General features: G+C 42.7%; 2 protein-coding genes across 5 annotated transcripts; one reads left to right on the top strand and one right to left on the bottom strand.

Annotated features, from left to right (window-relative positions):
• Window positions 1-15,986: 15,986 nt before the first annotated feature.
• Window positions 15,987-51,413, top strand: CCN4 (cellular communication network factor 4). Of its 2 annotated transcripts, none has more exons than XM_074846523.1 (5): window positions 15,987-16,225; window positions 44,513-44,792; window positions 48,296-48,553; window positions 50,321-50,514; window positions 51,025-51,413. In XM_074846523.1, the coding sequence occupies exons 1-5, from the start codon at window positions 16,178-16,180 to the stop codon at window positions 51,322-51,324; spliced, it is 1,080 nt and encodes a 359-aa protein (XP_074702624.1). In that variant the 5' UTR covers window positions 15,987-16,177; the 3' UTR covers window positions 51,325-51,413. The 2 variants fall into 2 exon arrangements, with proteins under 2 accessions (XP_074702624.1, XP_074702633.1); XM_074846532.1 differs by lacking the exon at window positions 15,987-16,225 and adding an exon at window positions 40,789-40,855.
• A 9,369-nt stretch (window positions 51,414-60,782) lies between these two features.
• NDRG1 (N-myc downstream regulated 1) lies at window positions 60,783-136,621 on the bottom strand. Of its 3 annotated transcripts, none has more exons than XM_074837130.1 (16): window positions 136,584-136,621; window positions 89,100-89,178; window positions 86,343-86,378; window positions 77,974-78,079; window positions 76,170-76,290; window positions 74,167-74,229; window positions 72,408-72,468; window positions 71,863-71,949; window positions 70,248-70,304; window positions 69,212-69,315; window positions 68,775-68,831; window positions 67,130-67,181; window positions 66,328-66,375; window positions 64,731-64,766; window positions 63,324-63,375; window positions 60,783-62,585 (listed from the first exon to the last, which is right to left on the bottom strand). In XM_074837130.1, exons 1-16 carry the CDS (start codon window positions 136,604-136,606, stop codon window positions 62,320-62,322), a joined length of 1,248 nt encoding a protein of 415 aa, XP_074693231.1. In that variant the 5' UTR covers window positions 136,607-136,621; the 3' UTR covers window positions 60,783-62,319. The 3 variants fall into 3 exon arrangements, with proteins under 3 accessions (XP_074693231.1, XP_074693410.1, XP_074693321.1); XM_074837309.1 differs by lacking the exon at window positions 136,584-136,621 and adding an exon at window positions 102,618-102,760; XM_074837220.1 differs by lacking the exons at window positions 86,343-86,378; window positions 89,100-89,178; window positions 136,584-136,621 and adding an exon at window positions 79,623-79,818.
• Window positions 136,622-144,179: the final 7,558 nt, after the last annotated feature.

The following is a 144,179-nucleotide window of genomic DNA, read 5'->3' as shown; positions in this document are numbered from 1 at the left end:
CCTGAAAAGGCCAAAGACAGGAAGAAGGGAAGGTTTAAGCGTATCAGGAACAAATTAAATGCTAGTAACAATAAAGGTAGTGTGCTTCTAGTCTGTGTTTGGAAGCAAGCAGGATGATACACTAAGAGCACATGATAAACTACTTTCTGAGTCTTTAGCGGTTCAGAAAACATGAAACAACTCTTTTTGAGATCAGCAGGCTTGGATAACTTGGATTCAGGCATCTTAAAGTGAAGCTGGTGAGGTCTCTGGTTCCCTGATGTTTCCTTTTAATCTCACAATACTGGGGAAATTACAAATGACTGGAAAAATGTTAATTCTCTGCCAATATTTGCTGAGGACAAACAAGACAATGCAAAGATAGGCTGAAGGCCAACCAGCCATTTGTATGAAAAAGAGACATGTTCATAAATCAACAATGAGGTTAAAGGCCAGGACTGCAATTAATGACCATTAATGACATGTTAATATGAAAATAGATCTTATCTAACAAAACTGATACTTTGCATACAGCAGTAAACTGACTGATTAAGGAGGCTGCATAGCTTGAACATACTCTAGATATTTTAGGCTTTTAGTACCACATAATATTATAAACAAGATAAAATATGCCCTGTAAAACATCAAAGCATATTTTTAATGGATTAAAGAACCACTTAAATGACAGCTATCAAATTTTTTTTTAGTGAGTAGATTTTATCAAGCAATAGATCTTCTAGTGGATTTCACAGAGAATGGTCCAAAACCTTCCAAGTTTTTATCAGCAACTTTGAGGTTGAATCTAGTTTCCCAATGACATAAAGATTGGCAGATTAGTAAATGATCCTGTGACTAAGCAATAACAAAAAGATGATGAAATATTTTTGTAAATTGGGCCCATTCAAAGTAAATGCAATTGAATAAAGGTGGCACCTACATCCTAGAAGCATGGACCAAAACAGACCTAAAGATGATCTTGGATACACACATGAATTTTAACCTTAAGAATAATGCTGGGGGAAATGACATCGCTGATCATCAGCCATACACAGAGGAGGAAATTGAGTAAGAGAAGGGATGTGATTTCTACCTGGGTTTGTAGCAGCAGTGTGTACTAGAATACTGCATCTTGGGCTGATAACCATGTCTTTAAAGGGATGTTGAAAAATTGTACAGGAAGCAGAGAAAAGCCACAGAAAGAAAACTAAAGGCCTGCAAGAAAACATCTCATGATGAAATAAGTAAGTTAAAAAATTTGGCTTCTGTAAGTTACTAGGTAAGAAGAACGAGGTGCCTCCTGGAAGCACGCAGTAAATGCAACATAACAGAATTTGCACAGGAAACAACAGCTAGCAGTTAAAAGCCTAAGGTAGAGGCTCTCCAAAGAGAGACTGATTACATCACTGGAACAAATCAGCAAGAGGAGTGGTGGCAGCTCAGTCTCCTGCTGTTTCCAGCCATGGCTGGATGCTTTTCAAGATAATCCTTTAGCATGACCTGACTGCAGGCAACTGAGTGATATTCTGTGACCTGCAATTCACAGGAAACAAGAAAGGTGGTCTTAAATCCTATAAAAATGGCCCTGCTTTGAGCTTCTAGTGATGCACAACATATATCTATATGTTACTGTACAGAGAATTCAGAGCCCGTTGCATTAATATGTGTAGGCATATCTCATTTTTTAATAAAGGATTATGAAGCAGGATATATGAGAGTTTCCCCATTTTCCTCTGGGCTTTTTGACCCCTTTCCTCTTCCTTTAATGGTAGCAATCCAGCATGTCAAACATGGCTGGTGCCTCAGGCCCCCATGTATGCACCTGATATTTCATAGCCATCAGTGATGCATTTCCACCATGTAGCAAATTTCCTTCTGAAAAAAAAAAAAACAAACCCAAACAAAAAACAAACCCCCAAACCATGTAGTTCCACGGAAAGGTGACTTCTGCAGATTCCCACTTAAGTCAGTAACTGGGTTTCACATCACATAGTGCACATCTCCACAAGGTGTCTATACGTGACCAGACCAGGCTCCCTTTAAGGTCAATGGAGAACCAATCAGTAGCATCCATGGGGTTGAGGGGGTGACTCATTTCCTGAAGTACACACTTATATGTGAGTGGATAAACTGAACCATAAACTCCACTGACTCAACTGGCTATGATGGCAGCCTAGACAGCCAGCTCAGGTTTGCCTCCTGCAATGGCAGATGTGATGAACGCCACCTTTTTTGGTCCTACGGATCTTCCCTTAATGCTATTGCTGAGGGGTTTGATGTAAGTGGCATATAGGGCCAAACTGAATACATCGTTGTGGCCTATGTTGCAATTACTTCTATTTCATTTGGTAAAGGAAACCAAATGTCTCTTCTTTTTTAGGGTACTGCCAAACAAATGACTTCAACACGTGCATAAACTGCATGCGAAGGACTTCATCACATAGAAACTTTGGCCAAGTTGAGGGAAGATGGGTTTATATTTCTATCATCGTAAAACTGTCTCAGATGATGTTATTAAAATAATTAAACCTTGTACCTTGATACAGCTCTACGTGTCACTTGTTTCTTTTCCATTTCTCCTCTCATCTAAACATGGAATTAAGGAACGGCTCCTTACTGCACTTCCTGCCAACTGCACATGACAATGTGATGATGTAATATAATTTCCTCTCCATGGTCCATATGTGCTAAGGCAGAGACTATGCAGATATACCATATTTATGGAATAATGACAATATTTCCTAAAACAGAGCAGTTTTTTTACTGCTTGTGCTGGGCTCCAATTCATTACCGCATCCTTCAAGCTGTATTTCCCTAACCTCATGATTAGTAGGGTGAATGGCAAGGAATTACTCAAGGTCGGAGTCATTTATACCAAAACTCCATCACATTACATTCTGTTTACAGAGGTAGAATATGGTAGTCACATAATCTAGGGTTGATCTTAGATCAACACATACAGCATGCCAAGGATATTCAGCTCTTGTACACATGCTCAGGCCCACTGGAGTAGCAGCTGTCAATGGGGCATCGTTCTCTCATAGCAGTGCAGCTGGAGGAAGGCTTTGTCTGGTTCCCAAGTGTGGGGTTGCAATCTTTCATACAGTGACAAGCCCTAAAGTTTGTGAGTCCTTATTCAAGTCCCAGGGGCTATGAGGAGAAGGAAGTTCTACTACTATTTCCAGTGCTGGTTCCTCTCAGTGACTCTACAATAGGTATGAGGATTTGGTGTGCAAATCTGAGACCTCAGCCATTCTGCACGTCCAGGTACAAATCAGTCTCCAGAAATATATTGTGTAAACACCTTCAGTTTTAAAAAAGTCATAAACAAACATCATCAGTTGTAACCTATCTCTAACCTTGAGCCCACTTCAGTGTGAAAAGTTAGACTATGTGATCTCCTAAAATCCCTTTGAGCATTATGTCTATGATTTGCCTTTCATGCAACAGAAACTACTCTGTAAATGCCAGATTCTCCAGGGTACTCCAACTCCTTTATGCTGCTTTGGGGAAGCAGAGCAATTAACTGCTTTAGCATGCTTTATAGCTGCTTTGTGTCTCTGGGGCAGTGCAAAGGGGTTTGATGCATTTTCTCCTGCAAAGCCTAGGTCATGCTAATGGTAGGTGTAAGAATAAACATTCTCACATGTGAGAAGGCAACAGAAACAACCAAGCCCAGAAACCTTCCAGAGACCCCGAGCACACTGAAGGGCACTGGGCTTAGCATTAGCTGGGGAAACAGGAATATATATTTTATGGAGTTTTCCAAATAATTTGCCAAACGTCTCACTTCAAGCTAAGAATGGGTACAGAAATGCTGCTGGATGTGCAAGAACTAGCACGTGTGTGGTTTAAGGGATAAACTGTGGAAAAAACTGTATCATCAGGAGCTAGATTTGGGACTTATATACCCTCTACAACTCCTTGTTCCATGCTGTAATAGGATTTCACATTATCTAGCCAGCCTGCAGCCCAAGATCATGAAAAGTTCATGCATCTGAAACATCTGTTTTATCATTCATGACAATAACTCAAATGGCAGATAATTTACTCCAGCACTTTCTTCACCGTGGTTCTCCACAGGAAAGTGCAGAGGAAACAGCTATCCCTCAATAAGTACTTGCAGCTCTCAGGAATGCTTACAGGGGAGATGACACATGAAATGCAGGCTTTGGGCTTGATGCAGATGTGCTGCCATTTTGACTTTTTCTAAAGCAAAACTTTTAAGAAAAGCTGGGGGAGGATTCATGCACACCAGTGTGTGTCTGAGCCCATTTAATACCTCTTCAGAATTCCCATGCCCCAGTGTGCAATTAAGAGACATTGATAATTGAATACAGAGGGCTGATACCTTTTGTCATTTGATGTCATGACTCTCTCTACGGCATCTGCCTCTTCAACCTGGTGCAATACTGAGGTTACTCTTCGCTCACAGAAGCAATGTTCCTACAATATTTCTTCTTGGTAACCCCATCCTGGTGAAAATGAGTTAGTAGAAGATCCCAGTTTCCCCCAGTCTTCAGACTGGAGGTGAAACACAGACTGAACTGGTAATGGCTGACAATTGCATGCATCAGACAGATGGTCTACGAAGACATGCAAGAAGTGGAAACTAGGTCAATTTTCTAAAGATGCATATAAAAGAATTGCTGGAGCATGTAGGGACAAAATCATAAAGGCCAAAGCACAGAATGAAATACAACTAGCAAGGGACATGAAAGATAATAAAAACCTTTCTATTAATATTTCAGCAGAAAGAGGAAGATGAAGGAAGAAGCTGGTCCTCCACTTAGTAAGAAAGGAAAGCTAATAATGCCTGGAGGGCTGAAGCGGTTAATGCCTTTCACATATCAGCCTTCACTAAAGCTGCTATGAGCCAATGACTAATATGTTAACACCAATGAGTGGGAAGGAGGAATTCAGTCTACAATAAGCAAAAGGCAGGCTAAGGGAATTCTTTGAAAAGACAGATTTTTTTGTTCAAATCAAAGAACTGGCTAGCCACTGTCTTGAAGGATATGTGAGACTTAAGAGGGAGAGAAAAGGGCAGATATGGGTCTATTGATACGGAGGAAAAGGAAGGGAATTATATGCCAATCAGCATACTTTCAACACCTAGAAAAATGTTGAAACAACAAGTGGAACAGACCATTTTTGAATACTTTGAAGATCAGAAGGAGCTTAACAACACCAAGCATATGTTGGTTAAAAACAAATCATGATTAAAAGAACACCAGATCTGTGACAGATCTTGAGGATATGGGAGACAGAGTATGTACTGTAGAAGGTGATGAAGTTGCTGTGGTGTGATTTCATCTTGACTGTAGTAAGACTTCTGGCACTACCTCACATGAAATTTGCTCAAGGGGGATGGGAATCTAGCCCAGATTAAATCTGGTGGTGTGGATGCCTATCTGATAGGACAGTTGTCCTCAGTGAGGGGTATCTGTGCTGCTCTCTTGCTCTGGAGGAATAGCTGGAGTGGGGCTCTGGGATATAGCCTGGGTTCTTTCAAAATCTTCCTGTCTTGGACAGCAGCACATAGGAGCTACATCTGCTGATGATTCAAGTCAAGGTTTGAAAATAAAAGATCTCGCAGACATCCTCTGAAATAGTCAGTTCATAAAGGAGTTCAGAACAACAGTAGGCATGGGGGTGGCTCAAGCTCCTTGGTTGTATCAACAACACTGACAATTTTTTTTTCTCCAAGGTTGAAGGAACAGGATTGACATACATTTGTCACAGGAAAACTAACACAAGGGAAATAACACAGAAAGAGAGAAGTAAAGCCGTGCAGTTTACTGGTTCTGCCAGGGCATACCTGAGGGTGGTTACAGCTGCTATTGAGCTTTTGTTGCTATTGGCAACCATTTTATCTCAGCATATTTAACTGATCTCACAGATATCCTCCCTGTTCTGCTGCAGTGGTGACCAGACTTGCTTTCCCAGATGCTAACAGGGTTGTGGCCATTCAGGTGACTGCCTGTTTTGGCTTGGCCATCGTTCACCTCAGTGGGAGCAACCAGTGTGGTAGGAATAGGTGGCTTCCTGCAGAAGTGATCTAGGGATTGCAGGTTGTGAAGAAGTAAGTGGGAAGTAAGTGAACTCTAGGAAAGTGTAACCTGTCTAGTCCCAGTGTTAGTCCTGGATTTGGGCTGAAAGATTACAGGGAGAGCAAGAAATTATGATGTCTGAGCAAAGAGTGGGAGAACTGTGGAAGGAGAGAAGGCTGAAGTGGAGATATGCATATTCTCTTTAAAATGGTTAGTTGCTGCAATAAAGAAAAAAGATAATTCCTCCAGTGTGCCCAAGGACAGTGGACTTACACTGCAGCAAGGGAGATTTAAGGTAGACATTAGGCTTAACTCTCTAGATCTGAAGACAGTGAAGGCCTAGAATAGGTTGCTGCAGAGTGGGTAGAGGGAAGCAGTCGTGCTCCCTGAAGACAAGGTTAGACAAACATCTGTCAGGAAGAGTTTAGTTAATGCAGTTTGTGCCTTGGGACAGGAGAGATATGAGAGGACCCCTTGAGCCTCAGCCCTCTGATTGTGCCTCAGACTTATTCTCTTGCATCCCTCCCCCTTCCATTTTTCTTCTTCATCTCCTGAGTCTGCTCACTAGAAGCTCAGTGCCTGGACTTGCTCTCAGCCCAGGCCCTTCCCTGCTCCAAAAAGTAATAAGCCTGGGGTCCTGAGGCAGGAGAGAGGTTGTGATGGCTCCCACCCAAGGAGGTCCCTTGCCAGGAGCTGTACTCCATCACTAGTACCCTGAGGGAAGAAGGCCCTCTCCATCACCTGAGCACATTTTAAGGACTCTGTCCCAGCACATGCTGAATAAATAAAGCCCAGAGGCTTTTAACACATGAAAGCTCTCCTAAACTGGCCACCTTACTTGTAGTCTCAGCAGCCACCTTGAGGCCACAAATGGGTCAGAGATTTTTCTTCCTAAGGTGCCTCTGGGAGGTGACATAAGATGAGGACAACAGTCCTCACTGTGCAAAGGGTGGCTTTCCTGGGAAACCCTTCACCTCCATAGCCTGCAACAATTTGAAGTAACTGAAAATAAAGGAAACTATCTACCCCCTAAGGGCATTGTGGTGTCTCAGTCATGGTGGAGAACTGTGCATTTTCCTGGCTCCATGCTAAATCCTGCTCTGTGAGGTGCTGGGAGTGCAGCCAGCCAGTCCCTCAAGAGCTGCTACCGGGAACCAGGGACATCATGCCAAAGAAATGCATTTGAGACTGAAAAAGCAAATGGATAAGACTGGAAAAGTCAGCAGAAGGAGCGTGCCAAGTTAAGCTAGAACTTAATGGTCAAAAGTGACCACTGTTGCTTAAAATTCCAGTTTCTTCCTTTAAAACTGAGCACTTGCATTTGTTCTGAGAGGTGTTTCTGTGGGATACCCCGAAGGACAATCTGAGATGTGTGGGTCATGTTGTGATGGACCAAACGGAGGTCAGGGAGTCAGAGTGAGTGGGAGTAATGGAAACCAGCCTGCACGGAGCTGAAGGACTCTATGGCATCAGGGTGGGCAGCTTCACTACAGCTAAAATAGTTCCCACTGTATTGCAGCCTGAACGCACTATTCACGGATTGAAACTGTGTTGTGATAGGCCCTAAACAACAGTCCTGAGCTCTGCAGACGTAAAGACTAACCCCTTGTAACCTAGTAGAAAGGAACAGCTAAGTCAAAAAAGCTGCTGGAGTGGGAACAGAGCGAGAAAGGCCCTGAATTCCTGAAATAAGCCTCCAAAGTCATCAGCCTTTGATATCCAAAGTCAAGTTGGTCCCTTCAGGACTTAAAGTGAACAAACTTCTCCCTTGTCAAGTAAGAAGCAGATGTCATGATGGCATTAGGACAGAAAATGACTTTGTGGAACATGGTGAAGAGTTTCCATTTTTGGCATCTAATAGTGCTACTAATGTCAAATTGAGTTCCAACTTACAAATCATAAGTGCAACCATCTCACTGGAACTGCATGCTTTTCAGGGCTGATGGATGCACAGGTTGTATTTTTAGCTTTCTTTTTTTTAAAAAAACATGCTGGCCACAGTTTTTGCTAATTGTGGGGGATACAGGATTTACCCTCCATATGTTTTTCCAGTGCTTAAAACCAGGAATAACTAATGCAGCCTCAAGAGCACGGTTCTGTGGATCCCATGCGGGGATCTTCTCTTTTTCCTACCCCACTCCTGTGCTGTGCCTGTGTCACACAGTGTCCTAAAATATGTCCTCCTTGTCCAAATTTTCTTTGGGAAGCCTGTCCTGACTGAACATGTGCAGCCCAGAAGTTCCTCAGGTATTCAACAATTTAAGGCATGATTAAAGGGAGGTGGACCACAGCCATGTTAAAGGGAAAGAAGTACTGCCAGAACCCATGAAACCATTTTATTACTTGATGAAGAAGAAAAGCATTTGCTGGATCAAGGTAGACATCAACTGCATCAACCTTTCCCCTGAGCATGTGGGCTCAGGACCTTGTTCTGGCCTGTTCTCCTTTTCCCTCAGGTTGAATACAAGTCTATATCATCCCATCTGCTCCAAAAGGCTGACAGGAGGGAAAGGAAGGAAAAATAAGCCCAGAAGGCTACAGTGATTACTCTGTGTGATGCCCTCAGTCCAGGAAAGGGTAGAAAGTTTTATCAGGGATGGAGCAAGGTAGACACTGATCACAAACAGCAGAGCTTGAGGCAGTGATCTCCTCTGGCACTCCGGGTATGATACATCACCTCCTGTGCCCCATTCCCTTTCTTTGCCTCAGGACTGTGTCTTTTGGGTCGGCAAACAGCAGTGCTCCAAATGAAATCAGAAAACAGAATCATAATGCTCCCAGTTTTGTAAAACTGATAACGAACACTGGCAGGCATTGTGATGAACACCTTCCAGGACATGGAAAGGTAGTTTATTATCTTCATTATAATCCTTTTTAAAAGTTTCAGATGCAATTATAAATGGTAATAAAAGGATGTATATCCTGAATACTCTTCATAGCTGAGGTGCCCTTCTGCTGAGGTCTCTAAAACAGCCCATATCAGACCCTCAATTTATTCACCTTCTTGAGGCAGAACCACTCGATATCCACTGGAAGGTGACTGTATCTTTGTACTTTGAAAGAGTGCAGGGAAGAATTTGTGAGGGACTTAATATTTTACTTTCTAAGGTGGTAGTGTGAAAACGGATACCTTTGTTTTCACCCTTTTTGCTTTTATAACTGAGACTAAATTAAGGAAAAATATTAGTATGGGCTGGAAGAAGAAGAAGCTTAAAGTGCTGCTTGCAAGAAATAAAAGAACAAAAAGATGAGAACTTGAGAGCATGTGGACTATGTGTGCATAAAGTAGCAGTATTTTTGTGAGCACGACATGAATAAAGCCTCTTTCCCCACAGATTTGTGTCTTGTGGCTGACTGCAAACTCCAGCTGAAGTTGTTTTCCTGCAGTCGGCTGTCTGAGAGGTCTCAGCTGTGTGGCTTCTCTGTGTCTAATAGTGCGTGAGTAAACACTCCACTTTTCCCAAAGGTGTGATACTTCTGTGGCCTCACTCTTCTTCCTTGGTGCCTCCTTTCACAAAATGCTCAGGAATGTGATCATTGGTGAGATATCTCTTTCTGTCAAATTTGGCCTGATTTTGGCCAAAAGGCTCAAAAATTACTGCAAAGGGACACAGACAGGCAGACATGAACACGTACTAAGTGATTGCATAAGCTCCATTTCCCCAGGAAACAGAGACTGAAAGAAGGTCTGTTGAAAGAGAAACGTTTACTAACCAAATACCAAAGGAAACTTTGAATAAGATGTTACCAGAGTTAGAATGCAGTATTTGGATACTCGGGCCATAGAGGGAAAACTGGTCCAGACAGGCTCGATCTCTTGGGGATCTATTCATAACTTTTCTAAACATCTCATAAGGTTTCTTTCTTATTTCCTTTAATAGGAAAAAAAAAAAATTCTGAATTTATTAACAAAAAAATTAAAAAGAGCACATGGGCTAGAAGGGTAGACATATTTTCCAACAGGAAAACAAGCCCATCTGACATAGGAGATGGTTATGTTTTATAACCTTCATTCTTTTACACTTAATGCATTTTCATTGTCTTAGGGTTTTTTCCTAACTAAAGGTATGTATAATCTAACTCAACCTTGGAAATTCACTAACATATTTACAGTGCTGGGAAGCCCCAGTGTGATTGAAAAGGTCAAATCTGATTCTAGTCTTACCTAGACCCAACTGGGAGCAATGACACTGGCCACAGTGAATTTCCAGCAGAACAGAGGAGATTTCCCTCCTTGTGTAGCCAACTCCATCCCACAGAGTGGAGAATAATGCTGCACTAGGAGAAGGAAAAAAGGCCCATGTGAATGAATAGTTGTGTAATTCTGTGGTCACTGATCTAGAGAATAGAAATACCATGGTGTTCACATTATCCACAGTGGGTGAAGTCATTTTTTGGAGTATGTCATAAAATTACTTGTCAAGGAGACCATGATATGAAGCAGGCCAACCTACGAAGGGAGCAGACTGTGCTGCTTCAGGAATGTGTGCAATATTGGTTGGGATTCTTCATCCTTTCATCCTTTCATAGTTTGTTAGTCAATATATTTTCCTTTCTTTTCATGTGCATCAAGAAAAACATCTGCAGGAGGCAAACCCAAAGGTTAATTCCTCCCCTGCACTTCCCACATTTGTTCAAATAGTTGAACTAATATTTATGAATAATGCATTGCACCCATGAATGCCACAAATCAATGCAACTCCAAGGACTTCCTTTTTATACCAACTGAGACTCAGACTCAATATATGTTATTAATCCAGCTTCTTTTATTGGTTAGAAAATATTATGTAAATGTTTATTTCCAGAAGACTACTTTTCTACAGCAAGGATTTATCAGAGCTCATTCATATTTCTGGCAGGTTCCTATGGCCTGTTCATTCTGGTTATTAATTATTCTCAGAGCTTGGCTTCTTATTTGTGTGGTTGTTACTGGTTGTTTTTTTTTTCTTTTTTATTCTAAGTTCTGTTTGAAAACTTGAATTAAGAAACTGATAGTTTTTGAGAGTGGATACTGAGACAGGAAAAACACTGGATACTCCAGAGTACTGTTGCTGCTGTCATGAATGCCTGGTACTGGTTCAAAACCATCAGAATATCTTTTTTTCCCACATAGTGGCCACATAAATGTCCAACAGGAAATTATGAGAATTTAAGAATAAATGAACACAACAGTCAGGCCATTGCTTTTGATGTAACAAGAAAATACAATATCTGAAGTTACTGGCATCAATAATTGAAAATCTAATGTAACACATATTTATAAATTCATATAAAGTTCTACAATTTTTTAAAATGGGAACTTACAGAAACTAGTATTTTAATGGCTTGGGTTTTTGTTACTGTCATTCAAACCCTCATGTTCTCACTCACAGTGGAAGAGCTCAGCCGCTGTCGGCCAGATTAATACTGCTGAAATCAACAGTCACACAGATTGACACCAGCTGAAGACCTGTCCTCATAAATCTGAGTCTATTTATGGGGGATGAAACCACAGTCATGTCTCCCCACAGGCAGTATTCTCGCTCTAATATAAATGGTTTTGGCTGCATGAGTGAATTAAATATTGACGGTTCCATTTTTCAGACTTAGCTGTGGCTTCACCTGTATCAGTGGATTTGATTTATACCACCTCTTTGGAGAAATAATCACTCAGTCTTGGAGTGCTGACAATCAGGCTGGTTTACCTGAACTAGCTGAATTTCTTTTTAGCTGTTGAGTGTATTATCAGCCTTACAAGTATGCCAGAACAAGGAGTGCAAGCCCACAGCATTGTGCATTCTTAGTCTGTAATGGAAACCTGGGTTGAATAACATTTCCAGTCACCTCCCTTCACCTGGCATTTGTAAGGGACCAGATGGATTTACCACATTAGCTCCTCGCTGGTACCTTCTGCATCATGGTAAAAGGGATACAAGGCTGAACAGGAGCAAAGGAGCTTTTGACTCTCTATCCATATTGTGATACGCATCCATCTTCTGTGGGAAGACTGTTTATACAGCAAAAGTGAGTCCTCCTGCTGTATTGCAGCTTCTTGCACTCTGTGGTGTCAAGTCTCATCTACAAAGGCCAGCAACTCTGTGGAAATGAGATATTCACCTGTGTTGAAGTGGGGCTGACTGAGTGCTCAGATGCTTGATGTTATCAAGAGTCAGCTAAACCAGATGTTTTCATACTTCTGTTTCTAAAGCTTCTTTGATATTTCAAAGCACCAGGCTGATGTAACTCTCCTTCCCATCACCTAAGTAGTAATAACAACAACAATAATAGATTATGCACTTCCCTTCCCATTCCAGTATGTGCCTCCTGAAGAGGGTGAGGGTCCTAGCCTTCCTGCTGACTGCAGGCCCAGCGGGGGCCCTGCTATTCAGCAAGAAAATCCTGCATGGAAGGGGTGTCTTATCCATCACCCCGGCATGAAGAAAGGCAGAAAAAAGGGTACCCTGGTAGAAAACCAACACAGCTACTTGTTTGGCTTGTTTAAAAGCCAGATTCATGACTCAGCCTTTACCTTTTATGAGTCAGGAAATTCCAAGGTGCTCTTTTTTCCCTTGGACTTGTTGACAGACTCAGATCTCACTTATTACAGGGTAAATCCACTACAGGCAAGGAGCTATTCCTCACACACATTTGCAGGCAAGAGCAGCACCCATACTCCCCGAACTCTCTCTGTTCTTAGCAGTCCCTGTGTTCTTTGGCCAGCTACGGCCTTCAGTAAAAGTGTCAGGTACATCAAACAGCATAAAATAAATCAATCCATTTCACAGTTTATTTAGTCTAAAAAGACTGCAAAATGGAGTCAAATTGAGAAACCTGTTTATGTGGCTGAGAGGCCCAAGGGACATATTGAGAAAGAACTGATATTAAAGTGTTAGGCTAACAGAATCAGAACTAGTTTGCACTGGGGCGTGCTACCTGTTTCCAGTTCACTGTGGATGGTGTGACTGCAGAGTGATGGATAGTTGCATTTGCAGACATAACGTTCATAGAAGGTGAAAGGTAAAGAGACAACAGTCATTAAAGCTATAACATTGCTTCAAGGTCCAGAAAACCAATTAGACACAGAGACTTAAAAGCAATGTGGCTTCCTTGTTTTATTGAAGAGTCAGTGGTGATTTACTGAACCCTTGCATGTTTATATGTTGGAAGAAGGTACTGAATTCTCATCAGCCAAGCAGACATTGGCAGAAAGATGAAACTAGAAAACTCAGACTGAAAATATGGCACAAAATTAATAGTGAATGTAACTGAACTCACCAAAACATGAAGTGGATTTTCCATCATTTGAAGATCTTAAATTGAATTTAAGTCTTTGAACTAGACTGAGAAGTATCTTTAAAGCCTCAATTTATTTGGGTCAGTACAAGACTCCCCAGGATTAAGCCAGGGTGATACAAGATTGCAATGACCTCTTTTAGCATTGTCATCCTTAGAGGGAACTGAGAGACCCCAGAATTAGAAGCCAAGGTGTGGGCTGCTGCCATCACTGAGTTAAACAAGAGCCTAAATATCCCTGTCATTTGAGACTTCATGAAATAACCTTACACCCAGCCACACCTGTAAGTGCACGATGTGCCATATCCACAGAGGAATTGCTATCAGAACGGCTGCTGAGGCAGCTGGATGTCTCAGCATCCCTGCCCTGGATCTGCAGGCACACTCCTTGATCCCTGTCTCATCCAAGCTAAGACAGTGTCTGGTTTATGATCACCACATCACAAACTCCCATGACCAACATGAGATGAGTTGTGGAGCTGCAAGCAACCAGATGTCCACATCTCAAAGACTCCATCCTTACTGACACACTTGACCACAGCATTAGCTAAGGAATTCACCGTGGGGAATGAAATATGAGGGGGAAATGGTCAAAAGAGCGTGAGATAACCAAATGTTTTTGGGGAAAAAAACAAAAACAACACATGGTGTCATTTATAAAGTATTCTTTCCCTTGATTTTGGAGTCTGATAAGCCAGGAGCTTTGAACTCTTGCTCCTGTTCCATTTGCAATGCTATTTTTGCTAGGGCTGCTAGCATGGCCCCTTCAGCTCCAAGCCATCAAGGGCGACTTGTATGAGGTATTAGTCACCTACTTTACATTAGCCTAGGCTAATCCATCTAGTTTCACCTCTATTTTTAAGAATCCATCTCACCTATGTCAGAGGACTTCCACTCTCAAAATGCTCCTTTCACTTCACAAAGTATTCAGGGATTGGGACTCCAAAGTCAGACACTGAGTAGTAGCCACGTGCAGATGAACACCACCCAGGTGACGTGAAGACAGCAGGCTTCCTTCTAGATTCCTCAGCAGAGAAAGAGAGTCCCCGTGACTGAGTTATTGCTGGTGTATGAGGAATGATGTATGCTGGTGACAGAGAGGGGTGGGAGAGAAATATTGAAATAGAGAGAGGTGGAATGGATGAACAGAGGAGGAAGTGAGGAAAGAGAGGAAAGGTTATAGAAGAAGGAGAACAGAAACAGCCCTGGAGGAACCTGAGAGAAAATACATTCCCCAACCTGGTCTTCAGGGTGGTATGTCCTGGGAAGGGGCTATGGTAGGGATGAAGGTGCTGGAGGAGGAAGACAGAAGGTGGCACTTCCTCTAGTTTGCAGCCAAGCTCTGGCCAAATCGTTTCCCAGGTCAGCCGGGTGTCCAAACTGTCACACAAAAAATCTGGTCCTTTTAGAACTCCCTGGTCCAGCTGATGCAAAACTATTAAACTGCCCACGTCACAGCACAAAGGGGTGAAAGTCGCTGTTAGAATACGTGTTACTAGAGTGCAGCTTCCTTGCCCTCCCCTCCCCACCCACCGTCACCCGCAGCCTTGAGCGTTCAGCCGTGCCGGGTCCGGGGAGCAAGGCCCACCGCAGTGCCAGCTCCCCTGGAGGGCTGGGATGGCTGCTGGGGGGTCTGGGGTGGCTCACCCCAACCGCACCTCGCACACCTGAGTTACAGGAGGTAGCCAAGGCTGGGCAGAGGTTAAGGCACCATCTCAGTTGTAGTTTGGCCATCAGAGTGTTCAGCCAGCCATCACTCCCAGCCTGTCACACCAAGCAGGAGCCTACTTTCAAATTTACCTTGACACCTCTTTTAGCCTGTATCTTGACTCTTTCTTGGGTTAAGATCTTGGGTAAAGCTGTTTAATAGGATTTTTCTTCCCTTTGCAAGCAATCATTTTCCTTATACTATTTTATTTCCATTTAAGGAAGAAAAAGACTAAATCCTTTCAGATTCAAATTTAGAAGGGTGAGGGAAAATGTTGTGCCTGTGCCTAGGTAAAAGGAGAAAAACAGATCAGAGATGACCCAGCTAAAATCAGGGTGTGCATTAACAGGCATACAGGTGATCAGAGTTCAGCTCTGTTCAGGGTGGGGTTTGCACTCCCATGTACCTGGGCAATACTTGTTATGCCCACTGCTGGCACAGGATAGAAATATTACTGGGCCCAAGAGCTGATGCAGGCTCTGATACGCTCCACCAAAACCACAGAAGGGGTGCATAGCACGGTGGGGGGTAGCGTGCCCTTCCTTTTGATCCCCATGTGAGTTGCTCTGTAAAGAGGGGGGTCCCCAGGGAGCCGGCAGACTGCCTCCCGCGGGGTGCGCTCACGGGACAAAGATCCTTCTGCACTTCAAATGAAGCCACTCTCTTTTAAAGATTAAATAAATCAAACATCTGTGCATATTTGTATACATGTCAGGTCATTAATCATAATCAGTAAAGGCAGATCAAACGTTTCATGCTGTACTAAGTTGCAAGAGTGTGAATGCCATAAGCAACGAGGGGTAAGCTCTGAGCCTTTCGGTGCTGTGCTGAAATCTCAGCTCGATGGACCACGGCACGGCAGCTTTCCCTTTAAGAGCCCTTTGGCTAACTGCGATACACTGAAATGCAGGAGGTGGGACAACACCACACACAAAAATGAAGAAGTGAAGGCAGGAAAAGTTTCTCCAGAGGAAAAATGCAGGGCTTGTCCTTCACCCTGACGTCAGATCTGTCTTTAATAAAATCCCCAAAGAGCCAAGAGAAAAAGGCAGAGTGCCTAGGCTAGGTTGCCAGTTCAGGATTGCTCTGCATTCCCCAAAGTGGTGTTTTTGTTCAAAACGGCTCTAAATCTGGGTTCAATCAATGTATTTAATCCCGGCTTCCAGGGATGAGGTGGCTTTTGCCCTGGATTCTAGCAACAAGCAGCATTTTGCAGGTGAGTTTGGAAACTGCAGGAGAGACTCGTCTTCTGCAAACACACTTGGGTTTAATGCACGGTGGGCTGGGAGAGCCGAGTGCGGTGCATGAGGGAAGGTGGGCACTGGTGAGCTTTGGGGAGGGGGGAGATGTGAGAGCTAGGAGGGAAAGGTGAGATGTGGAGGGGAAGAGGAAAGGAGAGGAAAGGAAAGGAGGGGAAAGGAAAGGAAAGGAGGGGAAAGGAAAGGAAAGGAGGGGAAAGGAAAGGAAAGGAAAGGAAAGGAAAGGAAAGGAAAGGAAAGGAAAGGAAAGGAAAGGAAAGGAAAGGAAAGGAAAGGAAAGGAAAGGAAAGGAAAGGAAAGGAAAGGAAAGGAAAGGAAAGGAAAGGAAAGGAAAGGAAAGGAAAGGAAAGGAAAGGAAAGGAAAGGAAAGGAAAGGAAAGGAAAGGAAAGGAAAGGAAAGGAAAGGGAGAAAAGTACAGAAGTGTCTCTGAGTTGAGGCCATCTCTGCTCAGCATCCAGGTGGATCTGTACAGAAACTGTACTGTGGGGTTTGCTCTTTTTTTTTTTTTTTTTTTTTTTAATTTTTCCTGTTATTGCTACTATTTCTATTGTGAAGCAAACGAAGGACGAACAGATCACCCATTCCTGCTCTAAGCAGCCAGGGTGAGGCTGTTAGGGGAGCGGGTTGGAGGGGGAAAGGGCAGGTCCCCGCCGGGCGGCGGTGCCCACGGCGGGCAGGGCCCGAAGCCGTCCCGGGGCGGGGACCGGAGCCGGGCCCGGGCGGTGCCGCTGCCCGCAGGTGTGCCGCTGCCTGGGGGCCGGCAGAGCAGGGGGCTTTGCTGTCCCCTCCCCCGACCTCTGTAGCTGCCCGATCCACGCAGGCGGTAGCTGCTGTCCTTCCCCTTCTCTTTGGGCTCTCTACGAGAGAGCCAATCTCACAGAAGGTGTTTGCGTTTTGCTTTTCTTGTCCCGGTGCGGCTTGTGTCGCATCCCCGGGCAGGGGCTGGCTGCGGGGAGGTGCTGCGGCGGGTGCGGGGGTGCCTGTCCCCCGCCTCGGGTCCCCCACCCGCACCCCCATCCCCGGAGGCAACGCTGGGCTCGGGGACCCCGAAAGAGAGGTTGATCCTAGGGACCCGCTTGGGCTACGCGGCTTGAGGCATTCCCCGAGCCAGACACGTGTGAAGCGGTGTCTGAGCATCGCTGCTGCTCGAAGCGGGGGGAGCATCAACTGCTTCGCACAGGGGGGATTTTGCTTTGCAGGGCTGCTGGCATCAGGGGCTGGCTTGCGAGATAAAGCGGGGCTCTAAAGCAAGAAAGTAGCAGGCGTGGTGCGGTACACCAGACGCACCTGCGTGAAAGCAGATGGCAAAGTGATAAGTCCTGTGTGAATGTGGAGATGGACTGATAATGGTGCCTCTTCTAGGAGAGAAAAAAAAAAAAAAAGCAACACAAAACACAAAACTAACAGCAAACAAACAAAATGCACCTCTTGGGCTCTCTGAGGTAAGTTGATTCTTACCTCAGTTGATTTTTGTTGAGCAAGTAAAAAGTCATGCGGAGGGAGGGCCCCCCCACCCCCCCAAACAGTGTTATTAGAGGAGATCTGTGTGAACCTTGTAAATTTTACAGTGGTTGTCCTGGGCTCCCTTGATATCAAAGCTGTTTGTAAAAAAAGCTGCTGTAGCGTGAAAGTATGTGTGAGTGCATGCAGACACATGCGCCTGCTGTGGGGGTAAGTGAGTGCAATCCAACTATTGCTGGCAGCATGTTTGGTCTAAACACTTAAAAGTGTTCAAAAGAGAACCAAAATAAACCAAAAAGAGACCTGTGTCTTGACTGTTTCAATTCAAGTTCTCCACTGAATGGAGCAAGTTTAGCTGTGTCGCTCTGGAGCATCCCAGGAGCACTGTCAGCTCCTGAGCACACCTGTGGAGTTGGGCTTTAGAAGGTTGTGCTTAGAAACCATTGAGTAGGAACGATTTCGCTCCAGTAATGAACTGGCTTTCTGGGGGTCTTCTCCACATCTGAACTAGGGTAGGAAGGGGGATTGGTAGGCTGATGAAGGGCAGATTTCTGTCTGGTGTACATAAGGGAGTGAAGGAACAGGGATGAAAAGAGTGTATAGCATGGAGGGATGAGAGGGGCTGGGGAGAGCAACTGGGATGCAGTATTAATCTGTGTAATACTTAAAGGAATTTTGGGAGAAGAGCAGGCTGAGTTTGGTCTGCTTAAGGGGAGGATGTCTGAAGGAGCAAGGGATATTGCAATTAGTGTGGGATATTGTGAATATTTAGCTGGCATGGCCACTCTGCTCATGAGGGACATCTCAGCAAAATCATACGGGTCATAATAGATGAGTGCTGATAAAGCTCTGACACCATCCCACCTCATTGTCTGTTGTGTTACACCTTTGATGACATTATCACAGCAGTAATAAAGATCTTTCCAACACTGCAGAGGCATCCATGGAGTGGTAGCATCAGGCAGGACACTGTGCACAGGCAAAGCCCTGTGGTGTCCCTGGGGATTTGTCACTCGTCACATGTATGAAGAAATATGGACAGAAAAAGATGCTCCACTGGGAAAGAGGAGGTTGGACTTTCCGGAATATACCTGGAATACTTGTTCCAGGGAGAATAGCAGGGGAGTTAAAACAGGAAGGTCAGGCAAGTCTCCAAGGGCATTTCAGAAGGCAGCTGTCAGGTTCTGCGGGAGTGTCCCCCGTCCCCCAGTACTGCGTTAAGCTACAGGCCATAACTGGGTTCTTCAACAGTTTTATCAACATGGTTTTTTTATTAGGGCATAACTGCACAGGCAATGGGCTTGGGAAGAGAAAAATAGCTGAACATAGCTGGAATTTCAGGCATAAGTTTTCAAACATTTCTTAAAATATTTTTTTTGCATAGATATAAGGGCAGAGACCATGGGAGCTGAAGTCCCATCAACTAGGCTGAGATTCCTCAGTGCCTGAGTCATTTCTGCAGCAAGGACTTTAAGGGTGGATGCGTTGGGCCCTTTCAGTGCTGCACATTGAGGAATCAGAGTCAGGATCTTCTGCCTCTAGTCCTGATGACTGAGCAGATATAAGACCCTTCTGAAGATGGGACAAAATTTCCCAAACCAGGGTGATGAGTAGAAAACCAATTCTGCATTTTGTAGAAAATTAGTAAAAGAGATTACATAGGAAGAAGAACAGCACTGGAGGTTTCTAAAATATTTGAAGTGGAGGAATAGGTGGTGTGTGGATCTAAAAATCTAAAATTTAAAGGGTGAATGGAAACCTGCAGACTTTTCCTTTAATTGTGAGGGTAAGCAGCAAGTGAAATAGCAAAGAATTATGTCCTTCATCACATCAGTTAGTAGGCAGGTATTGACACTTTTATTTGATATGGTGGCAGTCATGACACACAGTCACCGGGCTTTTAGCTTTAGTGGGAGGAGAGAGATGTTCAAAGGTGGTTTTATATAGGCATCATTTCCTTTGTGAGCATTGATTTCACTAGATAGTCACTGATAACGACCCAAGTTCAGGGCTGCCTCAGGCTGTGTGGAAAGTTGAGAACCGTAATGCATGGGTTTTCCTTCTCCTTTTTGTAAGATTTATTGGCACAGATCTTGGCACAGGCCAAGAATTTAATTTGCAAAATGTTTGGATTTGGTGGCAGGAAAGAATTACTACATTTCTTTGGGCTCTTCCAGGCAAAACCACACTCTGACCAAACATGAACCAAAAATAATAATAAAAAAAATAGCACCATGGATTGATTTATTAATTTATCTATTTGCTTTGCTAGCAGCTCATATGTAGTCTAATGATAAAGATTCCAGGCATTCTTGCAAAATCCTATGGCTCTTCAGCGGAGGTGAGCTGAGGTTTATCTGTTTTTCTTAATGGAAGGCTACAGCCTTGCAACATGGATAATGATGTATATATAGATAATCTTAGGCAGCGTAGGTTCAAAGTTGATGTGTCCTGTCCCTCTAACCTTCCCACTATTTTCTGTTGATTGACAGCATCTGGTTTCCAGAGACAGGCTTGATACACATCTCTTTAGAAGGGTTCCTATCCTACACTTCCATAAATTGTAGATGCCAATTAAAATTGCTCTGGTTATAGCAGCTGAAGATTCAGCTATGCAAATGAGTATCTTGTGGTTTGAAGCTGGTAGACATAATCCCCGTGGGTATGGCTGCATCATACGTGGGGCTTTCCCAAAGCTGATCTTTTATTTGGCAGCCCCCCCTCACAAATCCGCTTGCAGAATGAAATCATTGTCAAGGCAACATCCTGAAGGTAGCACTGAATGTGATTCACGTGGATCAGGGCTCCAGACCCAAGTCTGTTTCTGATGAAGATGCCTCCTGAATATACAAGCACACCCACACAGAGTTTTCACTGAGAGCGGCAGGCTTTTATGCATTTTCTTCATAATTTCTCCTATCAGTGTCTGAATTTGCTTTGTTAGCTATCAGATGCCAGTGTACAGCTGCCAACAATAACCAAGACAGAGCTGGGGACAGGAATTGGCTTCTTCACTCCTCTCACAGTTATGCCACTGCCAGTTTGTGCCCACTTGGGCAGGTCCTGTCCCCATTTCACACTGCAACAGTCCTGCATCCATTGCGAGTACTTTGCTAGTGGGGCTTCTCTAGGGAAAGGCATTAGTTAAAAATGGTAGGTGTGGGTTTTAGCAAAAGCATGAGATTTACATGATGCTACTGGGTGTCTGTCCTTTGAAAGACTCGTGCATGTTTAGCTTCTTCTGTCTTCCCCAGGTGCTATGAAAAGGCACTGGTCAAAAATTTCAGAAGTCCTCCACACCCACATGGGACATTGGACTTCTTTCTTCAGAAGCTCTAGGCTCCCACGTTGGGATGTTAAGAGTTGCTTTAGCATCTTGCCAGTGCTCAGCTTACTGGGAACTGCTCTTTTTGGATGGCCTCAGTGTCCCAGCGGGGTCTTGAGCATTCCTGTCTGAACAGCCCTGGCTCTCATGCACGAGTGGAAATGAAGCTGTTTTAAACAAAAAAGGAATAGTATCATGTATGTGAACATTGGCAGCTGTGGCCTGGCAAAAGCTGAACGCCCACAGCTTCAGCTGAAGATACATTTGAGTATCAAGCCTGACAGTGTCTTATGTTGTGGACCAGAAAGCAGGGTAAGGTTTTCTCTTTCAGATTTGTCACCAGGAGGTGCAGGTAGGCACCCTGGATTAAAATCTTCCCCCTGAGGCCCTCTTTGTTTTCTTATAATATTGCTCAACCATCCTCATTCTTAGGGACCTTATGTTAAAACTAGAATTTTCTGTTTCTGTTGAATAGAAACTTTGACTGACCACTGTCAGCTTGACAGTGATGGGCCCAAAGTCTACCTATTTGTTTTCTTTCTGTGTTATGATGTCCACCACGAATTCAGACCCAGTTTCTTGGACTGAGCTTACAGCACCCAATTTCCCCATCACTTCCTCTTCCAAGTTTTGTCCCACCCAGGGTCGGCTGCATCCTGAGATGAGCTACCTTCAGCCTCCCATTGCTGTAGGTTGGCAGGGGGATCACAGGGCTTTATTTTTACAGATGTGTTCCTGGGTCAAGAGACTGACTCTGCTGCTTTAGAAGCTCTGTGCAGATGTTCTCCAGTGCTACTCTAGGTTTCCTAGTGGTGGGTGGGGATCACTGGTTCTCCTGAACCTTGGTGGTCTCCCAGCTCTGGGGGCTACCTCCACTGGTGTCTCTTATTTATTGCATCCGTACTGAAACCTTATGTGTTTCCCTCTTGGCTGCTGCTTATTCTGGCATCCTGGGTGAAGCTTCTGAAGTGCTTCTAATGCCCTGTGCCTTCTAATAGACTGCTTCTGGGCTTTGATTGTAATCCTTGCATCTGGGCTAGGTGTGGGAAAGTAGAAGGGAAAAAAGGCATTTTTACCCCTGTGAGTGCCAACAGCTGGCTCTGCTTTACAAGTAATTCTGCTTGTGGATGAGGAAGGAAAGGAGAGCCTTTACGCTGAAACAGCTGTGGAAGAAGATAACACTTAAGCTAAGTTTTGCAGCACAACTTGAATAATGAATTTCTAATACTTGGGTTGGTAATGCATTCCAGGACTTCGTGGTCATCTCTGTGTTCCTCTTCTCTTTCTCAATAGCTCCCATGTTGTTCTTCTGTTTTATTAGTCTGGGTCTGTCATTCTACTTAACCTATAAACCAAATGAGAGATGAGCAAGTTGGAAGGCCAAGTTTCATGAACTCCAGGATGGCATGCAATGAGCCCAAAGGGAAACCTGAGAAGTATTTGCAGAAGTAATTGTGGGCTCATGCATCATCCATGGAAGGTTGTGAGTCACCTGGATCCTGATGTTGCTGGACATGTGCACAATCATGGAGCAATTCCAGGCCTGCAAAATGACCTTCTCCTAAGAGCTTGCTGTGCAGATTGAGAAGGAGTTATAAGAAAAAATGTCTTGTGCTTGGTTGATGGGGCAGCATAGCAAGGCCACTTGGTCCAGCATTTCATTGACACTCGGATGAACAGAACTCACAATACCTGTAATGCTTTGGCTGCTTTTATACCTTTTTCTTAGAGCTGAAACAAACTCCTACTCTTAAGGGGAACCTGTCCTTTCCCTTCCTTGCATACTGAAATCATGTCCAGTGAAAGGCTTCCAGGTGGATATAAAGCATTGGGTTTATTATTCAATGTCTAGCATGCAACTGTCTAGCTTGGCTGAGTAGCTACATTAGATTTAAAAACATGGAACTATTATATGTAGTATTTGTATATAATGAAAAGAACACAGTAAAGTCAGTAGCAGTAAGCAATTTTGTAGTTCTGTACAATACCTGACACACAACCTGCTACGTGCCACCTAGAAGAGTGTAACCCACATAGATTTAACAGCTTGACAAAAATTGCTCTGGATGACTCAGGGATTTTGAGTGGGGGATTGTTTCTTTCTCTTGCTGAAGTTTCCTGATCTCTGTATATATATGCCTGGCCTGTGACAGGATGATTACACAGAAAAGAAGGGAGTATGTCTTCACTGAAACCCGGTTTGGTGCTTTTTGGGGACAACACTAATCACCTGAAGCAGTGACTCTGGTGAATTTGTTTTACTCCATGAAGGGGCCAGACTTCTTGCAGTGGGCAGACAGCTAATGAGCCAGGGCTCTGCAGAGAGACTGGTAACTTCCCCAGAAAAGTGCCATCACTATCTTGAAGCATCTCCTGACCGTGCTCTAAACACTTGTGTCATTGTCACTGCCATGCCAGATAAATGATGTCCTTGGCATTCTCGTATTTGTGGTGCAAGAGTCTGCATCTGTGTTTTTTGGACTTGTGGATCCTCCTTTCTGGGTTTTAAAGCCCACCAAAATATGCCTGGATGTGTATGATGACCAAGAAGGCTATAGCTTGCATTTCTGATCACCAGCTTATATCTGCTGTGACAAAGAGAACCTTCTGTATCTGGGCTGATAAGAAGGCAGAGACATCGAAATCCATATAAGGGAAATTAAGCACTCCTCCAAATGGCTGGCACATGTACTTGGCTGCCCGCAGGCTACTAATTCCCTGGTTTTAGAGTAACAGCTGGGTCACTTTAGCTGTTTAGCAAGGAAGGACCAAACCACAAGAACTGCAGCCAGTGTTGAGAATCTGAAAGTGGATTACACTATAAAAGTTTTTGGTTACATTTTTATGAGGAAAAAAGGGTGGAAAGTTAATTAGGAAAATATCCAGGTTCCATTAACTAGTTTGGCCATTCAGCAAGTGGTTTATTTATAAGCACTGTCGGCAGTATTTACTGCTGGGTCTTGGTCTTGGAGGACTAGGTCATACCCACAGAATCTGTGTGTGGGCTGATATATGTGAATGCAAGAGAATGAGGGCAAATTTAGCTGGCTTCTTTCTGTGAGTTTTTCTTCCACATTTGACCTTAGGTATTGCAATTACTGCAGTTAAATATATAATGACATCCCTGCTATTTAATGCTTGAGTTCATTTATGGAGATCATTCACTATTAATTTTCACTGTTTTATTAGAATGCTAAGTGTATGTTTTTAAAATTCATTTAAAAAGTACATATGGGTCAGAGAAGCTGCAAGCAAGTGTCTATGAGGCAGTGAATTTCTGGGGGTCACTTGACTTATTTTTCCATATTTTACATCAAAACCTGTACTAAGCTTCCTCAGTGCCCTGGGGTTCCCCAAAGAGGTGGTGTGATTGTGATCATTCAGGGTAGTGAATTCCTCACCTAACAGAGCTGCCCAGATAGGGTAAGCTCCTGAGCTTGTGGAGGAATGATTCATTACATGCCCGGGTTCAGGCTCAGATAAGATGCTTCTGTTTCTTTTAGATAATATGCTTAACTCTGTGTGATTTACATATACATATATATAATATATGGGGTCCAGGGAGGACCATGAAGATGCGCAGGGGGCTGGAGCACCTCCCCTGTGAGGACATGCTGAGAGAGTTAGAGAAGACAAGGCTTTGGGGAGACCTTATAGCGGCCTTTCAGTACTTAAAGGGGGCTACAGGAGAGATGGGGAGGGACTCTGCATCAGGGAGTGTAGGGATAGGATGAGGGGTAACGGTTTTAAACTGAAAGAAGGTAGAGTTAGGTTAGATATAAGGAAGAAATTCTTCACTGTGAGGGTGGTGAGGCACTGGAACAGGTTGCCCAGAGAAATTGTGGCTGCCCCCTCCCTGGCAGTGTTCAAGGCCAGGTTGGATGGGGCTTTAGGCAACCTGGTCTAGTGGAAGGTGTCCCTGCCCATGGCTTCCAACTCAAACCATTCTGTGATTCTATGATTCTATGATTCTATGATTCTATAATACATGTATGCATATACCCACATCCCACCTATATTTTTGTTTTGTGTCAGTTATTCCGTACTATCATGTAGGTAGTCTGTGGGCACTTGAGGAGATGTTTGTGCCATATTTTTGACTGCTTTCCCCCCGCCTCTCCCCCCACAATATTAAAATATTTTCCAGTGTATCATCTGGAAGCCTGGAGTATTTGATTAGAGGAATACATGGATATTACAGCATCACAGTTGAGATCCCTTAAAAACCTCTCCATCCTCGATGACTGTACCATTTTATAGAAGAATAATTAAAGAATTGCATTTGTCTCATTCCCGTGTGACTATATGACTGAAAAAGTGTTGATCCCGGTTTTATTGTTCACCCTGTGAAATACAGAGGAAGCCTTCTTAGAAAAGCTACCTCTACAGCCAGAGCTGTGTGGATATAAATATTTTGGCTTAACACCTTCCTCCCCATAAGTTTCCCAAATGTGGTTTTTCTGGCACAAATCGTGTCTGTGGAGCAGCCTTGGCCCAGAGGGATGCTCAGAAGAGACAGGGTGCTGTGCAGGGCTGCGGGGGAGCACCACAGCCTTGTCATTTGTGCACCAACACTGCCCTCGTGTGTCAGGGATTTTGGAGACCAAACCTGTGCCTGCATGTAGGCTCTGCGCACAGCTTGCTCTTGGCTTGCTCTAGGCTACAGGCGGACAACACCAGTTATTCGGAGACAAGCAAAAAAGTCAGCACCCATATAATTAGAAATTCATCTTTATCCTCCTGGAGACAAAACACACAGCTGGTATCCTCCTCTATGTATGAAAGCAGCAGCGTTAACTGTTTAAGGGCTGAGATGTTGCCATTTTCCACTTTGGGGTTGCTTAGGATGGGAAGTGGTAGTATTTGCATGGTGTGTTTTTTAGGAGGCATGTGGGTGCTGATGGGCATGAAGTCTAAGTAACTTTCTCCTTGTGACCTGCCAAAGCACTTCAGTGCCAGGGTGCAGGATTCCCCATGTCAGTGGGTTGTGGTAGAGCTGCAGCAATACCCTGGCCTGAGCAAGGGGTTTTGTTTTGTTGTTTGGTTTTCTATTTTATGTCAGCATGTCTTTGGATCAGAAATGGGAATTCTGTCACCTGGTTGGTTTAGACCTGGGCCCCAGCAGGTATCATAGCTGCATGCAGGCAAGAGTGAATCCCTTTGCAGTGATGCATCAAGTTATAAACTGCTGATCTCCACTGATTTGTTGGATTTGGAGGTGTTGGAGAGATGAAAGAGTCTTACCCTTTTGCAGGTATCAGGTGCATGTGATGGTTGTAAGTTAAAACACTAAGCAACTGACAGCATCTGAGAGTCAGCTCAGTGGAACAATTTCTTTTTTGCATCCAGTAAGAACTAAACAACTTAGTTTATTAGCTGTGTGTAGGAGGAGGGATCATGGTATTGTTACAGGAACAAGAAATCTAACTGCTATTTTTGGCTCTGCCACAGACATCCTGTCTGCCTCTGGGACAGTCACGTCATCTCTTAGGTCCCAGATTAAAACAGGAATATTCAATAATTTCATCCCTGTGAAAGGTGCTGCTTTCCACCATGAGCAATCCCTCCTAGAAGCAGAACGTGACATGCTTTGCTTGCTTGTGCAAGTGCCATGTGTACATTCTCATCCAGAGAGCTGATGCCTCTGAGTCTATCAGCCTTCACATTTACTGCTTACACCAGTTATTTTAGGTTCATTCTCTGGCATCTTTTTTACCAAAGCCCTGAATTTCAGTTCTGTTTTCACTGACTTCAGGAGCAGGAGGATTAATTTTCCAGCACAATATGTAATTTTCCTATACTAATAACTTCACTCCTATTCTTTTTTCTTCATGAATTTGTGCCAAGAAGTGTTCTCGTTTCCTTACTTGTAGTTTCCACTGTACTTAATTTGAAAGCAATGGTTTTGTCCCCAAAGTCTTGTAAAAGCCAAGGGCAAATCTACTGGCCTCTGTCTTTTTTCTTCCTTCCCCATTTGCAATGTGTCAGCTTTTGTTGAGGGTGGGAGGGAAGGCACAGATGCTTTGGGGGGGCTTTCTGTTGTGCATTAAAACAGGATCTGAACTTCCAGTATGTCTGGAATAATGTTTGTAGTGCAAAGCCCAGCCTGGCTTGAGAGCTGCCTCCAACCTCTACTGAGCCCCCTCCTTCCCATTGCCTGAATTTGCTCTTTTTGCAGTTTCTGGGCCAGCTCTTCAGGAACAGCCTGTTCCCCCTGTTCAGGGACTCATCACCACCCCCTCCTCTTTTTTCATAGCACATGGGACAAACTGCTGTCTGTAGCCATCACTCTGCTGACTGCTGCCCTGTAGCAGTTCTTGCTAAAAACGCAAATGCCCCTTAGAAAAGTTGTTTGGATCAGCCCATCTCTCAGGCCTTGCATAGGAGACTTACATGGGTGATCTGTCCTCCAGGCTCCTCTTGGCTCTCTCTCCCTGCGATCCTGCTGGCTCCTCATCCTTGATGCTGCTCAGCTACTGCTATGGGCAGCCAAAACATGGGTGAGAGAACTGCATGTTATCCTGTCAGTGTCAAGGACACACTGCTTCCTGGGGCTGCAGCGTGGGGCTGGACAAGGCAGTTAAACCTAGACTAGTGACCTAGGTGTCTGTGCACCCACAGCCCCTTGATATGGGGCTCCAGAGTAGAGATGGGCAAATACCTGCTGCAAAACTGAGTTGCAATGCAATGACTGTGTGAACTTACATGAGGCTTAACCAACTTTATCTAAGTCTTGCAAGCCAAATATTCTGGGCCAAGACCTGCTGATTTTCAGAAAGGGAAAGAATTATGTTTCTAGCCATGAGCTACCAGCCAAAAGAAGGATCCTTCCCATGCCAGGTCTGTAGCATTCTAAATGTGGCGCTCCATGGAAATCCAGACCAACACAGAAAAGATGTAGAGAACTTGCCCATGACAAGGCAAGGAAACTTGATGACTGTGAGAGAATATCAAGGTGAATACTTCAAATCTGAAATCAAGGTTTTCTTTAAAGAATGCTATCAAGTAGTCAATCAATTTAAAAGAAACTTACTCTTAAATTCAGAGTTACAGAAAAGATCTCAGAGCATCTGTGGATGGGAACTTCCTCATGAACCCCAGTTCAGTGCTGAAGAAGTAGTGTTTTTGAACAAAACCATTCTTTTATTCCGTTCTCACTAATGTTGAATAAATCTGTATGAGGTATTTGTATAATAGTCATTCAAAATTATCTTAATGTTACGAATGTACTTGCTGCCTCCTAGGAGTTGCTCTGGCTTTTCAGTCTCTGCCTGTGGAAAGCCCCAGTGCTTTTTTGCATTTTTTAATCTCATAAATTTTTTGTGGTCGTCTTATTTCCTTTTAATGCTATTAAAGCCTAAGTGATGTACACTCCCTACAGTTTTCACTCATTTTTTGCCAAACTGCTACTTATATGGATTATCTGATGCTGTTAAGATCTACTGCATGAAATGATAGATCAACATATACCCTGACTTGGGTAATCACCTGAAAAAACCCCAAGATATGCATCTAAATCACTCTTAAAGATGAAAAATAAGATGAAAACGTAGCAGAATGAATGTGAAACCCAGGCATCCTCTTCTGAAAAGCCACTAAAAAAGCAGGCAGTATCTGTTCCCTTCTGGTTTGGGGAGTTAATGGTCGTGGGCTCTGTGAATATGGGATGTGAGACCCTGGTCCTTAAGGGTCAGCCCTAAACTCCCTTCAACCACAGTCCAGTTTGTAGCAGGCTTGAAATTATTAGCTGTTGGCTTACAAAATGAGTGTATTTAAAAAAAAAAATTGTTGTTCCTTCTTATTATGCTTTTTGTAAAAGGTTTGCTTGCTTCTGCATTTGTGATTTATTTTTCCCAATAAAAGAGGCTGAGTAGGAAGAATACCCCAAGTGCCATATGAGTAACAAGACTAATATTTTTTTTCTCACCTTCTGATACAGCCAAATGTATTTCCTGCCTTTTTCTAATATTCTGATGAGCTAGAGGGATTTCAGACAATGAACACTGTCCCAGGCTTACACAGTACATTAACAGTTTCTGTAACAGAAATGGGATGGGGGGTTAGGGAAGAAAAACTCTTGTGTGTTACAATTGAAATTCTGAATTCAGCTGTTTTCTTGGAAAGCTAATGGGAGCTCTATGTAGAATCAGGAACCTGAGACCAGATCCACACAGGTGTTCTAGTATCTCTATTTTTCTCCACTTTGTGTCTGAATCCAAATTGAAACCAATGAGACTTGGACACTCCTGAGTCTGTGAGCTTGGCTGAAAAAACAGAGAAATAGAAAATAAAAATTATAACTTCATAGGGTTATTCAGTCTAGGAGAGTAGAGGACAATGGAGAAAAGTGGCCTGGAGACCAGGAAAAATGTGGGGGTGTATGTTGAAGGATGACAGTCATGGGAGGTCTGGTCCACAGTGCCTTGACTGCTTCTGGCTCAGCTCGACCTTAGGGCCTGACAGTCAACCTCAAGCCAGTAAATTCCCATCGTGTGAGACTTCCTTGAACCTTGAATAGGCTTTATTTCTTCATGGTGGCCTGGAAAGTGGATGCTATTGCTGATAAACTGCCATCCAGCTGTCAGCACACTGAAACCTGCTATCTCCCCTCTCTGTACTTCACTGTTGCAGAACTTGCACAGTTGAGGTCTGTTTTTTTCCTGTTAAATCTCAACTGTTAATCTCCTTGCTAGATTTGAGGAAGAAAAGAACAAGTTAAAAAATGCACTTCTGACTCCAGATCCCACTTTCCTGTTGATACAGCTGTGTGCTTCCTACTTGATGGCTCAGTAAACAGTTTAACTGTTCAAATCTTACAGTTGTGTTGCTTCAACATCACCAGTTTCTCTCCTGAAAGCAAATTTTCCCTCTTGTCTCTGTCCAGAGCAGTCTTTTTTTCCTCCTTTTTTTTTTTTTTTTCCACATACCCACACATTTCATATCCTGTTGTGGTTTAACACTTTATTCAAAAAGAACAGGATTTCCTCTTGCTTTTGCTGAAAACACTTCTCTCCTTTGCAACCCTCACTTTCTGGCATGGTGTTCATGGAGGAGAAAGTATTATACCTTCTAAGTTTAATTCACAATGATTACAATTCAATCAATAAATTCCCTGGCAAGGGCATTAGCAGAAGACTGATGTACAAAATTCTGTAAATTTTTATTCCATGAGATGAGAAAGTGTCTACTGGACTTCAGCTTGGGATAAATTATATGCCAAAGGTATATCAGCCCTTCATAGCAGAACAAAATCTTCATCTCATCTGTGTCTGTTTTCATTCTGGTGTTATATGGTGTTATATTGATGGCACTGGTGGTATCACACTCATTGGTGGGGACCTAGCTGCATCTGGCTGTGGCAATCCCGAATGAAACCTCTCTGCTACTGGTGTGGAGCTATAAGTATATTGAGGCTGAGAAATATGCTGTCTGTCAGATCACCGTTCTTCTTATGTGAGCAAATGAAGACCTTGTCTTTCTGCTAAAATAAATGGGTTGAAGGTGCTCAGCTGTGGTGTGCCCCTGCACTTGAAGTCCTCCAGACATCTCTGAAAGTCATATTCACCAAAATTCATATGCACGATCTGAATTCTGATTTTTCTATGGGTGAGTGGATGGAAATCTGTCCTTCCCAGGCACATCACCAGCATAGCCATAGGCCTATAGCCCTTTTAGCAGCTCCTACCTCTCCCTATCCATATTGATACCTTCACAGAGGAACTCTCTTGGATATCCCTTGCCTTTATTCTCTGGCTGCCATCTCCCTGGATGGCAGCTGCATGTTCCTCCATGGTCTGCACAGCTCACAATCTTCAGTTTGTTTCTTGTAGCAAAAGAAGCATTACCACCCCTGTTCTGCAGACACAGAGAGGCTAAAAGCTTAGTACAAACAGCAGAGCCATACCCTAGTCCTTCAATCTAGAGTTTACCTTCTCCACCTTTAGCAGCCCTAAAGTTAGGCATTTTATCTAGAGTAGTTATTGAGTGTCTTGTGTAGTCAGTGCAATGATCTCCTCTGTTGTCAGCAGAGAGGGGTGCATGGTTTGCATCCAGCAGCTGTGAGCACAGCTAGTTGCACAGAGAAGCTGAGGACAGTAGGGCCCTTTACACATCATCTCACCAGTGCAAAAGATGCACCAATCTACTGAGTGTGTTGCAAATGTGGTAGCTGCTTATAACCAAATCTGCAATCTTTTACAACACTGGACAGTGAGTTGATGATTTGCTCAGGGACATTTCTGGAGCCATTGTGCATATGCATTTGATTGTCAGTAGTTTTTATTTGTTGACTGTCTCTAAATTAATTTGACTGTGAAAATAATCTGCCTTTCATTAGCATCAATATTCTTTTAAGGCATTCATATTTTAGTCACGCTGTTGTGGCTGCCATTTATCCTTTGCAGTGACTATGAGAAGCAAACAAGATGCATCTATGTGCAATAACCATGTGGCTATGTGGTCTACATTAGAAAGGAACTTCTCTTAAACAACTGTCGTTGAAAGCAAGCTGCTTACATTGGCTCGTTTTAGTAGTCTTATTTGTAACTATGTCTTACTGCATTTCCACCTCCAGGTCCCAATCAAAACTGATTTCCTCCTACTCTCCTCCTCTCTCCAGCTATGTTCCTAGATAAAGAAAAGTGAATATGTCTTGTCAGAGGGCTTTTTTCTTTCTTGCCTTTTCTGAGGAAAAGCTGATCAGATATCCTCTTGACTGTGTAAGAACTGACTAGTTTTTTCATTCACTGAGAAGAAAAAGTTCTTTTTCTGCCTTTAATGGGATGAATTGCCCCTCAAATGGCTGTGTACTCCAAAATGTTCCCCTCCTGATGGACTTGTCTTGAAAACAGCATGGGTTTTTTCTTAAGAAAGAAGTGCAGGTTGGTTGGTTTGTTGGTTGAGAGTGTAGCTCAGGTGAAGTTCAAAAAATTAATAGTAACAACAATAACACTTCATGGTTTTTCCTGCTGGTAAAGCTTTGTCTTATTAGATGCCCTCTTTGGAATTGCTTTATTATTTTTTCATTTGACAGAAAGCAGTGATGGTGTTGATTTCTAACATGATCCCCAGAAAGGTCAGAGTCTCTTATGAAGAACTCATTTATATCAGATTGGTGCTAGCTTTAAGGAATCAGTTTCATACTAGATGCCATTCAGTTTGTAGACTTCCAATGACCTTTTGCATATCCCTTAGGCTCAGGTGCTGTATGGCATTGCACACCTGACTCACTGTCACTGGTAATGAGCTGAGTGTCTGGGTAAGAATATCACTAGATCTCAGTCTCCCAGATGTCAAAGAAAGAAGATGCTTCATTCTGTCCTTCTCCTTTTGGTAGACTGTAAACTACTTGAGCAGGCTTGTCTCTGGTAACAGATCATAAAAAACTCAGCACAGGAGTGTCCTGGATCTGGTATATCCAATGATGAGTACACTGAGTGTACTTAATTTGCAGTCTCCTCCTTTCTGCTTACAAAACCTGTACTCCAATCTACCTCAGGGCCTTGACTATCATCTAGAAAAGTTAACAGATTCCAGATTTATTTACTGGTTTCTTCCATTCTCATAACTTTAGCCCTCATAATCTCCAATGTCATCTGTGTGTAGGGTCTTTGTATACATGTTTTGGCATGTATACTCTGCTCCACATGTTGAGCTAGTAAATTCCTTCAGTTAGGCTGGGTTTGTTCCAGGGATTCGGGGCAGATAAGCTCAGCAAAGCTTGGGAAAAGGAGGCCTCGAGCTAATCACCACACTCCTGCTAAATGACCTCATCATAAATTTGGCAAGGCCATTTGTGCTGATCTCACTTTAGCTTCTAATATGAGCTTACAGCAATTCATTATTTCTCTAGTTTATAGGTCACCATGTTTCTGGCTTGCTGTCTACCTGGTGTGTATGGGTGCAGACTCCCTTCCAGCCATATTCTGTACATCTGAACTCATCCAGAGCTTGCAGCTACATTTCTATTGAATTTACTGGTTTTATTTAAAATTCTTTAGTCCTTTTGTGTGTGTGTGTTCTTGTTCTATGGATTTCTGCTTTTTAAGTCAGAATAAAAAATGCTCGGAAGTGTGTGCTTAGTATTCTGCTGCTTGCTCCTCTTTTCAGACATCAGATATCACCGTTGCAATGGACTTCAGATTTCCTTTCTGAAATCCTTTTCGGCACATACTAAGACGCAGTGACAAAATGTCTAATTAAATCTGTTGTGGGGGATTTTGAGAGTCAGTTGTTTGACATTGGTACCCTGTGATATGGTTAAAAGCTTGATATCAGCTTTAGGAAGAAAACAGATTAGGAACAGAATGTGTCCCCGGGGAATTCAATACTTCAATTCCTTGAGGAAGTGATTTAAAGCAGCATCTGCTCTGTGCTGTGTATCGTTTTATACTTTCCTTCAGATCCCTGAACCTGAATTAGATTATTTGGATACAGATCTATTTGTGTGAATCAGTTTATAGCACTCAGAGAAATGTAATGAGAATGTTATCTAGGATTTTGAAAGAGGCAGAAGGGATTTATGTAATAGCGAAGACAGAAAACTTAACCATTAAAAGTAGCATAGGACATGGCACTGTTTCTGTCCCACTGCCGATGTGACAAGATGCCTGTTGAGTTTGATGGGGGAGGAGGTAGAAGGTGTTCAGTTCCTGTTTCCTCTTTGTGACAACATGGGCACTCTAGTTATTTCATGTTCATGGTTGTCCCCTCACCCTGACTTAACCATTTCATATGACTTTAACTTGCAGGGAGGTTTTGTGGTTTGTCTCCTGACTGTGTGAGTCTCTTTTGCCTCTGCACCCTCAGTGTGTTAACAACACTCATTTGCTTCCCATGTATCTTAGCATCCCCACGGTCCTGTTTTCAGAGATTTCCAGATGCCTGGCACTTGTTCAAAGCATCAGTCAAACCTCTTGCTGTCTGGATGCATCCCATCGTCTTCAACTCCTGTTTCCCTTCCTTAATTTAAATACTACTGTTCCTAGCTCAGTGAGTTTTTAGCACTATGAATACTTCCTTTACACCCCCGAGTCTTCTCTCATCAGACTTTGCACACTGTTCCCAGTCACTGATGAGGAGGCAGCTCTTGCCATCTCTTCAGTCTTTCCTATATCTGTCCAAATTAGTGTAATCAAACCCTTACCTAGTAATCCCCAGATTTTTTAGAAACAGTCTGAATTTCTTATACAGAGGTTAAGGTTCCTTTACACTGCTGTAGCCCTATAAAAGAAAACGAAACTCCGTGTATTTGCCATAAAATTATCAATAACTCCATGTCATCTGTACCAATCACAGGAATTTGTTTTCCACTGTTTGGTACATCATGTACTCCTTTCTACCTGCATGCAGTGTACACCAGTGATTTAGCAGACTCTTGCACAGATGTTTCTGAGTATGGGAGGTTCAGTGCAATAAGCATTGGTCCGTGATATTTGGAAGTTAATCTATTTATTCTCAGGGGATCTCATGGTGGGTGATATCAGCTGAATTTTTCACAATACACATGTGAAAGTATCACAAGGCCTCCAATTATAGCAATATTATTATACATGTTGAACAAGGGGCAGTGGGGTTTCTGGAGTCTGTGATAGGGGTTCTGCATCTCTTATCTTTCACTTAATCTCTTGTTCCCATTCTGTCTGGTTTGAATGGGACTTGATCTTGATTGAGGGAGATGTTATTCAGTGGTGAATCCTGCAGGTTCTTCTTCTTCCCACCTTTCTGGTAATGCTTTCTGCTCTTTAGGACCAAAAGATCTACTCTAATGTCTTCTCATCATTTGTGAACTCTATATACTGCAGCTCTGCTTTGGCACTTGGCTGGGAAGAGGAATAAGTGTTGTAGTCCAGCAGAAAGAAAGAAAGGGTCGCATTTGATTGCTCCACATCCTCACTGCTGAAGCAGAGAAGTGGTCCCCATGCCCTCAGGCTGTCTCTGTAGTGGGAAGCGAAAGAGAGGATGGAGCCAGCAGCAGTAGAGCTAACTGGGGCCACGCAGAGAAGTGGGGACCAAAGCACAAGACTTGCCCTTGTAAGCGCAACACAGCAATCACATGGATGGGGTTTGGCATTGCTGGTACTTAGAATTGCAGTATTACCATTATTCTTTTCCGCTGTTTAGTGTAAAATCCAATCTGATGATACCCCTTTCCCACTCTGGGTTTCAGTGGTTTCCCGATTTGGTTTTCTAGAAACAGCCTCAGACACTAGTCAGACTCTGGCTGAACATTTGGATTCCATGATTCTGTGATGAAAAGCTGCTTTCCTCACAGAAGTACGGCCAGACTGTACCCAGATCAGATGACCAGGCTGTGGCAGATACTGATGTGGATGCCTTTTCTTCAAATGTACAAATACTGCTTTACTGATCACTCTGCACATACAGAGCTAACTCACAAGAGACTTTTGCTATGATTTTGCCTGGCAAAGGGTAAGATAACATATATCATTTCAACCTGGGTCCTAATGTTCTGCAATCAGACTCTGAATTAGCTTCAGTCCTAGAGTGTGCAAAGGTCTGGCATCTTCTGTTGGCCCTAAGAATGTTGCTGACCTACATGTCTTCCATCTGCATTCTCTGCGTAACAGATCCCATAAAATACTATAAGCTACAGTTACCAAAATATGCCATGCTTGGCACAAAAATATCCTTTCACTATGGGACTCTTTACCTGGAAATGCTGCTGTTTATTCAGACAAGTTGTACGCTCCATGTGTTTTTCACTTAACCACAGGGATGTAGCAATGCAGTCTTACTGCTCATCTTTCATTGAGAGTCTTGAGGTGCCTTTGATATAATGATACAACACTATATTAAATGGCAGTTATGTTTTTTTGGATGAAGCCGTGCATGCCATGTGTTCCAAAGGGGCCATTAAAGTAGCAGTAGCAGCAGCTTCTCTTTCTTTCAATTATCTTGAAATCTTCCAGCTACAAAACCAGACTTCTGGTAGGTTTCCTGTTATCAGGTAAAATAATTAGCTGCCAAATAGCATTTTTGGCTGTGCTCATGATATGAGAGGGAATAGACCTGCAAAATAAAATTTGTCTGCATTAAATGCAGCATTGAACAAAAAAGTTAGTTTTTATTTCTTTGTGCCAGAACCAGACTTTAGGTGGCACAATGCAGGACTGAACTGATCATCTTGTTGGTTGGTTTTATGGGCATATTCCATGTGTTGGGTTTATGGGCATATTCCACATGTGGTTTTGGCAAGGTGTGCCTTCACAGGCTGTCAGAAACGCTGGTTGTCAGTGCCCTCTGGAGGTTTTTAAGCCAACAGCTGAGGATGGAGAATTCAGAGCCTCCCCGGGTGACCTGTCCCCGTGTTGCACTTCTTTTCTAGTGAAGAAGTTGCCTTCCTGCTGTTCAGACTAAACCTTCCCATCAACATTTTGTGGCTGCTGCCCATTAGTATACCCTGTTACCACTGAGAAGAGTGGACGGATCCCTAGATCACCCGTTAACTTCTTTACCAGACTAGGCAAGCCCAGCTTCCTCAGCGTCTTGTCCTGGGTCATGACCTTTAGGTCTCTGACCATCTTGGTTGTCTTCTGGGCTGCCATTTCCTTGATATCCCATTTAAAGTGAGGGTTCAAAACTGTAATCTGGGAAGTGGATTAATCTACTGAGATCTCACCAAGTCCATATTCTTTTCCATATTCTATCTAAACAACTTATTAAACATTGGCAAAATAAGAGCCCTTAGTATGGATTGAAAGGAGGAAGATGCTTTGACAGTTGGAAAACAAAGTGATCAACTTGGAAAGGCAAAGCTAGGGGAAAATACCAGTCGAAACTTGACATGGGAGGAAAATTGCTATTTAAAGAAAATAGGGATGTGTAACTTCATCAGTTCATCAGCAACTCTAGGGAAGTACAAATATTAGGCCAAGCAAACTGTTTCAGATTTGAGAATTTAAATAATGAAATTTTAAAATGAAACGTTGTTTTAAGTCAAAATGCTCTGTGTTGGAACAGAAACAGAAAATTTTTGATACTTGAAAAGGCAGATTTCCATTTCTATTAGAAAAATCATTAAACCCAAGATGATTTTGAAAAATGCCATGAAATCTGTTCTATTCTTGCCATGGGAAAAAAAATAAATGGAGCTTCTTAATTTTACTTGCTTCACTTTTTTGTCCAGCTTGGGATAGAGTGTCCCCAAGTGAGTTGGAGGATAGAAGGCATCTTCCTTTTGATTTCAAGGCCATGACTGAAAAACAGGAGTAAGCAAATGCAGAACATGGCTAACTGCAAAGTAAAATCTCTGCCAAAGCAGTCTACTCTTGTCTCGGAGCTGGAACTGTGATACCGCTTTTGTTACCCAGCTTGTGGCTCATATGTCAACATCCTTTTCTGTTCAGTTTTAGGATGGTTTGTAACCCCGTGACCTTGGATGGTCCAAATGCACTTTCCACTTTCCTAAAATTGAAGTCTGTCTGCTTGTCTCTTCTGGAGACTTTTCTCATTTCTCCTCCAGATGTTCCCTGTTACTCTTCAAGGTCTAGTTCAAGCTAGTTTCACTGGATGAGTTAATTAGCTGCACAAACTGAACATGTGCAGAACAAGACATTCAAATGTTCCTAGAGTGCAGAAACAATGCTGTTTAATATCCTGATTAGTGGAGTCTGTGATGTCAATTTGTTAATGTTGTCCAAAAATTTTTAGGTCACCCTATCCTAAGCAAGCGCTACTCTTACTGGGGCAACACTTATGAAACATCAGGTTGCTTTCTAAGGGGGAAGATCTTTCCCTCTGAACATTCCATGGAAAAATGTGAAGAAAATGTGAGGCCACACTGAGTTTGCCAGTATAAGCAATATTTTGGCAAAGAGGTGAATGTATGTAATCTTTACTCTGTAATTGTCTAAACTAAGTTAGAAAAGACTACTCCAAACATCTGCCTACATTCTTCCCACAGATACATTTCCCAAAATAAAGTTATGAGAAGTTGATTGTTCATCACTCCTGTGAGATCCACAGAAATATTAATGGTTGATTCACTGTGGATATTTTATTTTCTTAGGCTATTGAATGTAATGCTTCATGCAGAATGTTCCTTTCTGCTCAGTCTACAGCACACAGCAAGAATAAATCCAGCTGGCACCTGACATCTATAAAACTGCCTTATATTTTCTGGGTTCAGAGTCTGTTATTTTACAATATGTTCTGTAGATTTCATGTCTGGGATCAATTTTAATGAGGTATCTAGGAGCTCATGCATGCTCTGGGGAAGCTGAGCCCTGAATAATCATTTTACCATCACATGTCCTGCAAAATCTGATTTATATCTCTGTCCTGATGCTAGCTGACTTGTCACTAGTATTACCTTGTAATAGGTTATGATCATTCATGGGGACTTAGAGATTTGTAACAAAAGTATAATGGTGAGGAAGTCCTGATGGCACTGTGATTACTACTGATTTTGCTGTAAGAACTGGCTTTTTGTCGACCCATCTGGTTTGGGTGTAATAATGATGCAAATATTCAGTAATATTCAGCTCAGAAGCTCCAACTGAGAAAGATCAAGAAACAAACTTCTACCTTGAGGGCCTGGTTTAAGCCCACTGATGTAAGCCAGGCATTTTTCATTGCTAATGTGCCCATCTCTCCGACATGCATTATAAGTTGTTAACCTCTGTCTGTTCTGGGATGAAACAAAGCAGTCTCTATGCTTGCCCAGAGATGCAACTGAGGGATGGGAGGGTACGTGGCTTTATTTAATAGATTATTTATATTTCATTTTGTCTTTTCATTTTTACTTCTTTATTAAGCTCCAGACACTGTGTTCCCCTGGGAATTGTGCTACATCAGGTTAGTATTAGGATGTTTGCAACTCTGTGAATGTGGATGTGGGTCTCCTGGGGTGCCTTTTAAAATCACTTTGGTTAATGAGAACATTTAGGGTGGTATATGGTGTTGGACTTGGCTCTACAGGCATTTCTGCTTGTGGTGTCTAAATAGTTCAGCCAGTAGGTGGAACCAGGAGAAAGTAGATGTGTCATCTGGCAGAAAGACAGTATAAATGCCTTTCCTGGGAGATGCATCCCTAGGTGTCTGCTTAAAGTTGTGCTTTTCACTTTAGTGTCCCTGTTTAGGACACCCAAACTGCAAAATCTGGAGTTATTTCTAAACAGTGACAGGCTGATGCTGTCAGGCCTTGGTGCATGAACTAAGACCGATAAGGATGTTTGGGTCAGTCCACAAATCAGCTGATTTGATCACATAGTAGTAAGGAGGACATTTTAATAAACATTTCCTCACTGACTGTTTTCTCTTGTGAATGTGTCAGAGATGGAGGACAGGGGATAATCCAGATCACGTTGTATCCCTCCATCAGTGATATCTGACATTTGCTGAGAAAGGCAGTATCAGAAATATAGGTTAAAAATATTCCTTTAATGTGTTCTACTGTGGGAAACTAAAAGAAGTCCACCCAATGGCATATGCCCTGCAAAACACAGCTTGTGCAGCTAAGAGTGAGCTCAGAAGTTCTTCTTTTAAAGTAAATTACCATCAAGGAGAAAACAGCAGGAGGTGATAAGGTACTATGGTTTGAGCAGACCTCTATCTGCCAACTTCTCATAACCATTTCCCCAGCTCTGCCAATAACCAGAGGAATTGAATTTAGAAGTCACCATCCTTTACGGACTTTTTACCATCAATATACTGGAGGGAGAGAACATGGATAGCTTCTCCCTACCTTCATGCTGCTCATCGTGATAAGAAAAATACTTGAAAGAAAAAGCCTTTAAGAATAAGATCTTGCAGCACTGAAACATTGAAATCAATACACATGGATATATTTTAAACACCTGTAAAAACTGGAAGCAAAGGAGTATATTGCAATGCATCTAGGGTTTTGCTGCTTAAAAGCAAAGCTAGAGGTTTCCTCATGCATTATGTAAAAGTGCTGCTATATATATGTCTGGCTTGCAGTTTGGACTGTATACACTAAATTGAACACTGTAGCTTGGTCTTTCCAGTTTTCAAAACTAAAACTAACTTACAGTTACAGTATTTTCCAACAATTTGAAAATATAATTTACCAGTAGGTAGAACATGCTGCTAGAATGCTGCTATCCATTTTGTATTTTTAAGGCTTGGATAGTAAAACTCATAGCTATTAAAAATATTGAATTTGTGACCATAGCAGACAGTGAGTAATATTTTATTTTCTCCTCTTCTCTTGAATGTGAACATGGAAATTAGCTGGAAGTTTTTGCTAGGGAAATACTATTCTCTGCAAATGCAAAAAGAAAGTAATTTTGGAGCTTGCCAAACATAAATCAGGAGAGACTTTAATAGAGTTATCAGCCATGGCAGGGTGAGAAAAGCTTCATCTTGTTTTAATGAGAATGGGCTTGTACCTCCGAAAGCAGCAAAATTAGCTCTCATGAATAATTTGTGGTGGAATATTTTCTCCTTAGCATCCAAGATAACAAATCTGTAGACCCCCTAGATTGAAGAGTAATTATACAAAACAAGTTAATTACCCATACCTGGAAAAATTAATTTCTTAGCAGGCACATTCTTCGATCTTTCTGACATTTTAAAATAAACTTGTCAAATCCAAACCACTGTGCTTTTTGGTGTTAAGTTTCTCTTCACTCTCAGTTTGGGTTTCTTACAAAACCATTGCCCTCCTGAATGTTATATTGACCATAAAGACATGATTCCTGAAACTTTAAATTACATGAGGGTTGTTTGTTTGTTTGTTTGTTTTTTCTAGTTAAGGATGACCATTGATGAAGGCCATTGCAATGGGATTTCCTGTTGATAGCACCTGTGGAAAGAGTTAGTGTTATTGTGGTATTTATAAAGCATTATTAATCATGTCTTAACATCATACCTGTTAATAGGAAAGTGTCGATATCCCAGAATGTTTTGGGACATTGAAGTAGTAGGGCTTAATGACTTTTCCAAAGGGATTTAGATATTCCATTGATGACAACTGACCATGGAAAAGGAAAAGCCAGGAATTTTTTTAATCTACAGAATTGTTTCTCCTTGAGAAGCTCTGAGGGACTTAGGAAGGGAGAGGAGGAGTGCCTGTACAGGTTGTGCACTTGTTCTAGTGTCCAGTGGATGACAGTTTCCAAAGGTTGGGTTTTGGTTGGCTGGCAACAGCGCCTAGAACATGATGCCCCTTCCATCCCTCCATGCCTTCCCTATTTGTAAAATAGGCGAGTCATAGTATCTTCATGCCTGTCCACACTGATTATTTGAAGATGCTTATGTAGCCCACACTAAGTGTCCTTCCTATGGCTTACTCATCTATACCACTGAACATCTCAGCTGGCATGTCCAAGAACTACAACAGCTAGCCACTATGAGGACACTTGAAAAGCTTCCTTGGCCAGCTCAGGGTTTAGACCTAGAGGAAGGGCTGTTAAATAATTTAATCTAAATTCCTGCCTATCACAAGCCATCGAATGGCTCCCAGCTACCCAGTCCTTTACAAGAATTCAGCCTCAGTCCTTCACGTATTAACTAAAACCATAGGACTGGCAGGGTTCCTCTTTGCTACGTGTGTTGATTCACAGACACTTTCATATCTACACAGGGTAGAAGATGTTGACAATAGAAACAAGGGACTGTGAAGGGATTTACTTACAGGGTTGGGCCATGGCAATGATCTCTTTAAATAGCTGTGTGACTTTTGTCTGTGTATCTGGATTTGGTTATTAAGCACTTTTTAAATGATCAGCAACAAAATAAACAAGTTTATTGCACTTGAAAAAGCCTCTCTTCTCAAGTGACAGGTTATTGCACCTACTCAAATTATTGTGAGTGGAATGAGAAATACTACTATTAAAAGGCCAGGGCTTTTCATTGATCTGAATGTTCCTCTTTTAACAGCTTTGGCACCATCAAGGAGCCTTAAAGTGGGAGTAAATTATATTGCTATGTTTTAGTTTAAACATGAATTTAAATGTGATTTTAAGCCAACTTTAAGGCCAACTGTTTCTAAAGGGGGCCTTAATGGAATTGGGAATTATGCCCAGAGCAAACATATTGCCTATTTGGCAGTGATTAGCAATGTGTTAACAATTTAGTGTTCTAAATACAGGGTAACTAATTACTAAGATACTTAAATACACTTTCAGATACAGCAGTAACAGGTTTAGAAATGTAATTTAATAAAATTTGAGTCTGCTAGCAAAGAAGCTGTAGAAGACAGTAAAAGGGCTTGTCAGAGGTATCCTGATGGATAGGTCATATACTGTAGGATCACAATTCTTGGGGATGCTTTTCCCCACAAAACCTTGGGTTGGGGCATTTTTTTCATGGAGAGGTGGTGGAAAGCCTTTTATTTAAGACATATGAAACTATAGAGGACAAAACACTGGGGAATATATAGTACAGCACAAGATAGCCAGGAATGGATGGGATTCCTTAGTAAACTCTAGACCTTGACTTTTCCTTGTCTGAACTTTGTAGGGTTACACACTTACTCTTTGCAGCCCTCACATCTTGTCACCAGAAAGGGCTTCTGGACCACATGCGACCAAGTAGGGTCATGTTCTGGCTGCTGTTGATTGCCTGTAAATGACCCCATTTTTTTCTGTGCCTAAGCTACTGTGCCCTGCTTGACTCCCATGTGTATCTCAGGTTTTCTGTACAGTGATCCTGGTAGAAAAGGCACATCTTTGCTTTGTCACTGGGCTGCTTTGCACCCTTCCAGCACGACAAGCATGGCTAGGGTGTTAAATATGATCCAGAGTTTGCTCTTCAGGGACTAGAGAGTACAGAAGGCAATGAACACCTGACCTCTGTGTGTTTTGCTATGAGGTAAGGTACCCCAGCATGCCATAATCTCAGTAATAGTGACCTGAATGTGTCTACAAGAGTAACATCACTGTGTTACATGAAATCCCTTTTCTACCTTGATTTACCTTCATCAGATTTTTTATCTGTTTATCAGATTTTGAATTAACTTGAAGGTTGGTGTTTGGTTTTTGTTTTTTGGTTTTTTTTTTTTTTTTTCTTATTTGCCAAGGAAATGGAAACTTGGCAGTATCTTCCCCATAAAAGTTTTCCTTCCTTGCTCATCATGCTGGCAAATATTTGTGCACGGCTAATGGGAGAAACACTAACTTTATGAAGCTTCACTTACACTCATCTGACTTACAGGTCCCACAGTGACTCCATGTAGGACAAAAGCATGTGCCAAAAGGCATAGGTGGAAAAGCACTGCAGAAATATCCCAGTTGTTTGACTGTGTGGGCCAGGGCAACATCATGGGAACTACATTATGAGACCCGGAAGAGCCCATAATAGACAGACCTAAGAGCCTCATGACTACTTTAGGATTCACAGAGAGCATTTCTGCTGAATGTGGTAGTCTGGACACTGCGAAGGATGGATAAGGGTGGTTGTCAGAGTGCTTAGAGGAAATACATTACTTTTCTATTTTAATTTTTTTTAATTATTATTTTTAAATTTTTAAAAAATATTATAGCCATAGTGTAGCTTCATTGCTTACAACTGGGGCTCTGTCAGGGAGCTGAACTGCATAGGAGTTGCATTATAGGGGTGGTAGGTGAACTTGTGCATCATGATATTCACAGCCAGTTAGCCAGGTTTTGGTTTCAAAGGCTGTCTTTTCCTTTCTCTAACCTCATATCTATTCAAGTCAAAGGGCTAGGACATTGTAAGGAGTCAGTTGTGATATTAGTGGTATTGAAAGAAGAGACAACACGGCCAAAGACATCCTCAGGAGGTCCATAATGGTGTGCTAGACCTGTGGGTTTCAGATCATCCTCACAACACAGAGGTTCATGACTAGGTGTCTGTGATGATGGTGTGCTCACAGGCCTGCTCCGGATCCCTTCATGGATTTATGGGATCCCATGTTTTGGTTGCAAGATCCACACAAATATGGATTAGCCTGAGGAAGACGAGGCCAAACATGTGCTTTCACACTGCTACACAATGAGCTTTATCTTGCTTGGTGACCTGAAGGGCAGTGACTGCTGTGCAAGGAAGCCTTTCAGTAGCCAAGAGGCCCTAGAGCCATCTCTCAGTCAACAGGGACAACAGCTATGGGGTGGCACGATCCTCTGCCAGCGCCAAGCACCACAGGGTGACACAGACTGGACACATGTCACACCTTTTTCTTATGTATCAGAGGGGTTTTAACATGTTCACACACAGAAGGAGACTTCTGTTTAGAGAGGAGAGGTCTGGAAAAGGCTGAGTACCAGCAGGCTGGGGCTATGCAGTTTGGATGCTATTCCAAGCTACAGAGCATTTGCCCTCAGCTGGTATTAGAAGGGGCTTACAAGAGAGCAGTGACCGCTCCCTTTCCATGACTCTTTGACATTTATTCATTGGTTTCCTTGCAGTCTTTTTAGACCTGAGGGGATTTTAATTGATGACTAATCACAACAGGATTAGCAGCCCCTTTTTCTCTGGAATGCTCTCCAAGATCTGTTTCTTTGTTTGTAGGCCACTGCCCAGACCTCCACCACCATGACCCCCACCATCCCCACCACGACAGAGGCCTACACGCGGACTCAGTACTGTAAGTGGCCATGCGAGTGCCCGAAGTCCCCACCTCGGTGCTCTGTAGGCGTCAGCCTGGTCACAGACGGCTGCGACTGCTGCAAGACATGTGCCAAGCAGCGTGGAGAAAGTTGCAATGAGGCCGACACCTGTGATTTCCACAGGGGCTTGTACTGTGACTACAGTGGAGACAGACCTAGGTACGAAATAGGAGTATGTGCACGTAAGTGATGTACATATATTTTTGACTTAGATATACATTGGAAGCTCCCCACAGTCTGAACAATGGTTGAGATTTATCTCATTAGATACCTGACTGTACGCTCATCAGCTCCTTCATTCGTCATCTTCTATTTCCTTATAGCTGTCTTAATTCTCAGGGCAGTTGGCTGGATGAGAAATAACATCTGAATTCTTGCTCTTTGAGGTGGCTGCAGCCAAGAGCAAGAAGCAACCAGCTCTTGAAGGTCTTCAGATTTTAAAGTAGATCATTCTGTATTCCCCGTAACAGGAGAAGGTGCTGTAGTGGGGTGGGTATGAAGGAAGGATAGGTACGCAGCTGGCTTTAAAGACAAGCAATATGGGCGTCTACATGAAAACCATGACATTAAGGAGATGCTTTTGGCTTATTCCCGGTAGTGGATCCCGAGGAAGGGTAGCATGTGATATTCTGTCAAGAGGGTCAGGGATGAGTCATCTCCTAGCAAAGTTTCTCGTCCTCAAATTGAGGTCTGATCTGTTCATAAATGATTGAAAATCATTACTCTGGGAATGATTAAAAAGGAAAAGATCATGGGTACAACCACACAGATAGCTAATCAGAAAGGATGATGACCGTTTAGCAAATTATTAGAACATATTGGTTATTCCTTTAGATTCATAAACAGGAAAAAGACATTTAGAGAGAGGGTCTTCTAGGCTGGCATATACCTGTGAATAAGTTACTAATCGAAAATGTAAAGGTGGAAGGAAGCCTGGAGGAGAGCTGATTGCGAGACGAATAGATAGAATAACTGATCCACAGGAAGGAGGAAAGATTGGAAACAGTGGGCTTCAACAAACTTAGAAAATCAGCAGAAGTTTCACAAGGGGCAAGGCTGAGGAGTAAAGAGTTTCAGGGTAGCTGGCGGTTCCTTATACAAATGATACTAGAGGTTGCTCTTTCTCAGCAAAAGGAGGACAGGAAGTGTAGTAAGAAATGAACTTGGCTTTGCATTAGATCAGCCACAAAAAACAATCATGCAAAAAGTGGAGTCTAACCAGAATTTTGTAGGATATGGGCAAAATAACAACACGAGAAGATATATGCAAGGAACTGTAAGCTTGAACAGTGATCTTCAAGATTAGAAAAGATCCAAGGTTAAGAAAAGAGGATATGAGCTCATTCGAATATATTGTCTGCAGTGTGTGTGGAGTGTTCATGGGAGGTCTGTAAGAACAGGTTAGGCAAACATCTGTCAAGAATGACATTGTTACAGCTGGCCCTGTGTTGGGAGAGGAAAACAAGCTGGATGTTGTCTCAGGGCTACCTCAGCCTTCCTAAGCCTCTTTAAAGACCTTCATGTTGCTTCATGTTTCTTTATTTAAATGTTTGGTTTCTTAGTTGGATATTTTTTGGTTTTTGTAGTCATCCCATACATCACAGCCATTCAGTATCCCTGCGGCAACAGCACTGTGACATAGGAAGATTGATCCCCAGCTTGCCCAGTGGGGTCTGGAAGGATTCCCAATCTGCACTTTCACATCCCTACTGCCATAACAATACATGCCCGCTTATGTGACATTTATGATTTATGGTGAGGGGCACTGTGGCATGGCAGCTGAGGGACGTGAGAGGGTCTTTCCATGGTTAGGAAGTGAAGCGTCTTGTCTCTGGCTGCCACGGAAAGATGTGAGTCTTCCCCTTGCTTTCAGCATCCAGGTGGAGGCACATGACAGGATCTGCTGACATGTGCTTTTTCATGCACTGGGTCAGATATAGGCTGCGTCACCTCACTCTGAGTACACCAGCTGCTGCCCTGACCGCAGATTCTGGGTGTTGGGGACTAACTGCTGTAAGGAATTTGCTTTGTAGCTGGATGCCAAAAACTAGGTCTAGAGAATCCAGTGCATGCAGGATTACAGAAACAATATAATGTCTGGAAATTAAGGATCGTGAAAGAGCTAGGAACCAGTGCTGGGAAAGTAAATAGAGTGAAACTGGAAATTCAAGCTGTATCTATACTGGCATGCTGAGGTGTGTCCCAGGACACCTGGACATCAGATAGGAGCCTGCTGGGTGTCACTACAGCTCTCCCTTTGTTGTTGGCTTTTCTCTGCACCAAAGCAGAGACAGCAGGGTGCTGAGCACATGACCAGGTGGGGAGACCAGCGTTGTGCATGTGGAGCCAGGAACAGGGATGTGCTCCCAAATTCCCTAGTTTAGATGCAGACTCAGCAAGGTTCTGCCGGAGGCATTCAACAGCCCCTTTGTCTATGCTTGGGGATGTTCTCATGACGAACCTCTTGATGTATGAGACCTGCAGGAGTCTGAGTTAATGCAGTCCAGGAGGGATATGCTGTAGCAAAACACCAGGAAATACATTTTCTTGAACTGTCATAACCCGTGTGAACACCTAGAAGTTTAACTGAATTCTCAGCTTTGGCTCCAGCACTGAGTGATGTCTCTTCAATACAAAGGCTGAAGCATTATCAAAATTGGAGCTGAGTATGAACTGGAGATCTGGATCTGTGCTTCAGATTCCAATAACTCTCCTTTTTGTGCAGAAGGACTTTGTGTTTGGTGTTTTCATTCAGCCTATTCTAAAAATAAGAAGCCTTTGCAGAATTTTATTCCAGCATTTCAATTCGTGTTGGCCCTGAAGCAGAAACATTGCAGCTCTATTTCTGACCAAACTTAAAACTTAGACAACCTGATCAGTGCATGCGCACTGCCTCCGTGTGACCAAACAAGAAACTGAAGTTTGAATTTTCCATTAAAAGGTTTTTACCACTGGTTCTAAATAACGGTCCATAACTTTGAAACAAAAAAGCTGCTACTTTTTGAATTAATGTGATTCCTGCTCATGGACAATCAGAAAGCTTGATTTTTTGTGATTTGTATTTAAAAATATACATCAAATGCTAATTTTCATGGCTTTATAATGTATTACTTCATTTTCCAAGAAACCTGTTCTGTGATAAACTGTGTGGGATCTAGTTGCCTAAATATAGGAATCCAGTGCCATTTTAGGTGCTCCTTTGCTACCTTGGCTGTCCTCCCCGCTTCTGCTTCAGACAGGTACGGGTGTTGTGAAGAGCTGTGTCATATTTTCAGCTTCATGTAGTACTCTCATATGTCCCTGAAAACCTCAAATTTCACTCAGTATCTGTTTTAATTACTTTGATTGCTCCTACTGCAAATAACTTTTACCAGCATGCCAAGAAATGATTTAAGTGAGCATTTGTGGATGAAACTTGTTTTATTTTCTAACTCCTTTTTTCCATGAGGCATTAAAAGATTATCTTTTTTTGCTGTGATGCAGAATGAAAACAGTTTCCTAGATGGTGTGACCACATTTGGCTCAGCATCACTATGAACACATCACCCTGCAGCACTGTCATGTCTCTGCTTTGGCTCTGTTAGTCTAGGGAGCAGCTTGATAAAGAAAAACATCAGCACTGTTTGTTGTCAGCATTATTTTAATGGTGCTCTGTGTGTCTTTCTCTCTTTTTCTTACCTTTCAGAGATTGTCGGTGTAGGATGTGTCCTCAATGGAGTCAGGTATAACAATGGGGACACATTTCAGCCCAACTGCAAATACAACTGCACATGCATTAACGGGGCTGTGGGCTGTATTCCCATGTGCACAAACTCACGTCCTCCCCTTGTTTGGTGCCCAAACCCAAAGCTGATTAAGATGGCAGGGAAGTGCTGCGAGCAGTGGATTTGTGATGACTCCAAAAAAATCAGGAAGACGTCTCCGCGTCACATCTCCTCTGCAGGTATGGTGGAAATGAGGTGGACCTCTCCTTTGTTATTGGGCAACTGAATTCAGAGTCTACAACCAAAGCATCAGCTTGTACTGCTGGATCTGGTGGATCTAGTCTTTGTGTGAACAAGACACAGAGACTCCTATCCAGCATGTAGTGAAGGATGGGACATGCAAACACCAGTGGTGTGCTTCAACTCTTTAGCAGCAATATGAGATTCATCAAACATGCTTGTGTGACAAAGCCCCCTTTGAAGCACACATCTGCTGGCACTTTGAAGATGTCACAAGTCCTTTTTACTTCACCATTTACTTTTTTTTCAGTCTGTGCCCTCTGGAGAACAGAATGGACTCAGTTTTATTTGGGACAGAGGCTTTCTGTCTGAGTTATATTGCTTTAGTAGCATGATTTTAAAGCTCCTGTATCTTAGTAGTCCCAACTTACATAACACCTTGAAAACAGTTATTGTGGTAGAAGTTTCATCTGCCAATTGGGCTAAATTGTCTTTGTGTTAGTATAGCTATTTAGAAATTCTGGACTGAAGACATTGAACTACCTATTTCATGTATCACATAAGGTATCTCTTTCCTCATACTCACATTCAGAGATGGTACAGTTTGCCTCAAACATTGTCTCATATGCTTAAGATGGGCTCACCTTGCCATATGTCTTAAATTTATCCTCATAACACTCTGTGGTGCAATGGAGTGACATTAGCCAGATTAGCTCCATGTTTTGGACTATCTCACAAAAGCAGAGCTTAAGAAGACATAGGATGCTTGTTGTAAACCAGGATTTTGGTTCCTTGATGGTAAGGGGTTTTTTCCCAATCCTTGGTTTGTATTTTTGTTGCACAAAACAGAACCTTCATCTCCATTTTGTGGGTTAAAACCACCAGAGTTTAGCCCTCACTTCTGTCCCCAGTAGCCTTGAACTGTGAGGTAGGTCCAAATTCAAAACATCTACTACTGACATTGGCCTTAAGTCTTCATGGCCTGTGTCCTAAAATGGGCATAACACAGCTTTCCTTGCCTCACTTTTTCTCTTATAAGTGGAAGTCTTATAGAAGTGAGACTAGCGTTTATTACATTTAATATAATAATTAATATAATAATAAATATACTAGTGAGCAAGCTCAATGCAGCAGAGTTTCTATCAGAGTTTTGCTTGTGGGCTGTACTGTGAGTTGCAGACCAGTGGGGACTTTGGCCGAGGCTGTGAAGGAACCTGAACTGGGGTTGTCAGCTGCTTTCAAAACAGAGCTCACCCTTTCTTCAAGTGGCTGCCGAGCTCCCGGAGAGCTATTCAAGCTGCTCTTCCTCCCAGTGAAAGGCTGTGGCTGCTTCCCAAGCCCCTTGGCCATCCCGCAAAGACTGTCAACCACTTTCTGCTACATGGAATCAATTGAATGGGCTCAGAAATAAACCTTCATGGTGAGATCAGATCTCATCCCTTTTCTGCACCGGCTGGTGCAGGCTTCTGTAATTGTTTGTATTGTGGCAGCACCTGGGGGTCCCAGACAAGGACCCCCTTGTGCGAGTCTGTGAAGGGAAATAAAGAAATGAGCCTAGCCCTGAGCGCTTGCAGCACTGGAGGGTCTGACACAAGTAGGTCAGCTCAAAGAGGGTGGGATGAGGAGGTTCACGGTAATGCTGAGCCACTTCGTTGTGATTTAATTATTTGGGTTAGTGGCCTGAATGTGTAATGAGCTGAGAAGAAGGTGTTTAATATGGAAAGCTGCCCCAGCTGAATAATGTGGGGTTAATCTGGTCTCTGCAGCATATGAGGGAGAGGATGAAGCCTGGCAGAAGAACTGCATCGTTCACACCTCGCCCTGGAGTCCCTGCTCGAAGACCTGTGGGCTGGGCATCTCCACCAGGATTTCCAATGACAACGACCAGTGCCGGCTCGTGAAGGAAAGCCGCCTGTGCAACATGCGGCCCTGCGAGGTGGATATAACCAAACACATTAAGGTGGGGACTGTTTCTTCGAGCACCCCTTGAGCTTTGCCTGGACACAGGGTCAGCCTTTGTTTGGCAGGATTCAGGCCTCTGAGGGCTGCACTTCTCATGGACTTACTGTGCTGCAGAGAGGTCAAAAATGTATCCTCCCTGTGCTTCCACATGCTGGTTTAAAAACCTACCCCTGAGAGGTTTAGTTCCAGCCGAAAGGTCCTTCCAAGGAAAGTCAAGCCAAGTCTGTTGTGCTTGCTGCTGGTTCAGACAGACCTGTGACTCAGCTAGCGGAAAAGCGGTGGTGCACTGCTGGACATGACTATGAACTGTATTTTGCAAGTATCCTACCTGCAGCTTTTGGGTTCGTATGTCTAAACTTGTGAATCTGTCACACCCTCTAGATCAGGGCTGTAAAGTGCTTCCTAATGGCTTCAGAACACTTTAAATATCAGGAAGGTGGTTTGTGTGTCCTACCTGTGTCAGCAATGAATATTAACCTGTCTCTTTTTCTGTTCTTCTCTAATTTAGCCTGGGAAGAAGTGCTTGGCTGTCTACAGGGCCAACGAACCAATGAACTACACCATCTCAGGATGCGTGAGCAAAAGTCCATACAGACCCAAATACTGCGGTGTCTGCACAGACAACAGGTGCTGCACACCCTACAAGTCCAAGACTATTGAAGTGAGGTTTCAGTGCCCAGATGGAACTGAGTTTTCCTGGAAAATCATGTGGATCAATGCTTGTTTTTGCAACCTGAACTGCAAGAACCCCAATGACATCTTTGCTGACTTGGCTCATTACCACGATTACTCTGAAATCGCTAATTAAATTGGCTGAATGCTGGAATTGACCCATTGCTCTGATTTTACAGAGGTTTTAAAATAAAAGGAGAATCTTCATCCACTGCCAATGTACAATTTGTTTTTTCCTGAGTTAGGATGTTAAATCTCCTTGTTTTGCCACACTTTTTTTGGAAAGGCCTTGAACAAGCAGGATTTTCAACTGTAATAGACCTCCATCCATTAACAGCAGCCAGAAATTCCTCTATGCACAGATTCCAGGACTTAAATGACAGTCCTGCTGGCACTGCTATTTATTAGGCCAGTAGTTTAATTGCCCAAAGGAAAGAATAGTACACTAGTATGATAACAAAAGTACGGCTGACATGAGATTCAGACATCGTTACTGTCATTTCCTGAATAATGTGGTCTAAGCTGGAAAATGAACATTGACATATATGTTTTATTTTCCACATTAGACTGCAGTCTTTGATGCTGGTGAGCCTCAGGACTAGACTCTGGTCTCTGTCACACTGAGATCAGTCCTAGAACTCCCTCTCCATCATTCTTACTCAGATCCTACCCCATGGTGAAGTTCATAGGAGAAGCCCAGGGAGAATAGTGTTTCCCCTGAAATCTCTGTGCTATGAGTAACTCTCTCACTGCACTAGGCTGGGTCAAAGAACCTCTGTGTCCTGCTCTCCTTGGACTCACCTCAATTTCTTGGAATATCTTGTGCCAGGGACATTTTCACAGTTTACCTGCTCTGATCTTGAATAGCCTGAATGCTCTGAATCCAAAATGACTACCCCAGAGCTCATATTTTCAGGATAGATTCTTTTATCCATGGATTAAGTATTGCTCCTAGGTTAGCTCTGCAGACCTGAAGGATGAACTATAGAGAGTCAAATGAGAGATGAAGGACAATACCTCATGTGCCCATTTTTTCACATAGAATTGGTGTGGCCTGTGCCTGGGGACCACCACCTACTCCCCCCCTGTGGTGTTACCAGCACACAGGTCCTGCTTCCCACTGCCACCTTGCCAGTGACACATACCTTTTTTTAACATGTCTGGGGTAGAGGAAAAGAGACATGTTAAATGAGAACACAGGTGTTAAGCTTCCTACCAACTCTGTGGATGAGTGGATGCAAATGGAAAGGACAACCCTTGGCATAGCTTCTAGTGTGTTAGTTGTAACTGGGCTGCTGCTTAGAGTAAACATCAATGTAAACATTTTCTGCAGAAGTGGTTTCAGACAGCTAAGAGAAGAAAAAAATGTCATTGTCTTTCCAGACAAAAAAAATATCACTACTGAAGGGTGATGGAGCCATTTTTTTCCTCCAATAAATTGTTAGTACAGCACCCATGCACCATGAAATGTTTGCTGTTGCTTCACTTGGGAGAGTACAAATGTGTTTCTGCACAGGGAGCTGTAATATCTGTTTCCAAAATCCCTGGTGGCACAGAAGAACTGCTGAGTGGAGGTTGGACCAGGACACGGCTGAATTTTGGATGATGCAACTGTTTTAAATCAGTCGCTTATTTTGATGTAGTTGGCAGGTTGTCTGTCTTCATCTTGATAACCCAGAGGAAGCTAGGTTAGTTCCCAGGAGACATAAATCTTTCTCGCTGTGATAAATTAAAGATTCTTGTGAGCAGGATGAAAATAATGCAATACCTATGTAAAAACATCTAGGAAAAATGCTGCATATCTTCAGAAGCTATTAACTTCAACAACATCTTTCTTTGTACACAAGGATTTGGCCCATGGATTTTTCATAGAGCTAGGTCATTCCTTAATTTAACGCTTTTACTATTTCTTTGTTGAAGCTTCCATGAAATCCCCAGTGGCAGAAAAGAAAGGTGATCCCTGTCTGCATTTTCCAGTGCAGGTGCAAAATGCCTCTCCTGTTTGTTTCTCTGGTGATAAGGAACCTGAGGACACCAGCACTTTGCAAGATTCTGCCTCATGACGGCCCTTGGCCTGGATGATGTGACAGGAGAGGTCACATCTGACCTAGTCACCTCCACCCAAATGAGAGCTCAGCACTTGCAAGACTGAGAATGTTACATTTTAAACTCCACCTGGTAAGAAAAAGGTCCATGGGAACATATGAAGAAGAGGCCTTGGCCAAGTTGATAATGTTTTCCACAAAGGAAAATGGTTTGTATCGAGGCACTTGGTAGGGTAAGGAAGCCATACTAGGACCTGTTTCTCAATCAGATCCCTCAAATATGACTTGGAATCCTGTGTTCTAGTTCTTGCCCATTTAAAATATCCTGTGTGTGTGTGTGTATACATATATGTATATGCATATATACAAATATATACATATATATACACACGTATCTGTATCTGTATGTATATGCATATATAAAATATTATATACATGCATTTATAGAATGTTGCATATAATATTATATATAAAACCATATAGGAACATAGCCTATAGGAATATATATACATATATATAGGAACATATATACATATTCCTGTGGTGCATAAAATGGAGCTCCTATAAAATGCATGTTTATATGTACAATCAGTTTTTCTCTGTCTTACATGTACACATAAGGAAACAAGAAAACAGGATCAGAAGGCATACCCAAAACTGTAGCACTTAATAGGCTTGCTTTGCTTTGCAATTAGCTAACACTGTAACGCTGTAATCAAATGCTGCAGTGGCTGAAGCACAGCTTTCATTGCAAGATAAAAGAAGCTATTGTAAGCTAATGCATGACCAGCAGCTCCAGTGCATGTCAGTTTTTAGTGAAGTGAATGCCTGGAAACCACAGATCTCGCCCAACACACCCAAGAGGTTTCTGTTTCTAGCCTGGTTTCCTAAGGGAACAAGTCAACTGTACCATCCGTTTGTCTGTCAGTCAGTCCATCTGTGGAAATGTCAAACAAAGTAGGCAGAAGAGTAAATATCTCTGAAGCATTGCGATTCCTGAACTAAAAAATGAAATAAAATAGCGGGACAGGGAAGAGGCCCACCACATTGCCCCTAGCAAGCCCATACACATCTGCCAGGCAGCCAACACGACCAACAAGGCTGCAGCGTGGCCCAACCACAACAGCAGCATTAAGGGATTTTTGAGCAGATGCGCCGGTTGTAAACAAGCAGCCATGGAGGAGGGAGAGCTGAAGGCATCACGGATGGGAACTAGTGGTTATTACACTGCTGTAAAGGAGTTCTGTGGGGACATTGGACACGAGTCTATAGGAAACCAAGATTCATTAGCTCTACTGCTTGTGCAACTGCTTGTCTGTCCAGTGACACTGAAAGGGGAAGAGAAACACTTGTAGCCAGTGAACTTGACTTGCAGTTTGTGGTGCATTAGAGATCCTTTCTTTTAACAGATGTTTACAAGATCAGTCCTAGGACTAAGGCAATAGACTACCCTTTAGATTCAGTGCCCTGGCTCCCTGTGCACTTCAGCAAATCATGTATCTTTACAAAAGTACTTTTGTAGTTACAGTTTAAATACATTAAGGATCTAGATCCTCAAAGGCTTTCATGGATCTAGCCCTTTGCCTCACTTTTCCTCAGTTCTTCAGAGCCAGAACAAGGCCTTACTGTTCATTGCCTCCACTGAGAGTGAAAACTCCTCCAGCAGGAACTGATGCTCACTGTATGTTTGTACAGTGCCTCATACAATGGGCCCAGGTCTCTGCTGGGACCTGAAAGCAGTACCATCATCTGAGAAAGCAACAATAATAGCACTGAGGAGATAGCAGGATCTGAGCTGGTGCTAGACCCCTTGGTGCAGTGTTCCAGGGAAAGGCTTGAGAAAGGATGGGAGTGGCAATTTTGCAATACAGGCTGAGCTGAGACATTTTGACACACTCCTGCTCATGACAATCATCCTGTTGGCCTTGTAGGCTGGGACAAGGATGGAGGATGGGATTCTGAGGGTCAGCTCATGCTGATATGAATGGCAGGATGCCATCTAGCTCCAGTCACCATAGCCATTGGCCTTCTGTAGGGACTTTACCAGAGCCAGTATGATGGCTCAAGTTGCCTTGTTTGGGACCCCCAGAAAGCAGGTTAGCCACTCACCTGAAGAAGCAAGCATGTAACCTATAAAAATGCCTTTGCATGGAGAGTTGACTTGAATTTAAAACACCTTTTCGGTGTGCATGCAACTGGAAACAGGGTGTAGTGCAGTTCCTTTATTTTTGACTTGCTCAGTAGGATTGTGCTGTGTATATGCAATATTCCAGGAAAACCACAACATTCAGAAACACTGTGTCATCTTGTAAATTAAACCCTGAGATTTTTTTTCTCCTAGTTTTTTGAAGAGATTTTAAAACAAGTAGTTTATTAAACTGATGGAGACAGAATGCTCTCATGAACTACAGGCACATATCCATACACATACCTTTTCAAACTGTGACTTCCCGATTTAAACAGTTCTACAGAGTTATTTCTGTAAGCTTCATATGCTGAAATATTTGAAAAATTAATGGGAAAACCAGATTGGTTTGGCAGTGTCAGTCTGAGTTACTCCAGCTATGTAACATGTATTACTTGTTCATGCAGCATCATGCTGAGGTTTTATAGGTGGCATGCAGCTGCTATGGTTTAAAGATATTAAATAACCTCATAAGTGGTAAATGATTAATGAATCTATGACTGACACCTCATTTAGAAGCTTAGACAAGCAAAAGAAGGGGAAATATGTTTGTTACTGACATTTCTTTTCCAATCTCCTGACCTGGCTGAAGTCCAAGTGTGTGTTTGCAATATGTAACAAAGCCCTGAACTGGAGGACACATAAAAATAAAAATCAAGAGCCAGTAATGTGGTAAAAAAGGATGCTCTGAGAACATTTCCTTCAGTGTGAATATTTTGGCAGCTTGGGAAAGCCAGGTGTTTCCCAACTCACATGTCCTTGTTTGATGGTCTGTTTCTGGCTCTACGTTTATTTTTCTGCGCCTCCCCGCAGCACTCTTACTGGATTTGGGATAGCCTGTCAGAGAAAAGTGGCGTGTGTTACTCAACCTGCATAAGCATGTCTTCTTTATGAGCTCTCTTGACAGGCTGCAGGAGTAACCTGTTTGCAGCAGCCACACAAACAGAAAATTTTCAAACAAGGTTATTAAAGACATGGGGAAAAGTATTTAAATTAAAAAAAAATTAATTATTTCATGTCCCTGCATTTATATATCCTCAGAACTAACCCCAGTAAGGATTCTACTATTTAATTCTACACAAAAATACTTGTAAAGTTTTCTCACAAAGCAAGTTTGCCTTCTAGCCTGAAGTAGGTTACCTGCCTCAGTAGGAACTTTGGCCTCCTGTCCTGAACAGTGACAGGTCTGTGTTGGGCTTGCTCATGGCTACTGGGACTTTAGGCGAGAAGGCACCCTCTCCCCAGATTTCTCCTTCAGTGTGCTTTTGTTTTGCTGGGAAGTCCTCTGCATTTTTAAGCACTTTGCAGCCACCTGTGCCTCTGGCAATAGCTTTCAGCAAAGGTAGCACATTTCCCTGCTGCCTCTACGAGCCCCAGAGGTCCCCTCTGGCCTCTGCATCTTCTGCTTGCACATGTGGCAGCTGCCAAGCACAAGATCTTGCACAAAGGGCTTCCTGGCTGCTTTCTCTGCCACCGCATTTGGACTAGTTTGGGAAACCCATCATCTTCTAAGTACTTTGCCCTTTCCAGATGAAATGCTGACCCTGTGTTAGGCTCTGCTTCTGTAGGATCTCCCCTGCCCCAAGCCTGCATGAGCAGCAGAGAGGGAATCACCACAGGATCAAAGTTTAACATTGGCAGGTGGTGGTAAAGAACTAAGGTGGTGGTTTTTTTATTTGGCCACTGGTTATCATTAAAATTAAATGAAAACACATTGCAATCAGTCAATAAATGACAATTTCCCAGCTGGAGAGATGCAAGTGTAGGCCTGAGGTAAGGCAAGGAGGTCTGACTGTGTGCATCTCACCGGTGTGCAAAGGGCTGGGTGGCACTTCTGCTTAGAGCAGGCTCACCAAGCCCTACAAGCAGGCTGGCCATGCCCCGTGTTGGTGACAGGTCTGCGACATGGGGTGAAACCACAGCTCTGCAGCCTCATCTTCCCTGCCCATCTTGCTGCATGCAGGGTGCTGAGTCTCGCAGGGACCTGCATGCACAGAGATGTACGTACACACACACACAGAGCCAAGTCCAGGCTGGTGGTGGCTCTTGCCCTTTTCCGAGTGCCATTGCTCAATTTGCCATTGCTTCACCTGGAGCTGCCCTAGCCTTGCCCGAGTGCGACCACCCAGCAACCAGCCCTTCCCCCCCCAGCCCCCTTTGCGCACTGACCTTGACCTGAATACCATAATCCACTTCAGCCACAAGCAATTGCAGAGAGTGGCAGGTCACCCAAGGATATTTTTTCCAGCTCTGCTGCAGGTCACAGCTCACTGTGGTGGTCCTGCTTGGGAAGGAAGAGCTGCCTGCTATCCCCTTTCCCAATCCTTGGGATCTTTTGGAGATGCCCAGTGATGCCTGCATCCAGTGCCTGACGTACATCCCACAACCACTAGTGCCAAAACTATGCAGGGTCTATGGAGTGGGGGGCTGCCTCTTTAATTACATCCAAATAACAACTCTCCTCCAGCCCCCAGGAGGTGCTGGGTGAGCAAACGATCCCCACGCTGAGTTGCAGGGAACAGACATTGAACTGTTTGGCGGTTGCAATCAGAAGCCTTTTTTTTTCCTTTTCTTTTTTCCCCAGTACTGGTCAGCAGCTGTGTTGTTTATAAAATGAATGGAGCCCTTAATGAAGCAATAGATAGAAACAGTGAGAGGCTGTGTCTGTCTGTTACAAAGGGCTGAGGGGGAAGGGTTGATCTCTTAAAATACCCTGACATCCTTTCTCTCAGTTATTTAAACATTAAGCATAGCAGTGATCAGCTAGCAACATAAAGCCTATATTTGGTTCAGTGGAAATGCTAAATCCACACATCAAAACAGCTGTTCATATATACAGACTGGGAGAGACTTTCAGTTGCAGTGAATGTGGAATAGTGCAAAGTAGTGCAAAAAAAAAAAAAAAAAGCAGACAGCAGTGGAAGGGGGAGAACCAAGTTGCAAGCAGCACTTGTGAGACACTGCTCTGTGTGTTGTGTTGGTAGAAACAACAGACTGCGTTACCAGTGCATTGAGATTGCAACAGATACCCTGCCCAAGATGCAAAAAATAGACAGGAAGAGGATTCCAGCACTGGAGAGAAAAAATAAGCAGCTTTGCTATAAACTGTTTTCTCTCCGGCTCAGTCCATTGCTTGCAACACATGACATTAATCATAAACCCCCAAAACACATCTAGGTTAAAGTTTCCAGCTGTTTAGTCTCTAGAGACTTTTAAAGAGGAAAGCAGCACCCTTCAGCACAAAAGTCCTGATGCGATGACATGGTATTGGCACACCCTCTCCCACTCCTTCCCTGCAACGACAGACAGGGGGAAAGCCATCTTGAATTTTAGCCATATTTTTGTACGATAGACGTGAAGACCCAGGCAGAGGTGGAAAGAACTCAGATTTCAGCAATTATGTCCTTTCTACTGGTGGTTTTGAAGAACACCACTACATCAGATTTGGTATTGAGATACATTAATGCAATCAGGAAGCCTCTTTGTCCCTGAGAGCCCATTCTGTCCTCTTCCACCCTTTATAACCACAAAAGCACTCTGAGGCATGAACTGTTTATTTTCTGGAAACCTCCCGTTATCCAATATGAATTTCCTCTATGCCACAGGAGCTCGTTGCTCCGTGATGGCCATTCATACTTCAAGAAAACAGGGATATGCAAGCTCACTGTTTCTTTAATGACACTACAATATCCAGGCTAATTCTGTGTCCAAAAATAATGCAGAACTCAGCATTTGCAAGCTCTAAGAAGGGGTTTTATAAAAATTTCTAAAAAATCCGGAATCCACTTGTATCTCTTCAGCTATGGCACAAGTTAAAGATGCCAGGAGACCAGTACTGCAGGGAAAGAGGAGTCATAACTCCTTGTAAAAGGTAAGACACCACTCCTCTGTACTGTCTTCCAGCTTTTCTGTACAGGTACACAATGTTCCTTGCCAGATGAATACTTTTTGTTGAAAAGCTGACATTTATAGTGGTCCTAGCAACTCCTTGCTGCTCAGAAGTGCTCGCAGATCCCTTTGTGTTGCAAGAAGGCTTGGATGCATTCCTCCCCGTTAAACAAAAATAAACTGCCTAGGCTTGACAGGCACACCATGGTGTCCTTGTGGAAGGAATGATTAGCCATTCCCAGAAAAGCTCAGCAAAGAACGTAACTTTGCCCTTCTTTTGTAAGATGAGTTGGCACAGGTTCCTCCCATTTTCACTGGCACAGGCTGTGGTTAACCAAATCAAGCCCTTTGCTGGTATCAGTCCAATCATGACTGCTGAATCATCACATCTAGCAGAGCCTTGGCTCAGACATCCCAAATATTTGCTTTTATCTCTGCCTATTGCAGGATTTTTTGAGATACAGGAGGAAGCAGCAACCCAAAATAGCTCTAGCAAAGACACAAACCCACCTGCCCCTGAAAAGCCCATTACATTAAATAAGTCACTAAGCAAAAGCACCACATCCTCACTAAGGTCCCAATGCAGAAAACACAGCAGAGCCATTTTTGTGATGGGGCTGTTACCTCTTAACCATCCCACACACAGAACAGCATCAGTGCTCCCAGCCCCTCCTAAGTCAGGGAAGGGAACCTCTAAACCCCAGGGGGATGCTTCCCCATGAAAGGCAGATACTGCTCAAGTTTCAAAAAGCCCCAATTTAACAGGAAACCACTAAGATAAATAGAAGCTTACAGTGAAAGAGACATCTATTTCTGCTTTAAGGATGGAAATAAAACAACGTTTTTATTTCTTTCCTGCACCATTAGATTCCTTTCCCTATTGCATTTGGGAAGTCCTTTTAAAACTTATTTGTGAAGGGTTAATCTTTTCTCTGCTTCTCTGAAGTTAGATTCTTGCAAGAGGTCCAAATAGAACAGCTTTTAGAAACTCAAAGGGGCATCTGCAATTTGGGTTAAGAGGCACAAATACCCCTCCTTCCTGAGACTGGTGAGGACATGTCACACATCAATGGATTTACAGATCAGATTGGGAACAGGAAGGATGCAACCAGCATGGCACCAACTCCAGTGAGAAAGTCAGTGTACAGACCACAGATCTATGCACCAGACAGTACTATATCTAGGGAGACAAAGAAATCTTCAAACAGCAAGAAAATAGTACTCCATACCAAGGATAATTTTTTTCATGTATTTGTTAGAGCAAATTTATCCTTTAATACTTTTAACACTTAATACTGAAGTGTGTGGTGTTTTCTTGGTATAAATAGTGGGGAAAAAAGCTATGAGTACAAAAGTAGGGAATAGCAGAGATATGAGCTAAAGAAAAAAGATTTCATTGTTACAAAGGGGTTACAAGAACATACCCTGACTGAGAAAGATTATTGTACTCCTGGTAAAACATTAAGACACCAGACATTGCAAAGTTACAAATTTATTTGTTTTGAAATAAATACAAATACTTCATTAAGAAACTTTTCTTGATAGACTTTACACAATAGCTTTATTCTTTCTGGAAATTGTCTGTTCTTCCCACAAACTGTTATGGATATTCTACACAAGAGCTGAAGTTAGTCAATAAAGTAACCTAGACGGTTTTCTTCTGAACAAGCAATCCCAAAGTATTAACATTTGCTATTTAACTGCTCAGCATTTGAGTTTTCTTGTTTGTGAGGACTGCAATGCAGCAGGTATGCACTGGAGCTCAGGAAGCCCTGTCCAACTACCTATGGAAGGACAAACTTAACACCCAACTGAAAATCTGACTGGCAGAAAGGTATCAAGCCATTAGCATCAAAGAGTAACCCAAGGTATCAGAAGGCTACACAAAGATGCAGAACCAGCAGATCATGACATTTATGCAGTCATTAAACACTGTATTTCATAGATAGTGTTGCCGCTCCACCACTTTGTGGAATACACTTCTCAGCACCAGTGAGATCTCAGAGTTTCAAATCTAGTAATTAGTGGCAGTTGAATGTACAGTATCTAATTACATGCCATCCCTCAGTTATTCATCTCTCCTGACAAAGAACAGCTGGATCTGGCTTCACTTACAGAATTCCAAATTTATCACAATTGTGCTGGACACAAAAACTTGAGCTGCAAGATAAGAAGCTGCCTGAAGGAAAAATCAAGCTGTTTCTGCTTTGCTGGCATGTATGGCTACCCTACTTGTTACAACTACACCAAGATGGCTCCCAAACAGGAAATGCTACCTTGCTTATTAAATTTAAATCCTGTCCTCATTTGGCTAAGTGGGTTTTAGTGTCTAGGAGGGGGAAGGAAAGGAAGACTGGAACTAAATCTCAAAAAAGTGAAATAAAAAAAGCTTAAAGATTTAGTTCATCTCAAAGTCACATTGACTATTTTAGTAGTATATTATTGTACATAGGAAAACAGGCTTGAATACTAATGAATTAGAAGGCCTATAAATGCACGATACATTAACTTCTCTATCATTTGAAGTCAAGCTATATACAATGAATTCAACTCCAGCTTCAACATGAGGCCATAACACATTTGTTTCATTTCCTTTTTTAAAAGCCACCCCTAATAGTGATTTTTTTCTCCCCCCCTTTGAAACTCATCTCAAATTGTGCCAGTTTACTTCAAGAGAATAAGAGATAAAGGGGCATGTAACAACTTTGATTTTAAAGTAGGATATTAAGCAAGTCTGCTTTGACTCTGAAGTGTTTACAACCACATCAGCTTTTGGCAAGTATCCTTTAGAATTTGGCATCCATTGAAGTAGGGCACAATAGCAGCAACTGTCTGAGTTACAAGAATAACGATAGAGCAAATGAGATGCTTTTCTTTGGTCCCTGTCAGACCCTGGTGAACAGAGTTCATCCTACAGAATAGCTTGAGATTAATAGCAGTTATGTTTTTGTGATACACAGGGGGCATCCATTACTTTTTCACACTGTGACCAGTTTAAGCCTCCCACAGCCATCTAACAGGACACTTCCATGGACTTGGGGCTTGATTGTTCAGCGTTGCTTGCCGAGTTCGGTGTCAGCTCAATGCGTGTGTCTGTGTGGGAGCGGTTTCTGGCACCATCCCCAGTGTGGGATCGGCTCCTTGTTCCCTCCCCAGTGTGAGACCGGCTCCTCGTGCCTTCCCCAGTGTGAGACCGGCTCCTCTGTCCTTCCAAAGACGTTACGCTGGAGCCAGAAGCGGTGCGGGACCTCATCAACCTGGTCATGCTAGCAGAGGGGACTGGAAGAAGAGTCTTTAATTAATGCCTTGCTTCATGGGCTTGGAAGGAAGCCTTTGCCTTCCTCCCCAGCCTTAACCACCCTTGGAGAAACCTTCAAGGTTGAATATGTACTTTTCATGGTAGCTTCATGTACAGAAGTAATACCACTACTCCAGGTATACAGTTAAGGAGCCCAAATTACTAAGTCAAAATTGGCGGCCAGGGCTGAGGGATTCAAGTCAGAACTTTATGGCATGTTGTTGTGGCTGCAACAATCCAGAGGAAAACTAACGAGACTCACACCTCCCATTACTTTCAGATGTTTAACCTTTGCTGGCAGCCCAGGCTAGCAATGCATCTACACAACAGCAGTTGTCAGAAGCACATACATGAAGGACAAGCAGCTACAAATCAAAGAAGTCTCTGAACTAAGGTGGTTTTAAACATTGTGTGCAATGTATGACCCATATCCTGCGATGCAACAAGGGGGCACTATTAAAAATACCCACCTTAAAATTACCAAGAGGAAGTAAAGCAGGTATTTGTGGGTATAAGCTGTCTACAATGCTCTCTACTGTTTCGTAACATAATTTGGTTTGAAAACCCTTCACCCAGACACCACAGATGGTTTCTTAGCTCTTGCAAATGCACATCCAACAGGGAAAAGATGACAAGTGGGATCAGAAGGCTCTCTGGGTGCTTAGATGCCCAACAAACTTTGGTAGCCAGGTGAACCATTCCATAAAACCAATACTTACTGTATCCCATTCCCTGAACAAAGTATTTGAAAGCTTCTGCAAGCTTGGCAGGCTGCAAAAGAAAGACAGTATTATTGTATGCAGTGCTCAGCAATAACATTACAATGTTATAGATTCCATAGATGTCCTTTCTTAACAGGGACATCTTAAATATTCTCTGGGTTCTACTGAATGAAAGTTTCATTCACATGAGAGAATTCCACCGTACTCCTCCCTAGTCTGTTCCCCTGCCCCATTATTTTACCAAATTGACATATGCATTTGAGAAGTAGTCATTTCTCTGGAAATCTCAAAGTGGTCTAAGCCTGGCCCAAACTTTGCTTGTGCAGTTACTGAGTCAGGTGAGGCAAAGTAAAACAACTGGCCTCACAAAAATAGACAAGATAGTTCATACAGGGTTGGTAATTGAGCAATTCCTAATCAGCAGAGAACAAATTCAGTTAGTCAGAGCTGATAGTTATGTTTACAGGGCAGAAAAGCTCAGCAGGAATATGCAGCCACAGTTGTCTATGACTGACATTCTTGAAATGAGGCACTCACTTTCTCTGCTGCTGACACAGTGGCCAAATAAGCCTCACAACCTCAATTATTATGTATGTCAATATTGCCCATATTTTTTTGTATAAACCTGAGTCAGTACAGGATGGACTCTGTATAACAGAAGCAATGCACATACTCCCATGTGGCTTTAAAAAAGCTTTACCCCCCCGCTCCCACTGTTAGAACACACACTGCCTGTACAAGGACTTCTCAGATGAAGGTAATTACAAATTCAGTTTTTTCATTACACTCATGAACATCATATTGTATTGTTAAGAAATCTGTTTAGATATTAGACCACATTCTAAAACTGATTTACAGACCAGTTTTAAGTGAAGCAACACTAGAGCATAGGTAATTTTTAACCTTCCCAGCCTGGTTTTATTAGCAGCCTTGGAATTTATGCCTAAATGTATTTCAGAAACTCCAGTTCATTCTCAGTCAAGCCAAGTCAGTGTGTGCAAGAACACAGCGTTGTTATTTCCTGCCTCCCACTTTCCTGATCTATACTATAAATAGTCCAAATAAGAATATGTTTTTAAAACACTAGAGCTCAAGCCTTAATCCATGTTAGCTTAGTAGATATGCATAAAATAAGATCTCCACATTCCCACCTCAGACCTTTACTTGGTTAAGACTTAATTAGTGGAAATAATATCCCCTCCCAATCTTAATTCTGCACTTCATTGCTCTTTAAAGAAAAAAAGAAAGCTCAAATGACCAACTGACATCATTATTCGTGAAATCATAACCATCCTTTTGGCTGACATTTGGGAACAGCAAGTACCCTACAGGAAAACACCCATTTGTTGCAGTCTGACACGCTGCAGAACAGGATTAGTAGGATTTCCATCAGCCAAATCCTACCTGGGAAACTTGAGGGAGCCCACCGCAGTCAGCCATCTGAAACGAGGATGAGATCAGTCAGTTAGCATAATACCAGAGAAACTGATTTATGCTCAAGATATATTAAAATGACCTTTTTCACTATCTGGCAGAAAAACATTTCCTTTTGTTGTGTGAGTAACATACATGTAGATGAACGCATCAAAGTAAGCTGTTAAATGCTTATAAAAGCTATGACTGCATCCCAGAAAACCCCAGAGTGTCTTGACCTTCAGGTAAAGCATCAGCTGGAGCTACAAATAAACATTTTTTTGCTAGGAAGTGGTTACCAGCTTCTTAGAAACTAGCCTATTAGTCCTGGTTACAAGTTCAGTTCTGAATTACAGTAACGTAACTCAGTATTGACCTGAATGACAAACAGGGAAGAGAGAACAAACACTTAAGCCTCAGAGGTGAGAGGGAAAAACTATTTGCTGAGATTGCGGATGGCAAGCAGCAGCCTCACTTGCCAAGGGAAGCAGGGAAAGCCAAATTAGAAAAGCTATCTTGAGTGCATGCAATATTTTTGGAGCATTTCATTCGTCCTGCCACTCCACCCCTCAAAGTCAACCCAACAAAAACAGTCCCTTTCCAAGGAACACCACAAGCTGAAAACAGTCGAGTTGTAAGTTACAGGAAACCCCAAATCCTATCTAGGATTAGTTAGCAGCAAAATATGCCTGTAGCAGGATCTGGCACCAACCATATCCCTAGACCGAGCAACAGCTGGCCATTGATAGAGGATCTGAGATAGCATTGGGTTTTTTCTTAGGGTGAGTCTGCCATGTCCACATGGCAGGTCAGCTCAGTGTTAGGAGAAAAAAGCATTTAAAAAAGTAATTGTTTATTATAATTTTCATTGAGCAGTTCAATAAAGAGAGATACAATAAAAGGTCCCAGCAGAAGCATGACTAAACTTGTTTCACCTTTTGCATGCTATTATGCTCATTCCATTTTACTTCATCAGTAATGAGCTGAAGATTGCACCCATATTCTGAATGCCAAGTACCACCCAACGGCTTTACATGATGCTTTGCTGTTTGGAAGTGCATTTTATCAACTTTTTGGAAAATAAGAGAGTCATTTCCAATAGTAAGATGTCCTGGACTGTGCCTTCATGAAAAGCAGGATGACAAAACCATGGCTGATTGACAGATCAGCTACCTATTCATCCGACACTACTGCCGAGGGACAGGCAAGCACAGGAACAGAACCAGTTGGTTTGCACTTCTACTCTGCTGATGGTTTTTTTCAAACCTTTCGAAACACCTTGAGATCAGCTTTGCCAGCTCTAGTCAAATTCATTATGGGTATGTGAAATACTGAGAGTTTCAAGTCTCACCCGTAGTGTTTTAAAATGGAGGAGCTGAGAAATTCCCTGTTGCTAACGTTGACAAGAAGCCCCTAGTCTTGTTTATCCCACTAAAATACCCTTAGCCTGAAGGAACTGCCTTTCCACATCAGAACTGGATTCTCAACGTGTTATCTGTACTACAGCACATCGCTCTGGTTCTGCTTTTTCAGTCGATTCAGCTGATTTTAAATAAGGGGAGTTTATTTAAAAAGCCTCACTTATTACCTTCAGAAGTGTGGTCCTTGTTGGGTCCAGCTTTGAGTTGCATTCAACCTATATTGAAGAACAGCAGCATAAGGCATTATACGCAAGATATTAGTTATGAACTGCCAAAAACAGATTAAATACCTTGTTTTCTGACTTAATATAGACTAAACTGAGTATCTTAGGCTTCTGTATAATGTTGCCGTGTATACGTACGCACATCTTTAAACCCAAGTAGATCAGTTCACATTTCTGACTGTATTTTTTCCACATGCAAACCAACCCATTAGTTGGGAATTACGAGATTTTTATCTGCTTCTGGGACTCCAGTGGCAACAAGTGTTGTTTATCTTGTGATTTGGGGTCATCTGGTAGCGTCCCAAGTGGTAAGCAGCCATATGGCCACACGCCAGCAGACCGGGCATGCCCATTAAGGCACAATATTTGAAGTCATCCAGTCATCTGGGGCAAGTCAAAAAGAAGCTCTTTGCTTCCATAGTGACCCAGGGCACAGCTCCAACACCACAGAACAAGTTAAAATACCAGCAGCAGATTCCTCTCTAAAGGAAAATATTTGCGGTTCACTGGAACTTCTGTGGCAATTGTTCCTAACACGGTAGCTATTAAATAATGGTGCACAGACAGAGGGGACAAACAGCGAGGAATTAATGGCAGCTCTCCCGTGGTCTGAAAGAGAAGAGCCAGCTGGGCTGGACTGATAGCCAGCGAGGTTGCTATGTAGGCATGAGCTCTGCTGGCCTTGCGCAGCTTCTTGGCTCGCCTGCCTGTTAGCAGAGCGGCAAAGATAGCGTGATATACACACCACAGCATCCACCGCCGGTGAGCTGTCACCAACCACCAGGAGGACAGGGCATCTGCAAGGAAGCATACAGAAGCAGTATTATCTCTGTGATCCAGCCTGGACTTGCCCTAAGCTGTATTTTGTGCCGCTGGAAGGATGAGACAGTTAAGCATGTGACAATGATTTGGTTTGTATTCCAAGCACCTTAAATATATATCAAATCCAATGTATTAGCTGCAGATCTACTGACATGCTCTGGTAATTTGCCTGAGAACCTATCCTTCTTCCCACCTTGCAGCAATCAGCCGTCCCCAGCACTCTTACTCCTTGTTTTATAAGAAATTGAATGCGGGCATCAACATCAAAGTCTCACTCCCACCCGCCAGGCTCCTGAGCTCCAACTTTTGGACCTGTCATCCAATTCAACCAGATTGCAGAGGAGCAGAGTCTCAAAGTCTCCTGTGTGTAAACATCAGCAGCTGAACAGAGAAGGACTTGACAACTGTTATGTTGCACAAGCTGCAGCATAAGTGAAAAACTATTAGCAGAAGATCTAGTAGACAGTTATTCTCATACCCACTCCATCTTCCTGAATGTCTTCTGTTTAAATTTTTAATGGTTTTGGGTTGGGTTTTTTTGGTTATATAGGTACAGCTCAAGTTCATTCAAAGCTATAGTTTCCTGTCCTGGTTTCAGCTAGGATAAGTTTTTCTTCTTAGGAGCTAGAATAGTGCTGTGTTCTGGATTCAGTATAGGATTTTGTACGAGAAGAATGCTGATAATACATTGATGTTTATGGTTGTTGCTAAGAGATCAAGGACTCTCCAACTCCCCGTGTCCTGTCCATGCACATGTGTACAAGAAGCTGGGAGGGGGCACAGCCAGAGCACTGGACCCAAATTGGCCAGTGAAATATTCCGTATCACATAATGTCATACTCAGTATATAAAGGAGGGATGGCCAGGAAGGAGGGTGGTTCTCTCTCACTTCCATGATTGAGATTACAGGATCTTGGTATTTTGGGATTGCTAGCCAGGAACGGGCTAGGTATCAGTCGGTGGGTACCTTACCCATTTGTACTTTCTATTATTGTTACTGTTTTATTACAGTTATTAAACTGTTCTTACCTCAACCTACAAGTCTCCCTTTACCTCTTCAATTCTCTATCTCCCATTCCCTGGGCAGGGGGGAGGCTGACTGAGCGGCTGTGTGGTGTTTGGCTGCCAGACAGGTTTAAACCACAACATTTCCATTAATCATAGAATCACAGAATGGTTTGGGTTGGAAGGGACCTTAAAGATCATCTAGTTCCAACCCCACTGCCATGGGCAGGGACGCCTTTCACCATTAACTACAACATATTTCTGGATGAAGCTGAGTACATTTGCTTTTCAAGTACTTAGTCTGTTAGCCCAAGTTTGCAGATACAGTGACAGGAGCTACTTAACTTTCCATTTCAGCTAATATGATTGTGAAGTTTGAAAAGGGGAAGTCTTCCTAATGGCGGTCCCTGACTTGCAGTAACCTCTTATCTCCTACACAGATCCTTTTCTAGCACGTTAGCACATTTAGCTACAGCTCTGCAAAGCATATGCAACGCACCCACTGGCTGTAGATCTTAGCTCACACCATGTACAGGTGAACTGGTAGGAAATAAAATACTTACTGAAGGGTGACAACATTTATTCCAGGAACAGGGCGCTCAATCTCTAGGTCTCGCCGACTACAAAAATATAGAAAGGACAAAGGCTCTTGATACACTGAAATTTTACAGATACTTCCACGTTCTTCTAGTTTAGAGAAAGCACAGACACTCACATATGTTAATTTAGTCTGACACATGTTGTAGCCTCCACAACTGATAGAGAACCACTCAGACTAAAGCATCAATGTCTTAGTTTAGTCCCAATATATCATCTTTCTCCCCACAAATGCACAAGGTCCTTCTCCCATAAGCAAACCACCTGAGATCCCTAAAGGCACTGTCAAGCAGAACTTCATATTGGGGGTACACAAGTAACTCCACCACACAAGTAATACCGTCTAAGAGCTGGACAGCCTCTTAAAACAGTTTCCGGTTAGAAATCAGGTAAATGTATTTACCTGTTGTAAGAGTTGACAAAGAGATGAAGGTTGGTTTGATTCATATCATTAATAATATGCTGACGGTAAGTATGGATCAGGTCATGGTTGCTGTGAATCTCTTCCTACAGTGGAGACAGAATCATTCAGAATAGGGGCTATTTTCTGAAAGGATTTGAAGACATGGCACAGCAGTTGTGTATCAGACTCCTATCTACACAACAGGAGTGCACCTTTAGGGAAGTGACAACTTCTAGCACCCAGTGGTGTCACCCAGAATTAACGTTAGCCTCCAATTGCAGTACCACATTTTTGACTTTAAAACTTCAGTATGTTGTAATGTCAAAATCTTGCAATTGCAAAACATGTAGTTGTAGTGCAGATGGTTACAGTCAGACAAGTGTGAGGTTTTAAAACAGAAATAGATTCAGAGTAAGAAGCTCAATAAATGTTTCCAGCATAAAGCAGATGTTGAAAGCTTACAAACATATGTAATGTGGAACTCAATTTCACAATAGTAAATAACTAAGCCTCAAGGACTTCAATCACTAACATTTTCAAACAGTTTGGTTCTAAAGTCTTTATAGATTAGTTCCTTGTCCTGCTGGAATGGAGTTTTCCATTCCATTTACTAATAGTTTCAAGCACAGCAAAGTAGCCTCAGAAAACAGTATAGCACTTTCCATTAAAGTAGACTTGCACTGAAGAGTACTAATAACCAGCTTTCCCAGAATTACAAGTATATTATGGTGTAAAAAAAATCTGTGGGGTAATTCCGCTCAGAACAGAGCACATACAATGCTTATACTCATGTTTAAGTGTTGGCTGTCTAAACAGGGAGCTGCCCATACTAGTTGGCATGACTGGGATGCACCTGAATCATTGGAACACAGCAAGCCCCAAGGCAGCATACAGCCTCCAAAATACTGGGAACACATGTATGAATCCTATCTCACAGTTTAACTTTGTATAAGTGAAGGCTTATCCTCTCCTTCCAGCCCCAGAAGGTAAATACAGATGACTGAATACATCAAAGGAATCTTCTGAACATCCTTACCTTTCCAAAGAGATGTGAAATGACCATGTCTGGTAAAGCATTTGTCCAACCTGAAATCTGAAGAGCAAGATTATCTAAATATCTGATACTAAAACAGTCCTTGAACAACTGAAGACTTCCAGTTACCCGTAAGCAGACCAACAGATGTTTCTCTGCTGCCCTTCTATGTACAATATCCTGGATTGATTTTTTTTCCCCCTCCATCCAACTAAAACACCATTAGGGGTTGTTTATGTTTGAGTCATTCTCATAAGATGTCTTTACTAATGCAGTTATATAAAGAACACACTACTAGTGGCATAGGTATATATGGAATCACTCCCTGCAAGTACATCAAGCAAACCAGCCAGATGGGCGTCATTTAACCTCACTGCCCAGTCTCCTCCCCAACAACCCACACGGACAATACGTTGGAACTGATACCTAAAGATCATGTCCCAGAGCATGTGCTCTTGCTTTTGAAGGACAGAAGGATACAGGGCACTCACTGTACTCCTAAGGTCAGCAATACTTAAGAGAGGTGGAAGGCAGAGGCACAGATATGGAAGAATTTAACTATAGTGAGACATTGGGTGAGACAATCAAAATGGGTCAACTGGTACATCTCAATGTAAAGGAGTTACTAAATACACTTTCAGATCAAACTTATCAAAATAAACTGGTACACAAAATTATTTTAAAAGAATGAGTAACTAAGCCTTGACAGAATGTTACATGCCAGCTCTGGAAAGTTTCTCCCAGTGTTGTAAGGTTGTCATTATATTTAATATCACCCTAGACATTTACAGTGGGTTCACTCTATGTGTGGTTAAAAGATGATGCACTAATTTTTGTACTTCTCGGTGTTTATAACAACTGCCATTCACTTAAACATGACCCTGAATGATACAAAGTGCCTTCCATTAGTTTACCCTGAAAAATGTTTTAACAGGTTAAGTCTGAGTGACATGTAATATAACATTTATACTTATTTATGTATACTGATTCCAGGAAGATTTTTGAAACCAGTTCTCAGCACCTGTTTTCCCACATTGCAATCTTTCTTACAACTACAAAAGAATACAGTTAACAGGAGCTTCTTTGTATGTGAACATTTTCACTTAAAAGTCTGGTTGTATGGACAATCTGTCCACAATTACTGTAGCTAAAGCCCTTTTCGGAGTCTTTTTGGCATCTAAGACTCCGCTAGATGACTGCAGCCTGGAAGATGTTGTTCTGAACATTCTTGTGTGCTCTAGTTCACATTTTGGACAGTACTGGTAAACAGAGCCATGGACAAGAAAGAACTGAATGTTACACTAACCTGAAGTTCAGTTGAAAGTTGTTTCCAAAACTACCCTGTGTCCAGATTAAACTAGGTTTTCCCCATCAGTTACTAGTTTAAGAATTGTCCATACCCAGTAGCTTCACTATACCATGAATATCTGCTTCCTCAGAGTACTTATTTTTATCACTAGCCCTGCAGGAGGTATGTTTGCAAATGGAAGAATAAACCCTGAAAGAATTAGCCTGAGATATTTTGTCTGCAGCCATGCCTTGACACACAAGCTTGCCCAGCTCCTCATGCTTGACAGGCTCACAGCATGATTTATTTTTCCAACTTAAAAATGTTTACCTTTGTTGCTGCCCAGTCCATCCAACCTTCAGCACAAGGGTTTACATTAATGAGAACTAATCCCTCCACCATCTCTGCATGGTTTAGCTGCAAAAGAAAAGGTTTAAGATTCATCACATACCCTTTGCAACTTGACAGTCAGAATAAAATTTAAATTAGCAAATTATCTCCTGGGGAAGAAGGCGGTAGGTCTAGTTTTATCTTGCACAAAACAAGCATATGTATGGAAAAGAATTTTTCATTAAAGCAATTCAACTGAGCAGCTGGAGAACATTAAGATTTAACTTCTTCTCCACCCTCAGATTAAATAGAGAACTCCCATTAAAAAAACCTTCTGCAAATTAACTGGGTAGAGCCCAGGCCTTAAAATGGAAAATCTAGGTCTTCTGGATTAGCTACCCCGCAGATTGTGGTATTTCACTTAAAAGCCTAACTGCTTACTTAAATGGGCATGGCAGAGCAGGAATTCTCTGCGTACACTACAGCGGCAATAACACATCAGGGAAATCAGGTTTAAGGCTTTAGAGAAGCTCCACGAAACTTACAGCAAATCTGGTTAAGATGTAGGCACCGGCTCCAGTTCCCATTCCTATAACGGTCTTCAGCCTGCACAGCAATAAAACGGAAGAGACAAATGAGTAAAACAGCACTGGAAATAAACAAACCCACATGAGCAGCCTTCCTCTTTCACATGCCAGCCTGTATCTACAGAAGGGTGGGTTGCAGCTCAGGCAGACTGTGGACCCTCAGCCATGCCACCAGCCCTAGTAAGGAGCTCAACGTAGCAGCTAGTTTGTTTTTGGCAGATTTGCAGGACACTGGTGCTCACGCATTGTGGGGCAGCAGCAATTCTCACTTATCTTTAAGTAAATATACTGAGCAACCATAGCGTTGTTCTGATCCTGGAAGGAAGTGGCTACTCTCTGCCAGAAAAGCTTACAAGATATAGTCCTGAAATCTGCAGCCTAAATACAAAGCCCCCCCTCCCCATGCCCCCCCCCCCCCCCCCGCCCTCCCCGATACAGCTATCCAACTGGGACGCTAATTCCTCTCTGACAGGGGGCTGGCAGGGAAACCTCTCATGCTATCCAGCCACTGGGGTGATTAAGTTTAAACTTCATAACCAAACAGGGCAGAGACAAACCAAATATTTGCAATAACTGAATTTGGTTTTAAAGCGTGATCTTGAAGGTCTTTTCCAACCTAAATGATTCTATGTTTCTATTCTATGATTCTAAGGTCTTAGAAAGTACATGGAAGGGAAGACTAGACAAAACCACTCAGAAAAACAGGTTATACAATGCTTTTAGAAAAATACCTGAGGATAGTTTTCATTCTCATCAGCAATACTAAATCAAGGCTTTTTAAGTACACTCCAGTCTAATTGATTTTCAAGGTACTGACTTTGTTAGCATTGTTTTCAGTGCAAGAGCAGAATTTGCAACCCTGTGCCTTATGTTAGATATTTCAAAAAACACATCTCTTAAGAAGGTAGTGAGGTAAACTGGTGAAAGGCACTGTAACAGCTGGTTACAAGAGCTAAGCAGTGTCTAAACTGGAGTGCTGGTCCCCCACCAGCAGTCCAGCCTCTCTGTTCTCCAAGGCTGCATAACCCTGAATGCCAGGCTTTCTCTGCTTGGCCTGAAAACCCCCTGGAGGTGCCTACCTGCACTCTTCATTGTGTACCAAGAGCACCAACTCTGCAGAGAAGGTACCTCTCTCAGCTACAGCTCCTGCTAAAGCTAAGCTTTAAGGGAGGACACCTAAACTTGCTGCAGGTAGACAGAGGAACACTCCACTTGGTCCTTTGACACTGGCAACCTGGCATCTGTACTTGGTAGTAGAAGAGGATTAAGAAGGTCGGACTGACCCCTTAAGACACTCAAGCCACAGAAAAAAAAGTGAGTCTCTTCAGATGGGACCATGTTTTTTTTCCTGTTAACCACATGGGAAAACGTGGGTTGTTACAGTGGGAAGAACAGATTGTCTGTGCCCTGCCCCTGTGAGGGCAACACAGAAAATACTGGAGGAAGCCCCTAAATTAGACACATGGGATTTCACTCAAAGTTGCTTCCTGTTTAAAAATAAACAGACATTTCAAGAAAGGACAAAATATAAGCTCTTTCAGAAACAAAGGCAAAAGTGATCCATCTATAACAGATGAATTAAAAATCCACAACTGTAATTCTAGCAAACAAAATGCCAGATAGCCAGACCGAAGCTTCAGGGACAGCACAGGTGAGTATCTGCTCTGCTCTTTCGGTGGGCTGTGTAGAGAGAAGTAGTAAATATTTCTGCACTCACCCAAACTGTTTCAGGATTCCAGGAAGCATTTCAGCCAGCTGATCCATGGAGGGATACACATACCTACAACAAATATGTGTTTGTGGAGTTACTACACCACTTTCTGTAGAGTAGGCTGGGATATTTATAGAGACATGGCGATCACTGTAGATTTAATACCAAATGTGCTCATTTCAGCTCATGCTGTCAGTGATCTTGTATTTAAATCAGAAGCACAAGTCATTCAGCAGAAATATGAGCTTAATCTATATGGTACTTTATGTGAGTTATAGGATGATAAATGTCTGGTCCGGCTGACAGCAAAACAGACCATCATGAATCTCTTCCAAGAACAGTTAACACTTAAACCTTTTTCATAAGTTTGAACTTGAGAGATGAATTCCCAGCCACATTCACCACATTTGTACTTCTGGTCTACCAAAAAAAGTTTCCCCGTGTTGCAGATCAGACTACAGCAATGAGATCTAGATCTCTGGCAAATAATCGGCAGGGACACACAAGTTACCATAGGATAAATGAGTATAGCTTTCTATTAATACTGATGGAGAAAATTAAGTCATAGGAAGGGCTACGAAGCTGCTGAGGAAGTTCAATAAAAACAGCTGTCAGTTAATGCTCCTGGTCTTCTGAAAAGCAGAAACAAAATTTTGAGGAAAGGACATTCTGAACAAAATCTCAACTGAACAGCACATGGAAAAAAAATCCACCCAAAGTAGCTGGAGAACATCTGCTGAGGTTGTATCCAAATCTCTGCTTCCCATAAGGACTACACCTAATGATTCTCTAGTTTAGCCTCCAAAATAAAACCAAACAAAAAACCAAACAGTACAGGACTACAAGCTATTTTCTTAGATTTTCTTGTCGGGAAACTAAACCCTGCCATGACAAATGCTAGTGTCACTGCAACAGCTATGACTTAAGCATGCTGGTCTCCCAGTTGGAGGGCTGGGAGAGAATACATTTTTTTGTGCTGTCATCATGATGTTATTAAGTAGTGGTCTTTATTAGTATAGATCATGATGGCTGCCCTATGCAGCTGACAACTTAGAAGAGTTAACGCTTGTTCAGGACATGAGGGTTAAGACACTTAAAAGCTTGTGATTCAACCGAACAAAGGAGGGTGACCGAAATAGCTTTGCAGGCTGCTCTGGTAGACAACTGGGCCATTCCAGTTAACATTAGCTAAGAACTTGGCCCATCACGACCTCCTCAGCATCAGACCAGCTTAAAAATTAAGGAGGGAAATAGGCTGGCTCATGCAATAAGGGTACATATAAGCTCCTTAATACCTAGTTCTTACAAAACAACTGTTCCTTGCCTTGTACCCTCCTCTCACCATGTTGGCTGCTCCCTTCCTCAACCAAGCTGATTCCTAACCAAGGGACATCTTAAGGCAAGCCTGTCTCATTTGAGCTAATTGGGACAAGCTTTTTGGCAAAGAATGTTCGTGGCACACAAGGTTTCCAAGAGTTAAAACATCATATGTGATACACAGTCAAGACTATGCAGTTATCTATGATATTCTGTGGGGGTACATCACTGTTCCTGTCCAACAACTTGAATTTTCTGGGTAGGTTATTGTCTAATTATCAACCTCTACCATGCTGCCATTCCATAAAAACCATGAAGTTAGGAAGGACATTATGTAGTTGCTAATGCCTATCTTGTTTATAGTAGCAGTTCAGTTTTATATTTGTATTCATGATGTCATTACCAAACAAGGTAGCTTGATATTTAAATTGGCAGATGTCGACATCTGACAAGGAATTGCTTTACAAGCAGTCTAGTTATCAGAGATAAAATACAAAATTACAGCCCCAAAGCCTACTGCAAACTGGCACAACACAACAGAGCTCCAAAACCCCAGAAACAGAGCGTCAGATTTCAGTTCAAAAGCCAACTACTACGTTTCCTGCTAGTGCTTTTTAATTAAACTGCAAATCAAGACTTTTTCCAGAAAGAGGGTAACTCTGAAAACACAGGCTGTTTCCCTGACAACTCACCCAGCTTGGAAAGACGGTGCTCCATCCTGCTGACCAGGTGCATCCACATGGCAGACCGCAAAGTGCTGGGTGATCTCCTGCATATCCTCAAAGTTGAAGAGAGGATTGAAGCAAGTTTTATCTTGAGAAGGAAAAGAAAATATGGAATAATTATGCTGAGGGGAAATAGTAAGTTTACAGCTATAATAAAATCATTTATTAACTAGTCCTGCAGGTTAATAAAAAGTTGGTTCAATCAGGTGAGCTGTGTTACAGACTGGAAAAAGTGGCAGTTCTTCAATTTCTAAGGAGGAAAGACCAGTAAAGCCTCGCTACAAAGCAACCTGTGCCAACTTGCTTTAATTCCTTGAAGCAAAAACCCTGAAGAGCTCCCTCTTCATGGCCAGCTAAAGTTTATCTATGCTACTTTGGTAGCTGCCAGAAGTATTTGCTTGGTACACCAAAATCTCAAAAAATATATTTTTTATGCAAAGTTAAAATACTAATAAAATACAGTCAGGAGTATTCATCCCAGGTTTTGGTTTAGATGAAATTATCTATTTACTAGTCCAGTCATTTTTCTTTGGATTGTGTCAAAACAGATGAAGGGAAAAATATCCAAGGCTGAGATTGTGACTTGTGCTTTTGCCCAAATATTACAAGATAAACATTACATGATCGGCTGCTACAGGCAGCTCAAGACAAGAGTCCCTATGGGTTATTCAATGTTGTAGGTTCCCAACTCTGAGGTAATTTGATTTCTGATTTTTAAGAAATATTAATGTGGGGACAGGGTTAGCATATTTTCCTCCTGGAGTGGAAAGCATGAATTCTGTAGCACTGTCTTTGAGATGCCTAGAAAAAGTTTCAATATTCTGTGTGTGTTTCTGAATGTCCTCACACTACAAGATACAAGCAAAATCATTACAGGATATAAAACTTTTTTAGCTAAAAACAGCTTTAGGAGAACACGCAAGTTTGGGAAAAGGTTCTTCCCTTTTCAGAGGGAGAGAAAATTTATTCACCATAGACTTTGTAACTCTAGAAAGAAAAAAGTCTTATTCAAAGATAGGATCCAGATTAAACTGCCCCAATCCACTGAAAATCCAAAATAAGTAAGGCAGTTCCACAAAAAACAGGCAAAAACCCCATTTTTTTTTTCTTATGAGCAATATCCACTCCCCAGCAATGGCCTGACTTTAAAGATCTGAAGGTGTTTTTAAATGTAAATATTGATAGCCAATTAAGAAATAGTAAATTGTGTGAAGCAAACAGGACTGATGAAAGGAACAAATTAGGGCACATCTGGGTATTAGGTCATTATATTCTTGGATATGACACATAAGAGGCACTTAAAGTTATTTTCTTACTACTGGCTAAGGACACAATGCCAACACTCATTTCATCATCCTGATTTGACATGTAATTCATATAGACTCATGGCAACATAAGACTGGTTATCAGACAGGAACCTAAGACAAAGCACCAACAATGTTTTTTTTAGTCCTGCTGGCACTACACCCTCAGCCATCCCCTACAGATATTTTTACTGCATTTATACATGGTCACTATGAGCTACCAGCAATCTTTTTCTCCTTTAAGTGAAATATTCCAATTATTTACTTTGCAAGGATAAAAAAAATCTGAGAATTAAACTTGCTGCAAGAGAGGAATTAGGTGCCATCTAACAGGTTGCAATGGACATAAAACAAACAAGGACCTGGGCAAGGTTTCCTAACCATTGCTGCCTCCACACCTTTGATTATGACAGAAGTGTTAAGGAATTAGTCCATACCTGTGCTATGAAACAAAAAAGTCTACTTACGATTCAGCCCGATGTCATGGTAGGTGAGGATAGCTGGCCGGTTGCCTCTGGGAGTCCCGCACATGGTGACATGGACCGAGCCATGCACAGTCTCCACATCTTGCTCCTGGCAAAGAGCAGGAGTCATCTGTTAGCAGCTTGTCCAAGTGCTCCACTGAACACCCACTGCAGCAGACCTCTGGCCATAACCACAGGTCCCATCCCAGCCCAGGGGCTGCCCACAGCCCCAGGGGTCTCCACAATTCCCATGGTAACGTGCCCTGTTCTCCCCCACGCTGGGGGCTCTCTGCTAACGTTTTACATTTGGCTCTCACCTACTCCAGCCCACAGACAACTACAGTAGCACTTAAGCTGTTAGCTTTAACCAGATGCTGAGGGAATAATTACATCGTTTTTAACCTCATTAAAAGGCAGCATAAGGAAAAAAAGGAAGAAAAAAGCAGGAAGTTTGGTGCAACGACACCTAAAATAACAGCTTACAACTATGACTGGCAGCATCTGCAAAAGTGTAAGTTGCCAGAAGAAAATACTTCTGTTTTCTAGGAAAAGGACTTTAACTCAGCAAATAACTACTATTCCCCAAACAAAGCAGTATTAAACAGCCTATATTCACCATAAAGACTTATCACACCGGGGTCTTGTGATTGTAGTAGCCTTCCCCAATAACACAACAGCCACATGTGTTAGCTTTATGGCTTACTATGATAGACCTGAGCATAAACCCAACTGTCTAAAGTTTGCTACAGAGCAGCATATCCACAACACTGTTGTAGTGATTACCAGAGAAACAATGCTAAGAAGCATACTGCTATTATTTATAGCAGTAACAGGAGTTTGTACTGTTTAATGATCTTAAAGTGAAGGACACTTTTAGTATCAAATCAAAGTCCCCGAGTACCATCTTTTATCTATTGAATACCTATGTAAGTTACATGTGACTTGGGTTGTACTAACATCCACAACACTCACAACTCTTTTTTGTTTCTTTTGAACTTGAACTTCAGATGGGTATAAACAATTTGTTATTTTGTCAACATATACAAAGTGAATCACAAAGCAACAGTTATTTATAAAACTTGTTTACAGTACAGTTACACTCACATAACAGTCAAGGCAGTATATAGTTAGTAGCTAGTCTTAGCATCTCACCAGAATACTTTATTTACTGTACAGGACAGATATCCATATCATTCAGTACAGTGTACTGTCTGATGCTGTAGGGCTTGCTTGACTTGCTCAGTGCAGTAATGCCCAGAGGCAAAGTGCAAGTTAAATTCAAATCTTTTAAAAATTATGCTGTAGAAATCAGGACCGTACAGCCTCTGTGGAAACCTTCACAGAGCAAAACACAAGTTCTTCAAAGACCTGAGGTAGTAATTTGATCTCAATCTCAGCTCCTTAATTTGATACATGGAATACACCACACATTTTGTTGAAAATAGGGCAACACCAATCCACACTTCAGCTATTTTCCTTAAAAATTACATATTTACATCAGTTTTAAGTTACAATTACAGCAATGAATCAAGATTCCTCCCCCTTGTACACTGGGCAAGCTGAGCATCACTGCTATCTGAACTTATACTCTATTGAAACACTAATTTTCAGCTTTTATGTCTCATTAGAGATTCATTCCTCTGCATACTCACTGCATTATTTAGCAGGTAAGCTGTATCTTCCATATCCAGCACCATCTTTAGGCAAAAGAGTGATAAATCCACCGAGTCAGAGTACAGTGGCTGGTTTCTACTTTGTCCAAGTAGGAAACTGCGTTATATACACAAGCCACTATCCTGCATAGGCTTATGACTCACATAATGCCCAGCTAGAAAAGCCAAAACAGACTAATTCATGAGGATGACATTCTTAAATAGGATTTGAGTCAGGTTTGACCAGGAGAAGTACTTACTCAATAGAGGTCAGACGTCAAAGATGAACTAAGTCTCTGCCACACAATGCACAAAGTGCCAAATTTCAAACCTGGGAATTAGCAGTCTTTGCTGTTGCTATTTCCATAAGGTTTTGATAAGTTAAGCTTCATTTCAGGTCATCTCAAATGTCTGAACACCCCAAACTTATTCTAAATTAAATCAGAAGTAAGTTCTTTCATAAAAGCCAGGACTGAAGTTTCCAGTAAGAGCACAGAAGACTGAAAAATTAGCCTAAATCAGAATGATTCTGCATAACAAAAACAAGGACTTCAAGTGTTTGAAATCTAGTCTTTTCCAAAGTAGATAAGCAATATTTAGTCTAAAATATTTCTACATCAGTCATATTAATGTCACTAAGTTTCATTTTTGGGAGAAAATAGGGTATTCCAGGTATATTCATAATACAATACTCCAGAAGAGATTTGCAGTAGCAATGGATAGCAATTAATAGTAATAGCAATTAATCTTTTCCACATTCTACCCTCCTTCTGCACTTAGATAATTTTCAATACAAAGCATTAAAATTGATAGTTTGGCAACCTTAGCAGTAATGAGAGTAAGTGATATTTGTAACACACACACACACACCCAGAGTGTGGAATATAGAAATTATTTCCTCCTCAGAGACTAATAGGGATTTCTATCATCAGATTTTTATTGCTAGATCCTTCCAGTAACAGTACTGAAAATCTAGAACGTATTTTCTTAGGGGGGACCACCTTTCAAGATGTGGGAGCTTCCCCCTTTGCACATGAAAGAAAAATCTGTTCATGGTAGACAAAAAAGCCAGACCCTTGAACCTGCACATCCCACTGACCTCCACAGCTAATTCTTCTGGAACTGGAACCCTGTGTCTAGTTCAAACTCAGTGTCAACTAAAAACAGTTCAGAGACAACAGGCAACTATACTCCTAATTACTGACATAAATCACAGTCAGTTTAATAACGGTTTAATTCCTCATTATCTTCACAGTAAGACTCTCCTAATTCAAGAGGGTGGGTGCTATTTTCCATTAGCGCGAATTCTTAGCAGCAAATACCCAAAACGTTCTCCTAAAAAACAATCAGTTCAAACCAGTTTCTTTGGTGACATCAAACCAACAACTTCACATCCCTACTGAGCCTATTAAAGATCAAGAGATTTGTCTCTACGTGATGTAGGGATGAATGTTTTCAAAATGCAGAGCACTGAAAACAGATGGCAGCACATCCCAATCAACATCAACATTATAGTAAGAGGCTCTTCAACTGATTTGTATTAAAACACTATCTTGGAAAAAAATCCAAGGTACACTAATCTGATAGAAGGATAAGGACAAACACACCATCTGTTCACATCTCTCACTTTAACAGAGGTGCAGTCTTATCTCAGTGCCCTAAAAACGCACACAAAATACTTTTGATACATGCAATTTAAGAGAGGCTATCTTAGCTTGAAGGATTCTAAATTAGATTTTATTTGGGGGTCAAGTCACATTTTTTAACATTTTGTCATGAGGTTAGAAGGGGAAGTCAATTTGTAAATTGGTAACACAGGAGAGCTCATTTACTCCTTCCCCTCTTTACCCTGACTAAGGAAGACAGGGATTGAGGAACAAACACTTATGAACAAGTTGTTTTCTGGAATATGGGATATGCAACGAAAATGCTTTAGATACCCAAAAAGGAAAACCACACACACTGTGCATTTTGCTAAAAACACTATAATTTAAGTAAAATACTACATTCCATCAAGATTATTTTAAAGCTTTCAAATATACTTAATCCTCAATTACCATCTCATGTTTTTATTTTAATTTATAATATTATGCCTGTTAAATACACCTCCCTTCTCTTGCTCAGAACTGAGGGAAAAGCTTCAGAGCTTTTAAAGAGGATTTAAATAGCTTTTAAATTGCTAGGAGCTAGTATATCTTAAGTCTACATAAATGAAGAAATTTAATATATTAGTACCTGCCTATGCTATTTTTCACTTCTTTTATTCAATATCTTGAAGGTCAAAAATATTTGAGCTTTTAATGTGGTATTGCAATGTTGGGTTTCAAATCCCCTTTGTCCTGAAGTTATTTAGCATTTTCTACTCTAAAATAGTTATTTCATTTCATCTTATGTTTTTCCAAAACAGCAATGCACACCTTTCCAGGTATTTATCTTTTTTCTTTTTTTGTTTGTTTTCTATTTTAAATTAGCAATATTAAGAAAAAGGTTCCTCCATTTAGGTTGTGAGTTGGGTATATTAATAAGTATGATGACTTTAGATGTAAATGTAAGTGACTAAGATGGAAGCCAGTAACAACAGCTTTGGTGGAGGAACCGAAGCAGATTATTGCGATAGTTCTGCCCAGGGATTCTTCCTAGTCTGATTAGCACCGGGTCACACTGCTCTGCAAAAGTACAAGACCACAACCACCCCATCCCCTTCCTTCAGAGACCTAAAAGGATAAGAAAATCAATTTAACAGACTGCAACACCCCAAACTGCATCTGCCAGTGCCAGTGGGAAACCCACCCCATCTCATTGTGAGGACCAGCTGATTTGTCTCCCGTTGCAAGGCAGCTCTTTCTTTCTCCCCTCGCAGGCAGAAGGAGGGAAAGCAGAACAGGCTCTCTCATGCTGGTGGATATAGATGGCCATGAGCCATGAACTGCAAGGGACAGACTCATCTGTCACCTACACCTGCCGCACAGCTCAAAGTTTTACTTAGTTATTGAGGAAGCAGTCTCCTGACAGACTGCTCACCTCTGAAACAGAAAACTAAGAGTATATACAGTGACAAGGAGCCCAGTCTTCATCAGCTCTAATGCTACCAACCTAGAGACTAGGCATCAAACTGGAAATACAATTAAAATGTGTTTGGCATTAAGCCAACATAAAGCAACACAGGGCACACTGCCCTGCTCCAGTTTATTAATTGTGCTAAAACAGGTTTGGTCAGGAACATTCCCCTTCTTGGGAGGCAGGGGTCCTTCACTTAAATTTTCATTTGGTTACCACAGACATAGACAGACATATTGCTGACTAGAGGTAGTTCAGAGTTGTCAGTTTTTCCATCTCCTATCTTGGCCATGCCCTGGTAACTTTATGAAAGCTTTCCTCCAAAGAATAACCACATACGTGTCTTGCAACATGTGCTTTCAGAAGGGCAATATTGCACTATACAGTAACTACTTCAAAAATGGGAAAGTATGTTTAACTCAAGCCTGTCTATAACAGCATGTGAAATAAGAGACTATTTCTCTCCAGTTCTGAATAACTAGATAAAATTTATTCTTAGAAGTGAAACACCTCACAGGCAGTCATTACTTTTCACTAGTGGCAGAAACAGTTATTAACTGAACACTGCATAACTTGTCCCCAAAATGTGACAGAGCAAGTTTCAAGGGATATGGTGGACACCCACACCCATACACAGGCACTAGATAAGAAGTTCCGTGCTGCCAAGTGCTGATCACCCCCTTTGCCTGGCCAGGTCCATACTCCTCCCGAGAGTGGCTCATCGGACAGGTTGGTTAAGGGCACACATGAGCTTCAGTAACAGTCCTGAGTGACCCGGGTCCTCCAGCACCACACATGAACTTCTCTAATGAACTACACAGTCCAGTCTCTCACAAAAGCTTCAAACCACTTCTTTCATAAATCTACAGAAGAACTTAAAGACACAATACACAGAATCACAGAATCGTCTAGGTTGGAAGGGACCTTGAAGATCATCCAGTCCAACCATTAACCTAGCATTGGCAGTTTCCAACTACACCATATCTCTCAGCTCTATGTCGACCCTACTCTTAAACACCTCCAGGGATGGGGACTCCACCACCTCCCTGGGCAGCCCATTCCAACACCTAACAACCCCTTCTGGAAAGAAATACTTCCTAATGTCCAGTCTAAACCTTTAATGGCGCAACTTGAGGCCATTACCTCTTGTCTTATCACTCACTACTTGGTTAAAGAGGCTCATCCCCAGCTCTCTGCAACCTCCTTTCAGGTAGTTGTAGAGGGCGATGAGGTCTCCCCTCAGCCTCCTCTTCTCCAGACTAAACAGCCCCAGTTCCCTCAGCCGCTCCTCGTACGACATGTGCTCCAGACCCTTCACCAGCTTCGTTGCCCTTCTCTGGACACGCTTAAGTCCATGTCCTTTTTGTAGTGAGGGGCCCAAAACTGAACACAGTCATCGAGGTGCGGCCTCACCAGCGCCGAGTACAGGGGTAAGATCCCTTCCCTGTCCCTGCTGGCCACACTATTTCTGATACAGGCCAGGATGCCATTGGCCTTCTTGGCCACCTGGGCACACTGCTGGCTCATGTTCAGCCGGCTGTCAATCAACACCCCCAGGTCCCTCTCTGACTGGCAGCTCTCCAGCCACTCCTCCCCAAGCCTGTAGCGCTGCTGGGGGTTGTTGTGACCCAAGTGCAGCACCCGGCATTTGGCCTTATTGAAACTCCTACAGTTGGCCTTAGCCCATCGCTCCAGCCTGTCCAGGTCTCTCTGCAGAGCCTCCCTACCCTCGAGCAGATCAACACTCCCACCCAACTTGGTGTCATCTGCAAACTTACTGAGGGGGCACTCGATCCCCTTGTCCAGATCACCAATGAAGATGTTAAACAGGAGTGGCCCCAAAACCGAGCCCTGGGGGACACCACTCGTGACCGGCCGCCAACTGGATTTAACTCCGTTCACCACAACTCTCTGGGCCCGGCCATCCAGCCAGTTTTTTACCCAGCAAAGCGTGCAATCATCCAAGCCTCGAGCAGCCAGTGTACTTGTAGTTTTAAGGACCAAAGCTGAGCCGCCTTTGCAGCGGCAGTTATTAACATAATGGATTGAGACTGTTCTTCTGCATTTTTCCTTCCTGAACTACAACAGCCAAAGATTAAACTCTAACAAAGAAAGATCATCAAAAAAGTAAGAGCTGGCAGAAGAGGGCTAAATGACAAGAACTACTGCTCTGGATTAGCAACAGTTAATCCAAGACATGGAAAAAAACCCAAAAAAGCTTAGAGAATTTGATCTTGCAAGTTAAATCTATATATACACATGGTTTACAAACCAAGCAAATTTATTCCAAGAATAAAAATGAAATACAGGTCATTTCTGGATACTTAAAGTACTGCAGTATTCCTGCTAGCAGACTTAATCCGGGTTTCAGATTTATTCAGACCAAGTGATCAATCTGGACACAAAGAGAAAGCTTCTCCCATGCTGTGCACGGTCCTGCAGGAAGTCACATGGTGACAGCTTTAACTTCCATTTATCAAGACTTCAGGCAGTGGATTGCATCATTAGAAAGGATGAGGGGGAAGATGCAGGATTAGTATAAACTACAGTTTTGCTATGTAAGTAAGAACCATTGAAAGATGGTAAAGATGTTTTAGATAACTGTCTCCCTTGGTTTCCAGGGAAGAGACTGTTGAGTTTGTGCTGGATTTTTAACCAATTTGCACAGCACTGAATAAAAATGTAGGCAGATGCAATTAAAGTGCAACACACCACAAAGTTACTTCCTTCAAGGACCTCTGCCTGAACATTCAAGAAACTAGAACAATTTAATAGCTCTCCTTATTCCTGCACAATCTACCTCTCTCCCTACACCCCTTGATAAAAATAAGACACCCAGAGAACCTCTTCTCCCAACACATACTCCTTGTTCTCAGCAATGGGAAGTCACTGCTCACTCTTTTTGTTGAGGCAGGTACAAGTTCCCTGGTCTCCTTTCCAGTTCAACCCAGCCTGACTCTAACAGCCATGCATTTGCTTAGTCTCAGTTTAAGAACCAGCAAGGACAAATTTCTCAGTCAGAAGCCCAAATGACAATAAAATAATATACAGGGGGAGCTAAGAGTGTTACAAAATCACCTCTCAAAAGCATGACACAGGGAAAGTGGAAAAAGTCACCATTCAAGCTAGCAGTGTTCTTTGTGAAATCTTATGTTCTGGCTGTAAATAAACATATGGAAACTACTATCACTCCTGTTACAGACAAAATTGTTTGCTTAGAGCCTTCCACCACTCCACAGGTTTCAGGAATTTTTTGGAAACCTTCAACAGCATAATGGGATACATCGAGATGGACATTTCCTCCAAGGAAAAGCATGCACACTGCTAATGAAAGCAAATTAATTGGGGCAAGTGTGTGTCCATGTGGGAGGGGAATATTTTGCTTTCACTACCACTGCTGAAGAATTCCATTCTCTTCGCAAGAACAGAACTGCTTGCAACCCAGCCACCCCTTTTGGATGAAACTTTCTCAGCTTCAGTCTGAAAAGACCTCCTGCAGTCCCCTTCACATTACTACATCAGAGCCCCATTCAGACCCCTCTCCCACAGTAACAGTATTTCTGGCAAGTAGTCAGTCATTTCTGATCACATTTTGCTGTTTTCTCAAATGTCAATTCAGTTTCCCCTTTTACCAGGAAAAAAAAGAATAGCAGCTTTACTTGCCTGAACATCGAAGTCTGGAAGGAGGCGCGTGATAGCCTGGGAAGAGATTTTAAAGCATTAATGCAGGTAACTTTTGCAGCTTCAGAAATCTGTGCTGGGACACATGTGCTCTAACCCACTGGTTCTGCAGCCAAGAGCTCTGCCCCATCCTTTCATTCAATGAAAAGCTCTCTTGCTGAACATCAAAATTCACCCAAGAGCTTTCACCCACTAATCTTCAGAGAACATGAATGCAGTAAACTACTGGATTATAGACCAGCTAAATAAAGCACAAAATCTGGTGCATCTTCAGTTATTGTTAAATCACTGGACAAGTTAGAGCAGTAAGACACTGAACTTTTCTTCATTGATTATTGTAGCCATTGGGACAGCCAACAGCCCACCTCAGTCCTGGCCAGGATGGAAAGCTGTTGTCTGAGCACACAAAGAGCACCTGCAACTTAGTTAAGCAGCCATTACCGGGATTTGGTTACACGATGTGGAAGGTGGGAAGGATTTTTTTTTATCCTAGCCAAAATTAGGCCTTGTTATATTTGGGAGGCTGGCTGGACACAGAGAGGACTGTTCCAACCCGTGACCAGCCATCACTATTACTGACAAGCTCCTATGCCTGTCAAGGATCTCCACCAGAAGAGGAGTTACATGACATCCTCCCCACCACCAACAGTCTAAGAGGCTGATCGCTTCAAAGCAAGAAGTGTCTTACAGTCACCTCCTTTTATTAAAGACAAGGAAGAAGTCAAACTTGTATTTCCCACTGGGGGGCTGAAAACAGAGGGAAGAGCAGCTAGGGCAACATTTTTCACACTGGGGAGTATGACAGAAGCCAAAGCTTGAAAAAAGTATTGAGATAAGAAGTAAAGCTTAGGATCCTAGCAAGGAGGTCACTCAGTCCCGGACACGCAGGTAAATTAACATCGGAAGATGTCATAAGCAATACAGCTGCTGTCTTTGGCAATATGGTCTCAGATGATGGACCTCAAAGCATTGCAGTCCAATTATGTAATTATGACAGGACTTTAAAGCCGTGATCTTTAGGCAATTTACACAGCATCTTGTACATACAAACAAGTAGCTGAGGAGCTGCCTGAGCTTGTGGAAGTCACTTTACACAGCCTTAGCTTTAGACAATATGCTGGGTTTTAATCTTACTATACTGTTGGGTCTCAGAACCTTTTTAGCATAGCTAGTTTCATACACTGTTGTTCTAGTGGGGCCTAGAGTTGCAAGTAGTAAGTATATGTAAAATCTGAAAAGACAGCGTATGAAATAAAGCTCATCACTGTTCACAACTCAGCTGTGGAAGAAACCAAAGCACAAGCCAGGATGCGGCCTCAGAGGGCATCACCCACTCAACACCAGCTCCACTGTTAACCTTAGTAAGTGCTGGGTGTCCTTCAGGGCAATCTTTTCCACTTTCTCAAAATACATTACGTAACTTCCTCCATTTATGTTAAGAATGGCCACAGAGGAAATCAAAGTCTGTGCTGGTTTCCCCACGTAGACAAAATTTAAGGTAACATCATTAATAAAAGCATACAAGGTTCATTGTCAAGATTCCAACTCTTGATCTACATGCTACAGAAACCCAGGAAGTTAATCAGAGTTTTAAGATATTTCTGAACTTTGAAGCAAAAGCATTTCAATACCCATAGGGCTTCAGCTTAGTATCTCCTTTGCTTTGATACTACTGAACAATATTGGCATTAAAAAGGGATCTTAGTTTCTGAAAAGTTTGAGTGCTGCATTCACTGGTATCCAAACAAGCTCTGCTTTCATGCAGTGTCCTTGGCAAAGGAGCCGTGTTTAAAGTTTCTCTAGCCATTTCACTGCAGTCACAAGTGGGAATGATTTTCTGAAGTGTTTATGCAAAAGAGGTAGGGAATAAAAAAGTAGCAGATAGAGCAATGAATACTTCTAGTGTAGAAAATCAGAACATACCCAACATGTTTATATACATCACTGTCAAGAATTACAATCATTGAGACCAAAAGAAAAATCTTAGTTTTGATTCAGGAAAAAACCTGAGAGGTTCCTTCATGAATTCCAGTGAATAATTTGCCATGAACATACCAAAGCACAGAGTATTGCTACCACCGAAGAGTCAGACAGCCACTGATCCCAGATGCTGTGGGCAGATTTTTGAAGAAAATGGTGCAAAACCAAATGGAAAGTAGTACAACAACATTAAGCAAAAAAAGGCTAGGATGTTTTCACACTGCAACCCCAGAGGGAAGGCTGTGTGGCTTGTGCACACCCAGCCAGCTGCAGACCTGGTAGCAGTTTGGCTGTAACTCACAGCTCAGTGCGGTCAGAGAGGACTCGATGGGGCACAGTCATACCTCCAGACTCAGATGTGCCCAAAGGAGAAGTAAAGGTTTGCTCTGTGCCTCCTTGAAAGGTAGCTGACAGAGCAAAGTTTGTATCTTTACATTGACAAGTCCACAGGTATAGACGGATGTACATGAGATTGGCCAACTGACATAATTCAAAACAGCTAAAGACACCCAGACCTGTCATTATTCAGAAAAAAATGTCACTACCAGATTGGCAGTAAAGAATAAAACCAAAGACCAAGAAAGAGAAAATAACTAAGGCTCAGTTTTGCATTACTTAAAAAACTCCACTCTTCTGTCTCCAGTTTCTCTTACTTATTTCTTCCATGCAGTATTTTAGAACTGATCTATGAACATATGTACAGGTACAACAGCAGCCCTGAAATAAAACACAAGCTGTAAAAAGCTTTAAAATCATTACCTCCTCCTTCTCCACCAGAGGTTTCACCTCTGCAAGGTGAGCATCCTGGAACTCTGTTGACATGGTCAGGAGCTGATATCTGCAAAGATGAAAAAAGATTTGTTCTCAGCTTGCATCAAAGATTAAATACAGGAACAAATAAGATCCTGCTCCACCCACCCCCCACCCCCCCCAGTGACCCACTGTCTCAGGTTATAGTTTAAAAGACCATTGCAAGAAGGTTATGAATCTCTTGTAAAATGCCTCCCTGGTTTATTTATATACACACTCCTGCACAATAAGAGATTAAAGAAATATTAAGGCTGCAAGATCAAACAAAAGTTTGGCAGCTTCAAAACGGGGAATGCTGAAGGAAACAGGGCAGGGACCAGTATAGGGAGAGTCATGGGAACTGTCATTTCACAGGTGAAAGGAGGCATAGCCAAAACTGCACGACCACCTTCTGAAATTAGCTTGAATACTTGTCTCTGAAATTTTTTTTTTCTTCTTTTTTTTCCAATGCAGGCTCCCTCTCCCAGATCTTTACTGTAAGAAAACTGAACTAGACACTCATTAACATAATTTTACTCTCAGATTGATGTGTGCCATTCTTTGGGACAGAAACACCTTCCTTAATCTGAACAAACAAACAGTACCAAGAAAAACAGATATTCCTATAAGTGAAAACCAACAAGGTGCATGCAATAATGCTATTTTCAAAACTGTCAGAGTTAGGAACAAGATTGCTCTATCCTGCTTTAGGAAAGGACCAGCACCGAGACACCCAGCGCTCATCTGAGAGGTTTCACTGGGAACACAGATATGGCTGAAGCCCAGAAGAGGCGACTGCCACGGCAGATGGAGCAGCAGGTTGTGCTGCAGGTGCAGCGCGCCTTTGGCATGTGGACCTGCAGGCATCTCAGTTCAGCGACCATATCAGTCCAAGCCAGGAGTTAAAGAGACGAACAGCATGTTTTCATTCTCTTGACAAAGAAAAGGTGCCAGAGGCAGAGGACTGTTCCCTGCAAAGCTCTCATGAATGAGCAGAAACAGTTCTCAAGAGATACCAGGACTGTTCTAACAGCAAGGTGACAAACACAGAAGTCAAAGTATGTTTGTTACATATCTTGGCCTGATGGAAAAGGGCTTTGAGCATCTTTGGAGAAAACTGGAACTTTATTAACTACAAAACAATAAAACAAATCAATTATTTACTTCTTAAGAAAAGTTTAGAACTGTCTCAAGTGAAGCATATGAGTAAGTATACTCATAAAGCAAGCCAAAAGGCTGAAATACGTTTAGGAATTATTGACTAAGTGTAACTGCAAGCATTTTAATTATTAACAATTTTCCTGAAGACAAGCATAAAACTACAGAACAAAATTTAAAATCAATTCTTTAAACCCATCTCCTGACTTTAATCTGATTTAAGCCAATCAATCAGCCCTGTCTACAGAAACGACCTGGTGCTCAGGATGGGCTGTGAAACCCACAGGAGTAACCACAAGCTGGCAGCGGCAGCAGTTTTACTCTGCCTCATGGGTTAGCTCGATGCACTTTTACCTAGGCAAAAATGCTCTAGTCAGAAAGTTTGCAAGACAGCTGGATGCTACAGGAAGCTATGAAGTGGCAAACACAAATTAAGAAAGTTAATGATGAAAAAACACTGGTGACCATGCATGTGCAAACAGTTTCTTGCTGGCTATGCAATTGGGTGGATTTCTGGTAAAGAATTAGACTGGGTATTTTAAGCTTAGAGTAATGCTTCATAAATATTTAACTCCAACACTTGAGGCATGGGGACAGGAACAAAATTGACCCCATTGCCAGTAATTTGTAATCCAAATTTACAAGGTACCAGAGATACTTAAATAGTCAGAACAGTCAAGACAGAGTTAATTCTCCGGCATTCACTCTGATTCACCCTTTTTCTCCATGTTTTCCAGTAAGTTTTGCCCATTACAGATTTTAATCAAAGAACAAGCAAAAAACAAGTCTACCAAAATTTCAAGCAACTGCAAGTGACATTTTAGAAGTAGTGTTATGTATTTTCGTAATTATGGCCATCTATGTAATGTGCCATTCTACACAGTGAGCAGTTGTGCATGGCAGAGGCAAAACAAGTTCTGCTGCAATATTTGGAGGTTGAAAATATTTACATGCAATTGCATCTAACTCAAATGGCTTTTTTTTATCCCCCCCCCCCCCCCCCCCCCCAGCAAATTCTGTTAAGACAGAAATAGTACCTTAATGTTGCACCTAATTCTGCAATAGGGACTAGAAGTGCAAGAGATTTTTCCATGTTTTGCCTATAGGGGAGGAAAGTAAGAAGTCAGGTCCCCTGCAGTTTTTCAGTAAGAAGCAACTCAGGGAACAAAGCCACAGCTAGTGTTTGTGGAAGAAAGTTGTTTACATGGGATAGTTTCAGATTTTCAGGGACTCAGAGCATTGACTACAAATGACCAAAAAAAACCTGTGCCAAAAAGAACAAGATGGATGCCTTTTATAGCCTTAAAAAACAATCCTGTTTTCATAAGAGTTCAAAGTGTTGCTCTATGTTTCCGAAAGAACCAGCTCTAGGAAGTGCTGACCAGCAGATTACACGACTGCCATAAAGTCTGCTGAACAGAAGCCCAACGTGTACTAAGTTCTCACTTTTGGAAAGATACCAGATCTTGAAGCCACATAATGTTTTCAGATCAGGTATTTCCAAGCTCTGGGTTTTCCTTCTCTGCATCAGGAATACCTGAAACATTCCTACCAAGAAACAACCTTGTGATAAGGTGCCACAACAACATGCTATTTGTTCATGAGAGCTGGCAAACAAAGCCCTGCTATCTGACAGCACTGTAAAAAACATCTTATTTTCCAAAAAGAAAGATGCTGGGGAAGTACTTTTGTACCACCCATGTTCAGCACAAATTTTATAATCTCTAAATAGGTGCTTTGTGTTCCCCTCCATTATGTGACAGGGTAGCTTGAAGCTAATATAACTGCTTAACTCTCCTAAATAGATAACCATACAAGCATTCCTTTATACACATTTCAAAGCACTTGCCTCACAGGAGTCTTCAAAAGACAAAGTTCATTTATATCTGCAAGCAGTAGTCTAAAGTTGCCAACTTGGAGAAAAACAACTTTTTTTTCACTCCACTTGGCCAATTGAGCCTGCTAAGAGGTCCCAAGTTCTCCTCTCCGGGACAAGCCACCTCCAGCCAGCAGACACCCCTCACCCTGCACCCAGATATTCGTTACAATTGCTGCTTAGAGGATTAAGTTTTAAAACAATCATACTTATAACTAAGAATAAAATAAAATTTAAGTCACCTTTGCAGCTGGCAAAGTGCTTTAAAACTCATCACATACCTTTGCCACCTAGCAGGAAAAACAATCAAACCAGCCTCTAGGAAGCCAGGGGGCTATGGGGAAGGATAAAGTCATCTGTGCAATACTGTGTTCACTAATTCCATTCAAAGAGACTTTTCTGTACCCATTCCAGCCCAAACCTACTGCTCCAACACCACCAGAGCAAGTGCCATAATCAAGGCTAGTAGCTCAGGAATCATTTTACTGGGACTGATTATTTTGCTCCGAAAGGTTTAGTATATATTCCCTGTCACTGCATCACTGCTAGAGGGATAGTCATCACTGGAGCTTTGTTTTGGCAGCAGGGGCTACAGGACGGATGTGCAGCCTGGCTTTGCACAACAGGGAGCCCAACAAAGGTGCTAAGAAGCCACACATCAAGTCATCCATCCTAAGACACCAGTAATGTTGCAATCACAAGTACCAAGCATTAGGTAATCCTAATATACATGACCAACTTAATTCCAAACACAGAAGCAAAACAAATTGAAAGATACCTCATTCCAAATTTTATTCTTCTGAAGACACACATATGGTTGTCCAAGTCTCTGCCACTGGTGCATCATCAAGCACAATGGTCTCACATCCATGAAGGGCTGGGGGAACTGCTACCAGCTCTACAGGATTTACCTCTGCCCTCATACCCAACTGTTTTTTATTTACATGCTATCATGAAAAACAAAGAACAGGAAAAGACTCCTGCCTGAGCATTTCATAAAGAAGGCAATTTCCTCAAAACAGCTTGTTTAAACACTGGCAGCAGAGATTATTCTCCTTTTGACTACTGATACACAGACCGGTAACCTCACCAGAGCAGCCTGATGGCACTGCCATCTTTGCAGGCTAACCAAGCAGAAGGGACAGCAATCACTTTACATGTGGGACTAAATACTCACGAGCGCCTAGCCTAATTGCAAAGAGGGAGAAGACCATGGGCACTGAGGGTCACAGCTCCCAAGCACTGGTGGTGCTCTCTCTAGAGAGAGGGACCACACAAGACTTGGGCTCCAGGGCCACACGTGGAGAGGTGTTGCCAAGCCAGCCACATCACTCTGCACTTTATCCCTTGAAAGCCACAAGTGTCTTCAGAGCTCAGGCACCAAAGCAGGTAGGAAGAACAGGCGTGGCAACTTGAGCCTTTGTGCATCTGCAGCAACTCCAAGCACTGTTAAAGCAGCAGGGATGTGGCAAGAATGGAGAGAGCTAAGATGTCTCCAGAGCTCTGCAGAAGTTGATTAGCAAAGATCTCCATCAGTAACAGGTCAGAAAAGTAACAGGGCAGCTCAGGCCTTTGACAATGAAGCAAGGAAAGTTACTGTGATGCTCAAAACAGTACTTGAGCCTTACATACTGTCAATCAGAATTCTTCCAGTCATTAACAGTAAACACTGTAAACTAGTCTGATTGTCCCTCAAATAAAAAATGGTTACCGTAAACTGGGGAGCAGCTTGAAAAAACTTGTCTCCACTAAACAGAGAAAAATGGACATCAATTAATAGCACCCATACATGGTTATGGTACACAGCGCATGCTCTCATTAAGTGCAGTTTACATTTCAGATATTTTATAATCTTCCTGTTTGTGACTCACTTGAAAATTATGGATTTTGCAAGCATCCAAAACAGTTCATGCATAAGCATCTGCCCACACTATGCCCTGTTTAAGCTACTCTGTTTCAGGCACTGGTATCACAAGGTCCTTTGTGTACCAAGTTACTGTTTTTCTCTGACAGTTCCACACAATAAAACACGGAAGAGGTTTTATAGCAGTTCCTCCCCTTTATAAAAAGCAGATTACTTTTGACAGTTAAGTAGCATCCGACTAAACAGTTTGAGCAGCAAGTGTCAAAAGTTGAAGACACTTAACTACTTGGGACTCTCTGGGTTTCCTTAGCCTTTGGTTATACATGATTATCTCAATTTGCAACTAAAAGCAAATAACCTGACACAAAGGAAGCTTGGAAGCGTAACCCTTAAATAATGTAAAGTTTCAAATCAGAAAAGGTCAGGAACCAAAGCATTAAAGTAAATAATATCAGTGAGCTGAAACAACTCCACTGCCTGATGGCCTCCAGTTCACAGGAGTCCTGTTAATCACCATCAGCCAGCCCTCTTCCAGCACAGCACACTGACAATACTCAATTTAATAATTTTTTATTTCTAACCAATACCAATTTGCTTTTATTTCCTTTCAGCCCCCTTTGTGAGCATTTTTTAGTGAAGGCTCTAGTTGAAAATAAGAGCTAGCATCCAGAAAAAAAAGTGGGTTTTTAGGAACATAATGTAGCTTAAGAGTGATTATCAAAGCCAAAAACCAAGAAAGGCTTAAAGTCTTAGTCATTTTTAAGTTTAGACTTATGCTATGTGCTAATCAATCTGATTAGGAAACCAAAATGTTTTAGTCAAGCACTCGAGCCCTGTGCCAAGAAACAGCTGGGCAAAGCCACACGGAGACAACTCCGAGGCCAGAGCCAGCAGCCGATTCCACCAGGGTCCCACGAGCAACATGCAGGTCCACAGTGTCTCCCGCAGCTATGCTTGCCCCAGGCTTTGGCATACCCGTGCAGTTAGAAAGACAAGATCTCCAGGCTCGTCTCCAGTCCTTTTCTTCTGGCTGTTTTTTGCTTGTGCGACTGGCACTGATGCCTGTATGGGTGCAGAGCTGTTCAGCTGCTATCACCTTGAGATTGGACACTGCTTTTAAACTGCCAGTTCCTCAGACCAGGGACTGGTTACTCTTCACATGCATGATATGCTCTGGCAGCTGCACATTGATAGTAGCATCAAAACAAAGTGAGCTGGAAGCAACCCTTCTGTCTACTGCACAGATGTTGAGCAAGAAAACTGTTGAAACACAGCTTGCACAATCCTCTCGCTGTGGGATGCAATGAAGAATGTTCCTTGGAAAGCTCGGGGTCCTCCCATGCTTCATGAGAGTAGAAACTGGCTGTGAGTGGGTTGGTGTGCTAGCCAAAGGACGTGCCTGCTGTCCCTATCTCCCCTGTGCTGGACACCCCTGTTGTGTTCCATCCCCCCCAAAATGAGCAGCTCTTCTATTCCTAGCTGGCAGGGAAATGGAGAGCTTGCAATGTCTTAGAGCTTTTTTCCTGTTGTAGCAATCCCCAATACTAGCTACACTATAATGTCACAACTCCATAAGGGACAGATTACAAATTCTAATGAAGTTCTCTGAAAGTCAAGTTTCTTTAGCATCTGGCACCTGAAACTGCTTCTGGTCATACCTCTGTGAAAAGTCGTTATCTCCAACAACGTTAAGCTTCTTTTAAGAGATTAAAAATACTAATGATTCCCAGGACTCTCTGGCTATGATGAGTGCTGTCACCTCAAACTGAGGAGGTCAGGCAGCCACCACTCACTGGTCACACGGTTGCAAACAGTTGTTGCAGAGTGTGACGGCACAGGGTGGAGGTATGGGAACCCAGAGCTTTCATAAGAAATCCTACATCTGAGTGACAGCCTAAGTTTTTTTGGAAACACGCTATGCCCATTTGTACTGGTGCCAAAGTTGTCCTCTAGCTTTAAATGACTCCAGGCTGTGGGTGGCAGCACCGCAGGGTGGAAAAATTGAAGAGCAATCAGCTGCCTTCCCAAGCTTCCTTCTCTTACCCTACCAAGCCAGCCTGTCTCCTTCCACTGCCACAGCACTCTCCCAGCATCCTTCTCTGCATCTGTCCCACTCCTCCAACTGACTGCAAACATAAAGGTCTTAAGCAGAGATTAAAGGCAATGCATTGTTACAGAACCCAACACCTGCCTTGCACCTGGGTGATAGGCTGGGTTTTGGGGGCAGATGAAATAATGAATGCTGCAAAAAATGCATTAGGCATTTCATAACATGGAAGAGACAGCTTCTGCCACAAAGATTGCAGTCTAAAGAGACAAGAAACAAGCTATTGTTCCTGCAGCTCACCAGTGTCAGGCCATGCTCCCCACCCCCTCCTCTTCTCAGTCTGCCATGCTTTAATAGTTCATAGCTTCTGCCCAGCTGCAACTGCTTCAAGAAGTGGGTGGTTCTGTGCAACTTAGAGGCAAAAACATACTGAGATTATTCCAGAAGGGACAGGCTCATAGTATACTCAGAGATGAGGAATGTTATCTGGCTCTCTAGGTTGCAGCCTTGCAAGTGTATAGTGGTTTCTTTTCACGTTTTGCATTTTCATGTTGATGTTGCAAAGATGAATACTTAAGTTACAAAACATCACAGCTAAGGTTGATGATCTATCTTAATTTACATTTATTCATTAGGTCATACTATACAAGTTAGAGCTTCTGAGTACATATACAACTTGTTCTACCAACTATTAAAATTGCTTGCTCATTGCTGTTATGAGTTCTCTTTATAATCCCTGCCAAAGTGTCTGGGCTGAAGTCTCCTGTGGTAAGTGTCTAAGGGTTTTTGGTTGGTTTTGAGGAGAAAAGTATAATTTATGGGTATTATTTTATTCCCATGAGCTGCCAGTCCCCTTTGTAGGATGAACTTTAGGATTCTATATCTTAATCTGGACTCAAACTTTATACAAATGGCCATTGTGTTAAGGACACATTTTTCATTCTTCTGAAGAAAGTCCCATTGTAAAGTTACCCAAATTTAAGTATTTGCACATACTGAACTACTCCAGACTAGATGTGGGTAACAGTCTTCCATTGCTTGCAAGCCTCAGCACCCAGAGACACAATATGATCTTCTTCAGGGCTGAGCACACTCTTGCCTGTATCAACAGGCAACAGATGGGACTGCTGAGGGAGTGTCAAAGTCAGCACCATCCAGTGCCAAAACACTCCTTGCTTCTCAAAATAAGGCCTTTCAAAATCCTTCAAAGTGGGCAAAAAGCAATTCTCCATCCTCAGCTGACTTTTTTCAAAACCTTACCCATCCATGCTCTAGGTTAACACCTATTACATCAGGCAGAGAACTTAGTTATCTCTTTCCAGGCTTTGTTTACAAGATGAGTTGGAGTTATGCATGCCCAAGTTTTTATATAAGATTGGGATTTTATACACAACTTCATAAAATTCAGTATGTTTCACATGGGAAAAAATATGTGATGCTCTTAAAATTTATTCATCTAGGAAAAACAGAATAGTATTTTGAATTTGTCATAATATAAAGGATCATCATAAAACTTTGCAGCGCTTCTATTTCATAGACTCATCACATAACCGAGTGTGTTGCAACTTTGTCAAACGATGCAAATGCATCTTAAAATTTAGCAGGGATATGTTACATACAATATATACAAAATGTGTTTAGAGTACTCTAGAACTTCAGCAGTAGGAAAATTACATCATTAGTTTAACAAGGTGCACATGAGCTTCCTGAAGGAAGCAACCCAAAAACCCACAGCAAGAGCAATCCTTCCTTCCTCCAGCAGCGCATTTCCCATCTGGATGTCTGCTTACTGTGTTCACAAATAAATGTTCTTTTAAAAGTTGCGTTCTACTTTGCTGATTATTTTTCCATTATACCTTATCCTTACCAATAAACACACACATATATAAAATATATTACCACTCTTTTGCTTTGAACGCCAGCGCCTCCACCTACAGTCTTCACCAGGGGCATTACAGATTAAAGAACCTTATCACTTAGCTTTTGCTTCCTAAAAAAAATATCAGAATTTCTTAAAGTCAAGTTCTAAGAGTAGTGAAATGGCAAGGACAGAAAAACACACAAAACACAAGGGATGGCTGAAAGCACATGGAAAAATTTGTTTTATAGTCAATTAGGTTTTCATGCTGCACTAGGTTCTAAGGTTTGCTCTTTCCATTAATTTTTACATCATCCATACAGTAATAGCAGACTGGCCTTACACATCCATGGTAGAAAATAAGCTAAGAGCTATACTTTTGAAGTTATACTTAGTTCAGACAGGAAGCAGCCACTTACAAGCTTGGAAAACTAGTGAATATCCAGTTTTAAAAACAGGACTTGAAAAGGAAGATCTGCACTGACCAACTTCCAGCTACCAGGAGAAAAAAAAAAATGACTGACAGATGAAAAAGATATATTAAAATTGTGACAATTAACTGAAAGGAAGTAGCACAAAACCCAAAAGAAACATAGGAAACCTGATCAGCCACACAAAATAAGAGCAGTAAAATTGACATACATCCTGCTTTGTACAAACAGATACAGCTGTGGAAAATTTCATCAGCACAGGCAGTCCAGCTGTGCATCAGCAAGCACATTGCTGAGCACCTCCGCATGGAGAACACCCCATCTGACAACAAACCATTGGGCATTATCCAAAGACAACACTCTCATGCCAGTTGGGAAAAAAAAATCAGGCCTGATCCTGCAGCAGCCCTTAGCTAAAACTAAACTCATCTCCCTCATCATCCAACACAGGAGCTTGCACATTTGAGTCTGAAACTTGGATAATTGCAGGCTTTACTTTTTCTTTTTCCCCCACACTTGCTGTGCTGGATTAAATGGTAAATAATGGCACTGATTCTCAGGGACGCTCAGTACTGAGTTTAATTATGTCATAATAACACTTTAATGATACATGATGACATATTCAGGAGAAGCTATGAATGGTTCCTTACTCCTGCTCCAACTCCACAGCCAAAGAGAATTAACAATAGGGATTATCTCCCGCTGACTTACCCCGCTGAAGTCACCCGGGGCACTGGAAGTGACACAGAGAGGAAAAAACCTACCACCATTTGACAGAAACACCAAGTTCAATAGCCATTATATTCATTGATTTCTAAGAGCCCTAACCCAGATTTTAGCCATCTGTAGCAACACACACCACCAAACCTGAAAATGGGATGGCCTTACTGTCAGCCTTTTAAACAGCTTCAGAGTATTTCCTGTGACTCTGCAGTACCAGCAAGTAACTTTTGGGACAGAGCTTTTGACAGAGGGCAGGGAGGTAACTACAGTTTCCTTGACCAGCTGACAGCTGGAGATCCACTCCCCACCCAACAGTCCAGGAAAGTTCTTCACTGAGAAGGCTGCAGGACAGCACCATCACACAGCAGGTAAACTTACAAATTTACACCTAAAAGCTGAATCTGAAGGGCAGTCTACATACAATACCATTTATTTAGTGAAAGTGAAACAGTGACAGGACAAAGTGGGCTCTTCTGTACTTCTGCCTGAGACGTCTAGGTGCTGTGACACAACATGAAAGTTAGATGTAAACAAACTGTCAAGTGGAAGTCATACTTCATCTCAAGAACCATCATTTCATCCCTATTAATATCAAGCAGTTGCATCTCCTAGTTTTCAGAAGGTCTTCCTTTCAACTGGTTAAACCAGAGAAACAAGAGAAAGTCATTCTTGCTGCAGACTGTTGGGACTGAACTGATTCAGGCTATTGGTTTCCCAGGCTGTACTCTCCCCTGACAGCAAAGGGGCTTCTGACACCTTAAGCTTCCAGCTATACACATGATGTAAACATTGCTGATCCACCACAACTCGAATTTGTATTATTTTTGAGAGTTTCACAGTTTCTAGTTGTCTTTATTCTGAAGAGCTTCAAGCCAGTTTCACCCCTTCTGTACTTTTTCTTTCACTCTTTGTCTATTTTGAGACAATAAAAGCAGGAAATGTCTCATTACATATATGCTCCACGTTTTGGGCAACAGATTCTCAGGCTCTAAGGAGGTTAAGTGAAAAAAACAGTATTTTCTACGGGAAGTTAGAAGTTTGCCAAAATCCCTTAAGCTGGTCATGAGAAGATGTATGTTGCACTTCAGTCAAACAAATTAATCACTTAGGTTTAAAACTCCGTATCAAAGAATTTTTCTCACAGCAGTTCACTGCTAATCCCACCTGAACTACAAGAGCAAGTTACTCAACTGCCTTATAACTATTTTTAAGGCCTAGGCTCCCAAGTCAAAGCGTTTCCCAAGATGCACTGTAATCTCCCCATGTAACTGTCACAGTGCAAAAAGGAATATTCAATGAGCAGAATATCTCCCACTGGAGTAAAGAAAATGGGGGAATCCTGCTGTTTTTACTGAGCATTCATACAATCTACCCAGATGATCTGTCACAGTTTTAGCATTCCATTTTATTTTGGCAAGAACAAAAAAGCCATTGTACAGGGCAGAAACTGAAAAACTTAAGAGTCTGTTTTATGGTGGTGCAGATGCTGGTTCCCAAACATAGGCAGGCACACGTGGCAGCCCTCCCTCAGTAGTGGGTGACACTTCTCTGGCTATTGCCAAATTCTGTGGACACCTGACACTTTGACATCTCTAGCCTGCTGCCACCTTGGGTAAAGTGGCCAAAGAATGTAACGAATCAGTACACAAACCCTTCTTCCTAAGGGAAACAAATGAAAAGCCCATCTTGTCCAGACCATCTAGACTCCTCTCCCCCAGCCTGGTCCAAGGCCAGCCACTTTGCAGAGTGTCCATTCGCAAGGGGATGAGTTCAACTCTTGGTTCACTGCTTATAGAAATTTTAGTTCAAAGGTTTCAAAGTTGAAATCCAGCCCATTCCAGGTATCTGCTGAACTGCGGTGAAAGGAAGTCAGATTCAAATGTTGCAGTTTCTAGTTACCCAAAACCATTATACCATGGCATCTGTTCAGTTTACACTGAAAAATATTAGGTACAGAAACCATACACACCCTAAGTAGTCTCTCATTATTACCTTAAAACCAGTTTTCAATACATCTGTGTTTTCCATGTCAAAACATACACTAGTTTCTCCTGAACACATCCATGCATTATTCTTCAAGGGCACAGAGATTATTAGTACTCTGGGAACTGCACAAACCTTTAAGGAACACTATTTTTGCTGCACCTACTCCTGAGTTTTACCATTTCATCCACAGTCATTAAATTCTTGCTGTGCACAGGACATTGTACAGCATTAGCTGCCTGCTGTTTACCCAAGTACTTGTGATAAAAACACAGTCTTTCTATGTCAAACTACGTTAGACTCTGGTTAAAAGAGCACAACGTTTTAAAAAAAACATGTTGCCAGAGCCAAGATCAGAGTGCACCAGCTTAATGCCACTGGCTGAAGTTTTGATGTAACTTACGCCTGTAACAGCCAAGACTATAAAAGACCAAGGCAGGCTTCTCACATGTTTACTTGAAGTATTTGATAGCTCCCGTTTACAGGCTATTTTCACTGCTTGTCCTCAACTGCAAGTTTTTTCAGCAGCTGTGTATCTTTAACACACACACAAAAAAGTTGACAAAAAGACAGAGGAAGTCAAAACAATGCAACACCTTGCAGAGAAACTGGACAGAAAACTTCAGGCTGTCTTTGACCTCTTCCATGCCACTACAATTCCATTTTCTAGGTTCAAAACACAGTTCCTATTTAAACAGACAACTGAGGAGGAAAATGTCCAAATAGTTGGTAAATGCTTCTATTTGAAGCCTAAAGGGAGTCTTATTCTGGGCATGAGGTGCAAAATCGGGCACCGTGGTCTTTATAAAACAGTGGGTAAGAGTGAGCAATGCTGGTTTGCAAGTGTTTAATAGGAAAACCGTAACACAATGGAAAGCATTAACCAAAACATCCTCCCTAGAAGTGAAATTACTAATTTTATCAGACCCAGCAGACGGCTGTGCCTCCACTGCAAACATCGCCGGGACGCGCTCTGACCCCGGGCACTGCCTGGGAGCACAGGCGGCAAACCGCGCCTATCACCGCGTACAGACCCCGCTCAAACAACTGACTAGTAAAGCCTGGACACCAGTCAAGCCTGTCCTCTGCTCCGGATCCAAGGCAGAGCTGCAGGAGCAGAGACACAAGCAACAAGCGCCAGGAGTCAACTTCCGTAAGGAAAAGTAGGTGCCTTCGTTTCACGGCCGTTTTCCAGCCCAGCCCGCCGCTCCGGGGAGCCTCGGACCGTGGCAGCAGCACCCAGGAGCTGCCCCCACCGCCGGGAAGGGCCGGGGGACGGCTCGGGGCACCCCATCGGCCGCTGCCTCCCGCCAGCTCAGCCACCACCCCGCAAAGAGCCGCCTGCTCCTCCGCCGGCGGCCGGCAAAGCCCTGCTTGGAAGGAGGAGGCGGGGGGAAAGGGATTTACTGATAAGAAAAAGGAGGAGGGTGATGCAGGGATGCGCCCTAAAGGGGCTGAGAGGTCCGCGGGGGTGGGTGGGTGGATGGATGGATGGGGGGGGGGGGGGGGGGGGGGGAAAGGTAGGTGGATGGAGGGACCCTCCCTTACCTGCTGCGGTACCACTCTCCCTGCACCGCCGCCGCGCTCCGACCACCGCCCGCCCGCGGCCGCGGGGCGGATTTATAGCCCGCGCCCCGCCCGCCGGGCGGTGCTGCCCGCCGCCGCCGCCGCCTCGCCCCCGGCGGGAGCACGGGGCGGGCCGCCACCCGTTCCGGGGCTCCGCCCGCCCCGTTCGTCCGCAGGGGCCTGTGGCGGCTGCCCCGCGGCTGCCCGGTCTGCGGAGGGGCGCTGAGTATCAGCGGGGAAACCCCGCACCCGCCCGCCCACCAGCGCAGCTCCCCCCCTCCCTCAGGCCGCGCAGCTCAGCGCGGGGGGGGCTCACCGCTGACACCCCCTTCCCGGGCACGCTGCGGGAGCAGCGGATGGGTGAGAGCTGCCACCCTGAGAGCTGCCACCCGGCCTCCCGAAGCGTTACCGTGCCGGGGAGAAGGGGTGTCACACCGTGTGGTGAGGAGAGTCGAGTGTGGGCGAGGGGCTTGCCCAGGGACCGAGGGACTAGCCGTCTTGGGAAAGTCCGAGCCAAGGAGTGCGACCGCGGGGTCCTGGCACAGGTGGTCCAAACCCTGCAGGCATACGCACTACGATTTACCAGATCACGAATTGCTCATTACATACATTAACAGGACCCCTAGGAAGGAACCCTTAATTGCAGTAGAAAGAAAATAATGCCTTGACACATTTCTCATGAAGTTCAGAGGGTGCAGCGGGTGCTGCAAGTGCTGTGTGAGTTTCCCAGCAAACAACTCTTTGGCAAGAAGCGCAGCTAATCGTTTATTCCAAAAAGAGGCCCTGGCCTGCTGAGTAAAGAATATATACACAGTTCTGCGTGTAGCCACCCGCTAAGGGGCTGGTTAAACTGTGACAGCCTCAGCTGCTTTTTCTGTGGCTTTTCTGTAAAGCACGCTGACCCCATGTGTGTGATTTCACTTAACAGCCTCACTTTTATGGCAGGTTACTGTGACCCAAACTGATGAAATCCACATCATGTTATCGTTTTTCCTCATGCAGCGGTCTGAAGAGGAAATCAGAGATTCCTGAAACTCTGAAACTCTGTTAAACTCTCTGCCTCTGTTTTCTCAGCTATACAATAAGCTTATTAAGTCCAGTCTATAAAAGCTTGCTGCTGTTCAAATGCATATTAGCTTCTCTCCTCCTAACCCAGCTTCTGCACCTGAGTCAGAAAGTGCTGCCTTCGGAAAAAGCACTCTGGAAGTCCAGTTCCTTTTTCACCATGGAGAACATGTTGTGCATCAATAACTCTGAAGTATTACTAAGTGTAGAATAAAGGAAATTTCTTTATCATGTTTTCTTACCTCCGTTTAGTTCATGTCTGCAAGGGTGAAAAGTATTTCTGAAACAACACCAGAGAAGCATTTGTCATTCTAAGACTCACTGCTCTGTGTGTGCTTTCTTTGTTTTTTGAATCATTAAAGGTCTAACCTTTTTCGTGTAAATTTTAAATTGTGAGGCCAGGAAACCAATGAAACCATCGTAAATAATTTCATTTGCAACTGAGCCTATTTTGAAGTCATATCTTCGAAATTATGTCATCAAATCGCTGTCTTGCTGTGTTTGTTATGGAAGATCTGCCTAGTTCAGTGTACTAAAGCTATGGAACAAGTGCAAATGCTAGAACAAGAAGATGGGCTTGACTAATTTTCCAACGGATTAATCCTTCCTTCATCTGACCATGAAACAAAATCCTAGCTCAGAAACATTCAGTCCTTCAGAAAACAGATCTGGGTCAGTGTCTGAACTGTGTGGTTTGGCCCATCCTCAAGCAGTTTTTCAGTCTGCTGTGCTTGGCTGCTTTTTGGGGAAGGGGCTGAAAACTCCAGAGATTCAAACTGAATGAACTGTTCCCTGTGCACTAAATACAGACTTCTGCAGTAAAAACAAGTACTGAGTCTGGAACGAACTGGAGAACTGGAATGAAGTGTTTTCTTTTGTTTTGACCTTTGCAGTTTGTTTGTTATGTAGATCACATGCAGTGTTAGACCCTCAAAAATGTTGGTGGCAGGCAGGTAGAAGCCCCCAGGAGTCAATAGTTGCTAGCCCACGTAAGTAGGAGAGCCTGGGAATGTGTGCATCCGAACTGAGCCTTCACTAGCTCAAGCACTCTTCCCAGCTATTTTGCTCCTTATGACTGAGAATAACATGGTGATTTGCAGTGTCTTTTGAGGGTGATTGGTGGATTGCAAAAGAAAATGAAATCATTCCAAAAATCCAAGTTAGGAAGTATTTTACTATGTGAAGATGTAATTGCTAAAGTTTGTACTCTCAGAGCCAAATCCTGCCATGTGCCAGAAAGGAGCACAGCTGAAAGCTTGGGGAACATCGTTCCCCTCTGCTTGAAAAAGTCTACTTAGAAGTCAGGTAGGGAAAACAGGAATTTCAAGGCTTAATTTGCCACAGTGGCACTGCTGACAATGCAACAGCCACAGCCTCAGTGAGTTTTCACCTTGTGCTGGGCTGCACGACTGCTCACACCACATTCCCGTAGCAGCTGAGTGGCTCATGTACCAGAATCTGTACGTGTACAGACGTGTGTACTTTAGGAGCCACTGTGCTAGGGAGACAAGACAAGCTGCCACCCACATGGGCCCACTGAAAATCTAATGACTATTTCTACTGTAAATATTATTTTATGTAATAAACCAGCTTTATCCAGCTGGCATGCACTTGTCCTTTTCAGAAGAGCATCTCTGTAGGGGGTGGCTGCCCAACCACAGATGTCCATTCCTGTACCAGCGAACAGGCTGCTCAAACCAACCTGAAAGCACAACTCCTCTCCAGTGCTGTCTGTGGCTTTCACTTGAGATCGCAGCATAGGTTTCCAGGAGTTTTGAAAGTAAACAAGTCCTTGATTTACTATTCTATTTTGTTTTACTAAACTGGCTTATTGTAGGTATACTCACACACAAAGACGCATTTGCACAAAGAGAGGAGATGTCATACTTCCATGCTAGAGAAAGACTAATCGTATGTGCTGAGCAGATGCCTGCTTATGTGTTCCAATACCTGGCAGTAACAATATTTCAGCATTTAAATAGCACTTTAAAGCCATTAACTAATCAATGCTTACAAGGCTCCAGGGGAAAGAGTGTGGTGCAAATGAAGAACCACCAGACTAGAGACCTGATCCAAAGTCCACTGAAGGGTAGCAAAGCCATCGATTTCAATGCTATGGAAACAGGTTTTAATTATGAGACTATTCTTCTTTCCTTTGACATTATATTTCTTTCCATGCCAGCATTAACACAGGAAATTTCAGTGGTTGTGCTGCAGCAACAAAGAAGGAAAAAGAGTTGAATAATGTAGGAGCACAGCATTATTTTTTGCAACAAATATTGTGCATTTCTTTACAAAGATCTCTGCACACTGTTTACATTTAAGCAGTGGTGATATTATTAGTCACTGCAAAAGTAACTGGGTGTTCCCTTGTTCTCACTAACAATACAGCAGGGATAATTTTGGATTAAGCTACATGTTTTATGAAAAATATACTTGATGTTTGCTGGTTCACGTAAAAAGAACTCCCTGTGTGACCCATCAAATATCACACCCCATCCACTGGGAATTTTATTCTACTACAGTTGTTGCCTTTGGATTCCTTGATGATGCTGACATGTAGACATACGAATCAGTTGTCCTTCCAAAAATTATCCAATGCAGCTTTGAACCAAGGGCACTGACCTCAATAAAAAATATAAATAAATAACACCACAGATTGCAGATTCACATGCCCCTGTCAGAGGTTTTCCTGATGTTATTCATATCCCCACATAAGTACTTATTTCCAGTTTGGAAACTGCTTTTGGCAGGTTTATCTGCTTCAGCAAAAGCATAGATGCGGGGTGAGTCATTTAGTTGGTCTTGCAATATGAACTTCCTGCCATTTGCAAAGGAAATAGATTTTTTAAATATATTTTATCAAAGCAGGGTTTATCTGTAAGTTCATTCAGTGAATGAGGGGATGGAGATTTTGTTTTTTGAATAGGTATATCCCTTCAGGACGTTTTTGGTGGAACATTTTACCAAGGGAAATGTTTCTATAGAAAGTTCTGTTAATTGGGGTGGAATCTGTGAGCTAAATTCACAGCAGGACTCACAGCTGAGTGACGGGGCTGCCCAGCCCTGCATTTGCCACTCAGGCTTTTGGTCCAATGCATGTGGACAACTAAGTGTCTAAGAATCGGGTTTCTGAGAAGTCAACATGATGAGTGGTAAATATTAAAACTAGCCAAGAGAAAAGCCAAGAGAGACAAGGTCTAAAATAGATTTTATGTTTATTTCCACGTAAGGTTTTTGACTGTAAATTCTCTCCAAGAGATTAATACCTATGGTCAGTGAGTGCTTTCTTTGGTACTTCCTTACAGTTCATAACCCACAGATAATGCAGGCATCTGAGGGACTTGTTTTCAGATACCATACTGTGTTTGAGCATAGCTCTTCTGCTTACCAGGAAAAAGTCTAAGCCACAGTCTACAGGATGGTTATACACTCATTGCACAACATTTTGCTTGCAGTTTCTCCTGTTGGAGCTAATGCATTTTGTAAAAATAACGAAAACTCATCAAGCCAGCCAGGAAAAAGGAAGAATTTTGTTCTGCAGCTCACAGATGTCATTACGAAGGCGGGGAGAGGGTTTCATATCCCTGCTACAGTTGGAAGGGGAATTGGGACTTGCTGCATACTTCCATTCCTCCTCCAAACAGAAGAGGCTCAGATTGCAATATCTGGATTAAAATCTGTCTCTTGCACCAAGAACTCATGAAGAGAGACTCCATTTTCAAAGCTATCTTTTGTGCAAAGATTAAGCCAGCAGGGACTCTGAAACCTGCACAGGATAAGAAAAGAGGGAAGAAATCCCAACTGTGGTTTCACTTAGGAGCTAGAGCAACTCCTTTTCCCAGAATGACAGGAGTTTCACACACATCAAGTGGTAAAGAAAACTGTTCCCTCTATTGGTGGCAGCCCAACAGGGATTTTAAAAGTCTCAGTGGTATCTGCATTTCAGACTAAGGAGATCCAGGTGAATTCAGCTTGCACATTCACCAGAATCAAAGTGTAATACACTGCTGCTAGTTATCTGTCCTGATGTAATTTCAATTTGTCTACTAAGATGGGTTATTTGTGTTTCACATCTTTGTCACCTGCTTGCCACTGGGCAGAAGAAGCAGTACAGCACTGTGCGCCATGGCCCATGAGGATCCATGCACTTGCTGATGGCCCCAGCAGGATGTGCGTGGTGACCAGCTACTCACCTGCCCTCTTGTTTGTCCAATGGTCTAAACAGAAAGCTATTTGGGGCTGCTGAGAGATCAAAGAATTGATTTTATGGGTGCCTGATAGCCCCTTGCATGAGTTTATTTAGTCCCGCTGGAGAAAAATTGCAGTCTTCAGACCTGTCCACCTGTTAAACACACATGTACACGCCTGTGTGTACAATTGTATAGAGCTTGTTTCTTTAGGAATCTCCACTAAGCATACAGATAAACACAATAAGTTCCTTTACAGATGTAGCTTTACTGGGCTGGCATGAGATATTATTCTTTTCTTATTCATGTTGATTCTTTTTGTGGTCAGCTATGAGTAGGCAAGGAAGTAGAGAGACTTGTTTTAACTGTGAACTAAGAGCAGTGCTGTAACCCTTCACAGCAGTCAGAGGCAGGAGAAATGAAATGCTGAAAGGTCGTAAATAAGGGGGATTTTCCTCAGCTCTCTCAGAAGTAGGTGACTTCGTCCATCCCATTCTCAGCAAGAAACTTTGTGTTTGTCAGAACGGGTTTGCTCTGTCTAAAGGAAACCAATTAGAAAATACTGCCTTCGGCACTAACAACTACCCTTTGACGTCTTCAAATTTTCTTACCAAAATTACCTACAAGAATACAGGCTATACAGGTAACTAATTCAGTTTCTGAAGCACTGGATGGGTAGAGAATTCAACAGAGCCCAACTGATGCCCTCAGTTGGTCATCTACAACTTCTTGCATGCGTAATCCTCTCTTAATCTGCCTGCCTTGGGGTGCCAGGACTCTCCATCCCCATTCACTAAGTGGGGAGAATCTGACCATCAGTTGCAACTGCTGTCCTCTGCTGCAAATTCAATGGCAAGTTTAAAGAAACTTTCAAGTTGTAAATGTCTTTTCATAAAAGCTGCTTTCACATACTAGAAAAATGGGGATTCTATACACTTGAGCATTACAAGGCTCACGTCCCTGCTCACGTCCACCCTAGAGGCACAGCATTAGGGATGTTCAAACAGAACTCATTTGGGGGCTGCACAAGCAACTTGAAGGAGACTTTAAGTTTTTTATGTAAAACAGACTTTGCAGCAACTTGTTCTTTAGCAGAAAGGTGTGACCAGGGAGGTGCTGGGTATGAGTGTGTGCTCTGTTAAATTAGGCCATTCGAAGCAAGAGATCACAGGACTTGGAAGCCCCAAAATCTCCTGATTCTGAACACTTTGGTGTGGATCATATCAGCTGACATGCCTGCAAGTCCTGTACTGATCAGGGAAGAAGGAACCAAATGCAATTTGATGTCTTTTTGATTCTCTGTGGTCGGTATTTGGCTAAGCAAAATTGCTCCAAAACTGAAGTACGAGTGTTCCACTCTCTCCCATTAGTCCCCATCTTTAGTTATTATATTTTTAAAGAAGTTCCTCTACTAGCTAAAAATCTGGAAAGTACTTCCCTCCCCCTCACCTCTTCCTCCCACTCAGTCTGGCTGAGGCATTGCTATATACACAAATACATAGGCACAAGTACATGTGTGTGTACCAGAATCCTTCCCATTCCCTTTTTCACAGCCTCTCTGAAGGAACATCCAACACACATCTCAGCTGAACTTTTGAACCCACCAAGGCTGAGATGATAGCTTGAATTCAAGCAAAACAGGCTGGTGAGTGCCTATGGGTTCGAGGAGCAACAAGTACAAGCCAGAACTCTGTCCTCACTTATGTCTGATAAGGAAGAGCCGATAAAAGGCCTGATCATTGTCTAATCTTCCTAATGTAGTAATGTCATGTGCTCTCTGCTTGAAAATGCACTTAAAAGTATAAGTCCTTTTGCCCTGAGCGCACATTTACATAGCAATAACACAGCCAAGCAATTAACTAAAAGAAAGTCTGGTTCTGCAAGACCCTAAATGACATGTATCACTTGCAATCAGTTAGATGGCTACAGCTATTTTCTGAAGATTTTGGTTTTAAATGCTGCTCTTACAGCTTTGAACCCACAGTCAAAGAAGCACGAAATGATTTTGCTGGTTATGTACTCAGAGCTGACCACAACAACAGGCCTGGGACCACCTGGGGCCACGTTCATGGTCTTGGGCTCCTGGACGTAAAATACAAACACCTATGAAACAAATACGTCAGGTTTCTCCCCTCTCTTGTGTTCAGGCAGAGAAGACGGAGGTTGGTTCACTCCTTATAGAAGTTTTAAAGAAGAGGGTGCCACAGAGGAGATAGGACACAAACAGCAGTTTTTGGCTGCAGTCCGTCTAAGGGGTCACTTTAGGCATCTTTTCACAAAGACCAGGTGTGTAGCCCTAGGAAGAAGTAATGGAGGGAGTAGGAACAGGGGAAGAGAGCAATAGGTAAGTTGATTGCAGCTCTTGCAGCAAAACTAGACTTTTTTCCAGCCATTTCAAAACAGTTGCTCAGAATCAAACAGTCAGCTCTAAATCAGCAATTCATTCATTTAATAGCTTTAAAGGCTGTTCCGTATTAAACAAGACATGGTAAATCTGTTTCAGATTAGCAAATCAAATGAGTTACAAAAAAATCCCACTTTGGTGTTAAGTTTTGGCCTGTATGAGCTGCATCTCAAACAGATGCTGTGTCCATACTGCTAAATATAAAAGGGCCAAAACCCAGTCTCTGTCCCTGACAATAAGTGGTGTGGCCTGGCTCAGGCTTCCTGTCTTAGGACCAGCCCTCTTCAGCAGAATGACTCCACACACATTGTATGGCACTTGGCCCTGGCTCTCTTCTGTGCTACAAGTGGTGTCCCTGTGGTCCTAGGACATGATCATTATTTTTTTAATGCGTTTTTTGGTTCAAAGGCTCTGAAATAATCTAAGGGTGGTGTTGCAACCCACAAGACTGATGTCTTTATGCCATGAAGCTGAAGGTATGCATGGACCCTGGGGTATACATGGGGCTGTGTGAGTGTGTAGGAGGATGCAGAGCCTGATGGGACAGCCTTGAGGGACTGTGTAAGCTGAAGCATGGTCTTCTCCATACTGCCTGGTGACAGCTCCTGGGAAGAGGCCAGACCAGAGCCAGGGAGCAAAATCACAATTAAGTGTGTGGGCAGTCAAGGGTCTGGGGGTCAAGCTCACACCCTGTCCCCTTTTAGCCTACACATACCCAGAGGAACCGAGCAGGCTCTTCTGTAGGTTTTATCATCACATGCATCCAACTGGAGTTAGACACTGAACAGAGGACAGCGTCTGCAAACATCTCAAGCCCTGAGTGCTCCTCAAAAACTTCTCACCAATGAAGAATTGCAGCAGTTTAGGCATCACTTCTGCTGGCAGCCTCTGGGTAGGTGGAAAACACTGGGAAATTTCATCAGCATTTCATCTTCTACTTGCCTGATATTGAGTGCCAAAAGGAAGACAGTAGCCTTATTTCTCAGAGCAGCTGAAATTTTTAATGTGTTAAGCAGCTTTCAGTTAACGCAAAAGCAACTCTGAAAGATATTTAACAAATATACAGACACTCCCATAAAGAAAAAGGGAAACAATAGCTATTGTATTTTTATCAGAAAGAAAAAGCGAGGAAAATTAAGGAGTTCTCGAGATACCACAGAATAGAGATAGCACAACTGCAATCCAAATCATGCCTTCGAGAAAGCTTTCCTCAGCCTAAGGTGAAAAGAAGGAGAGAGGCTTTTTACTGTAGGAATCATCCAGCTAATGAAACCAGCAGAGGTGAGTGATTGCCAGGTTGATATCTATCATCTGCAAAGCATCATGTAATTTAGTGGAGGTTCCCAACAATTGGAAGAAGGCTGCTGATGAAAAGACTGGATATGTGAATGAAGAGAGAGTGGTGAATATAATATACGTTGTCTATGGTAACATTTTTGACACCATCACCACAGTATTCCTATTTTCAAGTTGAGAAACTATAGGATGCCTGAGTGTGGCTTGAAAAATGCCCGTACAGCCAGGGTTAAAGTGTGTAATAATCAATGGCTTAATATCGAGCTGAAGGACAGTAACAAGTGGAGTGCCACAGTGATCCGGTATTGTTCAATGTCTTCATCAGTGATTTGGATGATGAGACCAGTGGTGTGCACCCTGCAGCAAATTCAAGATGATGGTCAGTGAGGGAAAGTGATTGATATACCAAGTGACAAAACTTTAACCCAGAAGGACTTTGAGAAACATGAGAATTGTGCCAGCAAGAACTTCCTGAAATTTGGCAGGGAGAAGTGCAAAGTTCTGTGCCTGGGTTGAAATAACCCCACGCATCAGCACAGGTTGGGAACTGAACGACTGAGACTTGATGAAAGGGAATCTGGGGCTTTGGGTTGATGCCAGAATGAACAAGAGGCAATAGTCTGCTCTCATTACAGGTAGTGCAAATTGCACATTGAGTTACATCAGGAGAAGCGTGCCCAGCAGATCCAGGGAAATTATTACCTCCCTTACCCTCCCTTACCTCATCCCTGGTGAGACCAGTTTTGGACCTACCAGGATGTCAAGAACCTTAAAAAGCTCAGCAAAGAGCTGCAAAGATAGCTAGGGGGTTAGGGCACATTACCTTCAAGGAGAAGGTAAGGAAACTGGGTTTGTTTAGTCTTGGCAAGAGGAGACTCAGGGGTGGTCTAATAGCAGCCTACATCTATTTGAAAGGAAACTGGAGGGATGACGAAGCCAAACCCTTTTCAGTAGTAGCAGAGAATATAATAGGGCAACAGCTTCAAGTTGTGGCTTGGGAGGTTGAGATTAAACAGAAGTTTAAGACACTAACATAAAGCTAAGGAAACAAAAATAAGTTCTGCTCAGTGGAAGTAGCAGGCCCAAAGGAAAGCTGACACAGGAAGGTAGATCACAGCGATGTTGGGATTACTACCATAAAACAGAGTGAACAATGAAGGGTGCCAAGACTGCTTAAAAAGGTGAACTCTGGAGGCTTCATCAAACTAACCAAAATAACCAGTTGCTGGGCTGAAATGCTACAGTGCAGCATGTGCCCTGGATATTGGATGCAGGCTTAGAGTTTTAAAAACCCAGAAATTAAAGAGGCATAAGGTCTGAGTTACTATAATAGTTTGGTTAGCAGTGCCTGGAGTTATCCGATGCCCAAAGGGCAGATGGACTCAGTGCTTTTCTAAAAAAGGATCAAGGATATATCTTGCAAGAACAAATAGAGTTTTGATAGTAACAGAGAGGAATGGTCTAAGTTTAGCTCTGGGTATGGAAAATTCCAGGATTTTGTCTACAGGAGACTAGTTCATATGACATTTAGTGTCATTGCTAGACTGAACAAACTGGACCCTACCAAAAAAAAATCAGAGAATAATTTTCAGAATTAAAAATCAAAGGCAATTTTGGAAGAACAATGGTCATTGCTGACCCATGTCTTACTGCTCAGAACAAGTATCTAATAGAGCAAACACCTGAGGTTTAATGTCAGCAGGTGAACCTCACTTAAAATCTGAAAACATTGTATCTTGTTTTGAACAAATAGATGATCAATATTAGCAGAGGTACAGCTAAGGGTGGGCTTTAGATCAGAAAACATTTATTAAGGTTATTGGTTGGGGGTTTCCAGCTCCAGTTGTCACTGGAAAGGGAAGATGTCACTGGTGAATAGAACTTGATTCAGAGGCACCAGAATGGGAAGCACCAGTTGAAGCAGGAAGGAATTCAGGTGAATATGCTGAGGACAAAGACATCACAACCATTGAACACTCTCAGAGCTGTCCTGGGGGGTTATCCAATGAACAGAGACAGCAAAAAGTCCTAAGGCTTGCCATTTCTACAAAAAACACAGGCCAAGCAGAGTAAGAAGGAAAAACCAGAACCACTGTTGACAGCAGCTGGAAAAAATACAACTTAAATGCCTAGTTGTGTTTATTAGCTAAGATGCATACGTCCTTCTAGTTTCTGTCCTAAGATAGCCTTGGTGGAAGATACGATACTCTGACATATCTTTTATCTTTATTACGTAGCGTACTACATAGCTGGTAGTGCCCAGCAGCGATCACAACTCCATGGGCATCGGCTGTAGTAAAATACATGTGCACATGCTGCTGCTGCTTCCCGTATCCTCAGTCTAGTGGGCTGATGACCAATGGTATCAAATTGAAAAAAGCAGCTTTTCAGAAAAGCTGGGCAGCAAAGTTGTGTTTAGCTGTATTAACTCATTGAACTCTATAAGTGTCTGCCAGCATAACTGAGGATTTAATTTAGCTTTTCATCACCCAGCACTGACATACAACATCTCTGAATGTAAGGCCACAGGTGTTTAATAGTGTGTAGCAAAGCTTTACAAATGTGGCTAATTATTCATTAGCATTGGTATTCCATTGCTGGGTAGACATAAGATTAGGAACTCTGCTTTGCTACAAATTACTAGAAAGAGGCAGTTTGTGGCAAAGATGCTCACTATTGAAGGGGTGAGGACATTCCCTATCATCTTCTAGATAGGGAACCCAAGCCAGAGTTTAAGTCTTGAGTAATTCGAGGTTATTAGCAATTACAAGTATTGTAGCTTGCACAAATATTAGTATTGTGGGATGAGTAGATTTTGAGTGCACGTAGATACACTTTGTAGAAAGGCCTGGATGTAGTAATCGACCGACACATGGTCTGTGGTACCAGGCAGCCTTGGAAAAAGGGAGAATCTAACCACCAGAAAACAGTGCTCTGTATCATGCGGCTTTCACTGAATTGCCTCACCTTCGGTGATGAACAGATCTGAGTCACGAGATCAGAGATTTGAGCAGGATGATTAATACCAGCTTCACTCTGGGAGAATAGTATGAACATACTGAAACAAAATATTTTGAGATCTGAGCCACCATATCTGAAAAGACTGCCTGTACAACACTTTGTGTCCCTTCAGCTCAGAAAGGGAAAGACCCTGAGAAAACTGATAAGGGATTACATGAAGAACATTTGTTACTGAATGTAAGAGTTCTCGTTTAGCGTGCTTTCCCTGCTGGAATGCATTTATTGCTTTGTTTGTCACACACATCATAGGTTATTTTCATCTCAGAAGCAGCACTTCAAAAGTTGTCAGAATTTAAAAGAGGACAAAAATCTGTTTCATTTTTTATGGTCAATTTTCAAGCACGGTATCTCAAGCCATATGTGGGCAGAACTTTAAAGACATCTTGTTAGAAACTTAAATAAGTTCTGAAAAAATTTCTTAACTAGGAAAGGAATCTTTGACCATAACTAGTTAACACATTGTGAAAAGCATAAAACCCTGTCTGCAGCACTATTTAAAACTGAATTACAGTAAATTGGGGAACATGCTTTAAAAAAATAGTATTATGTAGCATGGACAAAATCAAAACCCTTTAACTAGATTCTTTGTCCACAAAACTGTTGGCATATCTGATTCTTCCTACTGGGTTATCACTGTCATTAGTTCCAAGACACGAAAGCCCACAGGAGATAAATTTAATCTCATGTTCTATCTGTGATGTTTGATGCAGGCTGGGAGAAGGGACAGATCTTGCCCCCCTCCGGGTGTGGAGCTGCTTTACAGCAGTTTATTTGCAACAGTGAAAGGAGTTTCTCTATGTCCTTTTTGTCTGTCTCTATTAGAAACTCAAGACAAAGCTGAAAGCAGATTTTGAGCTGCCTGAGATGTGTTATTTATTGACCTTTCATCAAGTCAGTGTTTTTAGCTTAACACCAGTCTTAGTCAAGCCAAAAGCTCCAGATGCAGACATGAAAGCCAGACCTCAGCCCTTCCTTCTGTGGGTGTGTCGATTTTCCAGCAAGGGTCCCAAGGACTCCTGGGCTACCTGCAGGAGTTTCACCCAGTTCTGATCTATCACCTCTTCATAAGTTCAGGCAAGAGCTCATGTAATGACAAGCTGGTGTGCGAACCAATTGGGTGATGGAGGAATCTGATGGATTCTACCCCCAAAAGGCAAGATTCACAATAAAGTTAAATCCTTCTGGGATTTTTCTAGATGAGAGAATGCACATCTTTGGCTTGGACTCTCCTTCATGCAAATTTGCAAGAGTAGCTTATCAGAATTGCTGGTCTGGGAAAGGTGCTGCAGAAAATGGATCCTCACGTATATCCAAGTGGCTTCAAAGGAGTGTCTGGCTGTTGGGGACCAGCCACTGTCAGTGTTGCAGAATACCTTGTACTCCCTGCCTGGATAATCACACAGAGCCAGCAGCACACTAAAAGCCAAAGGGGGAAAAAAAACCAAACAACATGGCTCATGATAACTGCTGGTACAAAAAGTGTCCTGGGTTCAGCAGCTGCCAGTGCCTCTTCTTAGAAGTTTGTCAAAACAGAACTTTCTTCACCAAAAGGAGAAGTGTCCTTTTTTTTCCAGCAGCTGCAGTGTACTGAACTAGACATTTTTAGAGCCACATTGTCTGCATCCCCATTGCCAACATCTAGCAGCTATGTACTCAAGAGTTTTCCTGGCGAAGTATCAAACCTCCCTGGAATAATCTTAAGGGGCCTCAGTTAGTACGTTCCCTGGTACTGCAGAAAGGCTGAGCCAGGGCACAGAGGTGCGATACTGCATCTACGGATATGGTAAATATTTAAGGTTAGGATTAGCCACTATTTAAAAACACCTTTTTCTGATAAACATTCACTCATGCTGTGACACCCAAAGTCCTTCCCGGAGTTAAATAACAATAAAGATTCATCATTGTCATTGATTTGTGTTTCTGTTTAAGTACTTAAATTTAAAACAGTTCCTTAATATAGGAGGTTTGCTTATAAAAGTGGAAATGGAATTTCATATCTATCCTAACATGAATGATTGACCAAAGATTTGAGGTGCTTACAGTTAGGAGGAAAAACTGAACATTGTATCAGGTACAATTTTATTTTGGATGGGGAAGATCCCTGTTTTTCTGACCATAAGAGCGAGTGATGTGGTAGCAGGAAAAAAAAAAACAAACAAAAAACCAACAAAAAACAAACGACGGATGTGGATCTGGTAGCTGACATAAAAGTCAACTTCTTGTTGTTCAGACTGTTTTTCACTTAAAAGATAAACACAAGGGATAGCAACTGGTTTTGAGAAAGTTTAGCAGCATTTAAGATGGTTTTAAGTCTAGAAAACTCCACTGAGGAAGCAGGTAGCCAAGATGGAAAGAGCTTTGGGCTCAAGATGGTCGTATATCGCTGTACGAAGTAGATACAAACCAAGTAACTCTGGAAGCTGAGCATGTCTTCTTCTGTTTATTGCTTTGTGCTCAATCAACTGATGGTGTAAATATTTAGAGAAGAAAAATGGCATAAACATCACAGGAGGATGTGGAGAGGGAGGTGCAGACATCCTGGAAAACGGGATGTAACCCTGCAAGAGACTGGAAGAAAGGTTTTCAGCCAGCTTCCTATAGAAAGAGGATTAGAGAAGCTCAGGTGGTTTCTTGTATTTGTAACCATTTAAGCAGAACAAGACTTCAAAAAAGATGTACCTAAAGCACTGCAGTGCTGCATAAAAAGAGATTAAAAAATATACTAGATTAAAATACTACTGGAAGTACTGACTTACTGTATACATTTGAAGAAACAGGCTACTAGCCTCCAGGCTTTGAGTAAGAATCTATTGATAGGAAAACAGAGTTGGAAAGAAATTCACAGCATTTTCCAAATATTACTTTTTTTTTTCTCCTAAAGTGAGAAGGCTGCCAAACAACTTCTGGTGGAAAGAATAGAACCTGTATTTTCATATCAAATTATAGGAAATTAACGTGGAAGGGGACTCTAAATGGGAATCTGTCTGCCTCTTTGGAAAAAAGATCAAGTAAATATAGTCATCCTTTATCAAGTTCTTTTTAACTTGTTTCACTGTCCTCCAGGAGTAGAGTTTGGTGGTTCTCTAGGTAATGTCTTCTGAGATACATTAAGAAATTATTTTCTATTTTTGTTGCCTGTTAGTTCTTTCTTATCATAGACTGAGGGCACTTGAAGAACAAATTTTCCTTCTAATAATTAACACTCTTGGTAACATTTGCATGTACAGGAAGGCTGAAGTTATGGGGCTTTCCTTCTCTGTGTGTTTCTGTGGCATTTCTACTGGTTGTGTTCCCCTTTGAATATTTTGAAAAGCAAAACAAACTTTATTTTTAAAACATTTCCTCATAGATCTTGTTTTCTAAATTTCTTGCCAGGTTCATAGTTCTTCACCCAAGTGTCTCTGTTTTCTTTACACCTTTTTTGGTGTGGAGTATCCAAAGCTGACACTGAAATCTGGACATCAGAGGTGCTGAAGGGTCTCTCTATGGATTTGTTACTCAAAGGGGGCTAAATGAATGGCAAAGTTTACCTCCTGTGTTTGACTTACAGTAGTCCTGCTGTGACACATGCTTAGTTGCCCAAGTATCATACATTTTCATACTCAGTTTGTAGATCCTAGTCTGTGTTATTGCTGCCTTATGAGCTTCTCTTCTTTTCCTATTTGTTCTATGATTGCTCATTTCTATATTTTTAATAAATTAATTAATTTAGGACATTTCTTCTGTTTAATGAGATCGTTTTGAGTGTTGAACCTGCCTGGACAAGTTGCTAGTTGCTCATGTAAATTGGAATTCTATTTTACAGTGCTATAAATCACAAAACGAAAGGGGCTATTTGATGTGCCATCCCTCTTGAGTAGCAATTATTGCACCCTCCTCTAAGTCATACCACTGAATTTTGTGGTTACTTTATAGTAGTTTTCTGTAGACCATATATTCCTGCTTTCCTTATGAGAATGTGATAGTGAAGTCTTACCCAAGGTTTTATTACAAATGCAGTAAGTTATGTCAGCCACTTCCCTGTCATCAGATGGATGAATGTGGTGGATTGACCTTGGCTGGCTGCCAGGTGCCCACCGAGCTACTCTTCCACTCCCCCTTCTTAGTAGAACAGGGGGAGAAAATGAGATGAAAATCTCATGGGTTGAGATAAGAACAGGTAGATCATTCACCAGTTACCATCATGGGCAAAACAGACTCAACTTGGTGAAGATTAATTTAATTTATTGCCAGTTAGTAACAGAGTAGGACAGTGAGAAATAAAAGCAAAACTACAAGTACCTTCTCCCCATCCTCCTTTCTTCCCAGGCTCAACTTTACTCCTGAATCCTCTACCTCCTCCCCCTCTAGCAGTTCAGGGGAATGAAGTTTTCAGTCAGTTACCACACATTGCCTCTGCTGCTCCTTCCTCCTTACTCTCTTCCCCTGCTCCAGCGCGGGGTCCCAGCCATGGGATGCAGTCCTTCATGAACTGCTCCAGCATGGGTCCTTTCCATGGACTGCAGTCGTTCAGGAATGCAGTCCAGCATGGGACCTCCATAAGGCACAAGTCCTGCCAGAAAACCTGCTCCAGCGTGGGCTCCTCTCCGTGGACCACAGGTCCTGCCAGGAGCTGGCTCCAACGTGGGCTCTTCACAGGCTACAGCCTCCTTCAGGGCACATCCCCCTGCTCTGGCGTGGGGTCCCCCACGGGCTGCAGGTGGAGATCTGCTCCACCATGGACCTGCATGGGTGCAGGGCACAGCTGCCTCACCATGGGCTGCACCACGGGCTGCGGGGGAATCTCTGCTCCAGCGCCTGGAGCACCTCCTCCCCCTCCTTCCTCACTGACCTTGGTGTCTGCAGAATTGTTTCTCTCATATTCTCACTCCTCTCTCTCAGCTGCTGTTGTACAGCAGTTTTTTCCCCTTCTTAAGTATGTTATCACAGAGGCGCTACCACCACCTCTGATAGGCTCAGCTTTGGCCAGAGGTGGGTTTATCTTGGAGCCAGATGGCATTGGCTCTGTCTGACATGGGGGGAAAATTCTGGCAGCTGACAGAATCCAGCCCTGCAGCCCCCTGCTATCAAAACCTTGCCACGTTAACCCTGTACAATGAGTTACCATGTCAGAGAAGAAACTAAATTCTTTTAACAAGCTTTACTCTTGACAAACCACACTGGCCATTTCTTAGTACTGTACTATCGTCCAAGTGTTCACAGGCCATTCCATAATTTGTTCCACAAGCTTTCCACGTTCAGCTGAATTCCTTGGATTTGTTCCTCCTCTTCACTTCCACCTCCTTAAAGGCAGATAGGACACTCACCCCTCATAAGTTCTCAGGGCTCACCTCACTGGGGTCAACTTTTAAAGGTTCCCTCTTTTAAGGATTTTTCTAGCAAAAGCAAGTAAACAGGAACACACTTGGTGACACGCTTGCTGGTTCCAGCTGCACACCTCTGTTTTTCTTTCTTCCTAAGGTTTTTATTTGGCTGGCATTTATGAATTTTCTCTTTCTCCAATCTAGATGATGCCTATTGTACATTTGAATTCTGCACAAGGAGCCAGAGTTTTTGGCATACTCTTGATTGACTTTTGATAACACAGCTCCTGCTTTAACAATCTGCCATTTGTCATAACCATGGCGTTAGCAACAAAAGGTCTCTGTTAAATGTTTAATGCCAGGCACAATCCCAACAATCAGGGCTGGTAGACTGAGGAGACTATGCAGCATATGAAGTAGGAAAAAGACAGAAAAAAAACCAGAAAAAAAATGTGGAGCTGTTGTCTAGGTTCTTTATAAATACAGCTGGATGTTTTATTATCTTTAAAAGTGGAGAATTTCCCTTTGGTAACAGAAATCAGAAATCTAATGAGTGTGAATAGTAAATAAAATAAAAATTGCAAATCACAAATACCTTTTGTTTTACTCTCCATAAATATGTTTGGTTGAAAAAATCAGCAATACCCTAGAATAGTGCCCTGTAAAAAGAAGCAATTATAAAAAACCTGTTGGCTAGAATTAACTTTTGTTAATTTGCAGCAACATTTGTAACAATAGTGACATTTCTTCCTACAGCACTGTTGCTTTACAGAACAGAATAAAACTACACTGCAGCTCAGATTCATCTGCTATCCTTCTTCATATGTGTTGGCCTTAGAAAGTTTTCATAAAGACCATACAATGAAATTTCATTTATAGACAGGTTTTTTGTTTGGTTGGGATTTTTATTTGGGAGGGATGGGGGCATTTGGTATGTATTGCTGTCTGAATCCAGAAAATAATCATCATAGGTTCTCCAAAGGATATCGTAAAATTGTGGAAAATGTTCAGGGTGTTTTGAGTCAATCTGAAGAAGCCTTTCAAGGTTGCAGCATGCCTAATAAGTGTAATAACATGCAAATAACAGAAAATAAAATCCTTGGATCAAAGCTAAGGTGAAAGAAAAGGTCTTCACATTTAAATTCTTAAAAACAGAGTGCTAGTGAAGTGTGGAAGCACTTAGCATAAAACCTCATTTCAGAGGAATTAGCAGTGTAAATCATGCCCAATACATAACAGCATTTTGTGTTTGTATCACTAAGTTGTGCAACTAATGAAGGATTCAGCAACTGATGGCCACTTATGATATCCGAGAAAAAGCAAAATCCCCTTTAGGATGGTATTATTCCTTAAGCAAATCTTGTTTAAAGTAATTCTCTTCCCAATGGGATAAGATTTGGGTGACCTTTTCAGGGCATCGTATTAAAGTGTGCTTTGTATATTGAGCACTTTTGAAACAGCTTGGACCAAAATGCATTTTTGCTTAATAAAATGTATCTGGACCAGTTCCATTACCATCCCACTCACTGAAACCCACAGGACTAAATGGGTGTAACAAAAAGAAGAATTTGGCCATTGACCTGCAACTCCAGTGACTCATACTGGATCACATAAAACTATCTCCTTGTTAGAGATTGTAACAGAGGGCTGCTGCTAATGCTGAGCTTCCCTGCTACCGCACAGCTGCAGGAGGCTTCAGGGGAAGGGACCTTTTCAGTGGATTCACAGAATCACAGATGGTGGTGGAGGCTGGAAGAGACCGCTAGAGATCATCTGGTCCAACCACCCTCCTCAAGCAGGGCCACCTAAAGCCAGCTGCCCAGGATCATGTCTAGGTGTTTTTTTGATATCTCTAAGGAGGGAGACTCCACCACCTCCCTGGGCAATCTGTGACAGTGCTCAGTCACCCTCACAGTAAAAAGGTGTTTCCTGATGTTCAGTTGCATTCTCCCGTCTTTCAGTTGGTGCCCATTGCCTCTGGTTCTATCAGATTCACTGCAGAGCTGAAGGGAAGATGTGAAGTGTACTGGCTTGGAGACAAAAAAGGCCATGTTGTATTGCCAGCTGACTTCTCTTCCAAGCCCAGTATTCAGACTTCATAGTTTTAGATTTTTCCCTATGGTAAAGTCCTTGCTTATGGGGCTAGAGAGCCTTTGGGTGTTTTGGTCAGAGGGTCTCTAGTCCCATCAAGGTTGTTTGGTGTGGAGCTGGCTGGTTATTCAGATCCCCATCTTTGCAGGTGTTCTCCAAAATGCAGAGACGTACAGAAAAATCCTTACCTGGGCACTTGCGCCAAGGTCCCTCTGTCAGGTTGCATCTCTCAGCCTGCTCTTCCCACAGAAGCCTGAACATACACTCCAGCAGATAAGCTATTCTGCTACGGGCAGGGAGGAAGGGGAGGGATGTCTAAAGTGAAATCTATCCATATATTTGCTTGATCTGCTTTTTGTACCATTCTCATCTCTGTGTTTCCTTTGCAGATCCTCTCACCTGGGATGTGTGGAAGCATTGTTTTCCATTCACAGGAGCAGAGAATACTGTATGGCCCCATGCATTTTATTTTAGGATATGAGGGTTACATTACATATGAGGATTGCCTAATCCAACACATCAGCCAGCCAAATTGGCCAACGATGTTACTGGAGGGTTTTCTTTTTTTGCTCAACCAGGGAGCTAAATGCACTCTCTGCCTGGAAAAATTATCAAGAAATATTATTTTGGAGAAAATGTTTTGGAAGCATCGTCCCAAGTGGGGATTAGACATGTTTTAACGAGGGTAATCTGGAATTGGAAAGCTGCACACACAGAGAGTGCCTGGTGACATGTGGAAGCGTAAAGGTGAGACTGACTCATAAAAGTGCACTTGGGGCCGTTTTACAACAGTAATTCGCAATGTATCTGATCCAAAACAAAGCAGGATTTGCTTGCCCTCAGGGATCACTGTGTACATACAGAGGAAACAAAGGGCTTACATCTTTCAACACAAAATATTTCAGTATAAATAGCTCACAGGAACGCAGCTAATCTCTAAGGCCTTCTGTCAACCAGCTGCAGAAGAGGGAAGAAAGGAGAAGCTTTTGGTGAAGGGCATCTTCAACATGCAGGGTGGGCTGTTTTGTAGCCTAAAAACCCCATGCCTGGTGCTTGATTTCTGCAGCTAAAAACCACGAGGGGTGATTATTTTAATCAGGAGAGCCTCTTTCAAAATGAAGGTACATATTTTCTCTGTCCCTGAGAGAGGACTGCAGAATAGGCTCTGCACAGCGATATCTCCTGCCTCTGCTCTGGGGGTATGTCTACCCTGTTAAATAAAAAACATCCAGGGAAGAAATTGAGGCAATGAACCCCTGACCGCCCACAATGCGAAACCACTGCTTCTCTCCTGGGATTTGTTTTGGAGCAATCCGACCAGCTCTGCCCAAGACAAATCCCCAACATGATGGGGGTGACACCTCCCCCAGGTAGCCTTCCCCACTGGCAGCGAGGGTGAGACTGAACCAGATGCCTTGCATTGAATTTATCATCATCCTGCTGTCTTTGAACCCCAGGGTCTTGTGCTTTCCCATGAGGATGTGCCCTCAGCTTCATATTATAAAATCACCACTCTGGTGGACCTTGTGATAGGAACAAAGGATCACTTCCTAGAGTGGGTGAGTGTTCAGTGGTGTAAATACAGCCCCACAGGACAACAGAGCTCGTTGCCTGATGCCCACTGTAGATTTTAAGGGCAGAAAGGCAAATCCTATCAACTAGCTTGTCCAACTAATATCAGCCACAGAAAGTTGTCTAAGAGGGATGCAAGGAAAAAGGCTGCCTAAAAGTCAAACAAGGAAGGCAGGTAGTGTGGGCTTTGTGTGTACACACCTTTGAGGTGCACAGCCTTGTAAGAGCAGCCTAAAATTTCCATTCAAACATAAATTAAAAATTATGGAAAGCATCTAAGCACAAATTTGGGAGTTAACCTCATAAAGGCCTTCCTTATGTGTTAGGACAAGGACTACAGATCTGGCGTTAGCTCCTCAGGTTACTCAAACCAGATGACCACAAAACCTCAGAGGACTGACCTTCTGATTTCCAAATGTTAGTGAGAAAATTAATGGAAATCAGGATCAGATTTCCAAAGGCACAGAGGAGAAGATGGAACAGACTATATTTTTTTTTTTTATTTTCTTATTTGCTAGATACACATGTAGAGCACATGTTTTTTCTCAGCTTTGCTTCAGGACAGTTTAATTGGCAGCATGTTAGCCTGGGAAGGAAGAGCAACTGACAGAGGGTTTAAAAATACTCTTTCCCATGGATACCTTAGCTGGTGGTGTAGCTACTGAGTAGGCAAGCAGTGCAATGGCACTGTGGCCCAGAGGCCTCAGCATTTGTTGGTGTAAAGACAAGGTGGGGGACACCACTGGCAATCAGTTGGATGGGTGGGCTCAGTGCTTTCCTTCCATCATGACTGTCACTGCTCCATGCAGCGCAAGGGAGCCAGGCCCATTCCTGAGGTGGGCAGAAAATGGAACGAAGATATTGTTCTCATTCAGCTCCTGTGGCAATCCAGCGGTGTGACTGATGTGATGACAGCTGCAAGAAAGCCAAACTGCTCAGGAGAGTTATGAAACTGTGAAAGACAGTTTCTGCCAGCTTAGTTTGTCTCTTTTTGATATGCACACACCCTGCTGCTACAAAGAGGAAGGTTCCTTCATTCAGCACACTGGGAAGAGGTTGGCCTCCCTTCTGCTGGGCTCTCTGTGAAGGAACCAGTCCTCCCTGGTAATGCTTAACTCTGGGAGAGGTGGTGGGCAGGGGTGTCTATATGTAAGGAAAGGCCAGGAGTAGCTCGTTAGCCTGTTTAATATTTCAGCTGCACAGGGACAAAGACTGCTCCATGCACAGCAGAAATATTGTGGAAAGTAAGTGGCTGTAATCACCTGCTGAGATATGCTCTACTTTTAGTTGAATCCCAGTGTTTTCCCATCAAAAACATAATGCTTCATGGTGGGACTCCATGTTCAACTCCAGTGTTGAACACAAGGCAGTAAAAGCAGATTTCATCATGCAGTGAGAGGTGATCCTGCAACAAAACAATCTGCTCTCAGGGGACCTGTGGCCAGACATTGGCCAGACCTCAGGAATGCCAAGCCCTAGGCTTTACATACACAGTCCTCACAATGAAATCCAGAGATAAGACTCCCTAAACAGTGCATAAACATAATCTAAACACGCAGAACAATGACTGCCTACCCAACAGGAAACATGAGGTGCATGGGTCTGCTGCACTGCTGCTCTACTCTGGATTTATATGCTTGAAGCAGAAGAGAAATGGAGTTATCACTGTCTGCTGGGGATGAAGAGCTTTCTCCTGAGAGCCAGATGACTGCTTTGTATGGGCTGTCGTTCTGGATCCAGGCACCTTCTGACCTTGGCTGTACCATGACCCAGCTTCAAGAGGAGTACTGGAGCAGTGGCCCATTCAAAAGTGTCTGTCACTTATTTTAGGGTACTTTCCAGACAGGTAAGGGATGTGCTATACAAAAGTTGTACCCATATAAAAATATGGCTGCCATTATTCACAATATATCAATGCTGCTGATGCAAGCAAGAATTGCGCACAAGAGTTATGAAACTGTAGAAGAGTTTCTGCCTGCGTATCCCATCTTTCTTTCCACTTTGTCCCAAGCTGAAATTGAGGTGTCCCTCTACCTACCTAGTATCTATATCCCAGGAATCTCTCTCCTCTCGCTGTGACAATTATCAAGATTCCTGGTTCACAGCTTGATGCACTAGTCTCTAGGGAGCTATGGTGGTTGAGTAAAGAGAGGGAATATAGGGTTTCTAGGTTTTCGCTGGTAGTTTTACATCTTTTTGAGATCTTCTTCCTGGACTCTGCTGTCCCCACCTTCCCTCCCCTGCTATCCTGGCTGTCAGTGACTGCCAACTACCCTACAGGCAGGGCAATTTATGGGAACACTCTTTAGTCAGCTGCTAATGAAAATCAGCTCAGACCAACAAGCCGAACAATGAAAGTAATACAGCTGGTTTTCCATGAAACTAAGCAACAGTCCCACAAGTGGTTCATCCAGCAGATTGGCAGTGACAAGCAGCTGAAAGGCGTAACTAGTAATAGAAGCACATCCCAGAAGGATGTCTAACTAGGTGGACATCTCTGTTTGGGTCCCTATCAACCTATCCTTGGCCTACAAGGGAATGTTTCCAGGAGAACAAAAACCTAAAAGAGATCTTTTCCTGCCTATGCTTTCATTACCCAAACACACTTCACAAAGGGATCTATTTCATTTGAGATCTGTTCTACAGATCACACGTCCAGGGCAAGCCTCTTTCAGAGAGCTTTGCTCTGTGTGTTGGTCTTAATCATCTCCTAACTGCTCACATGCCATTACACTCACTTAGGAAACTGATCCCTAAACATCCCAGCTCCTGGTCAGTTGACAGAGCATTTCTTTTCAGTTCCCATTGAAATACGCAACATATGTTCTTCTCCTTGGAGTCTGCACAAAGCCCTGCATTGTGCGCTATACCAAGGACTAAAACTAGCACCATTGGCTTAAACTTGGCTTTTTCAAAGATTTCCCCCTCCTCTTTTGAGCAAAACAAAACCTTTTGTATCCTTGTGGCCAAAATTATTCAAGGAGGGGAACCACAAGACATAAAAAGCCCACAGCTCCTTTCCCATTGCAATTTGGAGTCCATTTCCCAGTGCAGTGTGAGCACAAGGGACCATCCCATGGGACTGGCTTGTATAATTTGCTTTTCAGAGCATTCCTGAAGGGAATATCTGAGAGCAGAGATGAATGTTCATATTTTCTCTGCCAACCTCCAGAGCTGGTAGCACTGTAGGTTTCCTTCCCCTTCCTGTGATAAAGGATTCCTGTAACATCAGCATTGTGTTTTGGTTTATCCTCTGAACCTCCAACATCTTCATGACTTTCATAATGACTTTTGGCAATGAGCAAGGTGAATATACTGGAATTAGAAATGTATCTTTTTATTTTGATATGTGAGTTACTGCTTTTCTCTGGAAATGAAACAACAGAATTTTGGGAGGAGAGGGCAGGACAGAAGGAAAAAGTGCATTAAAAATAAGGTGTAGGGAAAAGAAGATCAGAGAATCAGAGTTGACTGAAGACTGTACTAAACAGTATGTAGTAGTGTTTTGCTTCCTGAATCATCCTGACCACAGAACTTGTTCAGTGACTGATGCTTGCGAAATAGCAGGGGAGCACAGAGACTGTAAATAACTAGTCTCCTATCAGCACTACAGTGGTATCAACAGCAACACGCACCCTGTCTTGGGAAAACCTGAGAGCAGCAGTGGCAATCAGTGAAGGTCAAACATGAACATATAAGGAAAGCTCTTATCACAATATTGAGTAAGAACATATAAGGAAAGCTCTTACCACAATATTGAGTAAGAAATCACGTGAAGTTTCAGCTGTGCCCATTTCGTTGCCTGGCACCTTGTCTTGAAGCCAGTCCTTCCAACCTGCCCCGGTCTCAACCAAACCAAAAGGCGGTTCTCTTTGCATTGTGGACTTTCAGTGTAGAGAACCTCTAGCAGAGAGCCTCCGGCTCCTCGGTGGCATGGGTGGACATGCTCCACTGATCATGGTGGTCCGTACAGGAGGTACGTAAAATACAGCAGTGCAGTCATGGGTAGTTATTACCACGGAAGCAAGCAAAGGTACAGTGTGTGACATGAACTCTTCAAGGGATAAAAAGGTTGTCCTTATTTGGGTCCTGGAGAGAGTCAGTTCTACAAAATGTCATGTAATTTCTGTGCCTGTTCTTCAGGTGTGAATGCTTGTAACTGTGGTGTTGCCCGGTGAGGTATGGAGGTGACTAACCAAGCAGTTTCCTAAGGGCAAGTTATATGGAGATTAAAGTAAAACAGAGCCTAAGGATTCAATTTTGCTGGATGTATGAGGCTGGACCATGCACCAGTTCATCTAAAAAAATTAAATAATGATGACTTTGCTGCAGAGAGCCCAGCAGCAAGTGGCCCAGACATAGAGGAGCTTCAGGGGCAGATGCAGGAGCTCCCTGCCACCGGTTCGCTGCCCACTTCTTTGCAGAGCTGCCTCCATGCCTCTGTTATTGCTGCTGGCCACAGGTCCCCTGCCTGCCCTGGGCGGCTTTGGCAGGGCAGAGCCCCTCCTGCACTGGTCTGTGGTGTGCTGGGAGGCAGCACCAGGCATTTGGGAGATGGGTGGCAGGCAGGAGCCAGAGCAGACCGTGAAGGGAGGCCCAGTCACAATGATGGTCTGAGCTAAAACCCAGCCCTCCACAGGAGCAGCAGACGAGTTTGGTGCTGAGCTCCTGGAAGTGTCCCAGGAGCAGGAGTTCTCTAACCTTCTGGTTAACGACTGTTAATGACTGGCTGATAAATATGGGACAAGGTTCATTTTGTCTGCAGAAGGTGGTATTAGCTAGTCCAGGTCGTTAATGAGGTTGGAAAAAGTATAATCTGCTGACAAAGCTGAATCGGCAGTTGTCTTCACTATGGAATCTTGTACCAGGGCATATAGTTAAACACAAATTATAGTTGTCTGTTTGGTTTTTTAGTGTATTCTATATTTGGTCTATAACAGACATATTGTGACTGAAAGCCTTGTTTTCCCCATTTATCTGTTAAAGTCATATTCCATAACTTGAAGAAAACAAACTCACACCCATACAATGACTAAAATACTCCTTTCAAAACACTGCCATGCTTGTACGTTTCTCAGTTGGGAAAATGTATTATTCACACATTGTACTGTTAGATAACCTTGGGCACAAGATTATAAAGGAACTAGTCCTTTCTGAACAAATACGCATGGTAACTGGAAACACTGTAGCCTTATAAAACAGCCCTATAAAACTATAGCCTTATAATTTACCCTAATTAGTCGGTGACAAACCCTCTGGCTCTTTGGTTAGATTGCTTTTTGCGTCTGAGCTTTTATTTGTTTCATGCTGGGTGCAGTATAGACATTCATTTTCAGTGAATCAGTGACAGAACCATAAGTCATCCAAGATGACTGACTCACAGTCCCATGACTTTTAGCAACAGATATAGTGGACAGTTTTAAATACGTAGTAACACCATTTCACTGAAATCAACGTTTGGGAACAGAGCAGATAGATAAATTCCTCAGAGATGATCCACATATCAATTAGTGTAGCGTAGAGTTGAGTCTCACCAGACAGCACACCAGCTAGTTATCTGAATCACTTTGATTGGCAGGTCAGCTATAAAGATCTTTAAATCAATTAAACAATTTCACTCTAGGCTCTTTGCTTGAAATAACTTTAAAATACAAGGTACAATTCCTGCTAGACAATCCTGGGAGAAAGTAAACACGCTATGAATGATTAGCTAACTTGACCTCAGCTTTCAAGTGTAACAATGTCTTTTATATGGAAAGTTGGTAAACGCCAATGAAAACTGATGTGTGACTGCAATTAACATTGCTGATTACTGTCGCTGTTTCGCCACATTCTTTAAGAAGCCACTAGAAAAATGTTCTCTTTTCAAAGCTCATTTAGCAATGCCATCACATGAGGTTCACAGGTCATGGTTTTCACAGTGGCACAGCACACTGAACTTTCATGCTCTGCAGTATTTTGTGCACGGGTCTGTTTTTTTCCACTCAGACAGCAACACACCAGATTTAGTTACTCCTGATTTACTCCAGTGAGAGGACAGTCATCCTCTTTGCCACCAACAGTTTTATAGCATAAAATATTGTCTGCAGTTGCTGAGGATGAAACCTATGTGAAGAAGTTCAGATAGGTGAAGAAGCCCAGATAAAGAAGTAAGACAGGTTTGGTGGCAACCTGAAAAAAATGCTGACATAACATAATACTGGTCAGTGTCCTCCAAGATGGAGCTTCCCAGAAGGTCCCTAGAGCACTGGGACTCTGGTGTTGGGAGGCAAAGGGTGGGACATGGAGAAAAAGAAGGTAAGCATGAGCTGAGCAAGGGTGGAAATGCAGGAAAGACTTTGGCAAGGTCAATGAACTTAACTAGAGCAAGATCCTTGAGCACAGGTACAGGAGGATGGTGAAAAAGAAGGAAACCTTTGGACTTTGTCTGTTGGCATTTGAGGATGCATATCATTTCTCTGTGTATCTGGCAACACACCTCTGGAGATGTTTTACACATGCAGGAACCTGGGCAGCTGACACTGGTGGGCAACATGGTGTGAAAAATACACAAACCTCAATGTATTTTCTGTGCTGGCAGAGGAGGGGTTGATATTTGGGCTTTGGAAGGGCTAAGAGTAAGTCGACTTGTGCACAGCGATTTCAGAATGGATGGAAATGTGGCACACAAATAATATTTAGACCAAATAAATGCTCAAAATATTTAGTCTTGCTGAAGCAGCCAGACTGCTATGTAAGCAAAGGGACAAGTAATAAGGTCTCGTGGATGGATGCAGTTTGTTCAGTGTTTGTAAGATAGACACAAATAAACTAGACATGAAGGCAAGAGCTTGTGCCCTTCTTGAAGTGTTGCTTCAGGGGTGACTGTGAGCACAAGGTACCTCGATCCATACGGAGGCCTCATGAGCATCTGGCCATCACACTCTCCACAGGACTGTCAGCAGAGCCTGTGCCTCAGCAAAGTTAGCAGCATCCAGGCTGCCTGAAAGATATGTTAAGCTTTCCTCTCCTTGCTTGGATGAGTTTAAACACCCCAGTGAAGATGGTCTCTAACTTCTGCTGGGGAAGTGCTTCTGCATTTACACACTGGATGGCTGCAGAGTGTCCCCATTGGAAGCACCTGGCATACCCAGAGAGACAGCTCGACTCAGATGGGCACACACAGTTGAGACCATAACACATAGAAGCTGGCCTGGGAAGGTCCAAACATACAATGCTAAAGACAAATAACAAGAGGTGGGAGGTGGAGTCTTTACCAGCAGAAAGGAAATGCTTAATGACACAGTCCAGCAGGATTTTTTTCAGTGATGTGAAGACCTACATAGATTGAAAACAATCAAAGGCTTTTTTTCCCCCTCTCATTTTTATGAATGAAAAGAGTCTGAAACTTTCCCCCATGAGAGACAAGGTTGAAAAGAGAGATGATGGTTTAGCATAACAGAGCTAAGGCAGAAGAAGAGGTCCTCAGAGAGCTGAGTTTGTGAATAAAAATATTTATCATGCTGAAAACACTACATTTACAGAGACAAAAACAACTAGGCAATTCACATCTTGCATGGTTGCCAACAAGATCTGTAGCAAAAATAATAAATCAATTTTTCACCTTTAATCACTCATGAAAACCAGGGACAGCTGCTCTTTACCATATACAGGCTTTCTCAGTGCCAAAATGGAGAAATATTACGTCACATCTTTCATGGCCAAAAAGATGCCAGCAAGACATCTTTTAGTGTAATGTGCTTGTGTCTCAGCTGTTTCCAAACACTTAACAATGAATAATTAATTAAAGGGAGGTACTGTTGTTTGGTAGAGCTGATGATTTGGAGACAGCAGATCCAAAGTCTTTCCCCAGACCTGCCATTGCCTTTTTCTGTCATTTCTTGGCAGGCAATTCAGTCTTCATGAATTTCAGCTTGACTATCTGTAAATAGAGATAACATCTGCACACTAATATATTAAACAAACTTAGCTTTTCCTTCCATTCACATGAATTGCCCATGAGCAGCCTGATTCTATAAGTGAATCATCCCTGATCAATACATTTCTTTACGTGTGCTGGTTACAAGCACAGTATTTGTTATCTAAAATTGAAATACTGATAACCAGAACTATTTTGGCTCACTAGTCCAATTTTTTCTGTAGTTAAAGAATATAAATGTAATATCTCTTAGGTACGCTGAGGGAAAAAAAAAATTATAATTGAAAAGGAGGATGTGCTTAACATAGAGTAAAACAAATCCTTTCATTGACATATTATTTTAAAATTTGTCACCAGCATGTTTGCAATGGGTTAGCATTGCTGAATGAGAAACAAATTAGTTTCTGACTCCATGGCTGCAAGCAGAGCCGTTCACCACTGCCTTGCTTCATTCACAGCTCAGTCCTAATGTCACTTAGCATGTGACAGGCAGAAAAAAAATCATAAATGCCCTCTACTCACTTTGAAGAGTAATGATTAAAATCCCAACAGAGAGCCAAACCCTACCTTCTTCTGCACAGCAGTGAAGGAATGAATAGGGGCAAATAGACTCCATTCCTTCCTCCACACCAGCTGGAGACTTTCCAAATCTGGTGCTTAACAGAGTGGTAAGGAGAACATCAATTAAATAGGACATGGGCACAGTTCGTACACCTGAAGAGGTCAAACTCTCAGCCCTAGGCTGAAGCTGAATTGCTGTGGTGCATCTTACAGGCAGTTTCCCATTGTCACCTGACTAAGCAGAAAAAGGGCAAACTCTTTTCTGCCTATTTCTGTGTTTGCATTTTATAGTGCTAGTCAAATTTAAGGGCAATTCATGCTGTGGCCTTGGGAGTTGTGGGAGTTGTGGGAGTTGCAAATAGCGGACAACAGAGTCTCTGTTTATTTTGTGTCTTTGGGTTAAAAAATCAGATCAGCTATTCTTTCCATAGATAGGAAATTTTCATCATAGCATATTGCAATCTCTCACATTGTACCAGATTCGATTTTTAATAATGATGTCTTTAAAGGAAGCTGGTGCTTAGACCAGAGCTTTAGCAGTTTCAGCACTGTACCTGTTCTGTTTTACTGCATTTCATACAAAATGCATCTGCAGATTCCTACAGATATGGGTCACGCTGTAGGGTTTCAATCAGAAGCGTCTTGTAGGAAACCACCAAAATAACCAGGGATCTGGTTATTTATCACAAACATGTAGAAAATTCATTTCACCTCATTTTAATCTGAGTGCCTTAAATGTATGCATCATCACAATAAACTTGTAAGGCCAGAAAATATTGAAACCTCCATTATATACTTAAGGAAACTGAGGCAAGGACAGTCTAGCAGCAACGTTCCAAAATAGCACTTAGCTCCCTGAAAGAGAACTTAGAAATTGCGTGTTAAACCCAAGGAGATATCCATGAAACAGCCACTAAATAACTTTGATACTTAGGAGCCCAGAATTTCCATGAAATTACCTGCAAACCTGCAGACCGTGGTGCTGAGGGTGTCTGCAGCAGGCAGCAAGCACTGAAGCTGTCACAGCACACTTCTCCTACACTGACACCACTGAACACCCCACTGTGACAGCCACAGCCATGAGCTCTCAGCACCAAGTTGGATGAGTACAAGTCCACATCTTTCCCAACGTCCCAGTGTCAGGGTGTGGGCAGAAGGACTGATGAGCATCACTGCTCCTCTAGCCCAGGAAGACTCTACTGTCCCTGGTGGGGAGGGCATACTCAGGGGAAGGGACCAGGGGAAACAAAGAATGGGAGAACAGTCTCTCCCCTCCCCTTGAGGATGTACTGCCTAAAATGCAAGATTCAGGGAACAACAGGGAGTGTGAGGGAGAGCAAGATGCTCAAGCCAGTAAGGAGGTCTCCTATCCCTAAGCAGGGAAACCAATTTTCTGTTTCCCTTTTGTATTATTTATGCATTTTTCTTGAAAAGAGTCATTGGGGAAAAAAAAAAATCTATAGCAGACACATAGGACCCATAGAGAATGATTTCCAGGGAAAACCTCATGTTAACCCAGAGTAAAAGCCACAGGGGGATGGGAGGGAAGAGAGAAACCTTGGTAGAATTTTGTCATTAAAAGCACCAAACCACCCAGTTTACGTTCAACCACAAAATACAGTGTGGCAAGAAGATTACATCCCAGGGAAAGTCATGCCTCTGAAGGCCTTTTGTACACCCACAGTAGGACTCTACCCCACCCTGTGTAGGAAGGCTTCAAGCTTTCCTTAGGTGGCTGGTGGCAGTGTCCCAAGTCAACTGGAAGCCTTCAAGTTCAAAACAAAACAGAACAATCTCTTCCTAGGGAGTTTCTTCCCGTCAAGCATTTTTGTGAGGAGTCCAACCTCTCCCGAGAGATCTGGCAGTCAAAATCCAGAAAGCAAATGTTTAAGAGCTTCCTTCGCCGTTCTCAATCGCCTTGCCTACTCTGGCAAGAAGGCTGATTTTATTGTGTCCAGGGTGATTTCTTGTGGAGGGCAACAAATCCCCCAGCCATGGGGCTATAATTCCCAGGCCTCTTTGGGCTGGCAAAAGGGAACTTTGACATTTTGACATTTCAAGGCTGTCAGCTGAGGTCAGGGTTTTCTCTCTGACCATGGACGGCCAGCCTGGGACTGATTCCTCTTTGATTTGTCTGCTGTTGAGCCCCCTTGTTTTACAGAGCAGGCTTGCAGAGCCACATGCACCCCAAGGGATTTTCACACAACACCACACCGTGCTAAAGCATCCTCTTGGGGAAGGAAGTGCAATGAAGCACAGAATGGGATTTCAATGACGGCCACCTCAACATCCTCACTAATTCAGGAAATGGACATTGGCCAACATCGCTTGGCTGACCATGTGCATAGGGAGGGAAGGTTCCTCTTCTGTTTCAAGCAGGAGGACTGGCCTCCCTTATCCCTTCCCTAAAGTCATTTTGCTTCCCAGGACACCACAGGGGAAGGAAACCAGCCCTGCCAATGGCAGCCAGCCTGCCCCAGCACCGGCTCTGGGGCACACAGCAGGGCTGGTTCTTGCTTTGGCTCCTCTGTTGAGCTGGGAGATGACCACCATGCTGACCAAGGCAAAACCTTGCCTTCTCTGAAACTGCTGGGATTGCCATAAAACTGAAATAGCTGGTGCTTCTAAAGTTGCTGTACACCACAAACACAGCCTTCTTTTATCACTAGTTTTTGTGATTTCTGTTACTTCATGGTTTTGACTCTGACTGCTTTAACTGCTTGCTGCCCATAGTGACAGCAACAGGCATGGGTGAAATCCCAGCCCCAGCTCCCTCTGATCTTAGGAAAAAAGATCCCTCATGTCACCTGTAGTTCTTAGAGGATTTCACAGAGATTTTTAAGTATGTTCATCCCTTACATCTGTCTCACAGTGGGATACACAGAGCTGTGTAGCATCAACCCGGATGCTCCACGGACACACAAAAAGCTGCAGAGACCTGTCTTGGCAGACTTCTGCTCACCTGCCCATCCCACCTGCTTCTGCTGGGAGCATTGGTTTTCCACAAATCATCCACCATCCTGCTGGCTTTCCAGTATTTTGGAAGACCACTTACCATTTTAATGTCACCCTTTACCAGCTTCTGTAAAGTGGGCAACAAAGACCAGCTGTTTTAACCTCACTGGTCTAACTGCGTATGGGGTCAAAAGTGTCAAAATGATTTACGTTGAAATTGTAGTTAAGATAAATTGAAAATTTACTAAGATGATGAAGACATCATTTTTCAAAGTATACATATTTGTTCCTTACAATCATATATAATCTATTCTATGTGTGCATGTGTATATATTATATATGCATGTAAATAAATACACATAAATATATCCATGTATGATTTCCACTGTATAGTGTGCAACAACAAAATCTATTTCCTGAATGTGAAACATTGATGTCATTCTGTGTTGGCGTGGACATAATTTCTGCCACTGCAGGTTATTTGAACAGCTGAGACTGAAGCAGTCTCCGCTTGCACATTTCAGTTTCATGGCCCATTATCCAAGGGTCTGCGGTGCCCCATTTAGATCTTAACATTGAATTTTATGTACACACTTTTGCATCTACAGACATTTTGCAATCAAGTCTATATACTAACAGGCATAGAGCTGAAGCTTTTACAAAAACAGTGAACCTTAGCCAAACCACAAGCATGTCTACAGTGTAATATCTCATCTATCTTCCATGTTCTGATATTGGTATTAGACAATCATGTCCCTATAATTATTAAAACATGGAAGAAAATGGGAAATACAGAGAACATTTAAGTTGTTTGAAGAAAAATATTCTGGATTTTTGTTTGGCTCACAGATTTATTGTGTTTTATTTAAAAGTTCTGTTCTCTCTGCCACAGAGATGTTTATTTAATAAGGTTGATGCTTTCTTTTTCTGAAGTTATAATTATATTAGCATTGTGGACTGAAGATTTAATCCAAACCACGTTTTTCTTATTCAGACAGTGCTATATCCAAAAATTATTTCTTGGCTTCAGATATAGCTCTCTTTAATCTATGGGTCAGATTTTCAGCAGCTATTTTATATTGATTTACACCTGCTGACTAGCAGGGCCATCACGTCTAACAAGTGAGGCCTAAACTAATTGCCAATGTCTCATTAGGCGACTGCATAGACAATCCAGTCCTGATGTATTTACATGTTTGCACAGGTCTTGAAAGAAAGGGCAGGGAAAGTAATATTGTGATTCTTTACAATTAAAATAATATTGTGACTCCTTACAGTTATCTTATACCAATCCAGATGCTACAATTTTTTCTCCTGTTGCTAATAGCTGATTTCAGTGATACAATATAATTACCAAAAGCAAAACCTCACTCATTAGGCATGAGTAAGGTGACCAGTGCTGCATATCACATAGACAGTCCTTGCCCAAAATGCTTACGATCTCAACAAAACAGTCACAAAACAGACAGTGAAAAACATGACAAAGGAGGTGCCTTAAGGGACAAATAGCTATAAATTATTATAATAATAACTATTATAATAATTTGCTATCATTACACAAGAGACCATTACCTGTTTGATGATACAGCAAGCATTGGTTTGTTCTCTGGTCAAAAAATAAGTTAGTGACAAAAGAGTATCCTAGCTGTCTTTCCTGGCTTGTAATGCCAACAGTATCTATTCAGCAGCAGACTCTAATAAAGTCATCTGGCTTTTTTGAAACAAGCAGGAGGTGACGGCAGCAGCTTGATGGGTGACCTCAATTCTCTGAGCTGCAAGGCCAGTTTTTTAGACTCCCCTTTTATAAATGCTGCAATTATCTTCTGTACATAATTCCAGTTACAATTCTGATTGGAAAATGGAGCTGCTTAGGGGAGCTTACAAGACAACATCTGTTCAACAACAGACATCTGTGCCAGAACAGCAAACCAGGACTGCCCAAGGTGAGGTGCTTGAGTGAGATGCATGCACAGACTCACATCTGTATGTGCTACTATGGACCAATATTGGTTCTTCTCCCAGCAAAAACTGTAATCCGGACTAAGTTCACTTGCACTCTCTGCCCCATCTCAAAAGGCATCCCAGCTTCAGTCATTAAGGAATGCTTTAAAAAATATTATAAAAGAAACCTCTTTGACTGTGATGTTCAGCAATTCCTTAAACAAAATGACTTTCACAGATAGCTATCCCTTACCCAGTGCAGAGGAGCAGCAACAGGCTTTTACAACTAGTTTTCAAGTATCTTTTGCTGAATCTTTGGACTTATCCCCTTTTGCTGGTAGATGATTAGTGAGTTAGTTGATTTCTCTGCTAAACCGCCTCCATCCTACCCTGCCAACCCATACCTGCAGTGGCCCTGTCTGGGTACCAGTGGCAAGCTACCTTTTAAGAGAAGTTGCCCCAATTTGCCCATCCTTATTTGCCCCCATTTAAGAGAAGAAGTTGGAGCGAGTAGCCCTTCCAACCTCCTGTTGCTCCAGCCCAAGCCCTTGTGTTGTGTGTTGGGCTACTTGGTGAACTATAGATAACTCCCCCTGAGTTTTATCATACTTTTGCTTGTTCCTCAGGTTTATCCCAACAGGACTTTCCAATTCCTGTCTGTTCTTGCCTCTGCCAGGGTAAAGCATGGGTTAACAACTGTGGATGGAGCCTGTATCTAATGACTCATATGTGCCAACAAACTGGTCAGTTCTGCCTGTAAATGGGTATTGCAAACCATTGTAGTATGTGGCCTAAGTAAAATGAAAAATATTCTCTCCCAATCTTTCTGCCTCCATCCCTCACTATGGGCAGAGCCAAATTATGGCATGTCTGTTTCTCCTTATTTGGACAAAATTCACAAGATCTGCTCCTAAGCAAGCATAAGCTTTTAAATGAAGAAACCAAGAAAACAGATAAGCAAGCAGAAAAATAAAGAGAAACACCTTTAATACTAGACAGTCCTGAATAGAAAGATTATAAAATGTCCAAAATTGTTAATTATATGAAAAGGTATTACTCTAAGGGCTCTTATAACATGGGATCAATGAGTTTCTTTTTCAAGACTAGTTGGGAGGTGCGGCCAAGAGCACACTATAATGTGCAACAGAGTAATATTTGACATAGTGGATAATATGAGGAAGATTCATCACGTGCATTGTAAAGAAAAATTGCTGAAATGCCTGAAGAGTCTGTCCTGCCCCACACCCTCTCCTTAGAAATACTCAGTGATGGGTGGCTCTAAAAGTCACAAATCCTGTCATGGGACATACCCTGTCATACCTGACCCACCCACCCTGCTTCAGGTATATTACTGGCTGGCAGTGAATGGGAAATTTAAAATACTGGAGAGACCTGAAATGTGAAAGTGCATCACTGGGCTCACCACTTCATTACCTGCTCAAATAAACTCTTTCTGAAGGCAACATTCCAAATTTAGACAAATGTCCGCTTATGCCTTCTGCTGGACCTGAAACCTTCTGAAACCAGAAAATGGGGGATGGAGAAGGAAGGAAAGATTCTTTTTAAGTTCATTTTAGTCATCTTCCCTGTCTGTTTGGTGATCTTCCAACTGGGTAAGGACAGGGCTGAGGGACCAGTCTTTGTCCCAATGTCCATGTTGTCTTCATGCTGCTGTTTCACTTTAGTGGGTGTCCTGAAAAGGTCTGTTTGCTGTCATTTCCCCATACTACTTACCATGTGCACTACAACTGGCCTTAATCGGGACCAGATCCCATTATATTGGGCTCTGTGCAAACATCTTACAAACAGCAATTCAGGACTGGAAGAATTTGAAATCTCTGCCAACCTGAATGCAAAGTTGTCTGCTGCCAACAAATTGTGAATTTCAAATGATGGTGGTCTGGCTTGCAAATAGAAGCCCTCTATCTCTGAATGTGGGCGGATGTCCTTTCCTACTACCTAATCAACCCTGCCAGTACTACTCCCTTCAAATTTTGGGGCAGGATCTCCTGCAAAGCCAAGAGTAGGAGACTGAGAAGATCGGTCTCTCTGAATCTTACCTCTGCCAAGAAATCGTAGAAGATTATTTGCGGACCTGAACTTCAGATGAGTTAGATGTCAGCTAGCAGATTCACTGAACTTTTTGTCTGGACCATTGCCCAGTTGCCTGCAAGAAACTGGTTATTATATTGTCCCTAACTCAGTCTCAAGAGTTTGGAGTGGAAGTGATTAGGCATGTGAGTTGTGGTTTGGGAGACATACTTGCTGTCTGCCAAGGGACGTGCAGACAATCACGTAAAGCAGAAACGCACACACTCATGCAGCACTGCTGTTACTGAAGAGATGAAACTCCTATTGCAGTAGCCGTGACTCAGAGCAGCATTTGCATATCCTTGATCAAGAAAAAATAAAAAAGGGACCAGGAGCTGAAGAAGGATGGGATGATTGGAGAACAGCCAAGAAGAAGAAAGGCATATTCAGAAGTGGGTGAGGCTTTCCTTGCTTGGGACGTGCTGCTTTGCACCTGGAAATGTCTGCCTGGGCACAGCCCTGGCACAGCCCACTCTCCTCCCCACGTGCAATATTCCCATGCAGGCTGATACAAGCAAGCAGGAGCTGTGGGATCTGGCTTTACCTTGTCTGGGCAAGGTGAGCCTTTTGGGATCTGTATTTCAGCAGGAGGGAATTATGCACATAATGGCAGTTATCTACACACGTATTTTTACACCATTAAACTCAAAGATGGATGTTTAATTTCCCCTTACTCTGGTTCCCAGGAGTTAGACATTATAAGGCTGTTGACTTTTGAGATTTTCTGTTAAAGGCATAATTGCTGAAACCCCATGAGGTTTGAAATAAGATACTGTATTATTTTCACACACCCACATACACAGAAAGCAATTTTACTAACTGAAATTAAGATTATTCCCCTTAATTAACAGAACCCATAAAAAGGTGGTTACTACTTAAAGTGTAAACTGAGACAGGGGTGAAAATAAACCCTTTTGGAGGCACAGAGATATGTCGAAGTACTTTTAAAGGCAGCTCATTTGTTTAACAATGAGATCAGGATAAAAGGGAGCACCATACTTTCACATCAGTGGAAATTCTTTTCTCCTTTACCGTGGTGACAGACACACATGTCCAGCTACAGAAACATGTAACTGAAGATGCTTATGTTGAAAGAATTCATGAGGTGCAATGAAGCATGTTTTGTTTCTGTTCCTAAACAAAGGGACAGAATCCCACTTTCAGCTGGAAATCTCATCACCAGTGATGCCTTTCAAAGGAAGGGTCGGGCCCTGCCCTGAGGGGGGTAGGGAAGGGATAGGCAGCCATCCCAGAAAGGCTCTAACTAAAGCAGTCTTCTGAGGAAGGAGAGGCAAACTCCCATGCAGAGGGCATCTGAGAATTTCCTTTACACCACTGGTGTCTTAAAGCCTGGTCTGGATGCAGGTGTCTGCCTGAAGGTGTCCCCACGTGCAGTCTAGCATGCTGCAAGATGAAGCATCTTGCAAGTCCCAGGATGAAGTACCTGTGACCTGGACAAGCTAGAGTTGTGTCTTGGGGGACAGGGTTTACTGGGCAGCTGGGAAGGCTAAAGGACACCTGTAGAAGACCTGAACAGGTCAACCTGCCTGTGCGTCCTTCTGGCCTGGGTAGTAGGGCTGCTTGCTAGATCCCCTGATAGCCAGGGAAAAGGGGGTTTGTGAAATGCCTCAAGCCTGTGGTCACTGTCAAACCACAGGTCCAACAAAAGAGGCTCCAGCATTGTTGCAGACCTCCATTCTGCAGAAGGTTTCATACCTGCAGAATAAACAATGGTTTGCACATGGGTTTGCACCCAGTGGTTTTCTGGGTCAGGACTGGGTGCTCTGTAATAAAGATACCATGTGAGGGTTTCATTGAGTCCATCTCAGCTTTTTAGATCTTCTCCAGAGATACCAGGAGACCATATCCCTTACAAAAACAATCCTCTGATATAAATCAGCATCATACAGCTGCTGTGGAGTGAAGGCCATAGGGTCAGGCAGCTTTCAAAGCACTCTCAGCAAAAAGATGTATAGAACTGTAAAGATGTATAGATGAGAAAATGATTGTTTAAACTATCCTAGAGTTTAATAAGGTAGTAACTGAAAACTGGCAACTATACAGCCTCACAGCCCTCCTGTGAGATACTGAAATTATTTGGTTATGGGCTTTTTTTGCAGATGACTTTCTCAAGATCATCTTACACATCCATGCTGGAGCAGACAACAAAGGTTTTATTATTCTCACATTCTTCTTTTCACTGTGGGCCCTGGATACACATTCTTTTGCCTCCCAATTTAAGTAGGTTAGTTTTATCTCCTAATGTTAATGTAATATTTGCTGTAAGGGAATGTTGTTTAAAAGGTCATTTCTATTCTTCGTGAACCTCATCTTCCCTGTTGCTCTGGCAGAGCTGGAGGATGGAGGATCTTCTCTTTCTCTGTCTCACCATATTTCATGTTTCTTCTCAGCCTCCTTTTGCATCAAGTCCTTTGCTCCACTGCAGTCACCTTTCTTATTTTTGTTTTTTGATGGTCTTTTCCCTTTCTGTGGGTCAAGGCCTATTCCTCCCTGTTCTCTTTCTGTTCCTTTCCTTCCTTCCTTTTTGAGGCCTTTGAGAATAATTTTGGCTGAAGCCTTCTGCAAGAAACTCAAAGCAAATCTAAAACCGCAAGAAAAATAAACAAAAAGTCTTAAGATTCAAGCCTCAAGATTCAGACTCATTTAAGGCATGGAAACAACATGGAAAATTGCAGACCAATGCCCTGAAATTTAACAGTGTTCCCAGTAATTGGAAAGAAGGTTTTAGAGCCAAAATGCCAGGTCAGCGTGAAAAAACAGAAGTGGTCCCAGCTCGACCCATCACTGTTTCCATGCAGCTTGATGAAAATGCCTGCTCTCCTGGGTCTGAACACCCAGCACTCAAGCTGTCTAATTTTACTTGGGAAGCTGAGGCAGAAAGTGTGACAATTCATTTCGGCACCTTGTTGTTCTCATCCTGTACTTACCGTTTACTTTGATTTTTTTTTTCATATATAACAGTCCTTTCTATCAGACTTTGCTGTTTGTCATGCAGGTACTTATTAACCAGTCAAAGCTAATCATTTGGACATCAGTGGCTTGGTTTCTTATCTTGAACATATATTGTGATCACATTTCACATGCCTATACAAATGCACGCACACATCAGAAAACCAGACCCTGCCTAGTCTGGAAAAATTATTTCCATTTACAGGCAACACCCTTGCAGGCCTCCCTACTAATGCACATTTTCACCACAATTTCACCACAATTTCCCCACAAGAGGAGAAGAAGATCTGGGGCTGCTTCATTTTTAAATGCATAGATTCTACCAAAGACTCCTCAAGAGCCACAGACCAGTAACTGTCAGTCTAAAAGGCAGCTGTGGTTTGTTAGTAAATGTCTGTGTCCGTGCAAAATACCCATTGTAAAAATAGGACATGGAGTTTTATCAGCAGATGCTCTATTCCGTAAAAGCACTTGCATGTTGGTGGTCCTCAAGTCTTCCCCATCCTCCATCAAAATCATCAAATCTCACATCCTGGGCCAAGGTTATGGGCTTCTCCCTTACAATGTTCCATACTCCACCATGCATTGCAGTACTGTACAGTGATACCATCCTTTTATCACATGTGCCAAGCTAATGGAACCTGTAATCAGGTCATCAGCCACCCCAGGGAGTCATACCCAACTAATCAGGTAGATGGTCACATGCAGGGTGTCATGTCTTCAAGCTCAGGGGAGACAAGACAGTGTGCTGCAGGTGGACCTACCCCTTCCAACCAAGCCCATTGCACTGGCCAACCCTTCACACATGTGCCTTGCCACATGACTCTGTATCCCACATGCTGCAGTGGGTCCTTTGGCACCTTCCATCAAACCCTTCTGCATGGTAACTAAGGTTGAGAAAAACTGCTGGTTACGGGTGACAACCACAGAAGAAGGGGAGGGGTGTGAGGGCTGATGGCTCAGGAGAAACATGGAGAGGGCACCAGAGAGTGACGCCAAGCAGAGCACCCCAGACAACATCCACCAATGCTGGAAGGTGTCCAGAGATGCTCTGCTCAAAGATGTGAGTAGAATCAGACTTGTGGCCATTGCAAACACAGTTCTTCTGGTGGCATGGATGGCCAGCTCATCCAGGGCTGGCAGGAGGCTGCTGAATAGCTTATCCGTAAACAGGACAATTCAGCCTCTCTAATTCTCTACCAAGATCCTCTTGCCAGGTTGTCTTTAAGAGTGACAATGCTTTGGGTAGCCGTGTTCTTAGGAGAAGGCAGAAGGTGCTCTGAGTGACAGCAAGACCTGTCGGGGCATTGCAAACCTGCCATCACATGGAAATCTTCCCACTGAAGGAAAGGAGGGCTGGTTGTGCTCCTACTTTCTTATTCCATTCTCGCCTCAGTGCTGTTCCTGAAAAGGGATCACATGTGTGTGAAGGTATTAGTAAAACTAACTGCATTTTTTCCAGTGAAAAGGTTCCATAAAACCTCCAATTTTCCCTCCCTCTCCACATGTCTTTGATTAGAAATTTTCAGTGGTTTTGTCCTCTTAAATAGCAAAATGCTGCATTTTCAATTCTGGAATCCCAAAGAGTAATTTTCATGACATTATTAAAACAAATATAATAGAAAATACAGATAAATTCTGGGGCCAGATCTGCTTGTCAGGATTATGTTGTATCTGTCCTACAATAAAGCATTTATGATCATCCTGAGGATCTCTCTGAAGATTGAAAGTGGCAGTCCACTTAAGCTCTTTCACAGACAATTACAGCAGTGCTTCTGAAAGCAGGATAGCAAGGTCTAAGCTAGCAAAACTCATTTGAGCAAAGAAAAGCATAAAGAGCAATGTGACACAGAGACTGCTGTTTATTACCAGTGCTGTTCAGGCTAGTCAAGCAAACAGGTTGGATTTACATGATGGATGCAATGGAGACGATGGATCCCATCAATCTGTAAACCAGAGCTGTGTGGACAGGGCTGGCTGCTGCTGAAGGTTGAATCTGTGCAGTCCTTGGATAGTTACCTTCATACAACCTTCGGAGTGTCAAAGGGGGCCATAAATTAGTACAAAATACATTGTCTATGCAGAACTAATAATAATACAAAGAATACAAATGTTGACCTCTGGTTTCAGACACCATGGGGAAAAATGGGAGATGTAGTGCCTGAT

The sequence above is a fragment of the Strix aluco genome, chromosome 1, assembly GCF_031877795.1.
Source record: "Strix aluco isolate bStrAlu1 chromosome 1, bStrAlu1.hap1, whole genome shotgun sequence".
In the NCBI taxonomy this organism is placed as follows: Eukaryota; Metazoa; Chordata; class Aves; order Strigiformes; family Strigidae; genus Strix; species Strix aluco.
The sequence above is the reverse complement of the archived record's forward strand: the minus strand, read 5'-3'. Positions and strand labels throughout refer to the sequence as shown.

Coding starts and splice junctions, on each gene's coding strand:
- CCN4 (XM_074846523.1), top strand. CDS start 16,178: ATGAGGTGGCTTTTGCCCTGGATTCTAGCAACAAGCAGCATTTTGCAG. Junction 44,793..48,295: donor CGAAATAGGAGTATGTGCAC/GTAAGTGATGTA, acceptor CTTACCTTTCAG/AGATTGTCGGTGTAGGATGT. Junction 50,515..51,024: donor ATATAACCAAACACATTAAG/GTGGGGACTGTT, acceptor TCTCTAATTTAG/CCTGGGAAGAAGTGCTTGGC.
- NDRG1 (XM_074837130.1), bottom strand. CDS start 136,606: ATGCTTGCTGTATCATCAAACAG. Junction 71,950..72,407: donor ACATCTTAACCAGATTTGCT/GTAAGTTTCGTG, acceptor TTTCTTTTGCAG/CTAAACCATGCAGAGATGGT. Junction 66,376..67,129: donor CACCGGCGGTGGATGCTGTG/GTGTGTATATCA, acceptor TCTTCAATATAG/GTTGAATGCAACTCAAAGCT.